The following is a 121,896-nucleotide window of genomic DNA, read 5'->3' as shown; positions in this document are numbered from 1 at the left end:
CAGGCCCCTCCCCCACAGGCCTTGGGCCAGGGGGTCCGGTGTGAAGGGCTCTCGGCCCCAAGTGGGCCCTGGCTCTTTCTCAAGGAACCCACCTTGATCTCGGGCCTCAGAAAATGCCTGCTAAGTCTCACAGCCGATGAGCGGTTCAGAGCAGAACGTCCCCAAACACACAAGGGAACAAGGCACCGTGTGGGAAAGCCACGGGACAGGCAATAGGGAGGGGATCAGAGCAGCAAGACGTTCGGATACTGGAACGATCAGAACCAGAACATAAAATACAGTCTGTGCTATAGGGAAACAAAATACAAAAAAAACAAACAAACCCCAAGAGGGACTTGAGTATATTAATCAAGAACAAACATACTTCTAGACATAAAAAACAAACCAACCCATGATACTTAAAATTAAAAACCAAGGAATAGTGTAACAACAGCTTACACACAACTAAAGAGGGAATTATGCTGACCAGGCGGTGGCGCAGTGTATAGAGTGTCGGAGTGGGACACTGAGGACCCGGGTTCGAAACCCCGAGGTCGCCAGCTTGAGCGCGGGCTCGCCAGCTTGAGTGTTGGACCACAGATATGACCCCAAGGTCGCTGGCTTGAGCAAGGGGTCACTTGCTCTGCTGTAGCCCCCGGTCAAGGCACATATGAGAAAGCAATCAATGAACAACTAAGGAGCCACAACAAAGAATTGATGCTTCTCATCTCCCTTCCTGTCTGTCTGTCCCTATCTCTCTGTCTCTAAAAGAAAAAAAAATGGAATTAGTAAACTGAAGGATAAGGCGAAAGAAATAAGGAAGCTTGCACTAGTGAGAGGTAAAGATGTGTGAAGTATAAAAAAATGCAGAACAGCCCTGACCAGATAGCTTGGTGGGTTAGAGCTCCACCCCAAGCGCAGAGGTTGCCGGTTCAATTCCCGGGTCAGGGCACATACAGGAATGGACTGATGTTTCTGCCTCTCCCTCTCCCTCTCCCTTCCCCCCCTCTGCTTCCTCTTCCTCTTTTGCTGAAATCAATCAATAAAAACACTTTTAAAAAAATGCAGAATGGAGTAAGAAGGTGAACATTGCTGATTGGGGTTCCAGAAAGTGAAGAGAGATAGAGTAGGCAGGGTCAGGGGCAGTATTGGGAGAGAATTCAGGCTGAAACGTTTCCAGAGCTAACGAAAGAAAGCCACCCATCAATAGAAGACGCCTCATGAATCTCAAGCAAGATAAAAATAAATAAATAAAAAAGGAATCCACACCTCGTTCCTACAGAGTGAAAATGCCGAACACCAAAGACGGGAAGAAGACTAGAAGAAGAGCCGGGGGGGACATCTCCCTTACCCTCCAAAGATGGCCACGCCGAGAGCCTACTTCTCAGTAGCAACGGTGGGAACTCAGGCATCTAGAAGTGATGTCGTCAAAACGCTGGTTCAGAACAGGCCCTGGCCGGTTAGCTCAGTTGGTTAGAGCGTCATCCCGAAACACCAAGGTTACAGGTTCGATTCCCGGTCAGGGCAGACACGGGAAGCGACCAGTGAACGCACAATTGAGAGGGACGTTGAGTGAGTGCTTCTCTCTCTGACTTTCTAACATTAATCAATAAAAAGTAAAAGTAAAAGAAAAATGCTAGAAAAGGGCAAGATAAAGACAGGCAAATAAAAATGGAGGCACTGCCTTGCAAACAATTCACGCCTGAGGAAATTTGAAAGGACGTATTTGACACACAAGGAAAGTCACCTCAGAGGGGATGTTGGGAGCCCAAGAAGGGATGACAGTCAAAGAGGCTGTCACACTGGTGGGCCATCTGACACCCAGACGGGTGATGAAGATGTCACGTGAGCGCTCGGTGCGGAGAGAGCAAACACGCCGGGTGATAATGGCCTTCACGGTAGGAGGGGAGCAGTTGGAATTACGTGGTTCTAAAGTCTTTGTGATGGTCAAGCGGAAGGTGTAAGTATTAGTGGAGGATAGACCCAGATGAGCAGCCGTTAAAAGAGTAAGAATAGAGAGGAAAGTGGAATCTGAAAAAACTTAATAATCCCGAAGAAGGCAGGAAAGGAGAGAAAAGACGGAATAAGACGGAAGAAAGGAATCCAAGTATATTGTCAGTGACGGTAGAGAGAAACGAACACAATGTTACAGTTAAAAGACAAGGATTTCAGGCCAGACAAACAGGGTTAAATCCAGCCCTGGCCGGTGGCTCAGTTGGTAAGTGTCATCCCAGTGCACCAAGGTCGCAGGTTTGACCCCCTTTAGGGCACAGACGGGAATTAAACAATGAATGCAGAAACAAGTGGAACAAAATGATGTCTCTCTCGCTCTTTCTCCCTTCCCCTTTCTCTCTAAAATTAATTTAAAAAAAATTTAAAATAAAAAAGGACAAAATCCAGCTACAAGATCTTTTTAAGAAACATAGCTGAAACATAAAGCTACAAAAATAAAAGCTTATGCAAATATTAAGCTAGAGAAAGTTCAAAAAACTATTCACATCAGAAGAATGTACTGAAGTAAAAAAAAAATAGAATACTGAAAGTTCCAGTTCATTGCTTAAAGACCAAAATGTGCCCTGGCTGGGTGGCTCAGTGGTAGAGCGTCGGCCCAGCATGTGGAAGTCCCGGGTTCGATTCCCAGTCAGGGCACACAGGAGAAGCACCTGTCTGCTTCTCCACCCTCCCCTTCTCCTCTCTCTCCATCTTCCTCTCCTGCAGCCATGACTCAAATGGTTCGAGCAAGTTGGCCCCAGGCGCTGAGGATGGCTCCATGGCCTCACTTCAGGTGCTAAAATGGCTGTGTTGCCAAGCAACGGAGCAAGGGTCCCAGATGGGCAGAGCATTGCCCTATAGGGGACTTGCTAGGTGGATCCTGGTCAGGGCATATGTGGGGAGCCTGTCTCTCTGCCTCCCTGACTCTCAATAATAAAAGAAAAAAGACCAAAACGTTTGATTTATTGGAAAACTACATCTTACCTTGAATGTACTTAATAACAAAAAATTAAGTTCTTAGAAGTCAAAATCTGGCAGAATTATGCGGAGAAATAGCAACTCCACCATTTGAGTAGAGACTTTAAAAGATGTTTATAGACATGTAATTTGCATACCATCAATTCAGCCGGATGAAGTTCAGTGAGTTTTTGTGAGGGTATGTGACCCTCACTCCACTCCAGGTGTGGCCCTAGGCAGCCACCAACCTGCCTCTGTCTCCTTAAGTGTGACCTCTTCCAGAAATTGGATAATTCTATTTACATGAAACTTGATTCCAGCCATCCTAGTGGGTGGGAAGTGCTACCTCACTGTGGTCAGATTTGCAGGTCCCCGATGGCTGATGACGTAGGGCCTCTTGTCCTGTGCTTGTCGACCACTCATAAATTGTCGGCAAAGTGTTGAAATCTTTTGTCCACATTTTTTCTTTCTTTCTTTTTTTCCTTGCGTAGTTTTCTCTTCTTATCATTGAGTTTTGAAAGTTTATTTATAGGTTCCGGATACAAGTCCTTTATCGTGTGTGTGTGTGTGTGTGTGTGTTTTGCAAGTTATTTCCTCCCTGTCCGTTTCTTGTCTTTTTTGCATTTTCTTTCTCTTTTTTTTTTTTTTTTTTTACAGAGGCAGAGATAGACAGGGACAGACAGACAGGAACGAAGAGAGATGAGAAGCATCAATCATCAGTTTCTCGTTGCGACTTCTTAGTTGTTCATTGATTGCTTTCTCACATGTGCCTTGACCGCGGGCCTTCAGCAGACCGAGTAACCCCCTGCTGGAGCCAGCGACCTTGGGTCTAAGCTGGTGAGCTCTTTACTCAAGCCAGATGAGCCCGCGCTCAAGCTGGCGACCTCGGGGTCTCGAACCTGGGTCCTTCTGCATCCCAGTCCGATGCTCTATCCACTGTGCCACCACCTGGTCAGGCATTTTTTGCATTTTCTTGATGTCTCTTGAAGGGTAAAATTTTCTCTATTTTGACGGTCTAGTTTATCACTTATTTTTCTTTGATGGATGACACTTTTGGTATCATAGCTAAGAAAGCTTTGCCGAATCCGAAGTCACGAAGATGTTCTCTTGTGTTCCGCGTTCTGGTTTCGTGAGTTAACTTGAGGGGTCGGTGTGAGCTTTGAGAGGCTGCTCTTCCCCAAGTGGGAGATGTCATGACCTCCATCTCCCGGTAACTGACAGCAATTCCTGAGGCTATAGAAGCTTTAAGCAACACGGCCAATGAGCTCCGTTTGCTGGACCCGTGCCACGCAGCGCGTGAAGAGCGAAGGCGCTGGGCAGACGCCCACAGGGCAGTTACGGAAACTGCCCCCGTGCTGGGGGCAGAAAGCGAACCCCAGATGACTTGGAAACAGTGCGGTCGCATAGACTGACCCCAGGAGCAGTTAGAAATCGGTAACGGTAATGGCTTGGAAAAGCACCCTTGTCTGCAATTGAGAAAGAGGACATCATTATTGAGATCAAAATGAGGAGAGGCCAGGGCCCGTCCCAGAGGGTGATGACAGGCCCGAGAGTCAGTGCACACAGATTGGTGCGTGGAAGTGTCCGGAAGGCACGGAGAGAGTTTTATCCCCTCTGCCTTCTGGCCTTCGTGCTCCGCATCTGACGCACGCTCTGCTTTAACTTGCCGGTGCGCCTGCTAGGTCAGCACACGCAGTGGGGGGCTCACTGCCGCACAGTGGGAGCCCCAGACCCCGCGGCTGACAGTAGGTGCCGCACCAGGGGCTTGGGAGGCCCACTGAGAAGTTCTCCATGTGCCATCAGACAGCCGGATGTGAAGGGGCCGTGAGGGGCGGTGGACGGCACACAGGACCAGGAAGCCCCAACCGAACGGGGTCAAGTCTCAGCTCCCTCCTCATGGAAGGAGAGCTCAGGGTCACCGACACGTCACTGAGCCTCAGTTTTCCAACCTGTGCAATGGGGGCAGCCAGGACGGCCCCAAGGACTTGGGGTGAGGAAATGGTTACCGGTGTGAGAGCCCCTTCCAGGCTGTGCAGTCCGTTATGGGGATGACCACGATGATGGGTCAGACATGGGCATCGTGGTGCCCGGCATAGAAGAGCAGGCATTTGCAGGAGGGATGAACCAGCCCCGAGCCGGCCTCCCTCTGCGGCTGCCTTTTGTCCTGGCAACTTGGGTTCTGCCATTATGGGGTTTCTGGAACTGGCTAGAGGCCTCTGCCCTCCTCTCTCACTCCTGGCAGCCAGGGCTGTTGGTCTGAGGTCGGCAGCTTCCTGGGTCTGAGGTCGGCAGCTTCCCGAGCCCCAGCCGGCAGCAAGAGCTTATCAGCTGCTGCTCTGAGGCTGCGGGTGTGTGTGTGTGTGTGTGTGTGTGTGTGTGTGTGTGTCGGGGGTGGGGAGGGTGGCGGACAGCTGCCAAACATCTTCCAGATGTGGCCACAGCTGCCCCTACCCTGGCTCTGCCTGGGGCCCTGAGCCAGCAGCCTCCTGTTAGCCAAGCCGTTAGGAAAACAAAACCCAACGAAGGCACCGCGGGCCCAAGTTCTCGGAAGGGAGCAAGGGAGCCACAGGGCTGGGCGCGCAGTTCTAGGCTCTGCTCACCTCTTCCTTCTCCGTGGCCTTCGAGCTGGAGAGCCAGGAATGCCCAGCCTGGCCCTGAACTTGGGGTGGTCACAGCCGTCTGCCAGCTGCCTCCTGGGTGGGGGCCTCAGCCTCCCCGGCGAAAGGGGTCCCCCCGAGGGCTGGATGGAGCTGGCATCAGTGCCCGTGGGTGGGTGATGCTTGACTCATGCTGCTGCTCCCCCCGGATGAGACGGTGGCTTCACAATACGGCACCCATTTGCTTGTGGACAGAGGGTCCCGGGCACCTCTGCTGGCCTTCCTGGGCCGGGACAGGTTCTCTGCACCCGGGGACTGTCGGTGAGGTGCTGTCACCTCCATTGTCTCATTAGGCGGCCCCAGCAGAGGTAGCAAGGGTCTTTACTACCAGGGGCGTTAGGAGCTGAAGGTCATCCAAGGTCACACAGCCCTGGGGAATGGGCACTCCAGAGCCAGCTCCTCCGGCCTGCTCCTGGTGGACAGGTCAGCAAGAGGTCAGAGCTAAGGCTTCTGAGGTCAGCAACTAGCCAGTGGGCTCTTCAAGGAGCCACGAGCCTGCCCTCAGCAAGACACCCGTTCGTTCGTTGATGTTTGTTCTGTGAGCTTGGGAGTGTGGGGCTGAGTGTGGGGTGAGTGTGGGGCTGAGTGTGTGGCTGAGTGTGGGGATGAGTGTGGGGGTGAGTGTGGGGTGAGTGTGGGGATGAGTGTGGGGCTGAGTGTGGGAGTGAGTGTGGGGCTGAGTGTGGGGATGAGTGTGGGGCTGAGTGTGGGGATGAGTGTGGGAGTGAGTGTGGGGATGAGTGTGGGGCTGAGTGTGGGGCTGAGTGTGGGGATGAGTGTGGGGCTGAGTGTGGGGATGAGTGTGGGGATGAGTGTGGGGCTGAGTGTGGGAGTGAGTGTGGGAGTGAGTGTGGGGCTGAGTGTGGGGCTGAGTGTGGGGATGAGTGTGGGGCTGAGTGTGGGGATGAGTGTGGGGATGAGTGTGGGGCTGAGTGTGGGGCTGAGTGTGGGAGTGAGTGTGGGGGTGAGTGTGGGGATGAGTGTGGGGGTGAGTGTGGAGCTGAGTGTGGGGATGAGTGTGGAGCTGAGTGTGGAGCTGAGTGTGGGGGTGAGTGTGGGGGGTGAGTGTGGGGCTGAGTGTGGGAGTGAGTGTGGGGATGAGTGTGGGGCTGAGTGTGGGAGTGAGTGTGGGGATGAGTGTGGGGATGAGTGTGGGGCTGAGTGTGGGGATGAGTGTGGGGCTGAGTGTGGGGATGAGTGTGGGGATGAGTGTGGGGCTGAGTGTGGGGATGAGTGTGGGGATGAGTGTGGGGCTGAGTGTGGGAGTGAGTGTGGGAGTGAGTGTGGGGCTGAGTGTGGGGCTGAGTGTGGGGATGAGTGTGGGGCTGAGTGTGGGGATGAGTGTGGGGATGAGTGTGGGGCTGAGTGTGGGGCTGAGTGTGGGAGTGAGTGTGGGGGTGAGTGTGGGGATGAGTGTGGGGGTGAGTGTGGAGCTGAGTGTGGGGATGAGTGTGGGGATGAGTGTGGGGCTGAGTGTGGGTGTGAGTGTGGGGATGAGTGTGGGGCTGAGTGTGGGAGTGAGTGTGGGGATGAGTGTGGGGCTGAGTGTGGGAGTGAGTGTGGGGATGAGTGTGGGGCTGAGTGTGGGAGTGAGTGTGGGGATGAGTGTGGGGCTGAGTGTGGGAGTGAGTGTGGGGATAAGTGTGGGGCTGAGTGTGGGGCTGAGTGTGGGAGTGAGTGTGGGGATGAGTGTGGGGCTGAGTGTGGGGGTGAGTGTGGGGATGAGTGTGGGGATGAGTGTGGGGATGAGTGTGGGGCTGAGTGTGGGAGTGAGTGTGGGGCTGAGTGTGGGGCTGAGTGTGGGGCTGAGTGTGGGAGTGAGTGTGGGGAGTGAGTGTGGGGCTGAGTGTGGGAGTGAGTGTGGGGATGAGTGTGGGGCTGAGTGTGGGAGTGAGTGTGGGGATGAGTGTGGGGCTGAGTGTGGGAGTGAGTGTGGGGATGAGTGTGGGGCTGAGTGTGGGAGTGAGTGTGGGGATGAGTGTGGGGCTGAGTGTGGGAGTGAGTGTGGGGATGAGTGTGGGGCTGAGTGTGGGAGTGAGTGTGGGGATAAGTGTGGGGCTGAGTGTGGGGCTGAGTGTGGGAGTGAGTGTGGGGATGAGTGTGGGGCTGAGTGTGGGAGTGAGTGTGGGGATAAGTGTGGGGCTGAGTGTGGGGCTGAGTGTGGGAGTGAGTGTGGGGATGAGTGTGGGGCTGAGTGTGGGGGTGAGTGTGGGGATGAGTGTGGGGATGAGTGTGGGGATGAGTGTGGGGCTGAGTGTGGGAGTGAGTGTGGGGCTGAGTGTGGGGCTGAGTGTGGGGCTGAGTGTGGGAGTGAGTGTGGGGAGTGAGTGTGGGGCTGAGTGTGGGAGTGAGTGTGGGGATGAGTGTGGGGCTGAGTGTGGGAGTGAGTGTGGGGATGAGTGTGGGGCTGAGTGTGGGAGTAAGTGTGGGGATGAGTGTGGGGCTGAGTGTGGGAGTGAGTGTGGGGATGAGTGTGGGGCTGAGTGTGGGAGTGAGTGTGGGGATGAGTGTGGGGCTGAGTGTGGGAGTGAGTGTGGGGATAAGTGTGGGGCTGAGTGTGGGGCTGAGTGTGGGAGTGAGTGTGGGGATGAGTGTGGGGCTGAGTGTGGGGGTGAGTGTGGGGATGAGTGTGGGGATGAGTGTGGGGATGAGTGTGGGGCTGAGTGTGGGAGTGAGTGTGGGGCTGAGTGTGGGGCTGAGTGTGGGGCTGAGTGTGGGAGTGAGTGTGGGGAGTGAGTGTGGGGCTGAGTGTGGGGATGAGTGTGGAGCTGAGTGTGGAGCTGAGTGTTGGGCTGAGTGTGAGCCTGGGGAGTGTGGGGCTGAGTGTGGGGCTGAGTGTGGAGCTGAGTGTGGGGGTGAGTGTGGGGATGAGTGTGGGGCTGAGTGTGGGGCTGAGTGTGGGAGTGAGTGTGGGGATGAGTGTGGGGATGAGTGTGGAGCTGAGTGTGGGGCTGAGTGTGGAGCTGAGTGTGGAGCTGAGTGTGGGGGTGAGTGTGGGGGGTGAGTGTGGGGCTGAGTGTGGGAGTGAGTGTGGGGATGAGTGTGGGGATGAGTGTGGGGCTGAGTGTGGGAGTGAGTGTGGGGGTGAGTGTGGGGATGAGTGTGGAGCTGAGTGTGGGGCTGAGTGTGGGGCTGTGTGGAGCTGAGTGTGGGGGTGAGTGTAGGGCTGAGTGTGGGGCTGAGTGTGGGAGTGAGTGTGGGGCTGAGTGTGGGGCTGAGTGTGGGGCTGAGTGTGGAGCTGAGTGTGGGGCTGAGTGTGGGGCTGAGTGTGGAGCTGAGTGTGGGGATGAGTGTGGGGCTGAGTGTGGAGGTGAGTGTGGGGCTGAGTGTGGGGCTGAGTGTGGGGCTGAGTGTGGAGCTGAGTGTGGGGCTGAGTGTGGAGCTGAGTGTGGGGATGAGTGTGGAGCTGAGTGTGGGGATGAGTGTGGGGATGAGTGTGGGGCTGAGTGTGGGGCTTAGTGTGGAGCTGAGTGTGGGGCTGAGTGTGGGGCTGAGTGTGGAGGTGAGTGTGGGGGTGAGTGTGGGGATGAGTGTGGAGCTGAGTGTGGGGTTGAGTGTGGGACTGAGTGTGGAGCTGAGTGTGGGGCTGAGTGTGGAGCTGACTGGGGACTCCGGCCAGCGCTGAGCTCTCCGACTGCAGAGGCGCCTGGTGTCTCCCGGCCCCGCTGGGCACGAAGTTGGCATGTACGGTGCTCACTACTCTGGGCCACCCTGTCCCTGTTTCTCCCACTCTGCAAAGGGTGCAGGGGTGCACGGGACCAAGGAACCTGGGGGACCTTGACTCTGTGCTATTTCACAAAACCATCAGCTACTCCAAAGCTTAGGTCTGTGACCACTGGTGACAACTTAGCCTCAACACCCCTCCCCGGCAGGCTGGGGACCAGGTTGCGATCTGCCAGGCGGGCTCGGCTCTGGGCGCCGCCACGCGGGAGCCCGAGGGCAGCCTGGGGAGCTGGCGAGGGTCTGTGCCGCCGCTCACTCTGTCCCTTCCTGGCTCACTGTCCCCTCTGGTCTCTTTCCTGAATTTTGCCCACCCCATTGTCATGGGGTCTGAGCTTGAGGCTGCCCTGCTTAACCTCCTCCCACAACAGTGACAGCTGCTAGCCCCTGGGGATCCCCGCTCATCCACTTTCCATGTTGGCCCCCTGCAGTTCCCCCTTCCCCGGACCACTGCCCCCTCTTCTTCAGGTCAGCAAATGGCATGCCCACACCCCTCATTTGTCTCTGCTGCCCCACTGTGTGGGGTTGGAAGCCCCACTGTGTGTGGTTGGCAGGTCTGCCTGGCTCTCCATCAATCCACAGGGTTCAGAAAGATGCTTGGCACCCGTGGATCACTCAAGAGGATGGCCATGTGTACACTGGGCCCCGAAGGAGCTGGGTGGGGTTCCTTGCTTCCTGCCGGGCCAGCTCAGGCACCGGGGACGGATGGAAACCCCAGCGCAGAGACGGTAACAGGACAGGAAGGCGAGCTCGCAAGAACCTGTGGATGGGAAGGACTGCCCATCAGTCCCTCACTGTGTAAGGTCACCTCAGGGAAGCCAGTTCATGTCTGTCCCCAAAGTCCCGGTCATGCGCTCGCTCTGCTGACCCTGTGGAAGGGCAGGAGAGAAGCCCAGAGCTGCCAGCATCTTCTTCCGCCTCTGGATCTGAAACCCGCCTGCCCAACCCTGTCTGTGTCTTGTCCTAGAACACAGGCCAGAGACGGAGGCAAGGACAGTCCAGCTGTTGGCCCCCTTCTCTCCAGGGGCCGCTCTAGCAGGAAGGCTGCAGGAGGGGGCAGGGTGTGTGTGTGTGTGGGGGGGGTCGGTCAAGGCACTGGACATGGTCAGACCCAGTCAGTTCAGTCCACTTTGCTTTTCTAATTTCAGTCTCAAACCTGCCTCTTACAGGCAGCCTTCTTTGCTTAATTCCTTAGTACATAACAAATGCTTGGTGTGAGCATTTTGTTTCCCTGGCAAAAGCGTTTTGTATTTGGTGCCCTTCCCGATGGTACGGCCCCCTCCCTCTGTGACATTCCAGAGACTTGCTTGCTTTCCTGTGACCACTGACAATGAAAGTCATCATGATACATATATATTTTAAATGTCATTTATAAGACACGGCGCTAAGCGCTTTGGATCCAGTTATCCCATTCAACCTTGGCCATGTGCCTGTGAGGCGGGCACTGTTACAAACGGGGAAACCGAGGCTGAGAGAACTGGGAGAGCTCAGGGAGCTCGCCTGTATCCGTAAAGGAAGAGCTGACCCCCACGCCTGCCTGGCTTCCAGGCCCGTTCCTGCACCGGGACACCTGACCCTCCACCCCCACTCCTTGGCCTCCCTTTTTCTGCCTTTCTTTTTTTTTTTACTTTCCCAAGAACTTTCCAGTCTAGCTGGCCTCTGATTTAGTTCACGCCAGCAGGCCCGAATGGGCAGCGGGGCGGGACCGCTGTTCCTAAAGGTGAGAATGCTGAGGTGGTGGTGGCAGGGGGGACAAAGCTGCAGCCCCCTGGGGGCACCGAGCAGTGAGAGGGGGTGGCAGTGACGGCAGCCAGGTCCCCACGTGGCAGCTGACCCGAGGCTGCCAGCCGTGTGGCTCAGCGAGCTTTGTTAGCCAGCTAATCAGCTCATCGGCAGGCCAGATTTACACCGCGGGGCTTCCTGCCCACGCTGCAGACCCGCCGTGCCCACATACCTGGCCCTGCTTTCCCGGGAGCGGCTCCCGCCAAGGCCTGTGGCTGCGGGCAGCGCCCAGCGCGCTTCCCCTAAGTACAATAGCAGCCCCAGCGCAGGCCCGGTATGAGGTGGACGGGGAGCTGTAAAGCCTCTTTAAAAGGGGCAATAAAAGTTTTGGGTTTCAGATGGTCTTACTGGAGAAGAGAATAACAGACAGGAAATTTCAGTAGCAGACAGACAAAGGCCGCAGCACGCAGACTGCCCTCAGACGAAAACACCTCCGCTGTGCAAACAGAGGACGTCCTGGCGGGGGCCCAGGGCGCCCCGTGCCATGCCAACCTCACCCCGGCTGCGGCGGGGAGGCGGAGGGGGCCGCTACAATAGACTGTTTTGTCTAGTTGTTGTAAATGTTTATAATACTTCTCCGTTTGGGCTGCCGGAGGTGTGCAGTGCCCTCCCCCACGCCCCCACCCCTGGGCTCGGAGGCTGTGTGCAGGGAGGGGCGTGCACTGGGCATGGCACATGTGTGGCCAGGCCAGGGCATCGGCGGCTTCTGCTCCTTGCTCTGCTGGGTCGGGAAGCCAGGCCCCGGCCCAGGGGCACTACTGCCGGGCCTGTGCCCCAATCTGTCCCCTGGGTCAGACAACATCCATGGTGGGGGGCAGAGTGGCCCTTCACACCCTTCCCTGTGTCCTGGCGGTGAGAACACAAGCAGAGCGCCTCTGCCTGGGCCACGTGGTTTACCCCAGGGTCCGCAACCCTCCTCTAGAGGGGGCAGCATGTCTGTTTCATCCTGACAGCGGTATGTGTGTGTGAAAACCCCCTACCGTGGTGGCTGCTGGCCGCTGGGGTAGGTTTGCCTGGGTAAAATATAGGAATGTCCCCTCATTCCAAATCAGGTGCGCAGGGAATTGCCCTGTGGTGTGGCTTCGTGCGAGGGTGTCCTACTCCGGCGAAATCATTCCCTGTTGATACTTTGACATTCAAACGCCACCCGGCGTCCTATAGTTGATCCGCAACCCTACTACGCAGGTGGGCTGTTGAAATCTGAATTAAAATCAGCGCAGGTGCGGTCTCCCAGAGCACTGGCCACGCCTCAGGATCACGCGCAGGTGCGTGGGTGCGGCCATCACGTGGACCGCCGAGTGGCTCCGCGCCTCTGCGCCTCCCGCCTCTGCGCCACCCCGCCTCTGTACCTCCCACCTCTGCGCCTCCCGCGCCTCCCCGCCTCCCGCGCCTCCCCGCCTCCCGCGCCTCCCCGGCCTCCCGCGCCACCCCGGCCTCCCGCGCCTCCCCGCCTCCCGCGCCTCCCCGCCTCCCGCGCCACCCCGCCTCCCGCGCCTCCGCGCCACCCCGCCTCCGGCGCCTCCCCGCCTCCCGCGCCACCCTGCCTCCCGCGCCTCCCGCCTCCCGCGCCTCCCCGCCTCCCGCGCCTCCCCGCCTCTGCGCCTCCGGCCTCTGCGCCACCCCGCCTCTGCGCTTCTGCGCCTCCCGCCTTTACGCCTCTCCGCCTCCCCGCCTCTGCACCTTTCTCACTGTAGCCAGCCTGGCATTCAGCGCAGTGCTGCCCTGGTGATGCCTTGGACTGTGTGTCAGGTGCTCACACGTGGGAACCTCGGGCCCCATGGGTCTGCAGGTCCCCGTCAAGGCTGGGTTGGGGGAGGGCCCTGTCTGGAGCCTCAGGTGTGTTGAGATGACCTCAGAGGCCCTTCCTGGCACCAGGCGCCATGCATCTCAGATTCCAGGGACACGAAGACCCGCCCCCCAGGCTGGATGACACTGGGACGCCGAGGAGTGACACTTCTTTGTTATTAGTCTTGAGGTATCGAGGTGGCCATTCTGGGTGGCCTCCTCCTTTTCTGGCCCCCCTCCCAGGCACTCTCCTCCTGGCCCCGGGGGTAGAGCCCCCCCACGACGTCAGAGTGGTGCTTTCAGCCAGAGGAACATGCCTCTGGGATGACTGGCAAGACCCTGGGCACGGCCACCAACTCAGTGGCCGGCGTCCAAAGGACGAGGGCCAGCTGCTGACATCCTGGCCCTCAGTGCCCTCATCTGCAAAGTGGGCTCGGGACCCCCACCCTGGGGCTCTCGGAGGGGTCTCCACGGGGACCAGGCCTGCCTGGGAGGGGCGCGGCGGGCCGTGCCAAGGGGCGGCCGGGCTGAGGGCTGGAGCGCGCCTCCTAATTGTCCATGACTTACAGACTTGGCCAGGCTCCCAGACAGCCTCATAAATCAGCGCGGCCACAGTGAGTAGCCTGTTAGTGCGGGCCGTACGCGCTTGGCAGGCCCCGCGGCTCCTCCCTGCTTGGGAGCATCCCGCTGCTTCCAATTTTCCATGCGCTGCCAGAGGTGGGAGCTGGGTGGGCATGCTCACCGGGGTGGGGGCGGCACAAGGTGGAGGAGGGGAGGGGAGGGGAGAGGAGGGGAGGGAGGAGGGAGGGGATGGAGGGAGAGGTGATGGGCAGGGGCCAGCCGCTTGCCGATGTCTGTTGCTGGAGCAACATCCCCTGGTTCCCCAAAGGTGACCCCAGAGTCTCCCCTTTCCCTGTAGTCTGGTGCTGAATGGTGAGTGTGCCCTGGCCAGAGAGGAAGAGTCTTCATGGTGTGCTGTCTCTTCCTGGTGTGCGCATGAGTGTGTACGTGTGTGCGCACCCCCACCCCCAGCATCGACCTGCGGCTGGTGTGGGCAGCACCTGGCCCCGCCCTGCTCCGCAGGGCCCCGGCTGCATCCTGTGCCCTCGCACTGTGGCGGGGACAGGCCTGGGGGGCGGTCCTGACGCTGTGGAGACTCAGCCTCCTGGTCTAGAAAACGAGCTTGGTGAGGCCCCTGGGCGCCGTGTGGGGAGCTGAGTGGGCCGCTGTCGTGACCGGCGGCAGAGACAGAAAGGTGATGGTCCAGGGCCAGGCTGTGGGGGTACAGGGCCTGAGATGTGGGACTTCTGAGTGGGCAGGGAGGCCAACAGATTGGGGAGACCTGGTCAGGGGGTCCCCCTTGTCCCAGCCCCAGGCGCTGAAGCCAGCTCTCTCCTGGCCCCCTCAGGCATGCAGGAGGTGACTTGTGGACACATCACAGGCCGTCTGTCCCCCATGGTGGGATGGCTGTGGGTGACGGTACGGTCTGGAAAGACAAATAGGCCCCAGACAGGTATAGGTAACTTCCTGCCCGACAGATGTGCTCGCATCATTCAGGAAGTCGGGCCGGGCCGGGCCGCGGGGAGCCTCAGGTTTGTGAGGTGATGTCTGGGAGGCCGGCTCCCGCCACCCCCCCGGGGCCCGGTGCAGACAGGCCCTGGACGGGAGCAGGCTGACCTCCCCACGAGCCCAGCCTGTGGGCCTGCCACCAGCCTCGGCTCGAGGTCCCCACACCCAGGCCCACTGTCCCACACCGAGCAGCCACACTCAGGGCACAGAAAGGGGCACTCGCTTGGGCTCCCAGGAAGGTCAATAAATCAAGGTGCTTCTTACTGGCTATTGTCATCAAAACAACGTGATTTAGGGTCCCAGCTGGAGGGATGACCATAGGGCGGGCAGGCTTGGGCTGGGGACAGAACTGGCCCTGGCTTTTTAAATGGGCATGTTTAGAGCCTGGGGACATAGGACAGGAGTGTTGGTACCAGTTTCCAAGAGCAGACCTATGGCATGGGAGGACACGAGACCTGAGACCCTCTATGGCCGGGCCTGGGCTGGGACTGTTGGGTGAAGAGGGAAGGGGAGGTCGAGGGGGACAGGTCTGCCCCAGGGTCCTGCAGACACGGCGAGCAGTCCCAGCCGAGGCCCAGGAGGAGGGAGAAACTTCTTCTCCCACGTGGTGCTTAGCACCGGTGGAAACTTAGTAAGCGGGTCCCCTGGAAGCTCTCGGCACAGAGGTGCTTCCCAAACCCCGGGGAGGGACCTCTCAGAATAGGAAGACAGAGGTTCTCCTGGACACTCTGGGCTTGGGGAAGGACAGGAGGACGCTCCGGGCACCAGACGGGGCGGGCGGGGGCTCGGAAGCCGGGGTGCGGGGTGCAGAGTCAGACACAGGCACAGCACAGGGTGGAGCAGTCCAGCTTGGCCGGGGGGCCTGCGCTCCCAGCCTTCTTGTTGACCTTGGGCAGCAGCAGGATGAAGGACATGGCCAGGGCACAGTGGTAGAAGCTGTGGACATAGGTGTAATCCCAATCCTGCGGGAGGCAGGGGCCAGGGTGTCAGTCTGCGGCCGCGGCCCTGTCCCCAGAGCTCCCCTCCGCCCCAGGCCCCTGCCCCGAACACTCGGTGCCTCTGTGGTGTGCCTGGCCCCGGCCATTGGCACAGGCTCCTCCCTGCCCCCTCTCGTTTGTGCTCCGGAGTCTGGCTGAGCACCCACCTGTCCTTCCCGCCCCTGTTCAGCCCACAGCGGGCTTTCCCGTCCGCCAACCCCTAGAGCCCCGAAGGTCCATGCCCTCTGCCGGGCCTTTGACAACGAGGATGAGGCTCCCCTCTCTCCCCCCACGCCCCCCCTTTCTCCATCTTCCTCCTCCCACCCCTTCACTCCCTCCTCCAGGTGTAGGCTTCAGCCCCAGGCCCCTCCCGAGCTGGGAGCCTCCGCTCAGAGGCGAGCTCTCTGTCTGACGCCTGCGGTGCCTGCGGTGCCAGCGGTGGAGACAGGCACCAGACCCCTGCCTGGGAGGGCATAACCCCCGTGAAGCGGGCTCTGTGGACCAGCCACTCCCTCCCCACGCTACCACCCAGGTACCTCGAAGAAGAAGCGCAGCATCAGGGCCAGGGCCCCAAAGCAGAGGCCGGGGCCGATCTGCTGGGTGTAGACACTCTTGTCGGGGTACAGACCTTTCTTCTCCTTCATCTGCCGCAGCTGCGGGGACAGTGGCAGTGGGAACACGCTTAGGTCACAGTTGTCCATCCAGGAATGGCCGCCCTGAGCCCGGGGGAGAGCTGGCCCCGGACACCCGCACCCTGTCATCCTCGGGCGGGAGATGGGGCTCAGGGAGACCCCGTGACGTGCATCCCGTTCTGTGGCTGCAGGAGCCACGGGAGCCCACAGCCTGGGTGACAGGGCTGGGAACCCCTTGGGTCGCTTGGCTCCACAAGGACCCCTGGCCCTTCCCCCCTGCCTGCCTGGTTGGGGTGTGACAAGGCCCCCTGCCCGGTTCTCCGTCCCAGCTAGAGGGAAGCCGCGAGGGGACCAGACTTGGTGGCCGTTCACAGCTGAAGGTGTTGGAGCGCGGGGCTGGGCCGCCAGCCAGCATGGCCACGGGGTGCCCGTGATGGTCCGTGACAGCCCTGGGTGCTTCTGTGGTCAGTGGGCACACGGTTCTATTTATCAGACAGACTTGACCGTGGGCATGTTAAACCTTCTCCTTATCGGAGACTGACGCTTAGAAGGCTCCAGTGGGCGTTCACGTTGAAAAGGAGAGGTTCCCGTTCAGCAGAGGATGAAATAATCCACCTCCCGAAAACTCACTGTCCGAGGCTGAAGTGCTTCGGAGCACAGATGTTTTTGGTGGAATAGAGGCACCGCTGCACCCACCACGGGCTCCCCGGAGGCCGGGGCAGCATCCCCAAAGCACAGATCCTCACGCAGCGTTCCGCGCAAAGCCCACGAGGAACCTCCACAGGGTCTGGGCGGTTTCGCCACCAAACGAATTATGAAAACAAAGCCCCATTTTCAGTTTTCTGGAATTTGCCGTCGCCCTCTGAGAGACGGGGGCCTACAATCACGTAGGTAGCTCATGGCTGCGGCTACCAGGACCCTAGGTGTGGCGCCCGCGGCTCAGGGAGCCCTCACCCCCCCAATGCTGCACCACCTGCGCCCAAGGTCGCGCCCTAGCCTGGCCCTGCCACAGCCCCCCCCCCCATCACACACCTCCCTCCACTTCCTCTCCCTGGGAGCTGCTATCTGTTTCCAAACCCGGCTCAAGAAGGGCTGAGCCTCCAGGAGAAAAATCCACCCTCCTTCCTGGAAACAAGGGCCCTTGAAAATCCAAAATAAACTCCCCATGCAATGGTCTAGAAAACACAAGCTGAGCCCCAGATGCGGGGAGCCCGGCAGCCCTCTGGGTTCCCGCAGCCGGATCCACAGCCCCCCGGGGGGGGAGCGTGGAAGTCCCCCGTGGCGCTGTGTGGGGACCCTCGGGAGTGAGCGGCTGCTCGTCCGGCTGATCACAATGCCGCCCAGATGCAGGCCGGGCCAGGATCCGTGGGAGAGCAGCCCTTCAGGCCAGAACAGGGAGTCTTTATCCCGCTCCCTGCCGGCGCTGAGCGCGTGGTCAGAGCCCGCGGCTCCCTCTGTGTTTATGCATTCCGGCATGTTCCTTAATGTGGTCCCTCCTCGGGTCCAGACAAGTCGGACCCAACACGCTTCCTCTCCACTCACGGGCAGATCCGAGGGGCCTCCTGGGTCAGCCCAGGGCCAGCGTGGCTTCCCCGAGTGCGAGTCGGGAGGACTCTCCTCCTCTTCTCCCGCTGGGGACGTCGGGGCCTGGCCTTGGGTCGTCCTACCGTGACGCCCTGGTCACTTGCGGTCTCTCTCTCTCTCTCTCTGAGCCTTATTTCTTCATTAACAGTAGAATAAACCCTCGACTCCTGGGTGTCGAGAGGAGCGGGCGTGTTCTGAAAGCTCACCACCAGGGCTTTATTTACCCTCCTGCGTCTGTAAAATGGGTCTGGGCACCTTCTGCCTCCCTTGCCAGCCCAAGCCCTCTTTCCTGAGCGTTGCCCTCCTGCCTTCTGGGCCCGGGTTCTGCTCGCTGCCGGGCTCGGCTCCTCCTGGCGCCCCTCTGTAGCACCCCTCTGTAGCTTCCTGGAGGGCCTGGGAATGACGGAGGGTACAAAGAAGTCTGGCGACCATGTGTAAAGGGCTTTGGGGGTAGGAGGCCCCTAGGTGTCCAGCGAAAGGCCATCGGTGTTGGAAATACCTGCTCAGGCTGCCTCAACACTCACGAGAACTCCCATCTTCCTGCCAACCTCATACCACGTCCTCTTTTCTCATGGGAACCAACTTGAAGGCCCCACCTCCTCCAGGAAGTCTTCCTGGATTAACCCAGGTCATCTTCAATTGATAGTGCATCTCCAAGGCAGCCATTCTCTTCAGTAATAATAATAATAAGCAGCCCCTATTTGTTGAGCACATTAGAAGCCAGTTCTGTGCCAGTACTTTAAGATGCATCATCTCTGAGCCAACCCTATGAGGTGGGTATGGGACTGTTACTATACTCTTTACAACTATGGACACTGAGACAGAGAGGTTCAGTAGCTTGGCTTAGGTCCAGAGCTAGTGAGTTCCAGACACAACACAAACCGGATCTGGGTGGCTGGGGTGCCTGAGGGTCACGTTCTATGTGTTTTAGCCGAAGCTGTGTCCAGCCTGCCCGCCCAGGAGGTGGGAGGGAAGTGGAGACCCAGTCAGGGAGAGGGCCCCGTCTGCGGAGGCCCACATCGTACGCACCCACTTAGCCGCGATGATGAGGACGGCCGTGCCGATGGGGCCCGAGTATACCCCATAGCCCCAGCGGTCCTGGTAGATCCGGACGGCAATGGTCAGGACGCCAAACATCACAAAAGTTGACCTCTTGGGTTCGTCAAAGTCGGCCAGTGCTGCAGGGGCCAGGGAGAGAGACCGGGAGAGGTGAGGGGTCCTGTGGCCTCCCCTACCCCGGCCACTGCTCTTCCGAGGCCTCCCTTAGGGGCCCAAGTGTGGCTGTAGTCCTCTCGGGCAGGGAGACCCAAGGCTCAGCCTGGTCACCTGGGGGTCTGAATCCCTCTAGAGAGGGATGTCCGGGTCCTGCTTCCAAAGGACAGAGCGGCTGGGGCTATGCTAGTGGGAAACTGCTTTAATAGACAGCGATCAGCGCCCGAGGGACCGCGGACGAAGCCGTGCCAGGAGACGCCAGGAGGAAGACACAAAGGCACGAGACACACGAGAAAGACCGGGTCCTCTGCGGGGCCTGAGCCATAGCAGCAAGCCCCATGGACCGGGGACCGTGTCCTGACATTGTCGTGAGATAACAGTCACAGAACAACACGCTTTTGAACGAGCCCATCACCACACAAATCAGAGCGGAAAACTGTGTGTGTGCGAAGAAAGAGGTCTCGGGGGTGGACCCGGACAGCGAACAGGTGTCCCTGGGGACAAGGACGGGGAGGCGGAGCCCTGTGACTCCTTCCTCTGCTACGTGTGAAGTTGTAACATGCCTTGGTCAGATGTGTCATGTTATTTTGTTTTATTTTATTTTATTTGTGACAGAGACCGAGAAAGACAGACAGAGAGAAAGACATATAGGGACAGACAGACAGGAAGAGAGAGGTGAGAAGCATCAATTCTTCATTGAGGCTCCTGAGTTGTTCATTGATTGCTTTCTCACATGTGCCTTGACCGTGGGCCTACAGCAGACCAAGTGACCCCTTGCTCAAGCCAGCGACCTTGGGCTCAAACCAGATGAGCCCGCGCTCAAGCTGGTGACCTTGGGGTCTCGAACCTGGGTCTTCCACATCCCAGTCCGATGCTCAATCCACTGTGCCACCACCCGGTCAGGGTGGATACATCATTTTAAACGGCTGTGAAAAACGGGAATCGGGGCACTTGAGAACAGCGTAGTCTTTGTCACAGGTTGAGTGTGGTTCTGAGCCCCAGGAGAGGGAGGGGCTCTCAGAGCGAGGGTGGGGGAGCAGAGTCCGTGGGCGGGGCCTTTTCCGGGGCAGGCGGGCATGCGGATGGGGCGGGGCGGGGTACTGGGCTCCGTCTGCCAGGCCGGGCGTCGGGGGGCGGCCACTCACCCATCAGCGAGACCCACATGCTGAGCGCCGTCCCGTAGACGCTGAAGTACTCCAGGAGGTCGTGGCGCATGAAGCAGAGGACCGTCAGGCCGGGCCCGTCGCAGGCGTGGTAGAGCTGCGGGGAGGGGGGGGGCCCGCAGGTGGTCAGCGGCAGGAGGACAGCGCCGGAGCCCAGGCGGGGCCCACGCCTGGTCCCCGAGCCACGCCCGAGGGGAGCCGGGCCGCTCACTGTCTGGGCCAAGTCTCTTCACGGCTCCATCTGAGATATGCTGACCGCTGCCCTCCGAGGGTCTCAGGGACCAGGGCTGAGCGTCACTCGGACGGAGCCCATAGGGCGTCACCCTGCACACCAGGTTTCCCGAGAGCAGGCCCCGTGTGCCCTTTCACCCCTAACCTTTGCGCACGAGGCCAATGCCTTTCTATGGAGGGTGCCGCCCCGCAGCTCACCCCGCTGATGACTGGGCTACCCCACGGTGGAATTTCTCAGACCTGAGTGGACATCAGGATCCCCGGGGAGGGGAAACGTGTGGAGACCCAGGTTGCTAAGCGTCCCCAAGAGTCTCTGCGTCAGCAAGGCCGGGTTGGGGTTAGAGAGCTGTGTGGGGGTTTTTTTTTTGCAGGGTGCTACTAGTGCCGAACCCGTTTCAAGAACCACCGTTCTGCGGCTCCCCGCTTCTGTGTCCGAAACACGCGAGGAAGGCTGGGAGGACCCCGGGCACGCCCCGAACATGGCATCCTGGGGGGCCCCTCTGTGCCCGGCACTCTCGTAGCCGCTCCCCCGATATCTAACTTAACAGCAGTTCTTAAAGCGAGAGGCTCGTATTGGAGTATTTTCAAAAGCCCTCAACTGGTGTCTAACAGAAAACGACTCCCTGCCCTGCCCACATTTCATCATTTTAGGTAATATTTAATTACATGACATCATTATTTTGACAAGTTCCACGGGCGTAAACAAGCCGGGGAACCAGCACAATCGACTCTTGATGAGCCCAGCTCGGCAGGAGGGAGGAGGTGGGCAGGACAGCGGCCAGTCTGGAGGCGCGGGGATGGGACAGGATGGCTCGGGCTGGGGTGGGGGGGAGCGGGGGGCGGGCAAACAGGCCCGGGGTCACCTGGTTAGTCGAGCAAGCCAGGGCCGATCGAGAGCTCTTACTGGTTGCAACTTGTAGGTGACCTGAACTGCAGGTGCACCTGGAAGGCATTATTAGAGGGGCTATAATTATTTTTATTATTATTATTATTATTAGTGGTACAGTGTCCCGAGCAAGGGAGAGAGAGGTGTCCTGCTTCTCTCTGTGCTGGTCAGACCCAGCTAGCATTGAGTCTTGGCGGCTGTGCCGTTTGAAGTGATGGTGGCCAAGAAGAAGCCAGAAGGGAGCCGGCAGGAGCGGACACGACCGTGTTGCTGGGGAAACGGGAGCTTCAGGTGGGGTTTGATCAAGCTGCTCAAACCCCTGTGGAATAGAGGAGCGGGCAGGACACGGCTCCCTGTGGCTGCAGGCAGAGCCGGGCCCTGTGAGTGACGGGGGTGAACCCCTGCTCCCCCCCTGCTCCTTCTGGAAGGAACTACATCTCCCGCCCCCCACCCCAGCCTCGCTGGCTGCCTGCTGTCTCTGTACCCCACGCCTCTCCTTTGTAGCAGATCACCGTGGATGGTTACAGACGTAATCACTGTGATATTCCAGGCGGTGTCTGTGCCCTGCCCCCGTCGAGAGCAGGAGGAACCTCCGTCTCACGCTGGCCGTGACCCCAGCTTCCAGCACAGAGCTGGCTCATTGCGTGCGTGTCTGTCATGTGGAGGCCGGGTCAGGGAGGCAGGGTTTTTGGAGCGGTTTGTGGAGAGCTGATCCAGGAGGGGTCACCCCACCAGGCCCTTGCTTGGTTCGTCTCTGTGGCACAGGTGGGCAGGGCAGGCCTCCCTCCCTCCATCTGTGGGTGCAGGGGACAGACCTGGCCCAGGGAGGGTGCTGGCAGGGGTGGGCTGTGGCTGGGGGCCTGGTGGGAGAGAGTGCGGCCTCTGGAAGCCAACCTCGCAGCTCCTTGCCGTGTGAGCCCAGGCAAGTGGCCGGCCACTCGGGGCCCCTTCTGTCCCATGAGGACAAGAATACCCGCTCCACGGGGTGGACCAGGGGACTCCATGTGACAGAGCACAGAGCACGGTGTCTGGGATGGAGATGGCAGTTGTCATGGGGTGTGGGGTGTGGGTGGGGTTCCTGGTCGGAACGCAGAAGCATGTGGGAGGCAGACCTTGTGGTGATGCTGTGAGAGGCTCCCAGAGAAAGGGGCAGAGTGTGGCTTGGAGGCCTGAGGACACTTGTCACAGGAGGCAGCTGCCTCTGCCACTCTGGGCGTGGCCGGGTGGGGCAGGGTGGGCCTCTGAGGTCGGTGGGAATGCAGCTGTGGGGCCAGCCCAGCTCGGGCAGGGCGGTTTCCTGGGCTGGGTCCACCACGGGCCTGGGAACAAGACCCCTGGCTCCTCTCACTGGCCCCGAGACCCTTGTGGCCACAGAGGAGTCCCATGCCATCCACTCTGTGCCTCTGTGTCTCATCTGTCAAACTGACTTCCTGGTCCTCCCCCCAGCCGGGGTCCGGAGAGGAGTAATGGGAATGGCCTTCGGCAGAATGCCTGACTAAGCTGGGAGCTCAGGACTGCATCTGGTGCTTGCCGGGCCGGTGACTCAGCCTTGCTTCGACTCCGTTCCTCTCTCTGCCTCATGAGCCCGTCGTGGTGCAGGCTCAGAGGGTGCGGGAAGACTGCATAGGACAGGACGCGTACAGCCCCCAGCGAGTCCCCACCCCGGACACTGGCTCGTGGTCGGCACCGCTCTGGCTAAGCTCTCTCCCACCCAGAGGCGGAGCCCCGAGCCCCAGGGACCCCGGTTCATCGCAGGAGCCGGTCTGCCCCGTCACTGCTGCCTGTGGGAACACCAACCCCGCAGGACCTCACAGCCTCTCCCCGCCCCCACGGCAGGCCAGCCGGGATGCAGGCACGGCAGGCACACAGACATGAGTCTGCAAACGCACGTGTGAGCGTGTGCTCCCAGACCTCGCTGCCCTGGGCTGCCCTGTGCACCCCAGCACTGGTCCACAGAGGGCCCCGCTGCTGGGGTGCCCAGGCCAGCCTGGGGCGGGGGGCTGGCCGTGTCCCCCTGTCCGGCAGCCCCGTGTGAGGGAGTCGGGGATGCTCGCCTTTTCAGTGCGTGCTCCTCACGGGGAGCTGGGCTTACACGGAGGGTGGGTCTGAGGGAAAGGGGTCAGGGGAAAGAGAGCGAGACCACCTTGGGGGCCCAGCAGTGCAGGTGAGGGAATGGGGTGACCCAGAGGGGACCACAGACGGGGGCGACAGGAAGGCCCAACACACACGTCGATGACAGATTAGCAGGTGGGTGATTGATTAGTTCGGTGGCTGCCCAGACAGACGATTGATTAGATAGATAGATACTTGCTAGACAGACGGACAGACAGACAGACAGAAGGTACAAGGATGGATGGAGTCAGAGGGGCACACAGAGGGCCAGAGGGACAAAGCTCGAGAGGGAGACACCCCGAGATTCAGAAAGAGCGAATTCTTTGGGGATGTACTTCCAGAAACCAGGAAACGGCGAAGACACAGGCGAAGAAAAAGAAAGAGAGACGTGGAGAGAAAACGAGACACAGAGAAAAGCAGTAAGAGGAGCGCAGAGGGGACGAGACCCACGGGGGATGGGATGGGGGGGGGAGAGAGAGAGAGAGAGAGAGAGAGAGGAGAGTCAGGCATCCAGACACGTAAGCAGAAAGAGAAAGGACCCAAAGAGAGCGACGCCTAAGCCCCTGAGACGCGGAGTTGGACGACCGTGAGCGAGGCCCTCCCGAGCGGAGGTCCCGCTCTCCAGTTCTGGGCTCAGACGCCCTGGGCCCTGCACGCTCCTCGAAGCCCGCTGACCCTCCTGGGCCTGGCTCGGCCGCCCTGTTCTTACAGCTGGGACAGTGGTGGTGGTGGTGGTGGTGGGGGAGCCCGAGCCACGGCGGCCTTGGCTAATTGGCCAGTGGCAAGCAAAGGGGTCCCTTAAAGGGCTTGTCCTCCACAGACTGAATCCGGCCCACTGTGAGCTCGGTCTCAGTCACACCCAGGGAATCTCGGAGTGATTTCCTGGCACCAGTGGGGAAACTGAGGCCCAGAGGTCCAGAGGGAAGGAATGACCCCTTCAGCCCTTTCTCCTCGTCTCTGGGCTTTTTCTTTTGCCTCCAAATCGCTTTTCTTCACCACAAAATCCAGACAAGGGGTGGGAAACCAGCCAGCCCCTCTCCTCCACCTGTGGGATGGCACCCGGTGTGGGTCCCACCCCCACCCCACCGCCACCCCACCCCACCCCGGCCCACACTCACCGCCACGAAGAACATGGTGAAGAGATAGACCATGGCCTCCATGTGGAACCGCCTCTTGGCCGCGATGCTGATGGTGGGGAGGAAGGCCAGGCTGCTGAGGGTGGGCAGGAGCAGTTTGGCCACCAGCGTCCCCATGGGCCGGGCGGAGGGCACCAGGCTGGGGCGGAGGGGTGGGTGCTGGTCTCCCAAGTCCCCGGGGGCAGGGAGAACCAAGGGAGAAGGACTCGGAGGGCAGCCGAGGTCTGAATGCCCCGAAGGCGGGCAGGGATCTGGGTCGCATCTGTTGGGCAGCACAGTGAGAGGGCCCAACAGCTGAGGCACCACGTGGTCAGCATTTGTCCCCGAGGTTTTTTTTAAATTTGTTTTTTTGAGAGGCCGGGGTTATTGTTGATACAAGGAGACCACGCGGCTTTTTCGGAGGCAACGAGCTCGGAGGAGAAAGTCCCCGTGGGAACAATCTCCAGCTTCCTGCCACTGTCCACTCTGGCCCTCCCCCCAGGGCACTCGGGATGCCGGAAGGAGCGGGTTGGTGGACTCCGGTGCCCGTGACCTGCACCTGTCACCTGTCCACAGCAGCGAGAGGATAAAGAACCCAAGGGCTAGCCCGTGGCACACCCCGAAAGGACCTTGTAGGTAAGTGTCAGGTGTTACCCAGCCCACACGCACTTCTTGCTGTCTGCCCTTTTCCCCCTTGGGTTTCCACGGCGACTCCAGCTAGCGCCTCGGACCTCCTGTCCTGCCCGTTCTGTTGTTTCACGCCTGAAGTCAACAAACAGGCCGGGATGTCTCTGGGCCTCCTCAGCATTCCTGGCTAGCCTTCCAGAAATTACCCTGTCTTTGTCGCAAGAGGTCTTGGGGGCGGGGGACCTAGCAGGCAGGGTGCCCCTGTGTCCTTTGGCCTGGGCCTGATGGGGGTGTGGGAGCCACCCCCGCGGGCTCTCTCCCTGGACTGACTGCTTGATGAATGAGTGGGTTGCCTGGGGCCTTTATTTATTTCTCGTCTGCAAAAGAACCGCTTCGCCTCCCGTTTTGTTTTCTTCTTGTCACGCTGTGATGATGTAGCGCGATGTCACGTGGGACAACAGGCGCAGGTTCTAAGCATGGAGCTTGATGACTGTGGAAGAGTGCCTACACGTGTGTGACCAGCACGGACAGCATCCTCACCACCCCAGGACGCTCCTCGCGGCCTTGGCAGTGACCCCCCGCCCGCACCCCCCTCCCCAGCAGAGGCCACCTCTGCTCTGGTGGCTGACTCTGCCGGTTCTCGCACTTCCTGCAGGTGGAAACCCGTGCGGGGCGCGTCCCCCACAGGCCGGTTTCTTTGATGCTTTCCCCGGAAAACCCCCGAGAGCCCACACTGTGTCAAGTGGCTCCTTCTGGGCGGGCGGCTGTCTCCTGTGTGGAGAGGCCACCAGTCTGCTCCTCTGGGAACGGGAGTCTGGAGTGTGGGGACAGCAGGAGCGAGGTTGGGTGGTGCTAGCACCTCTCAGCAGCTCACAGACAGACAGACAGGCAGACAGATAGGCCGCGGCATTTTCCCGGACTCCTGGGGCCCGGCTGCACCCCCTGCCCCTTCCCTCCACCTTCGGCGAGCTCTTCACACCTTTCCAGAAGTCTTCTTTGTGTCTCTGGTTGGTTGGAGCCCATTTCTGCTGTTTGCCGCGGAAGATGCTGCCTGGGACGTCTGCTCACGTCATCCCCCGGTCTAAGTACCTGCCAAGGCGCCCGTGGCCCTTGGGCGGGCAGAGGGCCGAGCTTTCACAGAGACCGCGGGGCCATCTGCTCCCTGCGCTGCTCCCCCCAGCACTGCGCACCTGCCTCGACCGTCCTCCCTCCGGCCTCTCCACCTCCCTCCCTACACGCCCCGCAAGATCACACTTTTGTGGGAAGGCCCCCCTCCCCGGGGCCCCACTCTCCCCCACACGGCACCCACCCCTCAGGGGAGCTGTGGCTGTGGGGTTGCTTGGGGTGTGACCCCACGGGGCTCGCCGGCCAGCTCCCTGCCCTCGCCCCGGGCAGCTGAGCCTGGCACGTGGTCGGAGTTCGACAGACACTGCTGAATGAATGACTTTGTTGAAAGAATGAATGGAAGTCTGGCACGGGGTGGGGGGGTGAGGGGGGTGGAGGCGGGCTGCACATCTCCGTCTGGCGCTGAGGAGCTCAGTTGCCCTTCCAAATGGGGAAACCAGATCTCGCTGTGTGTGCGGCGCTGGGTAAGAGGCGGGAGACCCCCTTCATCCCGCCACGGACACCCTGATCGTTCCTGCCCTGCCTGCCTCTTTGCCCCTCAGCTCCTGTGCGGCCCCCAGCCCTGGCCCCGGCCCCCCCCGGCCCCCAGCCCCCAGCGCCGGCTTCCAGTAGGAGGAGAAACCGTTTGGGGAGGAAATGCGATTAGATGTCAGGTGCTAGCAGAGAACTCTCTGGAGCCATAAACCCCGCTCAGAAGCAGGAAAACATTCCACAGTTGGTTTTGTGCGTCAGTGTGAGTGTGTGTGTGTGTGTGTGTGAGTGTGAGTGTGAGTGTGTGTGAGTGTGAGTGTGTGTTGCAGCTGTGAACTCCGGGGCCAGGGCTGTAAGCTCGGGGCAGAGAAAAGCGGGGGGGGGGCGGTGGGGGAAGGCTGGAGTGGTTGCACATGTGTTTGGGTGATTAAGGAGGAAGGGGCCGAGGAGGGACGGCTCCGGAGCAGGGAGACAGGTGGCTGGGTCCGGGGTGGCCCCGGGAGCCCTCGGCAGAAAGGCTGGTCTGTGAGCTGCCGTCGAGCTGGGGAGCCCCCACACAGAGTGGAGGTGTGTGTGTGTGTGTGTGTGTAGGGGGGGTGGCCTGTGTGTGGCTCCCGTCCGAGACCTGGCCGCCTGGAGACAGACCAGCTGGCCGTGGGGGGAAGGCGTCCAGCTCTGACCAGGACTGAAACGACCCTCGGCTCTCCCGGGAGCGGGGGAAGCGGCTGGCCAGGGGGGCTGGGAGAGAGGGGGAGACAGGCCGGCTGCTTCGGGGTGTTGCTGCCTGTGGAGACACAGGGTGGGGGGCCGGGGCCAGGCTGGGCTGCACGCCGACTCAACCTGGGCAGGCCCTGAGCCAGCGCACGTCTGCGCTGGCATCCCCGGCCCTTCCCACCCTTCTGTGGCCTCCGCCTCCCCGCTGCCTTCCGTGGTCTGCACCCCCCCCCCCCACCTCACCTGCTCCTGCTGTGGCCAAGCCGGACCCCCCAGGCCGTACATCCTTCTTTGGCCAGGACTCCCTCGCCAAGCGAGCTTGCGTCCCTGGCTCAGACTGTGGCCCTCAGCCTTCCCTGACCCCCCCCAGTGGGTGTGTCCCTCCCTTCTCTAACCCCACGGCACTGTGTGTGTGTCTTGAAAACCACTTACACACAGACTCTTATTCAGCACCGGGCTCCGTGCCAAACCCTCTTCCTACTCTGTCCCGTTGGGCCCTGTCCGCAGCCAGGGCGGGGCAGGAGCTTCTGGTCCCCTCATGTCACTGAGGAGGAGACGGAGACCCAGCAAGGCGTGAAGATGGGCTGGGGGCACATGCTCCCCGCACACAGCGCCCGTGTGACCAGCCTCTCAGGCGCAAGGGCGTGGCCTCCAGATCCTGCGGCATCCCTGCTCTGCCCAGCAGGTGGCATCAGTCCCGTGGGGACCCAGCAGGGGCTGGTCCTGGGTGGGCTGGGATGGCCCGAGGTGGCAGGGCAGCCACAGCGTGGGGAGTGAGCAGTGGAGACCCACCCACCCGCGCCCCCTTCTCTCACCCTCTCCGGCCAGGCCAGCCGGGAGCAGGCCGCTTTATAGAGGTGCTGAAATGCCTGGAATGCCACCCGGCCTCCGCCTCCCGGACAGCTGTCTGTCTGCTCCGCCCGGCCCAGGATGGCTGGGCCGGCTGCTGCATCTGCGTCCTGCAAGTGTGAGCACCTGAAGCACAGCTCTGACCACCCCAGAGCACAGTGGCCCTCGTGGCTTCCTGTGTAGGGGTCCACGGAGGCCCCCTGCACCTGGTGGGAGGGCGGCCTGGGCTTTGATGCTCCCAACTCCTTCCCGGGTTCCCTGCCTGAACAGCACGCGTGTGTCTGCAATTGGCCTTATGACAGCCGCCATGTGTCACTTTCAACCACTGGCTGAAAGTTAGCGGCTCAGGCCACCCTCAGCTCCTGAACACCTGCCAGGTGAGCCAGGCGGAGGACCCCGCCCCTTGCCAGCTCTGGGGCCGGGCGTCCCCTTTGCCCCCGTGCGCCTCGGTGTCCTCTGCAGACTGGAGCTCGCACCATCCCTGCCTCCCGGGGGGCACTGCGGACACGGATGTGTGTGCGCGGAGCTCTGGGTGGGGCGCGCCTCCAGGGAGCCCTCCCTCAGTGTCTGCTGGGAAAACCACGCAGAGCAAGCTCTCAGTGTGATGGGGAGTTCTCGTCCTCTGCTCCCCCATCTCGGCTGCTGGCCCGGCCATTCACTGAATGCGCCTCCTTACTGTGTAGGGTGGTGACGCAGAGAGGGGGCAGAGCTCCCCTTGGTGACAGGCCCGGTGGCATACCTACAGGTGGGGCGCCCTGGCGAGCGGAAGCCCGTCCTCGCTGGCTCTGCTGTCCCGGCTGGAGCCGTGCCCGGCGCAGCCCGAGCCCCTGAGCAGGCTCTGAAGCCAGGACGCGGCACAGGCCTGGCTCCAGCTGGCCCCGCTGTCCCCTCTCCCGGTGCTGGTCTGTCCCTGCAGCTCCGTCAGCGAGCTCGCTTCCCAGCCACACACTAGGCTCCTCAGGGTCCCCGCCTTGCTCTAGATCTGGGGACAGAGGAGCCTCTTTCTTGTGGCTGCGGAGAGCCAGCCTGTCCTGACTTCTGCTGAGTTCCCGCACGACACTCGAACTTCACGATTAGGCCTCACGGAAGCCCCGGCGCTCCTGGCCGAGGCCTCAGGAGAGGAGGAGCCTGGGCTGACCCCGGAGGTCGGCCGGGGGGTGCTTCCCGAGTGTCCAGCGCCTGGGCCTGGGCCGGGCAAGGAGCCCATGGGGAGGGGTTGGCTGCTGGGGCTGCCTGCTGTGCCCGGCTCTCTTGAGGCCTGTCCACGTGGCGTTCCTTGGTGGCCCTGTCCCTGCGGGGTGCACAGGCTCTTCCGTGCCAGGGCCTGGGCTGGAGCAGAGAGCACATGGCGGTGATGGTGGAGGTGAGCTGCCCTCTGGATTCGACTGGCCACGTACTGGGGCGGGGGTGTGTGGGGGAGGTCCTTCTCACACTGGCTCTGGCCCCTGAGTGGGGTCCTTCCCTTCTCCTCTGAGCCTGCTTTTGTCCCCCACCCCTGGTTTTCCCACGTCCCTCCTCCACTTCCCGCGGACATGTGCCCGCTTTCCTGTTTCCCGTCTCCTCCTCAGACATCCGGAAAGCTCTGGTGGGGACAATCTCCTTCTAAAAAAAAACAGGTGCCCACAGCGCCCCTTCCCCACCCAGGGTCCAACGGTGACTGTGCGTTGGGATGCTACCCCATGGACAGCAGTGAGCTATGCCTGGGCAGAGAGGAGGACACGCCCCGCCCTTACCCCCAAAGGACACGGAGGCCTGGTACAGGAGCTCCCCGCCATAGTCACCCCTTTTTTATTGAGCACTTACTACATGACCCCCTCCCGCCCGGACGCTGAGGATGTGGCGTGAATCAGGAGCAGAGCTTGTTCTGGGGTGGGGGGCACCCAGCCACTGCTCAGGGAAGATGATCCTGGCCCCACATGAGAAGCCAAAACCATGCTGGGTCACCTGGGGGGGCTTCCTGGAAGAGGTGACCTTGGGAGACCATGTGGGAGCACTGAGCATGTGCAGATGGGGATGCAGAAGAAGGGCTCTGGAGAGGGTGAACAGGAGCTAAGACGGGGGACTTGAAATAATCTATTTCAGTGACTCTCCAGGGACCCTGGGCACCATTTGAATCGCAGGAGGGATGGAGCCAGGAGGCAGCGCCTTGGAGGCCCGCAGCTGACTTGTGGGGCGCAGTGCAAAATGCAGGGTTTCTTGTTCGCAAAGTAGGACAGAACTTGCTCTTTCCTCCGCATCCTCTCCCAAACAACCAGGGTGTGTGTTTTTAAAATCTTTTATTTATTTTAGAGAGAAAGGAAGGGAAAGAGAGAGAGAGAGAGAGAGAAATACCGATGGGTTGTTCCCCGTATGTACGCACTCATTGGCTGATTGTTGTCTGTGCCCTGACCGGGAGTCAAACCTGCAACCTTGGTGTAGCAGGACGACGCTCTAACCAACTGAGACACTCAGCCAAGACATCAAGATGCTTTTTATTTGCTGTCAATGTAGTCTCCTTTGGGCACAAGGATACACCCTGGGTGACTGGGCTGGGACTGCGCCCCGAGACTCAGTCAGTCCTGGACCTCTGGGGGGCAGAGCACCTGAGGACCTGTCCTGGGAGGTGGAGGCAGGTGGGCCATGACCCAGATGAGGCTCCTGGTCCTGTGGCATGCTCCATTACTGCACGGCCCAATCAGACGTCTCTTCCAGAGCTGATAACGGAATCCCAGGATAACGTTATTAATACTTTTAATACGGTGGCTACAGAGCATGGGCCCCAAGTGCTGTCTGGTCACTTGTGGGGCAGCTGGCCAGGAGCCAGCCTGGCCGGGCCCCCGTGAGCGGGGTCCCCAGGGCGCCTGAGGCCTGTGTGGCCAGGAGGGCTGCCCTGACCGTCTCTCTGCAGGGCTGACGGCAGCTCTGCACGCGGCACGGAGGCCCCGAGAGCTTCTTCCTGTCTGTGCTTTCCTCCTCCTCCCAGATTCCTAGGGTTTCGGGGCTCCTTAGAAGCCTTCTGTAACTCCTGGTGTCCCCCCTGGTCACCAGGATACTAACTAAGCAGCAGTCCAAGCTCCCTATAGGTCTGGAGTTGGGGGGCTCCCTCCTAGCACTGGTGGGGGGGCAGCCCAGCGGGCTCCCGGAGGGAGAAAGGGGGACGGGGTGGAAGTGTGGCCTGCAGGAGGTCACAACGCAAGGGGGGACTTCCAGACGCTGTCTGGTCGGCGGTCGGCTGTGGGGTCCTTCTCCAGGGAAGCTGTTAGTCACCCTGGTGTTGGCTGGATGGAGGGTCAACGGTGCTGGGGTGCAGGGTCCCGGGCAGAGGCTTCCAGAGTGACCTCTGCTGTGTCTGCGAGGAGATGGAGATTGTGTGTGTGTGCATGTGTGCGTGTGCGTGTGCTTGTGCATGTGTGTGTGCGTGTGCGTGTGCATGTGTGCGTGTGCGTGTGCTTGTGCATGTGTGCGTGTGCGTGTGCTTGTGCATGTGTGCGCGCGTGTGCTTGTGCATGTGTGTGCGCGCGTGTGCTTGTGCATGTGTGCGTGCGTGTGTGCTTGTGCATGTGTGCGTGCGTGTGTGCGTGCATGTGTGCGTGTGTGTGTGCTTGTGCATGTGTGCGTGCGTGTGTGCTTGTGCATGTGTGTGTGCGCGTGTGCTTGTGCATGTGTGCGTGCGCGTGTGCGTGCATGTGTGCGTGCGTGTGTGCTTGTGCATGTGTGCGTGCGTGTGTGCTTGTGCATGTGTGCGTGCGTGTGTGCGTGCATGTGTGCGTGTGTGTGTGCTTGTGCATGTGTGCGTGCGTGTGTGCTTGTGCATGTGTGTGTGTGCGTGTGCTTGTGCATGTGTGTGTGTGCGTGTGCTTGTGCATGTGTGCGTGTGTGTGTGCGTGCATGTGTTCCATTGTGTCTGCGCTGCAGCACGCTGACCCCAGGGGGCAGTGTGGACCTGAGTTCAAGTCTTAGTTCCAACTGCACATCTCAGGGGCCCTGGGGGAAACAAGATAAGACCTGCCTCCCGGAGGGAGGATTCGAGGGGTGGGGACATGAAGGGAGACGGCAGAGGGGAGGAGAGGAGGCGACCAATGGGAGCCCCGGGTCCCTGCTGTGCCAGAGGCGTGACCTTGGCATCATTCTGTCTCAGGGGCTCTCAGTTCCTCTATTCTGTAAAATGGGGGAACAAGGATGCCGTCCTCTTAGCTGTCCTGCGGGCAGAAGTCAGCACCGGTTAGCAAGGAGAGGGAGAGGGAGAGGGAGAGGGAAGAGGGAGAGGGAGAGGGAGAGGGAGAGGGAGAGGGAGAGGGAGAGGAGGAAGCATCGACTCCCACATGTGCTCCGACTGAGCAAGCCCAGGGTTTCGAACCAGCGACCTCAGGGTTGCAGGTCACGCTCTACCCACTGCACCGCCCGCCACGGCTCAGGCTGGTTTCCACTCTTATTCCTGATCAGTCCCGCTGGTAGCCAGACACAGGGTAGACCTTTCCCAGGAGGCCACTGACCAGGAGGACAGAGGCAAGGTGGGAGGTTTTCCAGGCCCCACCGTGGGCCCAGGATGTCTGCGGAGCAGAGGCAGGGAGATGGGTGGATGGGACGGCTCAGATGACCTGGCAAGTGTTGTCCTTCTTCCACCCTGCCCCCGCCCCCTGCCACCATGTCCAGGTGCCCGTGTGTGTTCCAGGAGAGTGGGCTTTGGGGAGCCTGGCACGCAAGGAGGTGGTCCTGGCCTTGCTCCAGGGACAGGCTCGCAAAGTCTGGGGGGTCTGCCTGGGTTCCCGGGAGACGGGAGAGTGCGGATGGCTGTCTGGGCTCTGCACTCTGACTCAAGAACACAGGCCCGGAGACCCGCACTTGGCCCGCCAGGGGCTGCCCAGCGGGTGTGGGCCCGGCCAGGCCACTGTGCCCCGCCAAGCTGGTGTCGAACATCTGCACAGACTTCCCCAGGTCTCCCCCTGCTGGCCCTGGTCATTCTGGCCACCTGATCAGCCGGCCCGGCCATTTCTGTTTCTTCCCTGGGGCCCTCGATGAGCCTCCCGGGTCTCCCTCCGCCCAGCCATCGGCTTCTTGGGAGAACCTTCCGGAGCCTGCCTGGGTGACCTTGGAGCGCGGTCTCCCTGTTGGACCCCCGTCTCCCCCTCTGGGAAACGAAGCTACCAGCCTGGTTGCCTCGTCTGTCCGTATCTCAGACTCCATTCTCAGGAGTGCCAGGGACCAGGCCCCCTCCGAGACAGAAGCGGCCGGGCCTCCGCCGGGCCTGCCTGCACTGTGACCCCAGGCTAGCGGCCGCCCCGTCTGCACACACGGACACGCCACCCATCCCCAGCCCTGGACCCGGGAAGGCGGCCTCCCCGCTCGCGCTCCTGGGCCGAGCCAGCGCCGTCAGCAGGCAGCTGGGCCGGCCTGGCGGGGCTCCAGAGGCGCGGAGCGGGTTAAAGTGTGCGCCAGGCCAGCCGGCGGCGGGCGGGGGAGCAGGCTGGTGGGAAGTGTGAGTTCCTCCCTGTCTGCCTGACAGCTATAAAGGCGGCCGGCCCCGCCGCCGAGCGCCACTGGGCTGCGCGCCTCCCTGGGAACCCCCTCTCGTGGGTATTCTTTGAAGTGGAGGAGGGCGGGAGGAGGAGGAAGGGAGAGGCCCAGCCCGCGGCTCCCTGCACGCCCCGCCGCCCCCTACGCGGCGCACCTGGCTCCGCCCGCCCGCCTGCGGCTGTCTCAGCCCCTCTCTCCAGGAGGATAACCTGCTGACCTGACCCGGGACAGGTAGGTCACCTCCGCCCGGTCCTGCTTCGAGGGGCAGCCCCCCCTGGGGGGGGTGGGGGCGAGGGGCGGCCAGGAGTCCCTGAGCATCCCCCGCCCCCTGCCCCGGCCCCCTCGGAGCGTTATGTAACAGGAGGAGGCCCGTGGGGAGGGGTCCCGACCCTTGCCGTGCAGGGCGGGTGGCCCCTCAGCTCCCAGCCTCGGGCACCCCCGACGCTGTCCTTTGCACCGGGAACCTCTCGGGCTGGCGGGGGGCTGTGTCTGGACCCCAGGGAAGGCTGGATCCCGCGTGAGCCGGGCCTGGCCGCGCGCCAGCGGTGTCTGGAGCTGTAATGAAAACCAAGTGTGAGGCCCGCGCGGCACCTGTCTCTGGCCCGCAGGCAGGAGCTGGAGCATCCACTAGCCAATGGGACCTCCAAGGGGGCTCTGCTTTCCCGAGGCGGCTGGTGGTGGGGGTGGGGTGGGGGTGGGGGGTGCGGCGGAGGCCTGTGGGGGAGGGGCGCCGGCGGGCAGGCAGCTGGTGAGGTGAAGGTCTCCAGGACCCCAGCTCCAGTCTCCAGGGGGTGTTGGCGTCTCGTCCAGGGCAAGGACCGTCTTGGGGTGCAAGGGTGTTGTTGGCATGGTGCCTGAAAACGTGCAGGTGCTTGAGCTGTAGGAATTGAGGGGCTGGTAGAGGAGATACGGGTGGGTTTGGAGGAGCTGGCTGCAGGACTGGCCAGGGGTAGGATGGCGGGGACTGTCCCACCTCCTTCCCCTGGGATTAACCTGGTGCAGGGGATGAGTCCCAGAGTTTGTTCTGGGGTCTGGGGGCTAGCCTGCCACTTTGCTGCGTGGCTTTGGGCACGGTGGCTCTCCTCTCTGGGTTCCAGGCTACAGGGGGATAGCTCAGTGGTTTCTGAACCCCCTTCTCTAACTTGCTGGCAAGTGACACTCAGGACCTGGGACGAACCCTCGACAGAGGCCACCAGAGCCCCCACCCCCTGTCCCTCCCTTTGGGGGGGTGCAGAGGTCCACACCAAGGAAGGAGATGGGAAGGCTGAGGGCTCGAGAGGCTGGAGGCTCCCCTCATCGGGAGGTCAAGTAGCATTTTGGGGCTGGGGTACTGACTTCTTGAGAAGGAGACAGTCCTGTGGTTGTGGGCTGTTCACACTCCACACCCCAGGGCATGGACACCGGGCTCTGCCCAGCCTAAGTTCCCTGAGGGCCCTTGGCCCAGCCCCTTAGGGGCCGGGAGAGCCTGCGGCTAGGGAGGGGGCGGGCTGGTGGAGAGGGGCGTCCGGGGACCCGCCCCTCCGAAGGTCATTCTCCCACCTGGCCAGCCAGCACCAAGCGGGTCAACATCCCGAGGTGCTCTTGCGAGGCCAGGGTGACGGACCGAGCCCAGGGCCACAGCTCGTCCACCAGAGGACACGGCCGGCCGGCCCACAGCTCCCCGCTGTCCCTGGTTTTCTCTCCAGGTGTTCCTAGGAGGCTCAGGGGTTGAGAGGCAGAGCACATGGCGCGTGACCCCACGCGCCCTCAGATCGGGGCGGTCAGGCTCAGCATGCCCACCACCACTGTGTCTGAGGCCCTCGCTGCGCCCTCCCAACAGGGCCACTGGGTGGCCACTGCCGACCGACCCTAGATAACCCCATGGCCCCGGCTCTGGGTGGGCCCTGAGGGCTCTTCCCTAGAGTGGACCCCGGTCAGCGGGCAGAGGAGCTGGGCCTGGCCGGGCGGTGACAGTGGCCTTGCTTCCCAGGATGGACGGCAGATGGCGGCCTTCACGCTGGGCCTGGCCCCTGCTGGCTATGGTGGCTCTTGTGGCCAAAGGTGTGGCGTCCAGCGGGGCCACGGTGAGTGGGGCGTCTGGTCCCGCACCGGGTGGGGCTGTGCGGCAGGGGTCCAGGCTGTGGGGCTTATGTCCAGGGGTCCCAGAGTGCCTTCCCAGGGTCCCCTCAGCAGCCAGGAGCACGCGCTCCATGGAGTCAGACCGGCCCCTGAGCGGGGGCCTCTAGCCAGGCCGGGGGCGGAGGGGCTGACTGTCTCCCTTCAGAGTGAAGTCCCAGAAGGAGGCATGCAGACGGGGTGGGGGGACCCTGTGCTGGAGAACCCGGGCAGGCCCTGGGCTGCTCAGGAGAAAAGTCAGGGTGGCTGGGTGTCCTCGGGACTCCGCTGAGCGCCCAGGATGTTCCAGATCTCAAGCTGGGAAGGACCCGCGGCCCACACCTCCCCGGGAATCCCCCTGAGACCGTGCCAGAAATCAGTGCAGGCTGCCAAGTGACTGTCCCGCCGGGGCCCGGGGATGGCGCGCCCGCCCCGCCTGGCGCTCTAGCCTTCTCACCACCTGTGGGACCTCTCACCCAGGACAACAACAGCCTGGAGGGGGGCGCCGACGCCACCGCCTACTGGTGGGGGGAGTGGACCAAGTGGACGGCGTGTTCCCGCAGCTGCGGGGCCGGGGTGACGTCTCAGGAGCGGCACTGCCTGCAGCAGAGGTGCGGGGCTGGGCGTGGGGCCCCGGGGGCTGGTCTGAGGGTGGAGCAGCCTGCCCAGGAAAGGGGGACCCGGCAGGTGGGAAGCCTGGGCTTCAGCCGGGGGTTGGGTGGGGGGCTCAGGGTGGGAGGGGGCGTCTTCAGGGTGGGACAGCACGGGCCAGGGAGCCCGCTGCTCTCCTCACTGACCTCCATCAAGAATAAGGCCCCCGATGGGTCCCGGTCAGTGGTGTCCTGGGGTCCGCTCTGCTCCAGGGCACTGGGGAACAGGCCTTTCGTGAGAAAGCAGGGTCCGTTTCTAAAGTTCTGTCAGCGAGGGGTGAAGGGTGAGGCCCTCCCTGGCCCTCTCTTCTGAAGACTCAAGTTGAATAAACACGGGAAAAGGATATGGTGTAGTAGCTACTGTTGAACAGGCCTGGGTTCAGATCTTGCCTCTGCCACTGCCTAGCTGTGTGACCTCAGGCAAGTCACTTAACGTCTCTGAGCATTAACTTCCTCACCTGTGGGGAGGATAGCATGCTCGAGCCCACCGGACATCTCTGAGAACACATGTGTGTACACATGTCAGCCCAGGGCCGGGACATGGCAAAGGTTATTTTTACGTAGAAGTGAATTGGATATCACCCCTTCATATGGAAGGGGCTGGGAAACACCCCCAAGTTGCTTGAACCCCTGTGCAACAAGAAGGTCTCTGGTGGAGCGGCAGGGCTGAGTGGGGAGGAAGGACCCCTTGGCCAGAGGGACTGGGGGAAGCCAGGGGGGCCAGCCCAGATGTCACCCGGGAGCGGGAGCAGGAGCAGGGCCTGCAGCAGGCTGCTCCCAGCAATTCTGAGTCTGTGTCTTCCCGCCAGGCGGACATCTGTCACAGGCGCTGGGAACAGGACCTGCACCGGCACATCCAAGCGGTACCAGCTGTGCAGAGTGCAGGTGAGGCTCCGCCCGGCTGGGGCCACGACCCTGCCCTTCCTGTCCCCCCTCCCGCCCCCCAGGCGGGTCTCAGGTGTCTCCTGGGACACTGTCTCGGGCCTGCCCCCTACATCCTGTTGAAGAGAAGCATGGTAAGGGGCCCTGGGCTCAGAGCACCCTCCCTGGATCAGATCAGATCTGGGGTGCCCACTGTGTGATCCTGGCACATGCAAAGACAGGACTCACTTCTGCTGGTGGAGCTGGAAGCTCGAGGGGTGGGGGGGTCTCTGGTTGCAGCACCCCTTTGCTCATAAGTCCTGTGCCGGGAGCTCCCTGGGAGGCTGGCAGTCACCAGGTGTCTTGTCCCTATCTGCGACATACCACAACACAGCTCCGGCCCTCCCGCCCCCCCATGCAGATGCCTCTGTGCTCAGGAGCACCCCCCACCCCTGGCTTCTCAACCACGTGCTGGCACTGAGGTCCCGGGTCTGACCAGGGGGTGCCGACGCTGGCTTGGGCTCCGGGCAGCTCTCGGGGGGACTAGAGCCAGGGGGAACCTGAGCTCTGGGGCACGAGGTGGAGAGACGGAGCTGTTGGGGTCTCTGTGTGTGTCCCTGCGTCCCGGTGTCTGTGTCTGCATGTGTCCACGCGTGCACACATGTAGGGAGTTCGGGGCTGAAGGGAGCCCCGTGGCCCCAGGCCCTGTGTTGGCCTCGCGGGTCAGCTGTCCCCCTGGACCCTCGTGACTCGCTGCCCCTCCCGGGTCTCCTGGGCCTCCTCTGCCGTGGGCTCCTTCCCACGAAGTCGTGCCCAGCTGCGGTTAATGCTCCGCACGCTGCGGCTGCCGGTGCTGCGGCTACAGCCGGGGACACGCAGGAGGGTGCACACGGGATGGGTGGGGAGCCGGCGTGGGTGCAGCTGAGGCCAGGACAAAGCCCAGGAGGCAGGATGACAGGACCCCGCCCAGGGGCCAGGGCGGGCCAGCACCCAACGTGGGTGTTTGGGGTACGGTCGCTGCCCTTCCGCTTGTCCTCGCTCTGTCCCAAGAGGAGCCGGCGAGGTTGAGAGAGAGAGAGAGAGAGAGAGAGGCCGGCCACCCCTGGGCTGCAGCCACTTCCTGCTCAGCGGGACAGAAATGCCTTTGTTGGCCTGAGTTCCTGCTGCAGCCTCCCTCCCGTGTCCTCCGCTCCCCAGGAGTGTCCGCCGGACGGGAGGAGCTTCCGCGAGGAGCAGTGTATCTCCTTCAACTCCCATGTGTACAACGGGCGGACGCACCAGTGGAAGCCCCTGTACCCCGGTACCACGGCCCTGGGCTACCTGGCAGGGAACGGGGCGGGGGCGGCCCTCCCACAGCCAGGGAGGACCCACACCTGATGGGTCAGCTCCCGGGGACAGTGGGAGGGGACACCCTCATCCAGGCGGGTGGGCGGACTGGCCCAGAGGGAGGGAGGGGTCTTGTCGAAGGTCACCGGTCGTTTGGGCAGCGATGTAAACGAGCTGTCCTCTCCTGCTCCTGGGGTTACTCACGGTGTCCAGGGACTCACGGCCCAGGGCCGTCCGATGGCTCAGACTTCCTGCAGAGGGGGAACTGTCCCCCACCCACACGGAGGCAGGGGCTGGGCTAGACCACCTGCATCTTGGATCGTTTCTGCCACTGAGACCTTGGCCACGTCCTTTCTGCTCTCTGGGCCGCGGTTTCCTCGTCTGTGCCACGGGGCAGTGTGCTGACTCAGCGGGAGGGAGAGGGGAGAGTCCCTGAACCTGCGCCCCCCCCCCCAGTCCTGAGGCCCTCTCTGTCTCCCCCCCCCCCAGACGACTACGTCCACATCTCCAGCAAGCCGTGTGACCTGCACTGCACCACCGTGGACGGCCAGCGGCAGCTCATGGTCCCCGCCCGCGACGGCACCTCCTGCAAGCTCGCCGACCTGCGCGGGGTTTGCGTGTCTGGAAAATGTGAGGTTGTTAAACATTGTAGCACAAGTCTCACCACGGGTCTCGTTGCGCCGACCGCCCTGCCCGCCCGCCCGTGGCGGTGGCGGCCCCGGGGGCCCGGGGGGCCCTCCCAGCAGCCCTCTCCGCCTTCCCTCCCTGCAGCCCATCGGCTGTGACGGGGTGCTCTTCTCCACCCACACGCTGGACAAGTGTGGTGTCTGCCAGGGGGACGGCAGCAGCTGTACCCACGTGACGGGCAACTATCGCAAGGGGAACGCCCACCTTGGTAAGAGCGGGGCGCCTCCCGCACCCCCGGCCCTGCCCACCGTGGGGGGGCTCCGTCCCCTGCCGCCCTGTGCTGAGCCTCCCTGTGTAAGCTCTGGTCCCTCGCGCCAGGCAGGCTGGCCAGGTGCTCTGCCTGGCCGCCCTGAGCTAGGAAGAGCGAGCGGCTCTCTGTGGAGGGGCCGGCCACCCCGGGGGGCTGCATACGCACTGGGCCCGGGGGCCATGTCTGACTTCTGCAGCAACACAGGGAGCTGTGAAGGACACCCTTCACGGGGGCCACCAAGGCCCGGGGCACATCCTCCCTGTTGACAGACCTGAGTCTGGGCACGCAGATTATGGGGCACCCTGTTCTGTGGAGTCTGTGTTTCTGAGCGTGTAGGGGGACCTTTAGGTGTGTATTGTGAGTGCAGTGGGCAGAGGCCGCTCTCTCTGGAGGCCTCCCTCTGGGAGGGGCATGAGGGCAGGCTCCTTGGGTTCCTCCCTTCCCTTCCACACCTGCTTGCAGGACCTTGTGCCTGATGCCCGGGCGCGGAGATGGCAGTGCCTTGCTTTGTGAGCGCCCCCTGGGTGCCAGGCACCGAGGCTGCAGGGAGGCCCTGGGTAGACAAGCTTCATGCCCGCATGGAACTCAGCATGCGGGGTGGAGCTGTCACTTGGATAATCCCAACTAACTCTCCCAGGTACACGATTACCGTGCACCGAGCCGAGTCTGGCTCGACTTAAAACTCATTCACACCTTATCACGTCTTCTGCAAGGCAGGTGCGACCATTGTGGCCATTTGCAAATGTGCAAACAGAGAGGTTAAGAAACTAGTCTGAGGTCACACAGCCAGAGGTGGCAGAGCCGGGTCTGAAGCCAGGGGCCCCGGGCTCCCGGGTCTCCCAAACTCTTTCCTGGAAGATATAAGTGAGCTAACCGTGGGGAGGGCCCCTGCCGTGCGAGGGCCGGTTGTGCTCAGGAGTCCTGTGAGCTGGTTGCTCATTTAGAAATGAACGTTATATGAATCTACGTTTAAGTAAGTGACCCCTGAAGTCCTCATCTCCTAAACATTTACCTATGTAACTATTTTATCTGTACAGTGGAAATACCATAGCAACCAGATGGGCTACTGGGCACCTCTTCCCAACTCTGTACCCAGTGGCATCGTGCTGGGAGCTACAGTCGGCCACATGGGTGTGTTTACACCACGGAAATTGGCCAACACTACAGATCAGAGCTCCTCCAGCCCCCCCCCTCCCAAAAGCCAGTTTTAACCATTTAGCAGCACCCTGCTGGCCAGGAAGGACCAGCTCAGGGTCTCCAGGGGCCCGTGAAGGTGGCAGGGTGAGGAGAGAGAGGGCTTGCCTGGGCGGGGAGAGAGAGGGCTGGTGGGGCTGGCCTGCAGGAGCAGCTCCCCTGGGCGGGGAGAGAGGGGGCTCCCGGGGCTGGCCTGCAGGAGCAGCTCCCCTGGGCGGGGAGAGAGGGGGCTCCCGGGGCTGGCCTGCAGGAGCAGCTCCCCTGGGCGGGGAGAGAGGGGGCTCCCGGGGCTGGCCTGCAGGAGCAGCTCCCCTGGGCGGGGAGAGAGGGGGCTCCCGGGGCTGGCCTGCAGGAGCAGCTCCCCTGGGCGGGGAGAGAGGGGGCTGGTGGGGCTGGCCTGCAGGAGCAGCTCCCCTGGGTGGGGAGAGAGGGGGCTGGTGGGGCCGGCCTGCAGGAGCAGCTCCCCTGGGCGGGGAGAGAGGGGGCTCCCGGGGCTGGCCTGCAGGAGCAGCTCCCCTGGGCAGGGAGAGAGAGGGTTCCCCTGGGCGGGGGGAAAGAGGGCTGGTGGGGCCAGCCTGCAGGAGCAGCTCCCCTGGGCAGGCAGGTGCACACAAACTCCACTTCTTGTGTGGGAACCTGTGAGGTGAGCATCAGCCCCAGGAAACCTGATTTCTGAGACTTCTCCCCACCATCTTCTGGAAGGCTTTTCTGTCTTAGGGCTTAAAAAAAAAAAAAAAATCTCTCCTCCTTCCCAGACCACACCCTCCACCACCGCTGACGGCCCTTCCTCCATCCTCAGACCCTTAGCTCTCACGGCCCCGCACCCCTTTCTTGGGGGGAGTGTTCTCTGCCTCCCCACCTGACTGAGGGCTTTGATGGCCGGCCCTGAGCTGACCTCAGCCAGGCGCCTGGTCCTCTCCCACCCACACCTTGTTCTGACGAGGAAGCTGGGACCCACGGGCTCCAGCAACTCGTTCAGCAGCTGGCAATGCGTGGGAGAGCAGGGCCCAACTCTTTGACCGCCGCTGATTTCCGTCCCGCGTGGAGGGGCCGGGGCGGGTTCTGAGGGGCGTCACTTGGCCTCAGTAGCCAAGGGTCAGGGGTCATGGGGTCAACCTGGGTCTGCGCCTGGGCAGCGGCCAGACCTTCGATGGCACAAGCCGTCTCAGCAGGACCTTGGACTTGCCTCTGGGGCCTGGGTGCAGCTGGACAGTGCCTCCCACCCACCAGGAGCACAGGAGCATGGTGACCGCTGTCTGGCTGCCTTCCCTACTCAGAGGTGGTGGCCACGGCCAGACCTGCTGCTCGCCGTTGTCTAACCACCCCCCTCCCCCGCCCCCATCCCCAGGTTACTCTCTGGTGACCCACATCCCGGCTGGCGCCCGAGACATCCAGATTGTGGAGCGGAAGAAGTCCGCTGACGTCCTGGGTACGTCTGTGGGGGCTGGAGGCAGTGTCACGTGGGTTGTGGTCTAGCATGGGGCAAAATGTGTGGGCAGAGGGCAGGCGGTGACTCTGGACCCTTCCCCGCCGGGGAGGCACGGGCCGCAGAAGCCAGAACTCGACCTGGTGTGTGTGCATGCGTGTGCGTGAAGTGTGCGTGAAGTGTGCGTGAAGTGTGTGTGTGGGGGTCATAGGGAAGCTGACACCCTCAGGTAGGGAAGGACCTTGTGCTCTGAGCTGCCTGACCGTGGAGGGAGGCGTGATGTCAGCTAGTGAGCCTCCCGTCCCTGGAGAGCCTGACGGAGCTGGAGGAGGAGCTGGAGGCGGGGCCCCTGCCTCCGGGGGTGGAGGAGTGAGAAGGCTGAGGCAGGGCCAGTGGCAGCAGCAGGTGGCGTGCCTGAGGCCAGGGGCAGCCAGCAGCACAGGTCGGCTTCAGTTCCTGCCCCTGGGTGGTCCCTGGGGGGCACAGCCGGACCTCGGTAGGGGCTCCTCTAGCACGAGCGTTCTGGAGTTGTCTGCACAGTGCCCGAGGCTGCGAGGCCCTGTGTTGGTAACAATTCTGGAACGGTGCTAGAGTGTGGGCGCTTGGCTGTGTCCCTTGGTTGTCCCCTCAGGAGGGCTGCCCGGCCCCCTTCTGGCAGAGGCCGACACCGGTGCGCTTGGCCCTGCCCTGTGAGGGGCAGGCTGGGGACCCCCGTAGGAAGCTGTTCCCAGCGCCTGGCTCACCTTCCTGCCTCTCCGGGTGGCCCTGGGCAAGCTGGAGCCGGCAGGGTGAAATCCACCCTTCTCGGGGAACGTGGTGGCAGCAGGCTGTGCTGAAGGTCGTCCCGGGAGAGCCCTGTGCTCTCGCCCCCCACGCCGGCAGGCCTGCGCGCTCCAGGCCCCTGCCAAGCCCCTGCCAGGCCGGTCGCCCAGCGGCCCCGCAGCCAGGCCAGGAAACGCTGTGTTCCCCGCGCCGGCTGCCAGGAGGTCGTTCTTGAAACGGACGCATGGAAATACCACGGGTGGCCTCAGATGGAGCCCCGGGAAAGCCGCAGGAAGGAAGGTCTTACTGGCAGGAAACAGGTTTTGGATGCGGGCCGGGGATTTAACCCTGAGCGCCTAACCGGGAAGCTGGGCCCAGACCGCCGGCCCCGCTGGGCACGGCGTGGGCTCAGTCACATTATCTGCTGTTGCAACACGGAGGGGTATTTTCCCAGCAGACACGTCCGTCCTGCTTGTGTGTCTGTCTGATCATCAGCTGCTCGGCTGTGGCATCAGGAGCTTAGGAAGCTGAACTCTCCCCTCCCTCGAGCCAGTTCCTGAAAGACACACTGTCCCCGAGGGCAGAGCCCACCTCCTCCCTCCCGTCTGTCCCCCAGCCGGCGCCTGCGGTCACGCTCCACGGCCCCAGACCGTCACCCCAGACCTGGGCCGCTGCGGCGGCCCCCAGCCCGGCAGGACACACTGCTGCACGCACCTTCCTGCCGTCCAGGCATCTTTAGACTCGAGTCAGGCCCTGGAGTGGCCGTCCTCCCGAGGTCCCCCCTTCCAAACGGCCACCCGTGCCGCGTATCACGAGAGGGTGACTGAGACTATGCCTGGTCTGCCCTCAGCGTGTCTGGGAGAGTAGGCAGCACAGTGTCACGGCCCCCAGTGAGAGCAGAGTAGGCCAGCCAGGCCAGGCCTGCAGCGTCACTCAGCGTGGGCCGTAGGAGACATTGAGGTCCCCTCCCCTTGTCCGGTGGGATGCTGGGGGCAGTGACTGGCCCAAGGTCACACTGTGAGTTTGAGGCAGAGCCCGGCTGGGTGGCCCTGCCCGGCCCGACCTGGCTGAGAGGTGTTGTCCAGCGCGTGCCTCCCTGGGCACTGACCCCCTACTGCAGGCGTGGTCCTGGCCTGACCCCCTCACCACCGCACACCAAACGGGCCCCTGCCAGCTGTCTGCAGTCGTCTAGGCAAGCCCTTGTTTCGTTGAGGCTGATAGGACAGTGTCCTTGGTCTTCGCCAGCCAGGGCCACAGGCCAGCTGCAGACGGAGGGTCCCGCTGCCTGTGGCGTGGGGTTTCCCGTCTTCGGGGTGTTTGGGGAGGGTCATGGGGTGGGTGGCCACAGGTCCCTGCCCCTCGTCCTCCCTGTAGCCGATCAGCCCATGTGACCAGTGGCCTTTACCTGCCAGCCCTTGCGGATGAAGCCGGCTCCTACTTCTTCAACGGGAACTTCAAGGTGGACAGCCCTAAGAACTTCAACATCGCCGGCACCGTGGTCAAGTACCGGCGGCCCATGGACGTCTACGAGACCGGCATCGAGTACATTGTGGCCCAGGGGCCCACCAACCAGGGCCTGAACGTCATGGTGCGTGTGCCGCTGGCGCGGGCGGCAGGCAGGGGCCTCCGGGCCAGCACACCACACTGCGGCCCACGGTGTGCCGCGTGGGCCCGGGGCAGCGTCCCCGTCTGCTCGGGGTGGCCTCACTCGCTCACTCGTCTGTCCACTGGGTCACGCCTGGATGCATGCACTCAGATTTTAATGCCTGCACTCTGCCATTTGCTTATCTATCCATGTTTTCATTTACCCGCTCACTCGCTGAGCCACCACCTACTCTCTCATCTCCTCGCTTGTGTTTCCCTCCTTCCTTCCTTCCTTCTTCCCTCCCTCCCCTCCCTCCCCTTCCCTCCCCTCCCTCCCCTCCTTCCTTCCCTTCCTTCCTCCCTCCCTCCCTTCCTTCCTTTCCTTCTTCCTTCCTTCCTTCCCTCCCTCCCTCCCTCCTTCCTTTTTCCCTCCCTCCCTCCCTTCTTTCCTTCCTTTTTCCCTCCCTCCCTCCCTCCCTCCCTCTCTTCTTCCCTCCCTCCCTCCCCTCCCCCCCTCCCCTCTCCTCCCCTCCCTCCTTCCCTTCCTTCCTTCCTCCCTCCCTCCCTTCCTTTTTCCCTCCCTCCCTCCCTTCTTTCCTTCCTTTTTCCCTCCCTCCCTCCCTCCCTCCCTCCCTCTCTTCTTCCCTCCCTCCCTCCCTCTCTTCTTCCCTCCCTCCTCTCCCTCCCTTCCCCCCTCCCCTCCCCTCCCCTCCCTCCTTCCCTTCCTTCCTTCCTCCCTCCCTCCCTTCCTTTTTCCCTCCCTCCCTCCCTCTCTTCTTCCCTCCCTCCCTCCTTCCCTCCCTCTCTTCTTCCCTCCCTCCCTCCCTCCTTCCCTCCCTCTCTTCTTCCCTCCCTCCCTCCTTCCCTTCCTTCTTTCTTCCCTCCCTCCCTTCCTCCCTCCCTCCTTCCTTCCTTCTTCCCTCCCTCCCTCCCTCTCTTCTTCCCTCCCTCCCTCTCTTCTTCCCTCCCTCCCTCCCTTCCTCTCTCCCTCCCTCCCTCCCTGCCTGCCTGCCTGTGGTTAGCCCCATAGCAGATGAGCATAGCAGGAGGCTCTGTGCAGGTCACTGGGCACTACGTGGGGACATGAGGACAGAAGGTCGGATAGGGTTGCAGGGATGCAGGACCCAGGCACACTTGGGAGGTGTACGCCCTCCATGTGCTTTCTCATTCTGTGGACACTGGTGTTTCTGCCAGGACTGTAATGCTGAGGGACCGTGCAGGCTGGTGGCCCCTGTCCCTTCCCCTGACACTGTCCCCCGCCCAGGATGCTCGTGGCTTCTGGGGTCAGGATGTGCGTGGGGCATGAGAGAGCGTGGGAGACAGTCTGGGCCTGTGACGCCCAGCCGGCTGGAGCTTTCCCGCAGCTGGGGACTCGCGCCCTGCACCTTGGGCCCCAGCTCTGTGGAAAGGTAGACTTGTCACTGCAACCGGGTGACGTCAAGGCGGCCAGTTCTGATGCCCTTCGAGGCCTGCTGGCTTCATGAAGTCTGTGTGACATGGGGGGGGCAGAACAGAGCCACCCCCACCCCCAAGCTGTTTAGAATGCCAGATCCCACCATGGTGGGTATTTGTAGCCTCACGCTATAGACACAGAAATCTGGCCACATAGAGATGAGTGGCTTGCCCAGTCAGAATTGATTGTAGGGGACACAGCTGGCCTTTGGGTCCAGGTGGGCATGGTGCCAGAGACAGCTGTTTGTTTAAGGGCTGTGCTGGAGGGGCCTCCAGTCAGGTGCCACCTCCCCCTGACCATTGGCTAAAGAGCTTCCCCGGGTGGCCCCAGGCTCTAGTGGGGGCCACGTCCGTCTGTCTTTCCTCGGAGCTGCAGACGCAGACCACCCCCTGCTTCGCCCCTGGGCTGGAGGAGCTGGGCTGCAGGTCAGGGTTCCCGGGCATGGGGGCAGGACCGGGCAGAGGACCACGTTGAGCTGTGCGGCAGAGTGACAGGAGCCTCAGCCTGTCCCGCCGGGAGCTCTGGGGTGGCGTCCGAGTTGAGGCAGGGGGTCATGGCTTGGTCACTGGGAAGCCGTAGAGGAGGGTCACGACCGGGGGAGCAGCAGGGGCCTTTGGCTGAGGGGGACTCCTGGGGAGGGACTCGGCTGTCCCTGTGGGCGGCACCGCCCCAGGTGGCTGACCAGAGGTAGAGCCGGGGCTGGGGGCACTCTGACGCCACCCCGCCCGCTCCGTGGACCGCTCGAGCTGTTGACTGTGTCCGGTCCGGCAGGAAGGGCTCACCGCCCCAGGTGGCTGACCAGAGGTAGAGCCGGGGCTGGGGGCACTCTGATGCCACCCTGCCCGCTCCGTGGACCGCTCGAGCCGTTGACTGTGTCCGGTCCGGCAGGAAGGGCTCCCCTAGGGCTCGGCCTGGCTTCTTTCCTGGGGAGCCTTGCAGGGGAGGCTGGGGGGCGGAGGAGCAGCCGGTCGGGGGGTGGCCACTGAGTCGCCTCACTTCCCTCCTCTGCCCCCCATTCCGGGTTCCCCATTCCCTCGGCCGGCCCCTCTGCTAGTGTAGGTGGCTCACCTGGCCAGGTGTCCCAGTCCCTCTTACCTGAGGGGTTCGGGCTCCCGCGGTCCAGGCCCCCTTCAAATCCAAGGCTGCGACATGTGTCCAGTTACCGTCAAAGTACATGCTGTGTCCCCAGGGTCAAAAGCATGCCGTCCTGCCTTGGTGATCAGGGTTGGTTACCTGCTGAGACGGCTGCTCCTTTCCTGCTGGGCTCTCGTGGTGCCGGGCACCCACACAGTGCAGGGGGCAGTCTTGGCACCCCGATGAACGACCCTCCTGCGCTGTCTCCGGGTGGAAGCGTTCCCCTCAGGGAACTGGGACTTCTGGACCCACAGACCCTAGAGCTGCAGGGACGGGGGTCCCCAAGTGGGCCAAGGGGAATGACGGCCACACCACGTCCCTGCTTTGGGTCCCAGATTCACGCGGTCTACTCTGTGGAGGCGTGGCCCCATGTCATGGTGATCGACTCAGAGTGTGCACTGCGTCCCAGGGGGTGCCCGAGGCCGCCCCCTCATGAGTACTGCTGCCTCTAAGCTGCACCTTGGTCCTAACTTTTCTCACTCTAACAAGCTGGTGGTTTCTGTCTATACCGCCTGTGATAGGACAGCAGACCCCACAGTCATGCGCCCACCCACGGGGTCCCTATGTCCAATGCAGTGTCACGGGATGTCCTGTCTGCATGGGTCAAGTGCTCTGTGAGCCCTTCGGTGTTGGGGCTGGCTGCGGCCCCGTGGGCAGGAAGGACAGCCTCATTCAGAATTAGAGGCACCGTGTCCCCTTCCAGGAGAGGAGGGCTCTGATGTCATCAGCTCGCCTTCGATGGCCACTGGTCTCCTTGGGGGATGGCACTGGGTCTCAGGCTCAGTGCCAGTGCCAGAAGGCTGGGCTCTCGGTCGTGGAAGTGGCCAGGGCGGCCCTGGTGAGCGAGAACCCGCACTCGTGTGCCCGGGCCTCGTCCCTATCCCCGCCACCATGCTGTCCTACTCAGTGTGCCATTGGTGGGGCGACCAGCGGCAGAGGCTGGCCCGAGTCGACTGGCCAAGCTGCTTGTACCTGTGGCCTGGTGGTTCATGCCCCTCCCACGGTGGGTGCTCCCTCCTGTGCACGGCCCGCGATGCCAAGACCTTCGGGTTCTGTGCCTGCTCCGTCGACCCGCCCACAGGCCTCCCGGCCTCCTCACCCCTGGTCTTCAAGCCTGTCCAGGCCACCAGCCGAGCCATCTGTGCTGCCCTGTCAGTCTGTCCTCTTGCCTTGGGCCACTTCCATCCAGGGGGGGTGACCTCACACCTGCATGGCCTGAAGCCATCAGCAGAATTCTCCTCCGAAGCCATTTTTCGGGGCCAGCCCTGACGGGGGGCTTGGCTTGCACGTCCCCTACCAAGCTGACCGATCTCTGAATGGGCTTGGGTTGTCTGCCTTCTCTCTGACTCTGTCATGAGGGCACCCCACACAGCCACAGCCAGGAGAGCGGGGCTGGCGCAGGAGTCTCGGATGAGGGCGGTTCGGGTCACCTGCTGATGCAGCTTTCTGTGCCCTCTGGCCCTGATTGTAACTAATCCCGGTGTGACACTCCCCCCCCCCCCCCCGCTGTTGGTCCCTGCTGGGCCACCCTCTCTCTTTAGTGGAGCTGACGGGCCCCTTGTTGTCACGGCCACTTCCAGCGGCATGGATCCCCGGGTGTCCTGTGGTCAGGGTTCCATCCATGGGAGAACCTCACGGCCATTCCAGAGGCTCTTTTGCAAGTGATGTATGTATTTGTTTGTGGCCGGGGGCACAGCCTTGCTCTAGAACACTAGGGGTCTGAGGTACCATTTCCTGCTGGAGCTGCCAGAAACCCCACATCACATCTCGCCCCACCGCAGAGATCTCTGTTGCCGTGGGGTCAGCCAGTGACCACGGCCCAGGTGGCAGGCTGCCTGTCCCTCGGCCTGGACCTCCCACAGAGCCCTTGCTCCTCAGACCCTCCACTCAAAGCTCCCAAAGCCGGCGTGAGTTTGGATTGGACCACTTGTGTCCACTTGACACCTTCCCGGAGCACTTCCTGCTGGTCGGGTCTGTTACACACGATGTCATCGCCACAGAGGAACAAAGTCATCTTCTGTAGAACTCCAGACCCCTTTGTCCACGATACAATGGGGACAGGAGGGTCCCCTAGCCCTGGGTCACACTGTGCACGTAACCCAGTGCCCATCTGTGGAAGAAGATGGCGCCTGCCCCTTTCTGATGCGGGTGGACAAGAGCGTCCTTGCCGAGGCAGTGGCCACGCAGGACTGGCATCGAGGCCGTGTCACTCCGCTCCGGAGAAGCCGCCGCCGGGACTAATGCGCGGTGCAGTTTGTCGGCGGCACTGTCTTCCTCCAGGATCGGTGGTGTTGAATTAAGTGAGGGGTAGGGTGGGACCCCTGCCCTTGCATCCTTTTTCAGGTCTTTAAGAGCGGCCCCCATCTCTGTGCTCTGGGATGGGGGTGGGGTTAGGGGTCAGGGTCAGGCCCACGGGCTTCTGTGGGGCTTTCCCCAGTGTGGTAGCACTTATGCCCGAGGTCAAGGAGCCAGCCCGAGGGTTCTGCCAGCTTCCAGTCATGCACTCGGGTGAGCCCTGGGCCCAAGGGACGTGCTGTGAGATGGACCCGGGCCACTACGTGTCACCCACATGCTCTCGTAGCAATTGGGGGGACACTGGCAATGCTTTGGGTCCCCAGTTAACGATGGCCGCTGGGACCCTGGTTCCAGATTGTCTATCCATTCACCCTCTGAATGTTTAACCGAGTAAATGGCAGTCGGCTCTTCGGGGAAGAGCTGGGGGAATCGTCACTGTATAAAGTGGCTGTGAGGCCTTGTTTCTGGGGACGTGGCTGTCCCCTCTGTTGGTGGTTTCTGGGTCTAAACACTGGCCCAGAAAATGGGGCAGAGGTCGTGAGTACCACAGGGCAGCTGCCATCTGCTTCCTGATCAGCTACCCTTGACATCGTTTGATCATCTGGATTGAGAAGCAGACCCATCAATTTGTCCCCTTGGGGTCCTTTGTTCCATCAGTCGGGACCCCAGGTCTCTGTGGGCCAGGCCTCCCGGCTCCCGTGTCATCCCTGCTGGTTATGACAATACTCGAATTTGGTTCAGGGTGGGCGTCTCCCACCCTCCGCCCTGGCTTATGAGGACATCCGAGCCCTGTCTGTCCCTCTGCGTCCCTCGAAGTGATGTGGGTGCCTCCTCACTGTCACATGTCCTTTCACTCTGGTGACAGAATGCCCTCCAGTGTGCCGGTGGACCCTCCAGGCTTCTCTGCACCTCCCGGCACCGGGCACGGCAGGGCCAGCAGCCTGTCTGCTGCCCAGGGTGGGCCTCGCTCTCTCCGAGTTTCCGAGAGCCGTCCGGGCCGCGTGCTGGCACCTCTCCCGGAGCTCTCCCCGCTGTGCCGCGTCCCTTGTCACAAGAGAGAGCTCCGCACCAAGGCATTCACCTTGTCACCGTCTTTGACCCAGGCCACGGGCCCTCTGTCCCAGCCTCACAGCGCGCCCTCCTGGGCCCCGCCAGCCCTGTTCGCTGGCCTTGCGGCTCCACTGTGATCTGTCCCTTTCCCCCTGGTGTGGCCCCGGTGCTCCCCTGGCTGGTAGGGATGGGACTTCACCCGAGTCATCGGCCCGGTGGCCCAGGTCCTGAGGGAGGCCCGCGGGGTCTTGAAGGCAGAGAGGTGTTTGCACCGCCTTCCAGCAAGGGGCCGACACTCTTTACCAGGGAAGGTGGGCCACTCTTCCGGCCCACAGGTTCCGAGAAATCTGAGATTTCATGGTTTAAGCCTTTTGACTCCGGCCGCCCACACCCCGGTCTCGGTCCCCACCCCGCCAGGTCAGGCTCCGCAGGATGGAGAAACCAAGTCCTCTGGTTCTGTGGGGCTCTGCTCCCTCCTCTGCCTCTGGCTGGAGGACACGAGAAGGTCTTCGGTCTTCGTGCAATACCAGGAGGCCCCCTCCTTGACCTTCCGCTGACCTTCAGGATTACAGGGGACATCACCCTCAACTGTCTTTCTCCACACCCCCTTATTGCTTAACAGCACCCGTCCCCAGCCAGCCCCCCATCACCGGAGACGTGGCACCCACCAGCTCACCGCTGGGGGTGGGGTGGGTCCCCAGTGCTCCCTGCACCAGTGGGTGGGCTCTCGTCGCCCCTCCTGGCAGCTGATCCTGCTCCAAACTCCTGTTTGGGAGCCTGCCTCGTGGGACTTCTCCTGACCTGCTGACCTCGGTTGGCACCCCTGGCAGTGAGGCTGAGGATGCCCGAGGGAGGGGAGACAGGACTGGCAGGGAGGGGGGCTAGGCTGCAGCATCTCAGCAGGGCCTCGCCCCCCACCCCCATAGCAGCTCTGCAGCTGGACGGCCCTCTGGGGCCTGGGATGTAGCCCCCCCCCACTGGCCGGCAGTGGGCCCCCCGTGGGGGGGAGGCTGATAGGCAGGGTACCCTGTTATTTCTTAGGTTGTCTGGCACGTGGGGGTAACACAGGGCAGGCCTGGCATTAGTAGCTTTATTGTTTTTAGAATATTCTGTACACACCTCGCACCTGCTTATGGCTTGACCCCGGGCCGGGCGGCTCCCTCGGCCTCTCCCCGGGGTGCCTCTCTTCTCTGTGTTTCTGTGCCAAAGGGGCTCTGGGTGGTGGGCCGGCGGCCCCTTGGGCTTGGGGGAAGGGCAGGGGTGAGGAAGGGCGGGCCTCCCATCTCTGCCCCCCCCGACCCCCCCAGGTGTGGAACCAGAACGGCAAAAGCCCGTCCATCACCTTCGAGTACACGCTGCTGCAGCCGCCGCACGCCCACCGCCTCCCGCCTGTCTACTACAGCTTCTCCGAGCCCGCCTCCGAGAGCGCCGAGAGCCAGGAGCTGGACGGCCCCGAGCTGCTGGGTTTCCTGCCGCACAACGGCTCGCTCTACAGCCAGGCCTCCTCCGAGCGGCTGGGCCTGGACAACCGGCTGTTTGGCCCCCCGGGCCCGGGGATTGAGCTGGGTCTGACCCGAGGCCAGGAGACCAACGAGGTGCGCGAGCAGGCCAGTGGCGGGGCCTGCGAGGGACCCCCCAGGGGCAAGGGCTTCCGAGGTAACCAGGACGAGGGCCGGGCGGGACGGGGGCTCCCCGGGGAGATGGGGCCTTGAGGAGGGGCCCCCGGTCCCCGCGGACTGTGGACGAGCCCGCCCTGGGGGCCGGCTCCCTGCAGGTGTACCGGGCAGGCGCAGCGCTAGGCCGATGCGTACCTACCCTCTGACACGCCTTCTTTGAGGTGGATGTGGTGGTCCCCACTTGACAGATGGGAAGACTGAGGCTTAGAGAGGGAGGACTGGCCCATGTCACACAGTGCACCGTGGAGGAGCTGGGACTCGAACCCGGGAAGGTCTGACCCCAAAGCCCCCACCCTTGCTCATTGGATAAGAGACAGGCAGACAGACAGCCAGACAGCCAGACAGCATACAAGGTGTGGCAAGAGCTCTGGAAGGGGACACCAGGCAGCTGGGGCATACTGTGTGTTGACCCCTGATCTGAGGGCCTGGGAACAGGTAAGGGTTAGCCGGCTGAGGGCGTGGGAGAGGGCGGGAGTGGGCGAGGGCGGGCTGGTGCATCCTGGCGGGGCAGGACCCCGAGGACCAGGCAGGAAGTGTGCTGGAGGCGTCGTAGTGAATCCAGAGTCGGGGTCCCCGAGACCCAGGCCAGCAGTCCGGCCGCTGTCCCGACTGCCGCAGCTCCTCAGGGCTGTTCTGAGGGCCAGGGGTGGGCCAGACTCAGGAGGGATGCCCTCACTACTTTGGGGAGCAGGGCTTCAAGTAGAAGACATTTTAGAGGTTGTATTAGTGTCCTGGGCTACCGCACTAAATGGTCAAACACTGGTGGCCTAGAACCGCAGCAGTGAAGTCTCTCCCAGTTCTAGCGGTCAGTTGTTAGCCAGCCACTGTCCCTCCGGAGGCTCTAGGGGAGGGTCTTGCTGCCTCTCCCAGCATCTAGGGGCGCCGGGCCTCACTGGCTTTTGGCCACATCACTCCAGTCTCTGCCTCCGTCATCCCTGTCCTGCTCCTCTGTGACTGACTGTCTGTGTCCCCTCCTCTTTCTATAAGGACAGCAGTCATTGGATGGAGGTCCCGCCCTAAATCCGGGATGATCTAGATCAGGGGTCCCCAAACTACGACCCGCGGGCTGCATGCGGCCCCCTGAGGCCATTTATCCGGCCCCTGCTGCACTTCCGGAAGGGGCACCTTTTTTTTTTCCTTTTCTGCATTTTTCTGAAGCTGGAAACAGGGAGGCAGTCAGACAGACTCCCACATGCGCCTGACCCGGATTCACCCGGCATGCCCACTAGGGGACGATGCTCTGCCCATCTGGGGCATCGCTCTGTCGCGACCAGAGCCATTCTAGCACCTGAGGCGGAGGCCACGGAGCCATCCTCAGCACCCGGGCCATCTTTTGCTCCAATGGAGCCTTGGCTGCAGGAGGGGAAGAGAGAGACAGAGAGGAAGGAGAGGGGGAGGGTTGGAGAAGCAGATGGGCACTTATCCTGTGTGCCCTGGCTGGGAATTGAACCGGGGACTTCCACAAACCAGGCCGATGCTCTACCACTGAGCCAACCAGCCAGGGCCAAGGGGCACCTCTTTCATTGGTGGTCAGTGAGAGGAGCATAGTTCCCATTGAAATACTGGTCAGTTTGTTGATTTAAATTTACTTGTTCTTTATTTTAAATATTGTATTTGTTCCTGTTTTGTTTTTTACTTTAAAATAAGATATGTACAGTGTGCATAGGGATTTGTTCATAGTTTTTTTTTATAGTCCAGCCCTCCAACGGTCTGAGGGACAGTGAACTGGCCCCCTGTGTAAAAAGTCTGGGGACTCCTGATCTAGATCCTTAGCTCTGTTAACAAAGATTCTATTCCCAAATAAACTCCCATTCTGGGGTTCTGAGTGGACTCCTTCCCCACAGGAAGTGGTCCGGGCCAGCCTGCAGCCCTCCACTTGGTGATCTGTGTCCCCCTCCTAGGTCAGAGACCTGCCTCTGGGGGCTTCCAGGTCCAGTTCTCTGTCTCCATCCCCCGTGGCCCCCCACTCCCACCCCCACCCCCAGGGCAGCCCTTGCCCCCGCCCCCCACGTGAGGGACGGCTTGAAGTTGAGCCACCTGTCTCCCTTGTAGATGGCAACGCCACAGGGATGGCCCTCTCAGGGGACAAGGATGACCAAGAGGCCGATGCCCACCTCACCTCCCAGGAGCCCCTCTCGGCCAACCTCATCTCCGGCCGGCTCCTGGGTCCGGGCTCTGACTCCAAGGAGCTCGCCCTCAACGAGACGAGCCACAACATCTTTGTGCAGGGCGCCCCGCGGAGCCCCCCGGCCGACAGCCTCTATGTGGACTATGAGGAGAGCGAGGGAGCCGGCACCAACCTGCTCAACGGGTCCTTCCTGGAGCTGAGCAGCGACAGAGTGGCCAACGCGTCCTCGGAGGCCCCGTTCCCCAATGCAAGTGCCAGCCTTCCGACCTCGGCCGGGAACAGGACGCACAAAGCCAGGTAGGGGACGCGTCCCCTGCTTCGTCCAGGGGCCTCCGGGGGCCGGGGGCCATGTAAGGGAGGCCTCACTGACCTCCCTACGGGGTGGGGGTGGGGGTGGGGCGGGGGTCTGGCCTCTCCTGCCCGTACCCCTTCCCGCCTCATGGATCTGAGCAGGAGGTCAGAGGCCTGGGATTTAGTGAGTCCTCCTGCAAGTTAGCCCTCCACCACCCCTGGGGGAAAGCCCAGAGCTGAGCACCCCGTGGGGACTGATGCCAGCTGGAAGGAGGGCTGGGTGCTGGGGGAAGAAGGCTGACCATTCTAGGGCTCCTCGTGGGCCACGCCGAAGCTGAGCCGTGCTCCATGTGTGTGCACACAGCCTTTCCTCCCACAGCCTCCTGCCGCGTTAGCGCTGGGTAGCGGGACGCAGGGTTAGAGCACCAGATGGGGGTTACAGCACCAGACGGGGGGTTACAGCACCAGACACAGGGTTACAGCACCAGACTCACTCAGGGGTATAGTACCAGATGGGGGGTTACAGCACCAGACACAGGGTTACAGCACCAGACTCACTCAGGGGTATAGTACCAGATGGGGGGTTACAGCACCAGACTCAGGGTTAGAGCACCAGACTCACTCAGGGGTATAGTACCAGACGGGGGGTTACAGCACCAGACGGGGGGTTACAGCACTTAGACGGGGGGTTAGAGCACCAGACTCACTCAGGGGTATAGTACCAGATGGGGGGTTACAGCACCAGACGGGGGGTTACAGCACTCAGACGGGGGTTAGAGCACCAGACTCACTCAGGGGTATAGTACCAGGCGGGGGGTTACAGCACCAGACGGGGGGTTACAGCACTCAGACGGGGGGTTAGAGCACCAGACTCACTCAGGGGTATAGTACCAGGCCGGGGGGGGGGGGTTACAGCACCAGACTCAGGGTTAGAGCACCAGACTCACTCAGGGGTATAGTACTAGACGGGGGGTTACAGCACTTAGACGGGGGGTTAGAGTACCAGACTCACTCAGGGGTATAGTACCAGACGGGGGGGGGGTTAGAGCACCAGACGGGGGGTTAGAGCACCAGACTCACTCAGGGGTATAGTACCAGACAGGGGGTTACAGCACCAGATGGGGGGGTTAGAGCACCAGACTCACTCAGGGGTATAGTACCAGACGGGGGGTTAGAGCACCAGACTCACTCAGGGGTATAGTACCAGACGGGGGGTTACAGCACCAGACAGGGGGTTACAGCACTCAGACGAGGGGTTAGAGCACCAGACTCACTCAGGGGTATAGTACCTAACGGGGGGGGGTTAGAGCACCAGACTCACTCACGGGTATAGTACCAGACGGGGGGTTACAGCACCAGACGGGGGGTTACAGCACCAGACGGGGGGTTACAGCACTCAGACGAGGGGTTAGAACACCAGACTCACTCAGGGGTATAGTACCAGATGGGGGGTTACAGCACCAGACTCAGGGTTACAGCACCAGACATGGGGTTACAGCACCACACTCAGGGTTACAGCACCAGATGTGGGGTTACAGCACCAGACGCGGGGTTACGGCACCAGACTCACTCAGGGGTACAGCACCAGACATGGGGTTACAGCACCAGACTTGGGGTTACAGCACCAGACGCAGGGTTACAGCACCAGATGCAGGGTTAGAGCACCAGACGGGGGTTACAGCACCAGGCACAAGGGGGGTTACAGCACCAGATGCGGGCTTATGGCACCAGACTCAGGGTTAGAGCACCAGACTCACTCAGAGTTACAGCGCCAGACACGGGGTTACAGCACCAGACACGGGGTTACAGCACCAGACTCGGGGTTACAGCACCAGACTCATGGTTACAGCACCAGACTCACTCAGGGTTATAGCACCAGACTCGGGGGTTAGAGCACCAGACTCAGGGTTAGAGCACCAGACTCAGGGTTAGAGCACCAGACGCAGGGTTACAGCACCAGACGCAGGGTTACAGCACCAGACTCAGAATTAGAGCACCAGACGTGGAGTTACAGCACCAGACTCACTCAGGGTTACAGCACCAGACACAGGGTTACAGCACCAGACACAGGGTTACAGCGCCAGACACAGGGTTACAGCGCCAGACACAGGGTTACAGCGCCAGACGCAGGGTTAGAGCGCCAGACGCAGAGTTACAGCACCAGACGCAGGGTTACAGCACCAGACACAGGGTTACAGCACCAGACACAGGGTTACAGCACCAGACGCAGGGTTAGAGCGCCAGACGCAGAGTTACAGCACCAGACGCAGGGTTACAGCACCAGACGCAGGGTTACAGGGTTACAGCACCAGACTCGGGGTTAGAGCACCAGACGCAGGGTTAGAGCACCAGACATGGGGTTACAGCACCAGACTCGGGGTTAGAGCACCAGACGCAGGGTTAGAGCACCAGACATGGGGTTACAGCACCAGACGCAGGGTTAGAGCACCAGACACAGGGTGGGGGGGAGTTACAGCACCAGATGTGGGATTACGGCACCAGGCACGGGGTTACAGCACCAGATGCGGGATTACAGTACCAGACTCAGGGTTAGAGCACCAGACTCACTCAGGGGTATAGTACCACACGTGGGGTTACAGCACCAGATGCGGGATTACAGCACCAGACTCAGAGTTAAAGCACCAGACTCAGGGTTATAGCACCAGACTCATTCAGGGGTACAGCACCAGACATGGGGTTAGAGCACCTGAGGGTTTAGGGTCCCTGGGTTCTCTATCTGGGCAATCGCTCAACTTGGGCTGCTGGGCATGAAGTAGATGATCTGGGCTGCTCCCCGGATGCGGGGGACTCAGCACCATCACTGCAGGTCAGAGAGGAGAGAGGGGGAGGGTCCAGTGGGTTCCTCAGCCAGGGGCCAGACCCCAGAATCAGGCACTAGGAACAAAGCCTGCTGCTGGGGGGGAGGTGTGAGGGAAGGTTGGAGCAGCCTCTGGGGGGGCCATGAGAGTGTACTGGGTGAGGACCCCACAGCCAAGGACACAGCTGGAGACGTCTGGACAGTCACACTTAGGGACACAGAGGTAGTCACAGCTGTTTACAATTGGACTGTCCCGCTGGGGGACACTGACACCTGGGTAGTTACACCTGGGGACACCTTGGCCGTCACAGGTGGGGACACATGGACAGTCACACTTGGAGACACCTGAGCTGTCATAGCTGGGGATGCCCAGGCAGTCACACCTAGGGACACCTTGTCAGTGATGACCGGCAATGCCCACATGGTCACAGCTGACCTTGGAGGGATGGGAGGCCGGGAGCCTCCCTGGGTGGCAAGGCAGATGGGGGCAGGTTGCCCTGAGTTCTGCCACCACCCCTCCCAGAGGACAGTCCCTGGTGACAAGCCCCCGAGGCTGAAGGCCACCCTGAAGGGTCCCCAGAAGCTCAGGGGACAGTGAGGGTGATGGGGATGACTGAGCAGGCTGGCAGCCGCCTGTGGTGGGTGGAGGGCGGAGGCAGGAACAGCCCTGGTTTTGTTTTGTCTTGTTGTCTGAGGACCCACCCAGATCCCTTGACTTTAAAACAACAACAAGCACGACCTGAACCCTAGCCAGGACTGAGGATGCAGAGGTGGGTGTCCTTAGCTCAGGGGACTGGGTTGGAAGGAAGATTTGGGGTTCGCTACCCGCCCTGAGCCCACAGGAGGGCGCCTGGCCCTCCCCCCCCCCGAGCTGTTTTCTGAGGCCCCCAGCCTGCATGACAGAGCCCAGGCCACAGGACTTGTGGGCTCACCCGGGACACTCCTGACAGGCTCTGGGTGGAGTTTCTCTTTGCAAACGCAGACAGAGAGAGGCTCTGGAGCCCTCTGGGGCTGCCCGGCCTGCGGGAAGTGGGGCCTTGGAGGAGGGTGGGGCCCAGCGGCTGGAGGAAGGTGACAGGTTTGGCTTTGCCCATCGAGTCTGAGTCTGAGAAGCAGGCACATGGACGAAGGGGCTGGGGTTCAGAGCCAGCCAGCACTTGGCTGTGACCGGGCCAGGCGCTTAGGGCTTGGAGCCTGGTTTCCGAATCTTCACAGCGGGCTGGCTCTTCCTACCCCATCCCATCCGTCCGTCTGTGAGGCCCCTGGAAGTATCTACTGAGGGCTGGGCAAACAGCACGAGTGGGGCAGGGACCCTGCCAGGACTCACATCAGGAGATCTGAGTCACCCTCTCAGCTGCACACACCGTGTGACTCAGACATGGCTCAGGCCTTCTCTGGGCCTCAGTTTCCCTGTCCCTAAGCGAGGAGCTTGTCAGAAGATGCCTCAGGGTCCCAGCAGCTCAAGTGTCGGAGGACTTGCAGGCCAGGTTAGGCCCCCAGGTTAGGCCCCCAGGTTAGGCCCCCAGGTTAGGCACCCGCCCCGGGTCCTTCAGCCACGCTGTTGGGTCTCTCCTGCCCCACCCCAGTGGAATCTTACCCCACCCCACCCACCCTCATTGCGTTTCCAGTGCTTGTGGGGTCCCCGGAATCAATACAATTGATTGTCAACCTTCAGAAAGGCCCAGATGTGGAGAGGTGGCCCCCCCTCCCCGCCACCGACTGCCATCAAAGGAGGCTGCAGGCAGAGACCCAAGATGGTCTTTTAAGATAAAGGGCTGTGGTGGGAGGGGCGGGGGACACCACCGGGCTAAAATAGCCCGTCTGGGCGAGTTGTCCAAACACAGGAAGTCGCGTCTGCTCCGGAGAGAGGGCGAAATCAAAGGGGCAGCCCAGAAAGGAAAGGTTATTTTCATCTGCTCAGAAACAGCCTCGAGCCATCAAGGGAGGCCCCGTCACCAGACCTAGACGCGGGCCACAAGCCTCGGAGGAGACGGAGGGAGGCGCAGTCTGGAGGGGAGAGAGAGCGAAGCCTGGGCGCTTTCTGATTCATTTATAAACAAGCCCCAGTCGCTGCTGCAGAGGCTAACCTGCTGGGGCTGGGGGAGCCAAAGGCGCTCCGCTCTGGGGCCGCCGGGCAAAGTGTCCCAGCTCTGGGCGGCAGCACCAGCCAGAGCCCAGCCGCCCTGACTCTCGGGGCTGAGGGGGCGCACCACCTCCCTTGGGGGTGGAGGCGGGAGATTGAGGACCCCCCCTACCCACTTTGGAAGAAGTGAACCTGCTTTGTTATACGAAGTCATGCCGAGTTTTTCAAGAGCTGCACACACACACACACATTCGTGTGTGACGCACCGTGTGGGACACGTGCTGAGAGCTATGCGTAGGCAGCCCCTCCAGAAATACCTTTTGTGCTTAAAACTCGAAGGGTTATTTTGAATCAGGCCACCCTCCCTGGGCTGAGGCATGAGTCACCCAGCCGGCTGGCTCTGGGCAGCGTGTAATTAGATAAAGATGGCCGGCTTCTCCCCGGGTGGGGTGGAGGGGCTCGGGCCGGATCTTTTCATCTCTTGTTCTCGGGGAGGATTTAAAGCCCTCGGAAGGAGGGTCAGGGGCCCCAGCGGCACCGTTCATCTGTCCAGTGTTAGGAAGCAACCTTCCGGATCCTTCCAGCCACCCCCAGAGGCCTTGCTCACGGGAGGTGGATGGTCACCCAGGTTTCCGCGTGTCCTTTGTTCTCAGGTGTGGCCGGGTCTGGTGTGTGTGTGTGTGTGTGCGCGCGTGCATTTTCAAGTTTTCTCTCGTTATTTTTCCTTTTATTTTTCAGTTGCAGTTCACATTCAGTATTGTTTATATTTGTTTCAGGCATTCAGCCTGGTGGTCAGATGATCATAGACTTTACCAAGTGTCCCCCTCCCCCCACTCCCATTACCTGCCGGCACCACACGCAGTCATGACAGTATTACTGATACTTCTGGCTCCGGCTGTGAACCGGGCCCAGCGGGCTTTGAGTCGCCGTGAAGACGCCACCGCCCGCCCACCTCGCCGCCTGGCCTGCCGGCCCCCCTGCGGTAGTCTCCTGGCTCCCCTCCGCTCTGCCCCCTCCCTGGGTTTGTGTGCCCACTTGAGCACACCCATTGCTTCAGGTCCCGGGTGGGTTCTCCCCTGGTCCCCAGGGTGTGCTGTGCCTTCGAGGGACGTGCAGGTGGAAGCGAAGTGTGGCTCTCGTCCACCTGGGAAATGACAGAATTGGACTCCAAACTGAGGTCTTGGTCACAGAATGGACTCTGAGGGCCTTTCAGACCACATGTCCTGCCCCCGCCCCCGGCCCCGTCCTCTGAGTCCGAGGGCAAGTCCCAAAGAAAGGACCTGTGGGCGTGCCCGAATGAATGCCCCGTGACATTGAGCTCCTGTGCCCTCCAGCCAGCCTCTGGACCCCAGGGGATGTGGAGCTGGCGATGGGGCCTGCTGCAGTGTCCCCAGAGGGAGGTTGAGGCCTGGACGCGGTACTCAGCTGGGCCATGGCACCCTGTCCCCTTCTCTGGCTCCAAGGGCCTCGGGCCTCAGACTCCGTGGGCCCGTTGAAGCCGGCCGCCCAGGGCACTGCGTGCAGGCCCCGTGTTCTGAAGCCACTGCCCAGGCCGGCCAGCCAGCCACAGCCAGGGCCACTCTTCTCCTCCCCTGCCGAGTCCCTAAGGGGCCTGCACATCGGATATGGAGGTTGGGCCCAGCACACCCACTGGTTCAAAGAAGCAAACAGTCCTAACAATAGTTGGCTCCGGCCGCCTGAGTCCTGGCCAGGAATCCCGGCTGGTTGCTGGCGGGGAGGCCGCGCCTTTCTCCTCGCCAGCCGGCCGGGCAGACCTGGGCAGAGGCGTCTGGGGGGGCCGCGGCCACGCCCCCGTCTGCCTGCCCTGAGTGTTTCTGTTTTGATCACTGGAGGCGAATGGCGAGTGTCCTCATTCAGTCAGAGTCCTGGCTGAGGGAGGCTTGCAGGCGAGAGTTCTGGCTCATTCTTGGCACATGAAGTGTCTTCTGACATTCCTTCCCCGGGGAAGGGGCAGGGGCGGGAGGAATCCACTCCCGAGGCGAGCTAGAGGTAACAGGGAGAAGCCGGCCTATGTGTGGGCAGGGGGTCAGGTAGGATGCTGGTGAGCCCCAAATCCCCCACTCCAACCCCCAGAAGAAGCTGTGACAAGCTACAGTGCCTGACACCTGGGTTTAAGTCACAGAGGTGGGCAAAGGTCCCTTCCACCCCGATCCATGCCACCTGGTGGGGTCCTCCCTCCCGTCTCTCTGTCCTCGACAGTGGGCACTCTTACCCTAACAGGTGGGGCGCTGCCTGGGGCTCAGGACAGGTGTGCCGTCACACGAAAGCGCAGCTGTCCCCCCGTGGATGAGGACACACCCGCCGGTGAAAACTCCAGCCCGGCAGTGGGGGCCGACCGCGGCTTCTCACCCTCTTCTCTGCTTGGCCCCGTTTTCAGGACCAGGCCCAAGGCACGCAAGCAAGGCGTGAGTCCTGCGGACATGTACCGGTGGAAGCTCTCGTCGCAGGAGCCCTGCAGCTCCACCTGCACCACAGGTGCGTCCTGGCGGCGGCTGCAGGCGCACTACCTCCCTCAGCACCCCAGGCGGCCCGCAGGGAACCTGCCTGCCGATGGCGGGTCTGGGACGGGGTCTGGGACGTGGCAGGGTCAGGTGTCCTGCTTACAATGGGCCATGGGAAGATCAGCGTCCTGAGCACTAGGCAGACCCCCCCAATGCTCTTCATCCATTGTTATTCGTATTATGTCTTTTTTTTTAAAGTTATTTTTAGATTTTATTTATTTGTTTTTATAGAGAGAGGAGAGAGAGAGAGAGAGAGAAAGAGAGAGAAGGGGGGACAGGCCAGCCCTGGGCTTCGAACTAGCAACCCTCAGTGTGCCAGGTCAATGCTTAAGCCACTGCGCCACCCCAGTCAGGCTGGTACTATGTCTTGTTAGAGCAAACGTCTTTCTGGTGAAAAGTAAGAAATCTCAGGCGGTGAGGAGTTGACTTTTGTTTATAGAAAGCATAGGAAAGGGGAACTCCCCCCGCTCCAGGACCAAGGCAGGGGTGGAGCTCTACGACCTCATCAGGGGAGGAGTTGGCAGGGGGGCTGAGACCCCCTCGGGGCACCTGACAAGCAGACACATGTGGTTAGGAAGTGTCAAGCTGGGACTGGAACCCGTGTCTCTCTGCTCACATGGCTGCCTCCTACCGCACGGAGACCCTGGCCACAGCCGCCAGGGACTGGGCTCCGTATGCTGCCAGCTCTGTTCCCTCCCTCCCGGGGGCTGCTGCCAGGTCAGAGCCAGCAGCAGGACCCCAGACAGAGTAGCTGTACCTTGTGGTTGGGTTTGGACAGCACCCAGGGTTGCTGTGAAGATGTAGGAAGCTTCAGAGGCTGCCCTGGCACCTCTGCCTGTTGATGCCCCTGTAGTCGCTGGCCAGGGAGGAGGAGGGGGGGAGGAGGAGGGGAGGAGGAGGAGGGGGAGGAGTGGGAGGAGGAGGAGAAGGGGGAGGAGGAGGAGGAAGAGGAGGAGGAGGAAGAGGAGGAGGAGGAAGGGAGTAGGAGGAAGAGCGGGAGGAAGGGGGAAGGAGGAGGAGAGGAGGAGGAGGAGGAAGGGAGTAGGAGGAAGAGCAGGAGGAGGAGAAGAAAGGGGAGGAGGAGGAGGAAGAGGAGGAGGAGGAGGAAGGGAGTAGGAGGAAGAGCGGGAGGAAGGGGGGAGGAGGAGGAGAGGAGGAGGAGGAAGGGAGTAGGAGGAAGAACAGGAGGAGGAGAAGAAAGGGGAGGAGGAGGAGGAAGAGGAGGAGGAAGAGGAGGAGGAGGAAGGGAGGAGGAGGAAGAGCAGGAGGAGGAGGAGAAAGGGGAGGAGGAGGAGGGGGGAGGGGGAGGAGGAGGAGAAGGGGAGGGGGAGGAGGAGGGGGAGGGGGAAGGAGGAGGAGGAAGAGGAGGAGGAGGGGGGAGGAGGAAGAAGAGGAGGAGGGGGGAGGAGGAGGAGGAAGAGAAAGGGGAGGAGGAGGAGAAGGGGAGGGGGAGGGGGAGGGGGGAAGGAGGAGGAGGAAGAGGAGGAGGAGGGGGGAGGGGGAGGAGAAGGGGAGGGGGAGGAGGAGGAGGAAGAGGAGAAGGGGGAGGAGGAGGAGGAAGAAGAGGAGGAGGAAGAGGAGGAGGGGGAAGAGGAGGAGGGGGGAGGAGGAGGAAAAGGAGGAGGGGGAGGAGGAAGAGGAGGAGGAAGGGGGAGGGGGAGGAGAAGGGGAGGGGGAGGAGGAGGAGGAAGAGGAGAAGGGGGAGGAGGAGGAGGAAGAAGAGGAGGAGGAAGAGGAGGAGGGGGAGGAGGAGGAGAAGGGGAGGGGGAGGAGGAAGAAGAGGAGGAGGAAGAGGAGGAGGGGGAGGAGGAGGAGAAGGGGAGGGGGAGGGGGGAAGGAGGAGGAGGAAGAGGAGGAGGAAGGGGGAGGGGGAGGAGAAGGGGAGGGGGAGGAGGAGGAGGAAGAGGAGAAGGGGGAGGAGGAGGAGGAAGAAGAGGAGGAGGAAGAGGAGGAGGAGGAGGAAGAGGAGAAGGGGGAGGAGGAGGAGGAAGAAGAGGAGGAGGAAGAGGAGGAGGGGGAGGAGGAGGAGAAGGGGAGGGGGAGGGGGGAAAGAGGAGGAGGAAGAGGAGGAGGAAGGGGGAGGGGGAGGAGAAGGGGAGGGGGAGGAGGAGGAGGAGGAAGAGGAGGAGGAGGGGGGAGGAGGAAGAAGAGGAGGAGGGGGGAGGAGGAGGAGGAAGAGAAAGGGGAGGAGGAGGAGAAGGGGAGGGGGAGGGGGAGGGGGGAAGGAGGAGGAGGAAGAGGAGGAGGAGGGGGGAGGAGGAGGAAGAAGAGGAGGAGGAAGAGGAGGAGGGGGAGGAGGAGGAGGGGGGAGGAGGAGGAAAAGGAGGAGGGGGGAGGAGGAAGAGGAGAAGGGGGAGGAGGAAGAGGAGGAGAGGGGAGGGGGAAGAGAAAGAGGGGGGAGGGGGGAAGGAGGAGAGGGAGGGGGAGGAAGAGGAGGAGGCAAGCCGCTAACCAGACCCGGGCAGCCAGTGGTCTGGACTTGGTCACACCCCCGCAGCCCTGGTCGGCATCACAGGATATGGGCCCAAGGGAAAAGCTGGCAAAGTGGCCTGCAGGGCTTGGGCCTCAGGTCCTTATGCTCTGCTCACATCCCCCCCACTTCTTGGGCTAGAATCTGGGGCCACACCTCCCCGAGCAGGTCGTGGGACATGCTTTCAGCACAAGGCAAGCTTTGTCGGGTGTCAGGGAGCACTTGACATGTGCCCTCTGGTTGGTCACCCCATGTACCATTGGCGGATGGCTTAATCCCTACAAGCCTCAACTTTCTACCTCTAAGACGGACCGTGTGCACTGAGGAGGCTGGTCCCCGCCACCACCTCCCACAAGCTCTGCACTTTGCCTCTGGTGCTCGCCACCGCAGCCAGCTCCTCTAGTGGCCCGATCTTAGGAGGCCGTGAGGCCAGGCCAGGTGGTGGGGATTACAGACTGTCGGAGGCAGGTGGTGTCTGTGACGGTCTAGCCATGTTATCGACACACGCAGGAGCCCCTCGCTGTCCTGGTGCCTTGCTGAGGGTTCCCTCGAAGGACTCTTCAGTCCACGAGGCGCGTCTCCTGTCTCCGAGCTCGGCTCTAGCAGGCTGTCTTCCTTATTTTCCTTAAAGACACTCGGGGGGGGGGGGGGAGGATGGCCCTGGCCAGTTGGCTCAGTGGTAGAGCATCGACCTGGTGTGCGGGAGTCCCGGGTTCCATTCCCAGCCAGGGCACACAGGAGAAGCGCCCATCTGCTTCTCCACCCCTCCCCCTCTCCTTCCTCTCTGTCTCTCTCTTCCCCTCCCGCAGCTGAGGCTCCATTGGAGCAAAGTTTGCCCAGGTGCTGAGGATGGCTCTGTGGCCTCTGCCTCAGGCGCTAGAATGGCTCTGATTGCGGCAGAGAGACGCCCCAGATGGGCAGAGCATTGCCCCCTGCTGGGCATGCCGGGTGGATCCCGGTCAGGCGCATGCGGGACTCTGTCTGACTGCCTCCCCGTTTTCAACTTCAGAAAAATACAAAACAAAAACAAAAACAAAAAAACTCTCGGGGTGGGGGAGGGGTAGATGTGCAGGGGAACTGGTTGGTTCTCTTGCTCTGAGTCTCAACACTGGTTTCAGATGGCTCCGTGGCTGGCTTAGCACACGAGGCTGAGGGGGTTGGGGCAGGGGGACCCCGGGTTTCATCCCCTCCCTTTCACAGTCACTGCTTTGAAGGAAGGGCTTCCTGCCTCAGGTGTTCAAGACAGAAGCGAGGAGGAGGGTGTCCAGAAAGCGGGTGCTCTGAGTCTCCAGCGTCCCTAGGGGTTTCACATTTGGGGGCTGAATAAGCTGAGGCCTGGGAAGTCTGACCAGACTCACCACACTCCACCAGGAGAGGCTGAACTGGGACCCCAGTTCCAGGCTCTCCTGACAGGGACCTGCCGGGTCCCCACTCAGGGAGGAGCGAGTGAATAGTTGTGCGCTTGGCGGGGGTCGGCGGGTCCCCAGCCCCTGACCTCCCTGGGCCCCAGAGCTGGTGCCTGGGTTCTGGAACATTCCCAGCAGACCCGGCTGGGGAGCCAGCCTCCCCCGCAGAGAGGGCTGCAGACTGCACAGCCCAGCCCTGCCCCAGAGAGACCGGTGACGCCCCCAGGCACGCCCTTCACGGAAAAAAGAAAGGATCCCCGTGTGGGCTGCATCCCAGGCTGTTGCGTTCTGTCCAGGGCCGGGGCTTGGAGAGGCAGGAGCGCTGGCTTTGAGACACGCACCGCAGGGGAGGGAGAGAGCGGGGGCTGGGGCTCTCCAGTGTGGGGAAGTTGATTTCCTCCTGGGGGACAGGCCACCCGGCAGGCACTTGTTCCATTTCTCCATCATTCAGGAAGGTGGGTGTCTCTCTCCCGCTCTGTCTCATACGCACACACAGACACACAGAGTAACAATGACAACAATCACGAACCCTGCCCCCACCCAGGCCTTCACCGGTGCTGACAGCTACCCTGAGTCACCCCGGCTCCTTGGCAGGACCCACCACTGCTTAGTGAGTGGCCTGGGCTTCAGCTGGGTGCCAGGCACGGGGTGTTGAGGGAGGAGGACAGGGACGTAGAGGGTGGAGGCGGGTCAAGGAATTAACAATATGAGGCAAGATCTGGCCCTTGACACGCTGTCCCCTGGTGGGATTTACAGAGTCCCGGGGAGCCCAGAAAGGGAAGCACACACAGCGTTGGATAGAGAAGGTTCAAGAAGGGTTTGCTGAGGACAGGAGCATGCCACAGGCGTGCAGGGAGGGTCTGGAGATCTAATATAATATCTGGAGAGGATGGAAACGGCTGAAATGGTTAGATTTCATATCCATATCCACCCATCTGTCCATCCACCCAAAAACCTATTCATGCATGCATCAATCCATCCAACACCCATCCATCCATCCAACACCCATCCATCCAACGCCTATCCATCCAACACCCATCCATCCAACACCTATCCATCATCCATCCATCCAAGCATCAATCCATCCATCATCCATCATCCATCCATCCATCCATCCATCCAACATCTATCCATCCATCCATCCATCCAACATCCATCTTTCCATCCAATAACCTATCCATCTACCCACCAACCAATTCATCTATCATCCATTATCCATCCATCCATCCATCCATTCATCCATCCATCCATTCATCCATCCATCCATCCATCAAATAACCTATCCATCTACCCATCCACCCACCCAACAACCTATTCATCCATCATCCATCCATCCATTCATTCACCCACCTACCCACCTAAAAACCTACTCACCCCCTCACCCACCCTCTCACCCCTAGTTGGGTGGTGGTTGAATGAATGAACATTAGTGACACCTGGCTGCATATGCCTCCATAAAGGCCATTTGAGTTTATTCAAAGCCCAGGTTGTGTGACATATGAACTGGGTGCCCAGCTTGGGCTGGATGGGGCAGGGGTGAGGGAGTACAAAGAGTCAAGGTCAGAGACTGGGACACAGGCAGAGAGAGTTTAGAGCCACAAAGCTGTCCTCACTAAGCTTTCCTGCCACAGTTCTGTAAGCCGGTTACTATTATCCCCAATTTAAACCAGAACGCTGGGCTCTGAGCAGTCAGGTGAGTTACCCATGGTCACATGCCCTGTCTGCTGGTCTCTAAGTGGCTCGTGTTTGGCTCACAGGCCTTTCCCTTGTCCTGAACCCAGGGGTCATGTCGACCTATGCCATGTGCGTCCGCTATGATGGCATTGAGGTGGATGACAACTACTGCGACGCCCTGACCCGGCCTGAGCCAGTCCAGGAGTTCTGTGCTGGGAGGGAGTGCCAGCCCAGGTAGCTGTCCCCGTGCCCCTGGCAGGGTGGGGGTGGGGGCGGCGGGAGGGAGCCGAGCTCTGCTTTGCCTCTGCCCAGAGGGACAGGGGAGTCTGCACCCACTCCTTCCAGGGGCTCTGTGGGCGGGGCCGTGGGAGAGGGCCGCACTGACCTGCTGGCCGAGTCCTTCTGCGTCTTCCCGCACTTCGCAGTGTCACTGTGCCCTGCACACAGCTGGCACTCAACCAGTGCCTTCCAGAGTGAGAAACCATTCTGACCATCATACTATGGGTGCCCTTTGCTGCCAGGCTTACTTGGTGCAGCTAGGATTCTTAGGAGCCCTAGGGCAGCGGTTCTCAACCTGTGGGTCATGACCCCGGCGGGGGTCGGACCACCAAAACACAGGGATTGCCTTCCCATGGCTTTAGGCGACCCCTGTGTTTTGGTCATTCGACCCCCGCCGGGGTCGCGACCCACAGGTTGAGAACCGCTGCCCTAGGGGATTATACCTAAAATTCCGAGCAAACTGTCTGTCCCTGTGAGGTGGGGTGAGGCCCTGTCTTTCTGGCCCCCACACCTCCTGTCCTGCCTCCCAGTCAGAGATGGAGCCCTACCTGTTTCCTCTTCCCAGTGACAATCCTGGTGGGAGGTGGTGCAGGGTGCCAGATGAGCCCAAGGGTACCAGCCGCTGTCACCTGTCACATCCGGAGGAGACGCCAGTTCGTCTCTGTCTTTGACTCTGCTACGCGACCCTTTCCCTCTGGCCTGCGCCCGCCCCTGCCCCGCCCTGCCCAGGGTCTCTGCGACCCGCCCATTGCTCCTTTCTTAGAGGCTGGGCGTGTGACCCTGGGTCCGGCAGTTCCCCTCAGAGGCCCCAAAGCGGGCAATGGGGCTCTGGAATTCTGGGGGCAGGGTCCCAGCGTGAGCACAGGAACAGGGTCAGGACCTGGTTCCCGGAAGTGTCCGGAAGGCCAGGTGGGTGGGTGAGAGCAGGTGGAGGGCCAGCAGGTCAAGCACGTGCTCCAGGTGCCCACCAACACCTCCCTCCCTTCGGAGCTTCCTAGAGAGCCCGGGGTCCACATGGCAGCGGGCCTTGCCGGGGTCCTATCTGGCTTGGCCCTTGTTTGTGATTTTGGACCACAGGGGGCAGGAGGAGGGGGCGCATTTTCTCGGGTACGGGGTTGCACGGGGAAGGCGAGGGGGGCGGGTCACTGAAGGCCGCCCCTCCCGAGGCAGGTGGGAGACCAGCAGCTGGAGCGAGTGCTCGCGCACCTGTGGCGAGGGCTACCAGTTCCGCATCGTGCGCTGCTGGAAGATGCTGTCTCCCGGCTTCGACAGCTCGGTGTACAGCGACCTGTGCGAGGCCGCCGAGGCCGTGCGGCCCGAGGAGCGCAAGACGTGCCGGAACCCGGCCTGCGGGCCGCAGTGGGAGATGTCCGAGTGGTCCGAGGCGAGCGCGGGCAGGGCGCGCGGGGGCGGGGCCGGGGGCCGTGGGCACAGGACGGGCCTGACCCCGCCTCCGCCCACTCCGCACAGTGCACGGCCAAGTGCGGGGAGCGCAGCGTGGTCACCAGGGACATCCGCTGCTCCGAGGACGAGAAGCTGTGTGACCCCAGCACCAGGCCCGTGGGGGAGAAGGACTGCACAGGGCCCCCTTGTGACCGCCAGTGGACGGTCTCCGACTGGGGACCAGTGAGTGCCAGGCCCCCGGGGAGGGGACACCCCGAGGGGTGGCCAGGGCACAAACCCAGTGAGGGGGGTCCCGGCGCTTTGCCCAGCTGTGCCTCAGTCTCCCCATTTTCCTGGAGTGAGGATGTTAGGGGAAGAACTGGCCTTTCCTCTCTTTAATGTGGAGAAAAGCAAGGCCTTTATCCAAACACAGGTGGCCCTCGTGGGGGTCCCCTTTTGTCACCCACCGTCTGTCTCCCTGGGGTCTGTCTGTCTCTCTTCTCGGGAAGAAAGATGCTCAGAGGCTCCCTGGGGTGCCCTCTGGGTGCCGGGTGCACCGACGACCTCTTCAGGGTTTCAAATGTGCTTTCCTCGTGGTGCGGTTTTTTATTTCCGTACTCAGAACAGATAATGTCATGTAAAGCGTGGTTACCATGGTAACGGCTCCCCTGTGTGGCCCAGGGGGCTGTTCCTCCCTGTTGGGAAGGACTCGGGGGTGGGTGGGGGGCCGGGGAGCAGGCTGGGCTCTCAGCCCGGGTGTCCCCCTGCAGTGCAGCGGAAGCTGCGGGCAGGGCCGCATGATCAGGCACGTGTACTGCAAGACCAGCGAGGGCCGGGTGGTGCCCGACTCCCAGTGCCAGACGGAGACCAAGCCCCTGGCCATCCACCCCTGCGGGGACAAGAACTGCCCGGCCCACTGGCTAGCCCAGGACTGGGAACGGGTGAGTGCCCTGAGCCCGGGGGGAGGGGCCCCTCTGCTTGGGACAGCACTGGGCTCCGGGCCCACTGATCAAAGCCAGGACTTCATTGTCTGTTATGATGGCAACGTTTCGCCAAGAAATTAATTTATCATAGAAAAAGCCAAGAAGGTAGGGGAACACCTGAACCTTGTCCATCTTTCCTGCTCACAAGAATTAGGGGATATTTCAAAATGAATATCAAGTAATAAAAAAAAAAGAAGCATTTGATTTTTTTTTTTTTTTTTGTATTTTTCTGAAGCTAGAAATGGGGAGAGACAGTCAGACAGACTCCCGCATGCGCCAGACCGGGATCCACCCGGCACGCCTACTAGGGGGCGATGCTCTGCCCCTCCGGGGCGATGCTCTGCCGAGACCAGAGCCACTTTAGCGCCTGGGGCAGAGGCCAAGGAGCCATCCCCAGCGCCTGGGCCATCTTTGCTCCAATGGAGCCTTGGCTGCGGGAGGGGAAGAGAGAGACAGAGAGGAAGGAGAGGGGGAGGGGTGGAGAAGCAGATGGGTGCTTCTCCTGTGTGCCCTGGCCGGGAATCAAACCCGGGACTTCTGCACGCCAGGCCGACGCTCTACCACTGAGCCAACCGGACAGGGTGCATTTGATTTTTTTTTTTAATTAAACAAGAACATCAGAAAAGCAAACGACAAGTCAAAGAGAGTTGGTTATGCAAATGAGATGCAAAACCAACATTTATTTTGGTGAAAATGCGCTAGACAGGAGGCTGGGAGTCCTGGAGTGTCTGCACGGTCCCTGGCCCCCTGATTTCTGTGAGCCATGTAAGTTGGCACGTGCTCAGGGATGCATGCAGACGCGGTGTTCCCCCCACCCCCACCCTGCCCCGCTGCCCTCAAACGCCCATGCACGCAGGGAAAAGCGGGAGGGTCAGTCAGGCTGCGCTTGCTGCTTCTGGCCCCTGGGTCTCGTGACCCACTTCACGGCCACGACCTGCGGTTTCGGACGCCTTGTTCTCAACCCCACTGCTCTCCACCAGCTGTTCAGGTGACCGCTCGTCCCCCACATCATCGTGGGCCAAGTGATCAAGAACCGTTTTGTTCCTCCCCAAAACCCGATGGTTGTCTGCTTAAATTGCTTTTGATCAAATTGTTTTGGGCCAAATGGTGATTGAAGAGCTCTCAGCCAATATCGCCATCCATCTCAGCATTTCACCCACTTGCTAGTGACCGAGCCGTTACCGCTGGAGTCGCCGTGGGCCCTGTGTCCTGGTCCTCCTGGCCTCTGACCCCCGTCTGTCCCCTGGCCTCAGTGTAACACCACCTGTGGCCGAGGCGTGAAGAAGAGGTTGGTCCTGTGCATGGAGCTGGCCAACGGGAAGCCGCAGACACGCAGCGGCCCCGAGTGTGGGCTGGCCAAGAAGCCCCCCGAGGAGAGCACGTGCTTCGAGAGGCCCTGCTTCAAGTGGTACACCAGCCCCTGGTCTGAGGTGAGTGCCCGCTGTCCCTCTGAGGCTGCCTAGGGGCCAGGTCTGAGGTCAGGTCCTGTCCTGATACCTCCTCTCCTACCCCAAATGTCCCTTATGGCCCCCTCATCAGCCTCCATCACGGCTTTCTGTCCCCGGAAAGCTGCTCAATTCTACCAAGTCAGCTGGTGCAAGAGCCACCTCCTCCAGGAAGCCTTCTTCGATCTCACCTCTCAGATCCTTGCGATACTTACGGGTCCTGGGCTTTTCTTAGCCTGGGTCACTACTGGCCACCTTGCATTGTAGACTTTTAGTCATGCATTTGACAACACGTGTGCCTGACGCCTGTCATGGTGCAGATGGAGCCCAGGTGGGCGCTCTGTGAGCTGTGTCAGACAGCGACCTGACTCCGGGAGTCAGAGTCAAGGCAGGACGCAGGGTTAGGAAGGCAGAGGCCTGGCGGGACGCGTGCCCTGGGGGCAGAGGGAGGCGGGGGGGGGGCGGCAGCGGCTCTCCTGCCCAGCCTGGCCTCTCCACAGCACTGAGGGCTCCCCAGCCTCAGACCGTCAGACCGGACAGAGCCGAGCCGTCTCCTCTGTCTATAGCTGGGAGCAGAGACCTCACCTCCTGGGCGAGAGGGGTCACCTTTCCTTCTCCCAACAACCCCGTGAGGGGCAGGGTCCCCTTCCCACTTCACGAGGAAGAAACCGAGGTTCAGAGAGCTGTCCTACCCACGTGGGTCCTGCAGCTCCTGGGGGGTGGGGTGGACAGTGGAGCCCAGGTCTGTCCCCTGTCCTGAGCGGGTGAGGAATCTGCAGAGGGGAGGCCCAGGCCAGTGCCGCCTCGCCCGCTGTGCCCAGGGCAGAGGCCCCGAGGCAGGTGGGGCTGCCTGCAGAGAGGAGCAGAGAGGGGCCGACAGACACCGCCCCCCCTGTCTCTGGCTGAGCCAAAGGGTTGCTTTTACTTCTGCTGCCCTTTTCTGTCCCTTCCCTGTCCCCTTTCTGTGGTGGCCTCTTGGTGTGATTCCCCCAGGGGCTTTTGGGGCCCTGGGCCTTTCTTAGAGTCCTGTCTAGACAGCACTTCCAAGGGACTCACACGGTCTTCTCCGTGTGGCCTTAGCCCCGCCCCGCCCCACCCCCAGGCCACACGCTTTCTTTTTTTTCTTTTCTTTTTTTTTTTTTTTGTATTTTTCTGAAGCTGGAAACGGAGAGAGACAGTCAGACAGACTCCCGCATGCGCCCAACCGGGATCCACCTGGCACGCCCACCAGGGGGCGACGCTCTGCCCATCAGGGGGCGATGCTCTGCCCCTCCGGGGCGCCGCTCTGCTGCGACCAGAGCCACTCCAGCACCTGGGGCAGAGGCCAAGGAGCCATCCTCAGCGCCTGGGCCATCTTTGCTCCAATGGAGCCTTGGCTGCAGGAGGGGAAGAGAGAGACAGAGAGGAAGGAGGGGGGAGGGGTGGAGAAGCAGATGGGCGCTTCTCCTGTGTGCCCTGGCCGGGAATCGAACCCAGGACTTCCACACGCCAGGCCGACGCTCTACCACTGAACCAACCGGCCAGGGCCACCATACGCTTTCAAGAAGAGCAAGTGGGGTGCCTCGTCCGAGTGGTCTCTGAGCATCCCTGGGGGCGGGTTGAGTACAGGGAACACAGCCCGGTGTCCCGTGCCTCTGGCCCCAGGGTTCCTCACTGGCCAACTCTGGATACTAAAGAATGACACTCTGTCACGTGGGACTGGAAGGCCGGGACAGTCATGGTGACATTTCACAGTGTGTCTCAGATACCCCCAGCTGAGGCTTCCATGGTCTTGGTCCCCTGACGGGTAGATGCCATATCCCTAAACTTAAGCGTTCAAGGTGAAGCTTCTTAGTGTGAGATGGGGGATGAGTCTGAGGTCCTGTGAGGGCTGCCCCCCTTCAGAGTGGGAGGGGCCGGGGCCTCCACCCCTTCCCCACCCTGCTCAGGCCCAGGGTTCTCAGTGGAGAGACTTTGGGTGGCGTCTGGGCTCACACCCAGCCCTAGACGGGACCTCGGCTGGCCCTACAGCACATAGGCCTGCTTGCTCAAGACCCAGATATTTACGTGTGTCCTTCTCCCCAGGGAGAAGGAGAAGGATTGGAGGGGAGGAGAGGGACTTTCCTCAGAGGCATCGGCCAGGGGACCAGGGAGGTCTAGTGGCTACGGAGACAGGGACACATGGGGGGGGGTTGAGGGTCCCCTCCAGGAATGGCTGAGCTCGGCTGGGAGGCGAGGGTGGGAAGGCTGGACCAGGGCTCGGGGTCCCAGGAGCCATGCAGAACCTGCACCTTGGCAAGAACATCCAGAGATGGGCGGGGCCAGGACCTCCCAGGTGCAGGAGGGAGGCGGGCTGTGAGGGAGGGGACAGAGACAGCGTGGGCACCCTGGAGGGGTGTGCCAGTATCCCCCTGCTGAGGGTGAAGGGGTGAGCACATGGACGGACGGTGGGTGTGGGAGGCTCAGTGAGTTTGTTCCTCTAGCTGCTTCATCAGCTCCCCAGGGACAGAGGAGTCGGGGCCAGGGCACGCCCAGAGACTCCTGGGGGCATCCACCCAAGGCTGACTGTCCTCTGTGCTCGGTGCCGGGCCAGGCTCTCCCCGCTCCCAGACTGGACCAGCCCCCAAGCTGGGAGCTGGCATGGCAGGTGGGGGGACCACCCTCCCTGCTAAGCCTCATTCTCCTCTGCAAACGAGGCTGGAGGGTGCACCACAGGAACTGAGGGCCCAGGTCCCAGACGGGCCGGGTGACAGGGGGTCAGTTACACGGGGAGAGGGAGAGGAGGAGGGAGTCACCGTCTGTAGGCTGTTGGCAGGGGGATGGTGGGGTAACTGGGGTCAGCAGCTGTCCCTGGTGTTCTGGGTCGCTCAGCGGGGTTTTCCGAGGGCAACATCTGGATAGTGAGCCGCGGTGGTGGAGGGGTGTGGGGGTGGCTTTGCAAGGCCCATTTAATTAGCCCACAGCAAGCACAGTGTTTCCCTGGAGTGGGAAGCCAGCTCTCCCTCGGCCCTCGTGCCCCCCCCCCCGTGTCCAGGACATCAGAAGGCCCAGGAAGGCCAGGAGGGATAGTTGAGAGAGGAAGGACTCAGCCCCCGCCTGTGCAGACAGGGAAACCGAGGAAGCAGTGGGTGGGGCTGAGCGTCCGTCTCCCGACGGCCTGCCAGACAGACAGACAGACAGCGCTCTTTCCTGCCCTTGTCACCTCGAGCCCTCCTGTGCCCGTGTCAGCGGAGACGCCGCTGCCTGGCGAGGTGGCCGGGGTTCCCCATGCCCGCTCTCCCCCCACCAGTGCACCAAGACCTGCGGGGTGGGCGTGCGGATGCGGGACGTGAAGTGCTACCAGGGAACTGACATCGTCCGCGGCTGCGACCCACTGGTGAAGCCCGTCGGCAGACAGGCCTGTGACCTGCAGCCCTGCCCCACGGAACCCCCAGGTGAGCAGGGGGAGGCTGGGGGGGGGCGGGGGCTTCCCGAGGAGCTGTGGGCAGAGCAGGGGCTGAGGATGTGCAGGAATCAGCCGGGGAACCAGGCGGGTGAGCAGCTTAGAGACAGGGCACGTTGGGGGAGCGAGGTTTCCCTCTGGAACGGCTGAGCCAGGCTGGAGTGGAGGGGCGGGGCGTGAGGCGGGGCGGGGCGTGAGGAGGGGAGGGGCGGGGCGTGAGGAGGGGCGGGGCGTGAGGAGGGGCAGGGAGGGGCGTGAGGAGGGGAGGGGCGGGGCGTGAGGAGGGGCTGGGAGGGCAGGAAGGGCAGCAGGCGAGGCTGAGCTGGTGCTCAGGGTCGCCAGGAACCATGTGGGGATGGGAACCTGCGCCTTGGAAAGAGCATCAGCCTCAGAAGAGGGGCGGGCACCAGTGGAGCAGGGAGGGGGGCCCAGGAGAGCCTGGGCAGCCCAGTGCTGGGCACACGGGTGGCAAGTGACCGAGCCACATCTCTGGCTCGAGCATCTGGAAGACAGATGAGTGCTGGGCTTCAGGTGGGGGGCACTGGGCAAGTGAGGAGCTCTGCTTTGAAGCTATTGAGGGGAGGTGTCACACGTGGGCTTCCTAGGACACTTTGGGGGGGTGAGATCAGTGGCTCCCCTGAATCCTAGCCCCTTCCCTGTGCACAGGTCACACCACTTGTGGGGATCCGTGACATCCCTGGGGAGGGGAGGGGGTGGCAGCGGGGTGGCAGAGAAGCACAGCCCGAGGGACTGACTGCCCCTAAATTGGAGCAGGCACGCGTGAGCCACCTGACCCCCGGGTGCTCCGCCACCCCGGGCCACCCCTGTGCAGATCTCACTCCTTCAGCTGAGGGAGAGATTGGTGGGGAGGGCTGGGGTTGGGAGAGGTGGAGCGGAGGGCCTGTCCTGATGCCCTGTGCCCCACCATGTCCCTCCCCCAGATGACAGCTGCCAGGACCAGCCGGGCACCAACTGTGCCCTGGCCATCAAGGTGAACCTGTGCGGCCACTGGTACTACAGTAAGGCATGCTGCCGGTCCTGCAGGCCCCCCCACTCCTAGGCCTGGCCACTGGTACTACAGTAAGGCATGCTGCCGGTCCTGCAGGCCCCCCCACTCCGAGGCCTGGCCGCCGCCGCCCTGAGAGACTGAGCACCCCGCCTCTGGGGCTGCCGCCGCTTCTGGGGTCCCCCACGCACGGACACCCTTCCTGCAGGGCACCCGGGCTGTGCAGGTGTGACGCTGAGCCTCTGCTCTCCCGCCGGGAGGAGAGCCCGGAGCGCCTGTTGGCCTCCCCAGACAGAGCCGCTGCCCCTGCCGCGGACGGTTGTTCTTCAGAGTCTGAGGATGGTGTGTCTGCGGTTCCGACACCCCAGCACCCAGCCCAGCACCCGGCTGCCCACGGGGGGCCCGGGGCCCAGAGCCCAGAGGAGGAGGTGACCAGCCCTCCTGCTCCCTGAGCCCCCTCCTTGCTCTGGGCGGATGGACTGTCTGCTCAGCCCGGGCAGGTCCGCTCTGCCTTCAGGGCCGGGGGTAGAGAGGGGGGCAGGGCCGGCAGGAAGCCGCAGGTGCCTGAGGGATCCTGGTCCTGTGGAGCTGTACCCTTCCTGGGGGGGAAGGGACGTTCTCTCCTCGCCCAGCGCCCCTACACGAAGCTCGCGCACCGAGGGACCCACCGCACTTTACGGCCGGGGAGAGGCACTCTTTCTCACGGTTTCCCTGTCATGTTGTCCCGGTCAGTACTCCTCTGTATGTTAATAAAGTGGTCGTATTTATGGTGGCAGCATGGGCTCTCAGGGCCTCTGGCTGGCGGTGGGGGTGGGGGTGGGGGGCTTTGAGAGCCAGAGTGGCTGGCCGGGCTGCGGTGGCTCTCTGAGGAAGGACAGAAGGTGACAGAGTGGGGACCCGGCCAGCAGGGGTGTTCAGCATCAGGACTCAGATGCTGGAGTCAGAATGGAGCCGTATTCTTGGGCCTGGTGATGGTGGACACCTGGGGGTGGGAGACCGGGGGTGCAAGGAGGGTCCTAATAAAACACGGGGGCCTGGGAGAGCCAGGAGACCCAGCCCAGGGGATAACCGCTCTCGAGGAGCTGAGTTTAGGCCAGGGCCCCCCCGTCTTTGAAGACGGACAAAGTCACCCGGAGAAACTCGAAAGTGAATGTGGCTTGTTGTGCCCACCCGTCTGGGGGGCAGAGCCCCGACTCCACGGGCTGGAACAGGAGAAGGCCGGCTTCACCTGGCCACTGGGCTGTGTGCAGCCCTTCCAGAAAGTTCCACGGAGGGGTTGGAGCTGCCTGGAACCCCGGGCCAACTGCGGACAGTGGACAGCGGCGTGGTGTGCTGAAGACGCATTTATTGGCTTTCCGCTTTTCCCAGGGAGCACGCAGCTCCCCGCCACACAGCTGCGCGAGCACTCGTGGATGGTGCGTGTTTTCACTCTAAGAATCTACACAGAGGGCAGAGACCAGCAAAGGAAATAGGAGAACGGAACAGAACAGCCCCAGGAAGTGCCCCCCCCCGCCCTCGCCCCCCCACCCCCCAAGCTAATGCATCAGAAACAAATTTGTGGGGTTCCACAAAGAAAGGGGGGGGTGTGAGTAGGGGCTCTGGGAAGCTCTGGGATGGACTCCGATAGCATGACCGAACTGAGGCAGGGTGAGGAAGGAAGAGAAGGCAAAAAAATAAGGGATGCTAAAAAGAGTGAAGTCCTTGCTAAGTCCGCACACGTCCAGTCCAGCCGTCTCAACGGATCGGCCCCTTCCAATACGAGCAGCTTGGACTGCCCGTGGCTCAGGGACGGTCACTGCCCTCATGGGTTTGTCTCGTAGTCAGGTGGGTGGCTGGGGTGGGGGGGCAGTGGTTGTCCATCTTCCTGGGAAGATGGGGGCTACCCTACCCTGGGGTTTCAGAGACAGAGCCCCTGGAGAAGACGGGGTGGGCAGCCATGCTTTGAAAGAGGAAGCTCCGCCTCTGTGGGTGGAGCTGTGTTCCCCACTGGCCGGTGCCCCTGGGTCTGGGGCATTTCTACAGGGTGGCCATTGGGTATGGTTCCCCCAGCTGGAGAGAGGGAGCCCGGGGAGCCCCCCCCCCCGCTGGAGCTTGGTGGAGAGTAGTGGGCTCAGTTGAGGTCTTCGCACAGAGCAGGGCAGGGGGGGGGGCGGGGCCTTCCTGGATCCCAGAGCCCCCTGAGAAACAGGTGCCCAGGAGAGACGGGTCTGTCCGCCCCCCTCCCCCCGGACCAGAGCTTTGAAGAAGGGCTCCCTGAGGCTGACGCCCAGGGATGGGACGGCCTGTCTCAGGTCTACGGGGGAGTTAGTGGGTCTTTTATGGCTCTGTCCACTCTACCACGCCAGGTCTGAGCAACGGGCTGTATGTTTCCACGGGGACACTCCCAAAGCAGGCGGCTGGGACACGGCCTCTTCTCCCTCTTTCACCAGACAGCCAGCGAGGACTGTGCGTCCCCCAGGCCCGGCGCCCCTGAAACTCCCCCTTCTAGGGGTGTGGTACTACACAGAGGCTCCCTCAGCCTGGGTCTCAGCCACCTGAAGCCAGGGGTGTGGGGGCAGGGGGTGGGGGCAGGAGAGACAAAGCCCCCCCCCCATTCTGGTTGGAGGGATAAGAAGAGTGTGTCTGAAATCGCCAGGGAAACCGGCTGCTGAGCCCCACGCATCAGCGTGCCGACCCCTTCCTTGACTAGGTGGGTAGACTGAGGCCGAGGGAAGGGACTGACAGGGCCGGCCAGGCGGTCGGAGGTGGCCACGCTAGCCAGGCTGAGCTGGAGGCCGCTGCCCGCCACACCTGTGCTGACCGGCAGGCAGCGTGGGCGTCCGGAGCCCCGCCCCCCTCCACGCGCCTCACCTGGGCCGCATCTCGCCTGCCTCCCTTCCCGCCCCTAACCCTGGCCCTGCCTGCCTTCACCGGCCTTATCCCCGCAGTGCGCCCCGGAGCTCCCCGAGGGCGGGGCCCCATGGTGACAGGGACGCCAGGGGGGCCGGCAGACCGAGCCCAGGTGTGGGTCTGGGGCCGGGCGGGCAGGCTGTGGGGACGCCCCCATGGTCTCGGGACCTGCAGGGCGGGCCGGGGGGCGGGGGAGGCAGGGGGCGGGCCGCTCAGACGTCAGTGCTGACGCTCCGGCTCCGGGAGAAGGCCTCCCGCATGGCCGAGAGGCGGCTGGGGTTGAGGGCCTGCAGGCCCCCGAAGGGCTCGGCCGGCAGCTGCAGGTCCTCCTGGCTGACGGCCCGGTAGGCCACACGCTCCCCGCCGTTGCGCACGCCCTCGTCCTCGGGCTCCTGCAGGAAGAAGGTGGGCGGCTCGTAGTGGGAGCAGCTGCGGCAGAGGGCGCGGGCCTGCGGAGACCGCTGGCCGAAGGAGGTGGAGGCGGCCGGGTAGAGCGCCGGCCCGTTGGTCAGCAGCAGGTTGCGGTTGGAGTGCAGCGGGGGCAGGCCGGAGTGCACGGCGAAGTCAGGCTCCTCCTCGTCCTCCTCGGACTCCTCCTTCTTGCAGCAGTAGTACTGTGGGCAGAGGGCGGGTGACCCTGGCTCCCCACACACAGGAGGCGCGGGGCCAGGGTGGGCTGGGCGCTGACCCCGCTCCCTACCACCCACACTTACGGGCAGCTCGCTCAGGCCGGGCACCCTGCTAAGCGCCCTACAGGGAGGGCTGGCCCATTTCATTTCATCAGCACTGGCTGACGGAGGCAGGTGCCATCCCCAGCAGCACTGTGCCAGTGGGGAAACCGAGGCACGAGGGGTCAGGCGGCTCGGCCTCAGCCTAGTCCATGGGCACGGGGTCACGTGGCTTCCCCTCCTCCTTCAGAAACATGTCTCCCGCCCCCCGCCCCAGACTGCCCTGGACTATGAGTGGGGAAGGGAGAGCAGGCCCAGGTTCTCACCGCTGCCCTCCCCTTGACGGCTCTGTGTCATTGGCTAGGTCCCTTACCCTCTCTGAGCCTCAGTGTCCGGGAAGCCCTGGGCCAGGACCGTCTGATTTGCACTTTGTTGAAGACCTGACTATCCCCCCCACTTCCTGGGCCCCAGCCTTGCGGGGCCCCCCCGCCGCCCCTCCCCCGGCCCCTGGTACCTGCAGCCGGCAGTAGCACAGAACCGCGATTATACACAGCAGAATCACAGTCGCCAAAATGCCCCCAGTGATGACCACTGTCCCGGCTGTCATCCGCCCCCTTCTCCATCAACAGCCTGCAACACACACACATGCCCACGTCACTTCCTCATTGCAAAAGTCACCTGTTTAAGATGACAAGGTTCGGGACACACGCAGAAAGGGCCGGGGGGGGGGGGAGGGAACATTGCCTGACCAGGCGGTGGTGCAGTGGATAGAGCGTCGGACTGGGACGCAGAGAACCCGGGTTTGAATCCCCGAGGTCGCCGACGTGAGCGCGGGCTCATCCGGCGCGAGCGTGGGATCATAGACATGACCCCACGGTCGCTGGCTTGAGTCCAAGGCCACTGGCTTGAGCAAGGGGTCACTCGCTCTGCTGTAGCCCCCTAGTCAAGGCACATATGAGAAAGCAATCAATGAACAGCTAAGGAGCCACAACAAAGAATTGATGCTTCTCATCTCTCTCCCTTCCTGTCTGTCCCTCTCTCTCTCTCTCTCTCTGTCACGCACACACAAAAAGAAAGGGGGACATCAAATACCACAGCCCAGGGCATGCACACGGGAGGCCGGAGGCGGTTGGCCCTCTGCCTCCCTCTCCCAGCCCAGGTCCCACCTCTGTGAGGGATGATCTGAAGCACACACCACCCTGGCTCTTGGGGTTTGGGATGATTCGTGGACATGTGTTTCAGAGCTCGGTGTGGCGCCCTCTCAGGGGATGGCACCCTTCCAGCCTGGCTCTACCAGCTCATGCATTTTAAAATTTACCCCAAACGCAGCCCGGACGATCAGAGGGTTTTGTAACCTGCTTTTTTTTTTTTTTTTTTTTACCCAGACAAGATCATCCTTATTTTTTTCATATCATTAAATCAAATTTCCTCCTGTGACGTAACCTCCAACCTATTCCACTGTGTAACATATCTGATCCCTCTTCTTTACAATTCTTCATTGCGATGAAATGCACATACCACCCGACTTGCCAGCCTAGCCAGTTTTAGGTGTATTCAGCTCAGGTGCAGACCGTCTCCAGAACCTCCTCCTCTTTCCAAACCAAATCAATTCCTCTTTGATGTCGAGGCGGGTTGCATTAAAAAAAAATTAGCTTAAGCCTATTTTTTAAAAATGGATGTTAGTGAGAGAGAGAGACGGGAACATTACTCTCTCTCTACACATGCCCTGATTGGGGATCGAACTGGTGACCTCTGTGCTGTAGGACACGGCTCTAACCAGCTGAGCTATCCAGCCGGGGCTAAGCCTAAGTTTTAAAAAAACGTTCTTTTGTAGCTAAGTAATTGGAGTCACCTGACTTACAGAACCGACTTCGAATACTTTTCCAGGGGAAATCCGCAGAAGTGGGTGGGCTTTCTAGGCCTAGAGACACGCCCTTCGTCAACTCGTCGTCCTGGCAGGCATCACCCAAACATTTTCTAGCCGGGAGACCATAAGCCCGCTCTCAGAATACAAGTCTCCTCACTTTGGAAACACTTGCTGAGGTTGGAGGCGTAAATGAAGAAGTTACCAATGTTAACAGCTGTTTGAAGTTACCAATGTTAACGACCCGCTTCTAAAACTCCGGGAATGATTAGCAACTGCCTCCCACAACCCAGCAGGAGCTGGCTTCCACGCACCCTGACTCAGTTTCCCTTCCTTTGATTTTCATTGCGGGTGGGGGGGAGGAGGCCCAGAGCATATCTGTTAACTCATAAAGACTTCAGGTGCTAAATCTGACAGATGGGGACTTCAAAACCAAACCACACCCAGTCTGTGGGTAGCTTTCCGCCTGTGGGTCATCTCCACAATGACTTTTCACGGCCGGATCGTTCAAACCGGGATCAGTTTTGCGGTCGGCTCTCTGGACTGGAGGGAAGTCCAGTTCCCTTCGCCCTCCGCCCCCTCCCCGGCCGACCACGTTGCTTAGAGAAGAAACTGGGTCCTTGCTCTCACAGAATTTCCCACGTACTGGAGAGCAAGGCTGGGTTTCCTCGCCAGCCGTGCAGCCTGTTCCTCCTTTGCTGTTTTGTCTCGGAGTGGGCTTCCTACTGAATCACTTTCAGGACCCCAGGGGGACCGCTGTCCCTCTTGTCGCGGTGCTGAGACGAAGGAGTGGGTCCCGCCCCTGTCCCCCGAATCCTTCCGTTATCAAGTTCCCCGGCAGCCTCCCCGTAACACTTTTGGGGTCATGACCCAGATCCATGATTTTCACGAGGGGCCGTGAATAGGCTTTTCACATTTCTTCTGCATTTATTAGCTCGGTCTTCTCTTGAGAACGTTCCCTATCACCTAAGCTAAGATTGGTTACCCTAAAATACAGTCCGCGGCGGAGAGAACTGGGCGCTCCGTTCTTCTTAACTTACCCATGTTCAGAGTAAGTGGACGCCCCATGGGCTGTCCCCATGGGTTTGGTCGCATCGCTGTGATCTCCTGCTTTTCAGACACAGGCCGTGTTCCAATTCACCGCCCTCCTCATCCTTTCCGAGGCTCAAAGAATCCCACCAGGACCCTGGGTTGGAGGCCCTTCCAAGTCGGCTGCTATGTCGTTCTGATGTGACCCTCATGAATCCCGGAGGGCGTTTTGCTTTGGGGCCCAGGATGTCCTAGCTTGTTTTGCCCCAGACCTGGGGACCTGTGGCTATTCTGTGGTCACCCTAGGCCTGTCAGGGGGAAGGGGTTTGTAGAGCACATGGTCTGGCCACCAGGGGTGCTCACTGCTCCTGGCTTTCCCCCGGTTCTAGGCTTTTTCAGAGACCAGAGCTGATGGATTTTTTTTTTTATTTTTGGAAGAGAAAAATAACACACGAGTTATACTGCTATTTCCACTTCAAATGAGAGGTGACAGGGTGTTCACTTATTAAAGTGTGATGTCTCCATGACTTTCACAGTAACAACCTCCTTTCTGGATAACATACACTTTATCACGTATTTGTGTTTTCCCATTACATGTAATAATTAAAAATAACATGACTAGTGTTTTTCAGTAACACGTCTGCTGAATGGACTTTGCTATTTATTGGCTTTTTTTTTTTTTTTTTGAGGTTCTTATCCATATCCCCTTAGGGATGGATAGTAACAATTTCAAAATCACTGGCAACAATTCTTAGGATGGTGTTCCCACCAACTTAATACCTACTCCTGTTCTTTTTGTTCCAGTTGGTGTTATCTTTTTAAAACCTGGCGTGGCCCTGGCCGGTTGGCTCAGTGGTAGAGCGTCGGCCTGGCATGCGGGGGACCCGGGTTTGATTCCCGGCCAGGGCACATAGGAGAAGCGCCCATTTGCTTCTCCACCCCCCCCCTCCTTCCTCTCTGTCTCTCTCTTCCCCTCCCGCAGCCAAGGCTCCATTGGAGCAAAGATGGCCCGGGCGCTGGGGATGGCTCCTTGGCCTCTGCCCCAGGCGCTAGAGTGGCTCTGGTCGTAACAGAGCGACGCCCCGGAGGGGCAGAGCATCGCCCTCTGGTGGGCAGAGCGTCGCCCCTGGTGGGCATGCCGGGTGGATCCCGGTCGGGCGCATGCGGGAGTCTGTCTGACTGTCTCTCCCTGTTTCCAGCTTCAGAAAAATACAAAAAAAAAAAAAAAAAAACATATATATATATATATATAAAACCTGGTGTGATGGTGATTGCCAGCCGTAGAGAACACACGTGTTCGATTCCAAGGTCCAGAGCCTTGACCAGGTGCATTCAGAGCGAGGTGTGGCTGCTGCCCCGGCCCCTCCCCCGCTCAGCCCCACGCATCATTTCCTTGATTCTGAGTTGGTCCTTCCACTGTTCCTTTCTAAAAATATAGGAAAATGCATATTTCCTGCCCCCTTTTAAGCAGAAGTGACATTCCATAGAAACTCTTTTCTGCATGTCCCTTGCTTCACCTGGGGGGGGGGTCTGTCCCCAGCGCGACATTTCCCCGGATGCTCGGATCTCCCGGGACCCTGCAGAACCGCGACAGAACCCACCTGCCCCTTTCCCAGCTGCGTTGTGTGGAGGCTCCGCCCCCCGCGCCCCCGCGGCCCCCCCAGCGCCGGGCTAGGCCCCGCGGGAGGGCAGCCACGTGACTTCCCACTTTTTTGCAATCACAGGAATGTGCAGTGAAGAGCGTTGTGGTGTGCGCACGTTTCTACAGTTTTTGATAAACCCTGCCAAAGACTTGCTGGAATTTGGGCCGACTCTTTCCTCTTCCAGGAATGCATGAGAAGCACTGACAGACGGGGGGGTTTTCCTTCGGACACTCGAGGTCTGGGCGGTCGGTGGGTGGTGGGTCGGGAGGGAGGAAGCTGGGTGTGGGGGGCCGCTGGGAAGGTGTGTGGGAGGCCGGGGGTGGGGTGGGTGCTGGCTGCTGCAGACCCAGCTGCCAGGGTCAGGTGTCCAGGTGGAGGGGGACCCAGGCGTGTGTTGATGTGGAGGGTGTTGCCCGGGCAATGAACGCTGTGTATCCCAGGCAAAGCTGGGTCAGGAACCCAGACCGACAGACAGACAGAAAGACAGATCCAGACAGGACCCAGAGCGATTAGAGAAGGAGACACAGACTCACAGACAGCTCCAAATCCAGACAGAGGTGCAGACAGGCAGATCCAGACAGCCCGAGCGACAGGGCCCGCATCAGAGAGACACTGTGCAGGCCACACAGACAGAGCCTGGGAGCCGGGGACCCCGCATTCCTGGGCGCCCTGCCGGCCCCGCTGACCTGCCTGGGCCCCCGGGGCGGCTGAAGCCAGCTGGCCCGCCAGCCCCGCCGAGGGTGCAGGCCACCCCGGGGCCCAATCCAGGGAGCTGGGGGTGCAGAAGGGGCGGCCGGCGGGGGGACACGGGGAGGGCGCCAGGCCTGCTGTCAGAGGCCTGTCGCGCTCATCACGGAGGCGAGGCCCAGCAGAGGAGGCGGCCGGCGGCGGAGTGCAGGCCCAGTCCCTGCCCCTCCCTCCGCGTGGGGCTCACCTCGGCCTTACCCTGCTGGGGGCCAGAGAGCAGGCCGCAGAATGACCCCCAGGGACCCCTCCCTAGTCTTCACGGCAGCCTCTGGGGGCAGAATAGGCACACGGACCCCGACTTTGTAGGTGAGAGGATGAGGCTCGGAGAACGACAGGGCCTCTCCCAGTGGTCCCGTTAAACCTGGTCCCCCGCCAGGGCGGGCTGGTCACTGTGCCTCATTCTGCACACGCCCCACCTCCGCCACAGGGAACCCAGGGCCCCCAGGCTCAGATGGCATCAGCGTCCCAGCCCCCCATTGCAAACGTACCAGGCAGGTCCCCCTCTCCGAGACCCCCCACACCAACGTCGCACGGTGTGGGTCCCACTTTTTAAGATGAGCTAACTGAGACACAAGAGGGGACATACCCTGATCCCAGCCTCAGTGTTGCACGGTTGGGGTCAAGGCCACACATGCTGTTAGCATCATGTCTCAGAGCAGGGATGTGTCCTCCCATCCCCAACTGCTGTGTGTCCCATGCCCTGTAGCCCATGTAGGGGCACACCACTGCAGCTGATGGGTTTCGGGGTGCCAGCCCAGCACCCCCCCATGTGTCCTGTCCCTGAGACACGTGCCTGGCAGTCACCTCTGTACCCCCTGCTGCTGCCTGCCTGGCCACGGCTTCCTGAGGGTGGGGTGGACATGTAGCCCATGCTGGGAAGTGGCATTGGGTCCATCCCTGCTGGTCACTTGACCTCAGGTGGAGACATGAGTGCTCAGGCTCCAGCCGGCCAGCGCCACACTTTCAGCCACAGGTGTGGAGGGCCAGTGGATCTAGGGCCAGCAGAGCCTCGAGTCCCCTCTAGGAAGGACACAGGTGCCCTGAGAAAGCCAGGCTGTCTGCGGCCCTGACTCACGCGATTCCAATTCCCTCCCCAAATCGGCAGAGTGACTCTGAATATGTCACCTTGAGTGCGTTTCTGCTATTTACACCCAAAAAGATAATTATGGCTCCCCCTTTGTCGATGAGGGCCCTCCGCTGAGCTGGGCAGATAGCAGAGGGCACACAGGGACCCGAGCCTGAGCTGGGAGGTACAGCGCCTCCCCCAGCACCTCAGCTGGACCCCAGGAGCCAGTGGCTCTGCCTCCGGGCAGCTGTAAGAACAGGGCTCCTCTGAGCCACAGCCCCCTTCGCTTTAGGAAAACAGAGAAAGCATCAAGGATTTCACCAGAGCCGGGGCTGCGGTGCTCCAACTGCTTCTGTGAACATTGTGACCCTGTGTCAAGGTCCCCGAGGGCTCCGGGGAGTGGCCAGGCTGGCCACAGAGCCTTCTTCCTGGGTCTGAGATATGGCCGGCCCCTCGCCCCTGGCTCTGGGGCAGGGGGTTTCCAGCAGCAGGCGGCTTGGCGATGGGACAGGGAGGGTGCCGTCAGCAGCCACGGCCGGCTCTGACACCCGGGCCCCATCCAGCGGGAGCCACTGTCTCAGCCTCACACTGCCCCTCCGTGCAAGTCAAGGGGCAGCAATGTCCGCTATCGGCGCCAGTCCCGGCCCAGGGCCCGGCCAGCAGACGCTCGTACCCCAGCCTGACATCAGCCCACGGTTAACTCCACACAGCCCCTGACGGCAACATGGCTCTCTGGGCCCCACTTTCCTGCCACCCCACCTCCAGGATGCCCTTCCCTCTGCCTTGCCCTCAGGGCCCAGAACATGCCCTTTCCTTCAGGAAGGCTTCCTGGATTTACTTAACACATCACAGAATCTCAAAGTGCCAGTGCTGGAGGAACCGTGTCTCACAGCTCTGCTGCAGGGCCAGGTGGCAGGCCGAGGCCAGTGCAGGGGGCGGGGGTGCTGGGTCATTTGTGACTTCAAATAGACAGCGGGTGGACAAACAGTGGCCAGAGGTCCCTCTCCCCAAGTCCCACACCTTGCTGCCCTCGGGGGACCTTTCAGATCCTCTGTGCCCAGGGACTCCGCCCAGTTAGACACCGAGGCGCCAGTTCTAAAGGGCTGCTGTCTTGCCTAAGAGGACAGACAGGTGGGGGAACATCCTACCACACACTCTCTGGTCACCCTGGGGCGGAGGCCCCTCTCTGAGCCTCAGTTTCCTTATCCGTCACATGGGTCTGGCAGGGTTTAGACAGCCGATTCCCGCCAGCTCGGGACTTGAAGGATCTCGGTTTGCGTCTTGAACCAGCCCCTCCTGCGAAGGCTCCGGATGACGGAGATGCGTGTTGAAGTGTGAGGATCACGGGTGTCAAAAGCTGCTGATCCACGGACCAGGCGGTGGTGCAGTGGATAGAGCGTTGGACTGGGATGCGGAGGACCCAGGTTCAAGACCCCGAGGTCGCCAGCTTGAGCGCGGGCTCATCTGGTTTGAGCAAAGCTCACCAGCTTGGACCCAAGGTCGCTGGCTCGAGCAAGGGGTCACTCGGTCTGCTGAAGGTCCGCAATCAAGGCACATATGAGAAAGCAATCAGTGAACAACTAAGGTGTTTGCAACAAAAGCTGCTGATACAAAGCCATCAGCAGAGATGGTGGCCCCAGCAGGGGCAGGGCAGGGCCACACAGACGGGATGCACGCTTGCCCGGGGAGCTCCGAGGGAGGCAGGGCTGACCCAGTGAGTGACAGGGGGTCCCAAGGACCAATGGAACAAAAAGGGCTTTGAGACTCAGAGCTGGGGAGGGCAATTCGGCATTGGGAGGGGGGCTTCCTGGAGCTTCGGTGGGGGGGGGGGAGGACTACCTGACGAGGCAGCTTCTGAGCCATCCAGAAAGGACGGCTGTGGGACTAGCCGGGCCGGGAGGGGGCAGGGAGGGCTGTGGGAAGAGGGACAGCACAGGCAAAGGCTGGGAGGCAGAAAATCGCAGGCAGGCAGGCCCCAGTGACAGCCCGGTGGAGGTGCCTGCCACACTGCCCAGCCAAGACAATTTGGCAGGTGTCTCGCTGAATTGCTAATGTGCCCCCCGGGACCATAAACAGTTTTAAAGCTTTATAAATGGCTTTGCCTCCCTGTCCTCATAAGGACCTGGGGCGTGAGACAGGGCCCCTCTGTCTGTGAAGACCCCACCCCGACCCCTGGAGTCTGTGAAGGGGCCGGGTAGGCAACTGTCCCCTTGTGATGGAGCGCTGCGTCTCCTGGGCGGGGCAGCCAGCCCCTTTCCCAGCTCCGGCTGTCTGCTGAGCCAGGAGGACCCAATGGGGTGGTGCTGGGGGCGGGGAGCAGGAAGCACCTGGCAGCAGAGCCAGACGCCAGCCCGTCCAACCTCCACCTGCCTCCCCCGCGGATCCCCCTCCCCTGGCGGAAGACCCGGCATGGCTGCCATCTGGACCATGGGTCCTTCCTGCACGTCCTGTCAGACTCCATGTTTTCCTGGTCCTCTGGCTCTGTCCACCCCTCCCTACCTTGACGACCTCAAGGAGGGAGTGTCTCCACAGCTCACTGTCCCCCCCTCCCCCCCTCCACAGTGCCTGGCTCCGTGCAGGGGGCCCAGCAATGCTTGACTGCGGCTCTGTCTGCCACGTGCACTGGAGATGCCCAGGGGGAAGCCAAGCCCTGCACCCCACCCTCCTGTGCGCTGGCTGGGCCTCCAGCTCACCTCACCCTGCGGCTTCCGAACCCGCCGGCCCCAGCACGCGGGGCTCCTGGTAACACGCAGCCGCTCGGGCCTCCGTGGGTCTGAGTGGGGCCCCGAAATCCGCTTGCTTAACGAGCAGCCCTGCCAACTAAGTGGCGACGGCACTGCTCATTGCCAGGTGGGGAAACTGAGGCTGGGGGCAGAGGGCTGGCCCTCGCTGATCTCTGTCAGCCAGGCTGGCCACCTCCCTCCCTGCCAGGCCTCCCCCATCCTGCGTCTCATCGAGAGCTTACGGACAGACGGCCAGACGGCCGGCACGCCTCTTCCTCCACCACAAACACATCCGTCTGGTTCTGAGCGCTCCCGCTACCTGGAAGCCCGAGGCCCCGCTGTCCGCGGGAGCGAGGGCCGCGGAGTTCCTGTCTAGACCTGCTTCCACATTTGTTCCTCATTTCACGCTCCGCGGGGCTCCCAGACTCCGGCGCTCAGTAATAAATACAGGGGAGGTGCTCGGCCGCAGCGCAGCTGGTCCCGATGCTACCCAGAGCCGGGCCGGGGGGCAGGGTAGCAGGAGTGGGCCCCGGGGACCGGGTGTCCGCCTCCAGGTTCATCCTCAGCCCGGCTTGACTCGGCCCTGGGAGCCCAGTGCCCCTCAGAACTGCCGGCTGACCAGGTGCCCAGGAGTCGGGGACGGTGAGCCAGTCCTGTGCCCTCCTCCTTTCTGTTCTGAGGCCAGAGAATGCGCTCTGAGCAGGGGGATCAGTGCCGCTGGGCAGAGCAGCGGGGCTGGGGAGCTGGTGATTAGAAAATGCCCGGGACGCCCTGGGCTGGCCCGCATCGTGGCGTGGACGCCTTGAGGACCTGTTTCACATTTCCGGGGCCATGCCATTCTGCTGTTGGACTCCCGGGTGTCCAGAAGCTCCCCCCAGGCCCCCGGGGTCCGCGCCATGAGAGCAGGGCCTCTTCGCCTGTCTGCCGCTCACTCTCGGTTCCGGTGTGCACCCCAGAGCAGGGCACGCAGTGGGTGCCTGGCACGCACTGGGAATGGACGAACCACGGGGTCCTTCGAGCTCTTGGGGAAGGGATATCATTTCAAGCTGGACTCAGGCCATGCCGCGGAGCAGGGTGGGTGGGAGGCTGAGGCGTGATCGGGAGCGGCAGGCCCCTCCTCTCTGGTTCAACATCCAGGTTAACGAGCCCAGCGGCAGCTACTGTCCGGTGCCGGGTACGTCTGCTGCATCTGTCTCGTTTTACCCAACTTCCCCAGGGTGGTATGACATGACTTTCCCCTGGAGAGACAGGCAGCTACCTGCTGGGCCACACCCACACTCCCCGGCCACGTGGGAGGCAGGGCGCGCATGCGCGCACACACACACACACACACAGACACACACAAGAACACGTGCACACACACAGACACACAGACACACACACATGAGTGCGTGCGCGCACACACACAGACACACACACGAGCACGAGTGCGCGCGCACACACACACAGACACACACGCACACACACACAGACACACACGAGCGCGCACACACACAGACACACACACGAGTGCGCGCGCACACACACAGACACACACGAGCGCGTACACACACACAGACACACACACGAGCACGAGTGCGCGCGCACACACACACAGACACACACACGAGCGTGCGCACACAGACACACACACGAGCGCGCGCACACACAGACACACACACGAGCGCACGCGTGCGCACACACACAGACACACACGAGCGCGCGCACACACAGACACACACACGAGCGCGTACACACACACAGACACACACGAGCGCGCGCACACACAGACACACACACACGAGCGCGCGCGCACACACACAGACACACGAGCGCGTACGCACACACACAGACACACACACGAGCGCGTACACACACAGACACACACGAGCGCGCACACACAGACACACACACGAGCGCGTACACACACACAGACACACACACGAGCGCGTACACACACACAGACACACACGAGCGTGCGCGCACACACACAGACACACACGAGCGCGCGCACACACACACAGACACACACACGAGCGCGTACACACACAGACACACACGAGCGCGCGCACACACACAGACACACACACGAGCGCGTACACACACAGACACACACGAGCGCACGCACACACAGACACACACACGAGCGCGTACACACACACAGACACACACATGAGCGCGTACACACACACACAGACACACACGAGCGCGTACACACACAGACACACACGAGCGCGCGCACACAGACACACACACGAGCGCGTACACACACACAGACACACACGAGCGCGTACACACACACAGACACACACACGAGCGCGTACACACACACAGACACACACGAGCGCGCGCGCACACACACAGACACACACGAGCGCGCGCACACACACATACACACGAGTGCGCGCACACACACACAGACACACACACGAGCGCACGCGCGCACACACACAGACACACACGAGCGCACACACACACAGACACACACAGATACACACGAGCGTGCGCACACACACACAGACACACACACGAGCGCGTACACACACACACAGACACACACACGAGCGCGTACACACACAGACACACACGAGCGCGCGCACACACAGACACACACACGAGCGCGTACACACACACAGACACACACACGAGCGCGTACACACACACACAGACACACACACGAGCGCGTACACACACAGACACACACGAGCGCGCGCACACACAGACACACACACGAGCGCGCGCACACACACACAGACACACACACGAGCGCGTACACACACAGACACACACGAGCGCGCGCACACACAGACACACACACGAGCGCGTACACACACACAGACACACACGAGCGCGTACACACACACACAGACACACACACGAGCGCGTACACACACACAGACACACACGAGCGCGCGCGCACACACACAGACACACACGAGCGCACACACACACAGACACACACAGATACACACGAGCGTGCGCACACACACACACAGACACACACACGAGCGTGCGCACACACGTCTCTGCACAATGGCCCACCCCCATACTCTAGGGGTAAACTGAAACTGATAGAGTGAGACAACCCGCCCAGCACCGAGACTCGCCTGGATGGCAGCTCGGCCTCTGTGTCCCCGCCAGTCCGTCGTGGTTGGGCTGGGGCCGAGGGCCACGGCACGGTGGGCTGGGAGGAGAGGGGTCAGGGCGGACGCCAGGGCCTGGGTGGCCGGAAGGCCCTATCTAGACCACGGCCAGGAAACAGGAAGGGGCAGGGGTTGGACCCCGGCTGGGCTGGCCCGAAGGCTCAGCTCTCCTACTGGCCAGGGGAGGAAGGCACCCCTAGCTGAGTGGCCTTCCTGCACCTTCTGGCATGGTCCCCAGACGGTCACTGTCCTCGACCGCAGGAACCTTCGGGAAGGCGGAGAGTGGCCGGAGGAAACCCCTCCCAGCTTCTGTCAAGAAGCTGTTGCAAAGCCACCTGGCGTCGTACTGGTCCCCTGGGGCAGCAGCAGCAGCGGGGAGGGCCCTAGGCAGGCCAGTGGGGGCCTGGCCCACGGGGCCCCTTTGGGAGGCAGGCTGCCAGGCTGTTCACAGCCTTTGGAACCTGCTTCAACAGTACAGCCTGAGCCTGACCAGGCGGTGACGCAGTGGATGGAGCGTTGGACTGGGATGCGAAGGACCCAGGTTCGAGACCCCGAAGTCGCCGGCTTGAGCGCAGGCTCATCTGGTTTGAGCAAGGCTCACCAGCTTGAGGCCAAGGTCACTGGCTTGAGCAAGGGGTCACTCAGTCTGCTGGAGTCCCTCCACCCCGGTCAAGGCACATATGAGAAAGCAATCAATGAAAAACTAAGGTGCTGAAACAAAGAATTGATGTTTCTCATCTCTCTCCCTTCCTGTCTGTCTATCCCTATCTGTCCCTCTCTCTGTCACAAAAAAACAAACAAAATAACAACAATACATTGCAGCCTGAGTTGTCACTGCCACTGTGAGGCCTACATCCCCCAGCTCCGCTCACTGGCCCGTCCACCCAGAGCAGCGGCTACGTGGGGTGCAGTGAGGCTCGTGATCAAACCAGCTGGATTCCCGGGGAGCTGGAGGCGGGCTTGGTGTAGGGGGAAGGCTGGGAGCACGCTGCTGCCCCCTCACTGTGCACATGGGTCGCTGTGCCCCCCGGGAGAAGAGGCTCACCCAGGGTGACCCCAGATCTCTGCCCCAAAGTAAGGCCTGGGCATGAACCAGCAACCCTGCACTCCTCCATGGGCCCCAAGGTGGTGGAGGTTGGAGGTGGGGGTGGAAAGAGGGGGAGACAGGAGGAGAACAAGGAACCCAGTTTCTGGATGCTGAGTTCCCAGGGTCTGGCCCGGGGGGGCCCCCAGTAGCCGTCAGCCCTCTCCCGTCTGACCTCCTCGTGGTCTGCAAGAAGTGTGCACATCTGTGCAGAAGCTCACGGTTCACGCCCGTCTTTCTGGTCATCTCTCTTTTTTTTTTTTTTTTCTTTTCTGAAGCTGGAAACGGGGAGAGACAGTCAGACAGACTCCCGCATGTGCCCGACCGGGATCCACCTGGCACGCCCACCAGGGGGCATCGCTCTGCTGCGACCAGAGCCACTCTAGCGCCTGGGGCAGAGGCCAAGGAGCCATCCCCAGCGCCCGGGCCATCTTTGCTCCAATGGAGCCTTGGCTGCGGGAGGGGAAGAGAGAGACAGAGAGGAAGGAGGGGGGTGTGTGGAGAAGCAGATGGGCACTTCTCCTATGTGCCCTGGCCGGGAATCGAACCCGGGTCCCCCGCACGCCAGGCCGACGCTCTACTGCTGAGCCAACCGGCCAGGGCCTCTGGTCATCTCTTTACTGACGCTGGTGACTCCAATGTAGCCGAGAAGCTCGCTCTATACACGGAGGCTGCCTGGCCAACTCCAGGACCTGGGTAGGCTTCCTGCCCCGCCTTCCTGCCCTCTTGCCCCACGGGGACCCCCGAACCAAGCTCTGGACAGGCCACTGCCTCCCTGAGACACCCTGAGTGGCTCCCGAGTGCCTCACTCTAGTAATAACCACATCGTCCTGTCCTGAGCCCCACGTCTGTGCTGGGTGGGGTGCAACACCCCTCACTGACATCTTCAGTCCCTAGGAGAGCCTGCTGTACCCGGGATGCGAGGACAGCACCCCAAAGCCGACGTGTTTTCCCGCCCCCAGCTTGCCTGTCGGCGGGAGGGGCAGGCTGCACTGGCCTCCCTGGCCCCAGCAGACCGTGAGCCCCGTGAAGCCCAGTACCCGGCTTGCCTTTGTGTAGTCCTCCCGCCACCAGAGGACAGTCCAGTGAAGGACACAGACGGGGTTCCACACGGGGGGGGGGGCCGGTTAAATGGAGTTGGGATTAATTTGAAAAGCCTGCACTCCACAGGTCCTGAGCGTGGAAAAGGAAGAGAGAGAGAGGTCTTTTCTCCCTGGTCCCCACCTCCTACCCCTGTCTGCCCCTCAGTGTTTCCTGGATAGCTTGGGGGGGGGGCGGGGTAGGCACAGTGCTGCCGGCTAGGCCAGTGTGAGGACCCTGCAGCCGGGACGCACCCTTCAGGAACTTTCCAGGGCCATGGTCCACAAGCAACATGGAGGGTGGGGCGTGAGACCCCCGGGTGAGCCCTAGCTCAGCTGCGCAGAGAGCTGGCTTTTTCTCTCCCTTAAAAAGAACAATGTGCAGAAGCTGGGTTTTCAAAGACCTTTCTGCTGCTGGACTTAAACTTTTTCTTTTCGACGCCCTCTCCCGAGAACCGCGTGCGGCTCCCGGTCCGGGTTCAGGGCTTGGAAGGTGCAGGGGAGGGTGCGGTGGGCCAGGATCCGCGGGGGCCACGAAGCTCCGTTTCTTAAACCCACACGGCGTCCCAGCGCGGAGCTAAGGGTACTGCGGTCAGGAGTCGCCTGACCTCACTGGCCACTCCGTGCAGGCGCCGGGAGGGTCCTCACCCAAAGACAAAGAAACTGGGGCCCTGAGAGGGAGGTGCATCTAGGTCTGGCCTCGAGGGGGGGAGCACAGCTGGGATCCGACCCCAGGCCTTCGCCCATCACCGTGGTTCACACCCCCAAGGTCACGGCCACCCTCACGACATTCAGCAAAAACCCTCGTGGCCTCTGAGCCCGGCAGAGAGAAGCACACAGAGGATCGGGGGACCGAGGAGGACGCCCGTCCCAGGTGATGCAAGGCCCAGTGGCCAGCGCAGGGCTGGACTCCTGACCCCTTGGGGGCTCGGCTGCCCAGGGTGGGAGAGAGAGGGCTTTCGGGACAAGGCCATCCCCACACCGCAGCCCCTGGGCACCCAGCTCGGGGCGCTCAGTGAGAGCCTCTAAGGAGATGAACGGTGGACTGCACAAGGTGGGGTGGGGTGGGGTCTGGAGGGTTGGGGAGGGGGCATTTCTATGTGCATACTAACAGGTCTGATTTTAATTATTTTTAACAGAACAAGGGCACTTCATGGAGACAGTGCCGCGGTGTATTTGCAGTTTCATGCAGAGCCATGGTTCTACCCAGCACCCCCTACCCCCACAGCCCATCCACTGTCCCTCCAGATGGTGGCAGACACTGAGCACGGTCGAGGCCACAAACACCTGGTGTTCAGGGCCCTCCGCGCTTGTCCATGACTCACTGTTCCAGTCTTGCATTTACTATCTCTGCAATGATCGTTAAACAGGTCTGGCCAAGAGGTTTATTCCTGGCCCTTCCAACCAAACTTGGCCTTGATTTTTGCCTCTGAGCCTTGGCTGGTGACATTTCACGAACCTTGAGCTCTCTTCTAGCCCTGCGTATTGAAATCCCTGGCTATCACCTGGCATGCTCCTTGAGCAAGCCTTTCCTGACCCCCGGGCCCTGGACACAGCTCTTTCCTCTGGGGTCTAGTAGCGTTCACTGTCTGTACTATGTACTTGGCACTTACAGTTTATCAACAGTTCAACAGCAAATATTCGCTGAGCTTCCACAACGTCCCAGTTTCTGCTCTGGACCCCTGCCTTGGCAGTTTTCAGTCCTGGGGGTGAACACCGATGGGGCGTAAGGGAGGAGCTTACAGGGTGCTCACGGGGGGGGGGTGTGGCAGCCAGGGAGGCAGTCCTGAGAGAATGACCTGGACGTTGAGACCTGAGAGACGAGTAGGGAACAATGGGAAAGAACAGCATTGTGCAAAGAGACATCATGTGCAAAGGCCCCGAGGCAGGCAGAGCACAGTGGGCTCCAGGAGCTGCAGCATAAGAGCAGGAGAAAGAAAGGGCACAGGGGGAGGTTGGTGAGACTTGGCTGCACAGCAGGGTCAGGCTGCACCTGAACAGTCTTCACGGAGCCCTGGTCCTCGTCTGCCTACCTTTTACGGCATGCTGCCCCTTCCTCCCCGGAATGCTTCCCAGATCAGTCGCCCTCACGTGTCCATGTGCAGCGGGTCTACCTGAGGTCAGAGAACGAGCCCCTGGAGAAGACTCTAGGGAGCAACGCTCAGAGCTCACACCAGTCCAGGACAGTCCGTGCTCCCACCTGTTGGGAAGCAGAGCGCTGTGACCCCCGGAGCCCCAGGAGGAGGACTCTGCAGATGGCCCTCGTGTTCCGAACAAAGCACAACAGCTGGAGCTGAAAGAATGAAACTGTTTCCCATGATAACCGTGTCCCAGAACAAAGACCACAGATATGTATGAGGGTCTAGCCAGCACCCAGCAGGTGAAAGTCACCATGTCTGGCACCCAGACTAAGTTACCTGGCATGCCAAGGAGCTGAAACATACAATCCTGAACGAAGAGAAAAGTTAAGCAACTGAAACTAACCTGGAAATGGCACAAAGGGCACAGTTAGGAGACAAGGACATCAATGTAGTGGTAACTGTTGCCTACATGTTTTTTCCTCAAGACACTAGAGGAAAAAAATTGGACACATTAAGGAGAAACATCGAAGATGTGAAAAAGAACCAAACTAAATTTCTAGAGACAAAAATAAGCTACTGGCCCTGGCCAGTTGGCTCAGCAGTAGAGCTGGCATGTGGAAGTCCTAGGTTCGATTCCCGGTCAGGGCACAAAGGAGAAGCCACCATCTGCTTCTCCACCCCTTCTCCTTTCCATTCTCTCTCTCTCTTTCTTCTCCTCCCACAGCCATAGCTTGACTGATTTGAGCATGTCGGTCCCAGGTACTGAAGATGGTTCCAACAAGCCTCTGCCTCAGGCACTAAAAATAGCTCAGTTGTGAGCATCAGGCCCAGACAGGGGTTGCTTGGTGGATCCCAGCAGGGGACACATGTGGGAGTCTGTCTCTGTATCTCCCCTCCTCTCACTTAAGAAAAAAAAAGTAAGCAACAATGTCTAAGATGAAATACACTGGATAGAATTAATATCAGATCAGCTATCGTAGAGGAAAGGATAAATGAATTTAAAGACAGCAATAGAAACAACTTAAAAGGAAACAGAGCAAAAAGACACAACATAAGTAAACAGAACTTCAATGACATGAAGGAAACTTCAAGTGGGACCTAATATACATGTGACTGGGACCCCCAAAGGGAGGCAGGGAATGCAGAAAAATGCTAAGAAGAAATACTGGCTGAAAATTCTCCAGATTGGATGAAAACTACAGACCCACAGATCCAAAAATCATGAACACACACACACACACACAAAATGAAGGAAATGCCACCAAGAAACATTCTAATAAATTTGTTTAAAACCAGTAATAAGAGAAAATCTTCAAAACAGGACAAAGGGTCTCACAACATGCAGAGGAACCAAGACGAGAATTACTGCAGACTTAGCACTGGAAACAATGAAAGCCAGGAGGCAGTGGGCAGTGTCCTCAAAGTACTGGGAGGAGGGGGGAGCATCAACCTAGAATTTTCTATCCAGCAAAAAAACCGTCTTTGCAAACTTTAGATAAGATAAAGAGTAGCATTAGTGCTCTCTCCCTTCTGGGCTGTGAAGTCTGGGAGGGCAGGGCCCACAGCTCAGCGCCTCGACCGGTATACTGTCTGGGCCCATTGTTGCGGCACATTCCTCTTTTCTCATTGGGTTTGGGTCCGACCCGAGAAGTGGGTTGGGGAGCCGTGTGGTAACTGCTCTGCTCATGGAAGACAGAGGGGAGGCCCAAGTTGAGGAGACAGTGGCCATTTAGGGGGATCTCCCCGCTGGGCACCCCGGCCCTGAAGAGTGGACACAGGGCACCTGACGGCTTTGCACCTGTCTTTCTCCTCCCCTACCTCCACAGGAGTGTGAGAGCCAAAGAGAAATCTATGCAAGGCTTTAAAAAAACAACACACCCGAAAAAATACATAGACTCTAGCTAGTCACAAGGTAACAGGCAGTTTCCATGGCTACAGCTGGAAGCTGCGTGTGCTGAGGTGAAGAGATGGGCTCTACTTAACTCAACAGATGAGGGCACTTGAACAATTTATGCCCAGGAACCAGGGGCCTGGCTGCTGGACTGGACGGAGGGAGGAAGGGAAGGAGGAAGGGAGGGAAAGAGGAAGGGAGAGAGAGAGGGTAGGAGGGAGGGAAGGAGGAAGGGAGGGAGGAAAGAGGGAAGGGGGAAGAGGGGAGGGAGGAAAGGAAGGAGGGAGAGAGGGAGGGAGGGAGGGAGGGAAGGAGGGAGGGAGGAAGGGAGAGAGGGAAGGAGGGAGGGAAAGAGGAAGGGAGGGAGGGAGAGATGGAGGGAAGGAGGGAGGGAGGGAAGGAGTAAGGGAGGGAGGGAGAGAAGGAGGGAGGGAGGGAAGGAGGAAGGGAGGGAGGGAAGGAGGAAGGGAGGGAGAAAGGGAGGTAAGGAGGGAGGGAGGTAAGGAGGAAGGGAGGGAGGGAAGGAAGGAGGGAGGGAAGGAAGGAGGGAGGGAAGGAGGAAGGGAGGGAGAGAGGGAGGGAAGGAGGGAGGGAGGGAAGGAGGGAGGGAGGGAGGGAAGGAAGGAGGGAGGGAAGGAGGAAGGGAGGGAGAGAGGGAGGGAAGGAGGGAGGGAGGGAAGGAGGAAGGGAGAGAGGGAGGGAGAGAAGGAGGGAGGAAGGGAGAGAGGGAAGGAAGGAGGAAAGGAGGGAGGGAGGGAGGGAAGAGGGAAGGAGGGAAGAGGGGAGGGAGGAAGGGAAGGAGGGAGAGAGGGAGGGAAGGAGGGAGGGAGGGAGGAAGAGAGGGAGGGAGAGAGGGAGGGAAGGAGGGAGGGAGGGAGGGACAGCCCTCAGCTGCCTCTCCCCATTGTCCCCTGGGGCTGATTTCAGCGGCTGTTTAGAATGGCCCCCCATGTCTTCACAGCTCTCTAGTTTATGCCGAGTTGGCAGGTACAGCATCTCCCCAGAGTGAGCAGCCCTGTGAGGGGGAGAAGACAAGAATCTTTACCCTTCTTCACAGCTGGGCACTGAGGACCAGGGTCTGGGGTCACCCAGGAAACAGCAGGTCGGTGCAATGAAAGCTTGGGCTGCTGGTCACCCTGTCCGATTCCCTGGACTCCTTTCTGGCCCACACTGGGATGCCCTGAACTCCCATCCCACCCGTAGATGGCCCAGGGCGGATAAAGGGGCCAGGCCAGCCCTGCGCTGTGGAATTCAGGCTAGACCACCCCTCGCCCCACCCCAGAGCTGTGAGTGTGTGTGTGTGCGCGCGTGCATTTGTGTGCATGTGTGCATGTGTCTGTGTGTGAGCATGAACATGTGTGTGTGTGTGTGCATTTGTGTGCATGTGTGCATGTGTCTGTGTGTGAGCATGAACATGTGTGTGTGTGTGTGGATGTGTGAGTCTCATCCCCTGCTCGATAAACAGTAACGGAGCTTTTTTTCTTCTTGAAATTATAATTCATCCAGACGAAGAACCCAAGTGGTTGGACCCCCCGACTGTCTCCTGGGAAAGGAGGAAGGCCAGCCACACCACATCTGGCTCCTGGACAGATTCCAGGCTTCCTGCTCCTCCTGGGGGGTCACCCCAAAGTAGAAGCCATAAGGACCCCAAGGAGGGCCCCCTCCTGCCTGTGCATACCTCCATCTCGGGACAGAGGCCTCGAAGGGCAGCTGTCCACCCTTGGTCCAGCCCTTACCCCTCGCTCACCCCCTCCACTTACATAGTGTCTGGAGTCCTGCTGCCCGCTGGGCCCCCTGGGCACGGGGGCTGCCATTGCCCCGGCCTTCTCCCCACGCCTCCCCTTTCTGCCTGGCTCTCCCCTGCGGCCAATCCGGCGTCGACACTATGAACTTCCAGGGACACCCTAGCCACCCTGAGCTGTCATCGGTGGCCCAGCCTTCACCAAAGACGCCGCCTCCGGCCATTTGTTTTACATCAATTTTCCTCTTTCCAAAAAAAGAAAACAACAACAACAAAAACTGGGCTCAGCCGTTCCTGAGGGAGTGGAGGCAAGCTGTTGAGAGGGCCCGTCCTGCCGACGAAACGGTCGTTTCAAGACCAGTAGCCCTGTTGATGAAGAATGGCAGGATGGCCCCTGAGGCCTGGCCACGAGCCGTGTGCCGCCCGGCCCAGGGAGCCCGCCAGCCCTGGAAGCACCCTGATGATGAAATTCCTGCAGCTGGAAATGCCGGGGCCACATGGACAGACGGACGGACGGAGCGGCCCCACCGGCCCTGCTGGCTGGCTGCCCATTTCTGGGACACTCCGAGCCCCTTCCTCCCCCAGGAGGCTTTGAACGTTTGGAGGGGAGACTCTGACTGCAAAATAGACACCCTTTGTGGCTCTAACGGTGGGCTGCCCCAGTCCAGGGAGAGGCCGGCGGAGGCCAGGGCACCACCTGACAGAAGAGGCTGGCCCCAGGATGGCACAAAGGCTTCCGACAAATGCCTACCAAGTGCCCCTACCTGTGTGCCGGGCACGGTGCCAGGGGCGGGGCCCAGCACGGAACAGAATCGACCGGTGGCCTCCATGAGGGACCGTAGCTGGGCTGCGGACGGAGACCAGTGGAGATGCGTCCAGAGCCAGGTGTTAACCCCCAAGAGCGTGTCACAGGGCTGACCTCCCTGGGAGGTGACGTGGGGTCAGGGGCCCTTCCCTCAAGGGCGCCAGCCAGGGGAGATCTTTCAGGGAGAGAGTGGAGTAGGGAGATCCCGCAGGGAGGGAGGGTCGGAGTGTTCTAGAAAGCCTCCATACAGGGGCACCGCAGGGAAGAGAGGCGAGGGATGAGGGTGGCGTGGGGGTTAACAGGGTCTGTTCCACGCAGAGCCCTGAGGGGGGGGGCACTGGGGAATCCGGTCCAGCCTCAGCGGGGATGGGTTTTTTTAAGCAGACCGACGTCCCACTCGCTGCACAGGATGGAGGGCCCCATGTCCACCTCCGGTGGCATCGCACGGGCCAGGTTCCCTGCGTCTCGCCAGTACCAGGCGGTCCACCCTGTGGGAGGGGACAGCTGTGCTGTGGTGTAGGCCAGGGCACCAGGGCACAGAGAGGTTTAACCACACGCCTCAGCTCACCAACTTGGGAGGAGTTCCCATGGCGGGGGTGGGGTGGGGGGTAGCTGTGCTCCTTCGCTGACTCTGCAGCCCACGTCCGTCCCCTCCCTCCCCCCCCCCCCGCCCCCCACCTCGTCTCATGTTCACCGACAGGGACGCTCCCAGAAGGAAGAGGACACACAGCGAAAAACAAGAAGCAGCCCAGCGGCAATAAAATGCACCACAAAAGTGATTATTCAGGACACTGCGTCGCAAAACCAAAAAAAAAAAAAAAGTTATTTTTGAAATAGAAATCTGTTTAGTAATTAGAGGGAGCGCTCCTGTGGGAACTTGTTCCGTGAAGGTAAAATGAAAGCGGACCATATTTTCGGTTTTGGGTTCGCACGGAGCCCGGGGTCTCTGCCTACCAGGGTTTTAACCAAACTCTACCCAGGCGCGTGTCAGAAGTGTGCGGTTGGCCCGGCAACAGGAAGCTGCCGTTCTTCTGCCGTGCAGTATTAGACTATTTTTCCCTCAAACCAGAACCAGCTCATCTTTATTCCAGAATCGGGACTCTGGGCGCCAGTCTGCGGTGTCGAGAGGAGAGCCTGGCGGGAAAGGGTGGGTGTGGGTTCTGGCTCGGGGTGTGGGTTCTGGCTCGGGGTGTGGGTTCTGGCTCCGGGTGTGGATTCTGGCTCCGGGTGTGGGTCCCTCTCTCGGCCCGCGGGTCTGCTGGGCTGCGTGAGCCGCGGTGGGAGGGCGGGGGCGGAGCTCCCCCGCGCTCCCCACGGAGCACAAGCGTCTGCATACGACGCTTACCTTTGAACTGGGAAAATGAGACCTTTATCTCATCGTAGGGGACGTTCCGGAATGTTTCAGGTGCAAGTGCCTTTGCCAACAGCACGTGGGAGAATTTGGAAGACGGTGCGAACACGACGTTCCCAACACTGCCGGGCGAGGCCCTGAACAGGTGTCCCGAACGCGCGAATGAGATGCTCCCGGCCGCCATAGGGTCCCCCATGTCCCCGTGCCCCCGCGTCCCCCGCCCCCGCGTCCTCACGGCTGCCCCAGCCTAGCTCCCTGTCTGGTGCCCTCGCTCCCGGCAGAATAATCAGAGCTAACGCTAGGGGGACGCGGGAACTGCAGCCCCGTCTGGCGCGGGTGAGTCAGGCAGGGCCAGCAGGTGGGGGCCGGGCTCTGCAGGGGGTCCCTCGCACTCTTGTCTGCAGCACGGGGGGGGGGAGGGAGAGCCTCTATAAGTCTGGCAGAGGGACCCCAGGATGACAACGGGGGGGGGTGACGCACAGGGAAACCAGCCTCCATCACAACACCTACTGAGCCTCAAAAGCCAATGAGACCCCAGGAAGGCCCTGCCGGGTCTCTAACCACTCTCGCAGGGAGCAGAGGTGGCAACACTTGGGGCACCCTCCAGGGGCCACTTTGTCAGCCAGAGTCAACTGAGACCGCTGCTCAGCACCCCAGGGATGGCAGGAGCACCCCACCTCTCTGCCACACCTTCTCCTCCTCCGCACTCGACACTCAGGCCTTGGCTCAAATTCCACCTCCAGGGGCACCGTCCTCCCAACCAAGACGCCTGCCGCCTCCCGGCAGCCGCGGAGCGATCCGCTGCGAGCTGCTTGCGCCCTGCCAACTCTCCTGTGCTGTTCACAGTGCGTGTCCCCTGTTCACGGTGCGTGTCCCCTGTTCACAGTGTGTGTCCCCCGTTCACAGTGCGTGTCCCCCGTTCACAGTGCGTGTCCCCTCGCCACCACCCCCACCCATCTCCAGCCTTCCCCGTGGGGGATCACGTCACTGAACAAATCTACAAAAGCTACACGGTACAAGTGACAATCCAGGGATGACCTACATGCCTGCTTACTAACACGGGTCCCAGTAAATAACTGAGAGAAGGAGGCCGGCGTGGGTGCGGGGACAGCCGAGCTCTGTCATAAAAGGACAAGGTGGGAGTGGGGGCGGGGGGGGGATGGCATGCCGTGGGACTGCGTGAGGCTGTGCTGAGCACTGGATGGGGGCGGACACGGCGGGAAATGGGGCCTCTGCTTTGTGAAAAACAAACAGGCTGATTGGCTGGCTGTTTCTTTTACAGCAAGCGTGCGGTTATTTTATTTAAAAAACAAACAAACAGACAAACAAACCCTGTAAAGTATGTTTAAATTCTATAGATGTGAATTTAAAATAGAAGCAGCACACAGAGCCCCCACACACACACACACCTGCTCGGTGCAGGTAGAGCCATTTCTGTGTTCTGATGTTGTGTCTGTTTTCTGGACGAGGGTGTCCTCAAACCTCACGGAGCACAAGAAGGAGCCAGGGGCTTGCTACTAAACCCGAAGGTGGAGGGGGGCGGTGGGATGGGGGCAAAGCCAGCATCTCCAGCACGCCCGCAGGACTGCCGACACTGCTGGTCTGCAGACCACACCTGGAGCGGCCCTGTCCCCGATCTGCACTTACACTGTATGTGCAACTCCATAATCATAATAAAGTCATACAAAGAGGAGACTCCTCTCAGGGACCCAGAGCCTGACCCCAGGCCAGCCGCCAGCCAGGGCCAGCCCCGGAGTGTCACCTGCAGGGGCCCCCTTGGCTGCTGCTGTGGCAGACAGATGCCGAGGACCTGGCTGGGAAGCACCCAGATGCCGGTGGCAGGCAGGGACCCAGGGTGGCACGCGGCGCGGGGTGGACCTCCCTGTCGGGGGCAGCCGCCAGGTCACTCTGCGGCGAAGTCGAGAAGTGAGCAGCAGCCCCGGCCGGCCGGTGGGCCTGGCTTGGAAGAGAGGTGTTTCCCACGACTCCACAGGGCTTGGACTCCCTTTCTCCGTCAGCCTGCTGAGAAGTAAGCTGGCACATCCCACAGGGGAATGTTATCATCGTCATTTTATGAATGAGGAACCCGAGGCCCAGAGAGGTTGAGTCGCTTCACTGGGAACACACAGCTTGGACAGCAGTACGTCTCTGGACAGCCCCAAAGGCTGGGCTGCTATCTTCTCGGCTGCACTGCTGGCCTGTGGGTCAGCAGCCAGGGGAAATGGCAGCCGAGGCCGCAGCCCCGGGAGCCTGGCTGGTTCTGGGTCCATGTCCCAGGCCTTTCCCTGCCTCTGCCTGAGCCTCCTAGCTGGCTCAGACTCCTCCCACCCTGCCACCCGGGAGAGCCAAGCACAGGGATGCAGGGGACTGGCCCAGCCCGGCCAGGGCTCCCTCATAGGAAACCCGAAGGTGGGCAGGGAGCATGTCCAGGGGGTAGGCAGGCACGTGAGCCGGGCACGATCAGACTTCTGACACTTGGGTGCTGCTGCCACAGAAAGTGCCCCTCGAGGCCACCTCCTCCTGGCCTGGACCGCCCTGCGCCCCCGGCCGTGCCCCAGTCTCCGCCCGGGGCAGGCGTCTGTCTGGGCTCCCTGTCGAGGAGTGTTAGGAAGCAACATTCGCTCAGTCACACCCCAACACCCCTGCCTCAGGGGGTCAGATGTTCAGACCACTTCTCACTCTCCCAGTCCATCCGGGCCTCCAGGGTGTCCCCTCCCCTCTGAACGCACAGCAGCGGGGCCCTCCCCGACTTCCCTGCCCCCGGTCACCCTCTCCAGGGTATTCTCCAGGTCGCAGCCTGAACCGTTCTCACCAGCATTGTTGGTTCATCTCCCCAAGAGCCCCCAGGGAAGCAGGAGCCACAGTCCCCATTCCACAGCCCAGGGTCCCGCAGCCGGAATGCCGCCAGGCCAGGCTTGGAACCCAAGCTCAGCCTGAGTTTGGGGGGCTCTTGAGCAGCTCACCCTCCCCTGGGAAAAGCAGGCCAGTCCCCGGGGTGCGCCCTGCAGCGCCTCCACCCTCAGGCAGCCCCCCTCTGAAGCCTGCTTAGAGAAAGGACCTAATCTCACCCCGAAGGGAACAAAGGACTTTGAACAGAGAGACCAGTGCACCCTGTACCCAGGAGGCTCTGTGCTCAGCGGCGGGGGAGGCGCTGGGGCTTGTCAAACCCCCTGTGGAGCAGACCCACAGGGCCAGCACTGCAAGGGAGACCAGTGCGGGGGCAGCACAGCCAGGCTGGAGAAGCCCCCAGCCGGGTGCCTCACAGGAGCCGACCCCCGGAACAGACAAGACACTGGGCGCCCCACGCGGTTTCTCCATCGCCCGCCCTATGCTGGGAGGGAGGCAGAAACCCCCCCACCCCCCATTTTTGCCCAAGTGGAGGCTGAGCAGTTACCCCAAGGGAGCCCGGCATCACCCCCCCACACACACACACAAACTGCCTTTTTATTGACGCACTGATGTAGACTGGCTATGCTGTAGGCGGCAGCAGGGCCCAGGGCTGCGTGGGGAACGGGACAAGGGCCGGCGGCCACTCGGCCTTGCCTCTTGCCCGGAGAGCCTCAAGTCAGCTGTAATTTCCTGAGAGGTAATAAATCCGCCCGCCGCAGCCCACTCCCTGCCCGTCCTGTGCACGGTAATCACTCCTGGCTGGATCTCGCTGCATCGCTCTGTGAAGCAGGCCCCTGTGGCAGGAGCCCAGAGGCCTCTCTCTCCATGGGAGTGTGCCCCCCCATGCCATGAAATCTCCAGGTTGGCCAGGCCGTGTGGCTCAACCGGAACCGGCACCAGGAGTCAGCGGTTTGGAGAGGTCCCCAAAAGTACAAGACTGGGGGGGGTGATCACTTGAGTGGGGAGTGGAAGGAGAGAGACAGGGGAACTTGGACTCACTCAGGGCAGCCCTGAGATGTCACAGCCCCTCTGCACGCCCCCAGGGCGGCAGTTCCTCCCATCCACACAGGGCTGGGGTGCGTGGAGCTGCCACGGCCCATCAGGGACACAGCATGACCATCCCGTCACCGGGCGAGTGACTCGTCCAAGGTCTCCCAGAAAGGTGGAGAGAACGGGGGAAAGTCTCGGCTCCTCCAGCTGTGCCAGCTTTCCTCCGAGTGCCCTCGTTCTCCTTCCACGCTCTGCTGGCATAAACTGTGTGTGCGCCTGGGGACGTGAAGCCGTCCCACTCCTGCTGGAGAAGCTACAGCGCTTCCATGTGGTAGTGCTCTGAGCAGTGTCTGCAAGCCCCGGGGAGGCCAGCTGCTGCCCCCAGAGCTCCCCGTCCCACCCCCTCGTGCACCCAGAGGCCCCGAGGCTGGGAGACCCTGTGGGTCCTTCCCAGAACCCGCTCCAGACCCCTGAGGAAGCCATTTCCAAGCTTTCCAAGTGAATCTAGACCACTCAGCCCCATTGGGAACTCAGCTGACGGGGAGGTGGGAACTCAGCATCACCCTGTCTTTTCCATCCCCGTCACGCAGGTGCTCAACAAACCACGGCCTCATGCAGAATGAGTAAAGCCCCACGTCCCCCGAGCCCAGCCTCAGGAGGGAGATGGATTGTTCATGAGTTCCAGCACCCCAGCTCTTTAGAAAGCTTGCAGCCGGTGCCCAGAGGAGTAAAGACCACCCCTCCTCCAGCTAGAAGGTGCTCGCACCCAGCTGCTTAGGTGAGAAGAGCCCTGGTCACCTGGACTCCACCTTCAATGCCACTGGAAGAGGGGTGACGCGGGAAGAAAGGCATGTGGGCTTTCCCAGTGAGTCTGAGATTTCTGGGAGTTGGGAGTTCTCATGCTGCCTGGAACCCCCCCTCCCACCCGCCCACCAGAGCCTGGCCCTGGGAGAGCGGAGTGCTGTGGGGAGGCGGCAGGATGACCCTCTGGCTTTTCTGAGTGCCGGCTTCCTGGGGAATGCTGAAGGGTTAAGTACTGGGGCTGAGGCCTCAGGGACACCACCTTATCCTCCAGAAAGGTCTGTGAACCTGCCCCTTGAGATTCTTGTCTTGCAGCCACGGGAGCAGCCAGGAGGCACACACGGGCAGGACCAGGCAGAGCCCACGTGGGCCCCGGCCTTGAGACCACAGGACCCTGAGGGAGGCGAGATGGCAGACCCGGAAGTGTGGATGGGACAGGTGTCCTGAATTTTTGGTGTTTGGAGAACCTTTCATTCCTGGCGGGAAGAACCGAGTGACAGTGTGGTGCCCTCCCTCCCTCAGTTAAGCTGGGACTCAAACAGACACACGTGAGTGGGAGGTGACGCAGAGGCCAGCGCCACCACTTGCAGGCAGTGTGACCTTGGCCAAGCGACCAAACTTCCCTGAATCTCAGTTTCCTCATCGGATCTGTGAAGCAGGGACAGTGCCTCCTGCCCCACGGGCGCTGGGTGGACTGAATGGGTGGCCACACAGGTCCAGCGCCCAGCACTGCCTCTGCAGAGGGCACGTCTCAGTGAATGAAAGGTCTCAGCTCCTGGCGGCAGAGAGAAGGGGGCCAAGCTCTTCTGGGAAACTTTCCCTCCCCAAATTCCCTCATGCCCAGCCTACAAGAAAGATGAGGAGTCCTTTGGCACAGTGGGTGCCCCAGCCTCTACCTCAGGCCCTCACTGCCACAGTATCAGTCCCTGTCCACAGTATCCTTCACAGGGGCGCGCTTGGAGGGGACCCAAGGTGGGACATGTGACGCCAGCTCAGGCGGCTCCTGGGGCAAGGTGGCTGGGCCAGGCTACCGTGGATTCTCCAGACAAGATGGGCACCCATTCGGGGTTTCCCCCGCCTGCAACTTCTGCCCCCATGACCCATGATTTGCGTGCCCGCTGGGCCCTTACCTTGAACCATGGGAACAGCGCTGCCCCGGCTGGCCGAGGACTTGGATGCACGTGACGGGGCGTCCGGCGTCCGTCCCGGGCAGCGCGCAGCTACTAACGGCCGCTCATGCCCAGGCCACTGCTATGGCACCTGCTGGGGACCAGGCAGGCGAAGCGGGCGCTGAAGAGGCCCCCCAGGCCCGCGGGTGACCACTACGTGCCCAGCCGGAAGACCCTGCCAGTTCCAGCTGCGGCCGCGGCTCCGGACACCCAGGATGGCTCCCTCCCGAGCGGCACGCGCGCGCGCGCGACTCCAGCCTAGTCCCGGGCGCAGGGGCGCGCGCTGGCGGGGAGGCGCGCGTCCGAGCCGGTCGGGGAGCGTGCGCCGCCAGTCCCGCGCGCGCGCCGCGCCGCCGGGTCTTCGGGGGCTGCGGGAAGCGGCCCGGGAGCTATCCCTGGTGCTGACGACTTGTCCGCCCGGGGCCGAGGCTGCACGACCTCCCGGGAGCCCGCGGGTGCCTCACTCTGCCCGCGTCCTGCGTCCTGTGTCCTGCGGGGCTGGGTTGCTCCGTGCCCGCCCACGTTCCTGCGCTCCCCCGCTCCACAGCGTTGGGATTTGGAGTCAGGCTGAAGCTGCAGCTGCTCATTCACAGTGCGACCTTGGGACCAGTCCCTAACTCCGCGCGTTGCTGGTCTCGTCTTCCAAATGGGCCGCAGCCAGAACCTGTAAAGGTCTGAGAATCAAAGTCAGAGACTTCCAGGGCCCCTGGCACCCAAGGAGGGCTTACTGAGCGCCCGCTTCTGTCACGGTGTGTTCCCACCCGTTGGTTAGCAACCACCCAACCAAGCACGTAGAGAAAGGGGCAGTGCGTGTTCCCCTCTGGGCTGGTGGGCACTGGGGCTTGGTGGCTGCCGTGGGGTCACGCAGGACACTCACAGGGAAGGCGGCAGACCTCTTCCTCGAGATTGCAAAGCCCAGCGTTGGGACCCCTGCCTGGAAGATAAAGAGGAGCGGGGTTAGGCTGGGTACCAGGGAGAGGTTTTCGAGGTAAGATCTTTTCATCTGGAAGGAGTGAGCCAGGACACAGTGAGTGGCCTCTGTCCTGCAGACACCAAGGAGGAGGAGGAGGAGGAGGAGGAGGAGGAGGAGGAGGAGGCTGCAGCCACAGGGACCCTAGGCTGAGAAAGACCTCGAATTTAAAGAGGCTTTCAGTTGAAATATGTCAAGTGCTAAGAACTGTGCCTGGCACATTGAAGGTGCTCTTGCATGGTCGCTTTATTGCCCCGTGAGAACCTCAGTCCTCCCCTAGCTGGAGGAACCTGTCCTGTTGCCTCCACTCTAACGCTGAGAATACCGAGGACAGAAGGGCTAAAATGACCTGCTTAGTGTCCATTCCCTCCTTACGGCTGGGCTGAGGACAGAAGGAAGGGTAAACAACTTGCTGAGAGCCACACACAGATACCCAGTGTCCAGCCTGTTGCCTCGGCCTGCCGGGTCCCCTAGCAAGGCTCACTGCCTAACTTCCTCAAGTTATTCAAGTCATTGTGACCTGGGAGAGTTTCCTGTGAACAAACCAGGCAGTCCCTCATTCCTCTTCACTAGTGGGCAGAGCAGGTGCCTGCCCCCGTCAGCCTCTCCTGACCCTTCCGTGCAGGAAAATTAAACGTCCCCTGTCTCATTTTCCTAAGGGACCGGTGACTCTGCCTGACTCATTAATTAAGTGTGTGCTATACCTGCTTCCACCGGGCACTTACCTCGTGATAAACAACCTTAATATGTTCCAGACACAGGGCTGAGCACTTCGCCTCCGTGGTCTCACATCGCCCTCTCAATGCGCCGGTGAGACGGATACTGTTGTCCCCGAGTCTGCGGGGCAACACCTTATCGGCTTAGGAGTGACAGACCAGACGCAGCTGGCCTGACTCCCCAATGCGGGCTCCTCACACCCTCCTTCCAGACTTTCCATGTTCTACCCCAACCTAGGAAAAAAGATGGAAACACTAATAGAAATTACATACAAGGAGAGAGAGAGAGAGAGGGAGGGAGGGAGGAAGAGAAAGAGAGAGAGAGAGAGAAAGAGAGAGAGAGAGAGAGGGAGGGAGGGAGGGATAGAGAGAGAGGGAGGGAGGGAGGGATAGAGAGAGAGAGAGAGGGAGGGAGGGAGGAAGAGAAAGAGAGAGAGAGAAAGAGAGAGAGGGAGGGAGGGAGGGAGAGAGAGAGAGAGAGAGAGAGAGAGAGAGAACACAAAGCCAGGAGAGATTCGAGCCAGCGAATCACTACCCTGGGAGCCGGCACAGCTACCCTTTCAGTCAACACTTTCTGTCCAGATCCCCACTGTGACAACTGAGCAACATTGTGTGTTTTTTTTAATTTCAGGATTGCTTATATCCTAGCACCTGTTTTGCAAGAGTTTTCAAAGGAGCCATAGTGCCAAAGCCTCTTTATCAAGCGGCCCCGAGCCTCTTCGGTTCTCGCCAGGCCTGCTCTCACTCATGTCCTGCGGAGCTTTGTGGCCGTGGGTCCGGGCGGCCGTGGGTCTGAGCAGCTGCGGGACTGCTCAGGGTCCGGAGCCCCTGACCCCAGGAGGCACTGGCTTCTTTCCTGTGCTGAGCAGAGAGGTGGGCTCCTGGCCTTGGTGATGATGCAATGTGAGCCCATTTCTTTGACACCAGGACTGAATATCCCCCCCAGCACATAGGGTAGACACCTTTCCTATCCTCCCTGGATAGGTTCAGATGGTCACAGAGGGGTGACCTTGGCCACACAGCCAACAAGGCGGTGGCTATACTGGACAGATTTAAGATAACGATGCCCAGTGGTCACCTCCAAACTCCTTCTCTGTGTGACCAAAGCATGGCCTGAGTTTAAGCAAAAAATCCTATTTCTATAAATAAAAATAAAGAAGGGATCACTGGTCTGACTTTATAGAAACCTATCACCCTTAGCCTTCCTTAAATAGCAAGTTCTCCTGGGCAGGCCAAGTTCATTTGGCACTGCGAGCTCGTGAGACATCGTACGATCAGGCCAGCGCGTAAAGACAGGACGCTCGTGTCTGTATGTTTCTTGGGGGCAAGCAAGGGTAGCCTGTAAGGAGAGACCACGTGTCTCTCTAGACCTCTGCACGTGCTCAGAACACAATCGCAGACTTGAAAATAATCCTTGTGACTGTGGGGATCACATCCTTCTCCTCAGAGCCACACGCCACCTATAGTCACAGATACCCCCCCAGGTAGAGTGACGGGGTTCTTGGGTGCGAAGGGTTTGTACCCAGCTGCTGTTTCTGACAGCTGTCCCATCCTGGGGGGGGGGGCGAGGCCCCTTAGGGAAAAATATGAATAACCTTGGCAAGATCCTTTCCAGCTCTTTTCCCGGGAGCTCCCAGGAGGGGGTGAGCTCACCATCTCCAGACACGTCCAAGCAACCCTGGCCACTCACTTACAGCACAGAGAGCTGGCCCCAGGGGGCCCCTCCAGTCCAGCAGGTTCCAGATGGAGTGGGGGGCCCCCTCACCCCCCGTCTTTTTCAGCTGCCCGCTCGCCCGCTGGGTCTCAGGGCAGGGCACCCACAGACCTGCACCTTCTGTTTCTCTTTCTCCAAACAGCACTGGGCCAAAGGACCAAAGTGATTTCCACCAGCACCTGCTTCTGGAAATGGCCCAGGCCTTGGGGCCATTCATAAACTAACCTTTGTTATTTGAATTGTTGCTTTTCCCCCGAGGGGTTCTCTGTGGCAGGTTGGGTGGGCCCTGTGGTGGTGACTCTGCCCAACCCCAGATGATCCATCCAGATCAAGCCCATTTAAAGAACAGATGAGGCCCTGGCTGGTTGGCTCAGTGGTAGAGCATCGGCCTGGCATGCGGAAGTCCTGGGTTCGATTCCAGGCCAGGGCACACAGGAGAAGTGCCCATTTGCTTCTCCACCCCTCCCCCTCTCCTTCATCTCTGTCTCTCTCTTCCCCTCCCGCAGCCGAGGCTCCATTGGAGCAAAGATGGCCCGGGCGCTGGGGATGGCTCATTGGCCTCTGCCCCAGGCGCTAGAGTGGCTCTGGTCGCGGCAGAGCGACACCCCGGAGGGGCAGAGCATCCCCCCTGGTGGGCGTGCCAGGTGGATCCCAGTCGGGTGCATGCAGGAGTCTGACTGTCTCTCCCGGTTTCTAGCTTCAGAAAAATACAAAAAAAAAAAAAAAAAAAAAAAAAAAGAACAGATGAAGTGAAAAGATATAGATATATCGTGAGGTGAGCAACAGCGTGACACTGTGATTATTTTGTGACGTCAGCTTGGCAGCGCGTACTCACATCCTAGACCCAGGGCTTTTTGATTGGGTGTCTTTTGGATGTGACCGGGAGAATAACAAGGCATCAAATTGTGCAAGAGAGAGAGAGAGAAAGAGAGAGAGAGGGGATTAGACAACCAAGCGTGCAAAGGGACAGGAGTAGGCGGCGTGTGGCGTGTGCATGTGAGTGTTCGGGTGCACACGTGGTGTGTGGGGTGTTTCTGTTGCCCTGGTTTGAAAAGACAGCCTCGTCGGTTTGAATAGAAATTACCGCTGGTTTTTAATCACTGCAACATTTTAAAAGGTTGTGACAGCAAGCGTGATCCGCTCATTCTTTCAGGCTCTTTGCCGATGACGGGTGAGGAGGAGACGGTGCTGTGAGGTGCTCTCCAGATCAGTTCAGGGGGCCTGGGCCCCCCCCGCTGTGCTTCATGGGGGGTTCCCCCCCTGCTGAGTCCTGCCAGGGTTGGGGAGAGGGAGGCGGGGGCCACAGCGGGTTCGTCATGACAAATCCCTCGGGGTCCGTGTCTCCGGAGAAGCTCACGATCTGATTGATCTTCATTCTCCCAGCTGAACCGCATCTCACAGCTGGAGCAAATCCAAGCGGGGCGTTCATCCGTTCATTCATCCCTTCGTTCCTGTGCCGCGCACAGTGGGTGCAGAGACAAAGGCAAAAACAACCACAGTCCCTTGTGACGCAGGAGCTCAGAGGCGGGGGAGGTTTCCCCCACGTGGCTGGAGCTGGTGGTCCCCGGGACCCGCTCTCAGGGGCTGGCATCCCTGATCCTGTGCTTTGTTCGGGTCATTACGCATTCCTGACAGCCAGGGACCATTCTCCTGTTGTGTCCACTTTCCCGCACAGAAGCTGAGACTTGGAGAAGGTACATGGCTTGCCCGAGGCCACGCCGTGGCCAGGACACGTCTGACTCCAGAGTCCGCTCTGAGCTTGTCCTATGCTGCCATGGGGCCCTCCGTCTGTCCTGCTTAAAAAGAAAAACAACAACAACAACAACTAGAGGACAAAAATAAGAGAGTGCTTATTTGGAGGACGGGAGCCTGGAATGAAAGCCATCTCCGCCGTCCGCTGAGATGAAATGAAAGCCAGTCTGCGTCCGTTAGCACAGGCTCTGGTTTCGAGGGGGCTGACTGCTCCGTTCGTTTCCATAGAAGGAGGAAGCTGGAGAGCCCTCGGTGACGGTCACCTGCCGACGTCAGGACATGGCAGCAGATGCCAGTGATGCTGGCCCCTCTCACTATCTTAGGACAGACAGCCTGCGAGGTGCCACGTGCAGCTCTGTCACCCTCCCGCAGGCGACCCTCTCTGGAGGCACAAAGACGGAGAATGTGGACGTGGCCCTTGGTCTCTGTTCCTTCTGCGCCTGACCCCACACTCTGCGGCCACTGGCCTTCAGGACTCTTCCTGTTGGACTGATGGGGAGACCGAGGCAGGGAGGGGGCACGTGACTGGCTGCGATGCAGAGTTAATGAGCTGCTCAGGAGTGACTCCTGGCCCACAGCCCCCACCACCACCTCGGGCTCCCCGGAAAGAGAGGGAAGAATCTGGTTGAGCCCATCTTCCAGACTGAGGGGCACTAGGACCCTGGCAAGACCCCTAAGCAGAGCCTCCTCCTTACTCCACCCCACAGGTGTCCACAGCTCTCACCGGCTGGAGATGCCAGGGTGCCCCCCCCCCGCCGCGGGAACCCCTGGCTGTTCGCTTCACCACCAGGATGGAGTCCCTGCTCAACCATCAGTGCCGGCCGGCCCCTTCCTCCTTCCCCAGGCCTCAGGCCAGCCGCATCCCGGGACCGGCCGTTCCCAAGCTCACTGGTTCCTTTCACACCTCACCACCTTTGCATGTGCTGGCCCAAGATTCCCGTCCTAACTGTCACCACCCAACGAACTCCTATGCACCCTACAAGGCCCAGCTCGAATGCTGCAGCCTCCGGGAGGCCCGGAGGACATTTAACTCTATTTGAACATGAGCACCTAACATCCAGGTGCCACGTCAGATGGACTCATTTATTGAGCGCCTACTGTGCACAGGTGCAGTGATGGGTGCTGGCTGGGGGGCACAGGTCGGGCCCAGCCCTGCCCTCTCAGAGCTGATGGCCTGCTGGATCTGCTGCCCCCTCCCCGGGCCTACCCCAGGCCCACAGTCTGGGCTGGTCCACAACAAAGCCCCACACGGCCCTGGGGCCGCAAGGCAGGAGTCCAGGGACTTGGAAGCAGACAGAATGGTAAACACGGGCCCTTCACTCGGCCTCTCTGAGCCTCAGTTTCCCTTTGTGTGGTTCCGACCTGTGCAGATCTGCTTAGCTCCCAGGGTGAGGGTGAGGTGACCCCTGTGAGCTGGACCGGGAGGAGCAGGTTGTGGCCGTCCTGGCAGCCACGACTGGGCTGGGCACCTGGCCCCTCTCTTCCTCCCAGAGTTGTGGCCTGCGGCCTGGGTGCTGGGCTCTGGAGTCCAGTCCTACCATCTTCAGCCATCCCGAAGGAGGGGGCAGGTGCAGGCCTTGGTTAGACCACCTCCCCACCTCTGAGAGAGCCTGCGGGGGGCTGGCATTCCCCCCTCGGTCCCCTGCCCCTGGCACGAGCCCACTGACCACCTGTGGACTTGCGGTGTGCCCCTCTCGGGCCCCGCCTACAGGCCTGCCCCCCTGGCCTGAGCCGTGGAAAGACCTTTCATCCTCAGCCTCGCCCTTGGCAATGTTCTGGCCCCAGGAGCATGGGGGCAGGAGCAGCTGGCGCCGGAGGCTTTGGGGACAACATCTGGAGGTGCGTTATTAGCGTGTGGCAGTGGAGAAATAGGGCAGGGCTGCCTCTGTGCTGTGGGTCTGCGGGAAACGTGGCAGGGAGGGGACGGGCCAGCCAGGAAGCCTGCCCCCTGCGTGCCCTCCACGGCCGTCCTTGGCCTCGTCACTGACCCATGGTCACCCCCGATGGGTCAGCACATTTCAGAGGGGAGATAGCCTGTCAGGGCTCTGAGTTCTCTCCGCGGGAGGTTCCTGCCCCCACTGTATTCCCCACTGTATTCTCTAAACCCCCCTCTCAAAGCCTGGGGTGCAGTGTGGGGGAAGGGACCCCCAGACCACTGTCCTTGTTATGAAACTACGATCACACAAGGACACTGCTGCCCTCCCTGCCCCTTGCCTGGCCTCTCCCCTGCCCCGTTTCCATCGGTGACGAGAAGTCTGGGCAGCCACACCGGCGCAAGACAAACGGAACAGTGGCTTGTGTCTCGCACAAGTGGCTTCGCCGCTCTAAGACCCTATCACGTGTGCCCCTCGGAGGGCCGGGGAACCACATTCTGCTGCCACCAAACCTCTCCCTCCATGGGGGGGCCCTTTGGGGAGGGGGCTCCCACTCTGTGAGCCAGGACCAGGGGATCAGACCAGAGTGGGGTCTTGCTTGGGTTGAATGTCAGTTCTCCTCCCCTGAAACCTGAGCGCTGAGGACCTCACCCCTGCAGCGCCCTTTACACGTGGCGGCTTGAAGCTCAGGAGGGTGGGCGAGAGAGCCGCGTGTTAGACAGGAAGGGTGGCGGCGTCCTCAGGGACTGTCCAGTCTCCCCCGGGTGTGGCCACGGGGGCCCCACGGAGGTGAGTGCAGGCTGAAGGGGCGAGGTGTGGGCAGCCACCCCACGGGCCCCGCTCCGGAGGGCTGGCAGGCAGGGCTGTGCCTCTCTTTCCACGCCATGTCCCAGCTCCTCTGAGCCAGCTCCCTCCCCTCAGCCCTCCAGGAGGGTGGGCAGAACCGGCACCTGCTCACCGCCCGTCACCTTGCGGCTTTCCTTGCCTTGCCTTCTTCTTCGTTAGACCGTCCCTGAGCATCCTCGCCTGAGTGACCCTCTGGGGCCCTGCCTGATCTGCCCTGCCCCCAGCCACGGTGCACAGGGGTCCTCTCCCTGCATCCTCACCCTTCCTGGATGTCGTCCATCCGCACGATTTCTCCGATGTGTCGGTGGGAAACTGTGTCTCCTGCTCGACTCCCCGCCTTTGTCTGTGAGGCTCAGAATCCTTTCCTACATCTACTGCTGTCCCTCATTCCATTCCTGAGTTTCGTGTCTTCACATTGATCCATGGACGCTCTTTACATATTCAGGATAGGAACCCTTTGTCTGTTTTGTGGGTTGCAAGTCCTTCCTCCCAGGTGAGTATTCATCTCTTCCTTGTTCGGGGGGTTGATCACGCAGAGGCTGACAGCTTTTGGGTGACAGATCTGTCTGTTGTACCTTCCCTTCGGGGCTTCGGATAAAAGTAGACAATATTTTTCTTACAATTTGTGCCATTTTGATTTTTTTTTTTTTTTCTGAAGCTGGAAACGGGGAGAGACAGCCAGACAGACTCCCGCATGTGCCCGACCGGGATCCGCCTGGCACGCCCACCAGGGGTGACGCCCTGCCCACCAGGGGGCGACGCTCTGCCCCTCCGGGGCGTCGCTCTGCCGCGACCAGAGCCACTCTAGCACCTGGGGCAGAGGCCAAGAAGCCATCCCCAGCGCCCGGGCCATCCTTGCTGACCCGCACGCCAAGCCGATGCTCTACCGCTGAGCCAACCGGCCAGGGCCCCATTTTGATTTTTGATGTTTTGTTTTTAACCCGTCTAGGGTATCCGTGAGACGTGTACCTACTTTTGATGACCTATTCTGTTTTGATACATGAACAGTCGGTCGTCCCCTGCTGGTTCCGTAGGGAAATCACGTTCAGTCAGGAATGACATTCCACACACGCCAGGCTGTTTCTGGTCCCCTCAAGCCCCGGGGATCTATTCGCCTGTCCCCTCCCCAGCAGGCAGCAGATAAAGCTTTTATAGCTCTCTGCAACTGTTGTTATTTCGAAGGACAGGATGCCTGTTCACATTCCTTTATCTCACTGTCAACATCTTCTTGAGTTGTTGTCCCCCCCCCCCCCCCCCGCTTCCGAATGAGCTGTATCACTAATGTGTGAGGTGGCCAATCCTTGGGGGAGGGGCTTTGATTCAGTTTGGATTGAATAATAAAGTCATCTGAGGAAACTTGACAGGCCAGAGAAGAGTTTCTAGGGCCAGACCGCCCGGGTGCAGGCTCCTAGCTCTGCCACTCCCTCGCTGTGTGCCCTTGGGCGAGTTCCTTACCTTCTCTGTACCTCTGGCTCCTCCATTGGTAAAACGGGGCAATAAGACACCAACCCTGCTCGTCAGGTTGGTGCAAGACATAAGCGAGGTAAGATACGTAGAGCACCTGTGAAGCCAGACATCGGCTCTTGAAGGTGAATCATGATGGCATGCCCTGCCGCGAAGGGAAAGCCTGCGGCCGCCCGGGGCTATGACATGACCTTCATCACAAAATATCTCTGTTTCAGGGGTGGGCTAATTCGCTGGTTAGACTCCAGGGAGCAGAGTATTGTTACAATGTCACAACAGCTTCCGGTCAGGGAGCAGTGGTTCTATATCCTTACTTATTTCATTTTCTTTTTTTTATATCCTTCAGTAAAACGGAAGCTTCTTAGGGTCTTCTATCATTTTTTTTTGTGGGGGAGGGGGACAGAAGGATCCTGAAGCCAAAACGTTTGGGAGAACGCACAGCTCTGCATTTTCAGACTGGCAGGGAGACCTTTGGATCGTCTAAATAGTTGCTGAGGAGGCATCTAACCAAAGTCAGGACCTACGGCAGGTTGGGGGGGGGGCAGAAAACGAAGAGAGATTTGCTGTCCTGTGAGAGCGTCTTCAGTGGTAATCAATAGCGGGCATCCTGTCCTGCACGCAGGGAACACAGGAAGCGCTCGCGGTGGAGGGGGCGGGTAATGCTGAGCTCCGCACCCCCGCGCGACCCGCGGCCCCCCGTGGCCAGGGAGGCCTGGCGAAACCGCAGGGCAGAGCGGAATCAGAAGACACAGACACCCAACCAGACGGGGCAGAGCTGCGATGACTCACTGACACTTGGAAAATTCCACTCAGTAAATCCAGGCCAACCCAGCGAAGATGGAGTGGGGTCATCACAAGTCGGACAGGTGGGCCAGCGACAATCCAAATACTGGGGGGAAAAATCAACGTTCGGGTCCCCGTTACCACAACCCAATGACAGACGTATGTGCAGAAAAGTCCAAGCAGTTTGAGGGGCGGGACTCAGGGAGTGTAACTGAACCTCTGATATTTGTTCATTTGGTTAAAAAATGAAGCAGAGAGGCCACAGCAAACATACAGACAATCTGGGGGGTGAGCACATGGCTATTTGCAATACCGTTCTCTGTATTTTTGTTCCGTTTGGAATAACGCATCATACAAAGACATTCGATCCCATTTCTGATAACAACCACAGGACCTGGATTTCACTCTGTTCTGCTGGGTTTTCCCTCCCTATTTCTTGGGTCCTCTGCCCTCCTCCTTCTTGGGGTAAGGTTTTCGTTTTGGTTGGAATACATCCTTGGGTAATTCTTTCAGAAAGTGGGGCGGCGGTAACATTTCTGAGTCCTTACCGGTTAGCATGTCGCTATGTTGCTCTCAAACCAGAGTGCCCGGGTCTGGCATGGTGGGTTCAGACATTTTCTCCCAGAACCTGGAAGGAGAGGGTCCGTGTCACCTGCTGTTTTGGGGTCACTACGAGGACACCTGCCACTGAGCTGGTTCCTAGTCAGTCCTCCCTGGAGAACCTGTCTCCCTCTCTCTCTCTCTTTCTCTCCCTCTCTCTCTCTCTCTCATCCTTCACTTGCTCTCACTCCTCTCGAGGTATGAGAATCTTCACTCTTTCTGGTGACCTGGGGACATGCTACCAGCTGTCTGGAGTGGGCCATGGCCGCTGGCTCTGCTCGGCACCTGGCGAGGGAGTCCTTTGAGGTTGAAGATGGGGGGGGGTCTTTCCATGGCTGTGGGACATCTGGCCATTTCCTGCCCTCCCTCCTGGCTCCTCCGGGTCGGGAACACCCACCAGATGGCTGTGACATCTAGAGCGATCCCCCCACCCACCACCTCCGACCAGGTCCTTCCCGTCACGCTGCCCTTTCAGACGGCTTCCCTGAGGGGCGCCCGGACTCGTCACTCAGCTCACGGCTTTGCTCCTTGGATGTCTCCTTCCTGTGTTTCAGCTCATCTATTTTAAACCTCCGAGCCTTCTAATCAGCTCTTTTATAGAAAACCCCATTCTCGGCTCACGAACGTAGCCCCTCTTATTTCTCTAAAGGTAGTAATTATCCGTCTTTCAGAGTCTCTTTCTGTTGACTCAGTCAGGCCCCGGGTGCCAGGGTTTCTGGGTGTCCGAGGTGCCGGCTCTCCGCTCTGGGGCTGCGGTCCCTCCACACGTGGTCCTCTGGGCAGGGCGCTGGTCTTTGGGTCAGCGTCCCTGATCCTCCGTCCGCCGCCCTGCATCTGTCTCTGAGCCTCTGCAGAGGATGGGAAGGCCCACCCAGCCGGGCGAGGAGGGCAGGGAAATGCTCCCCTCGGCTTGGGGAGTCGCTACCTTCCCTGGAGGTCGGCAGTTCCTCGGTCAGTGCCCTGTGTGGTGAGCAGTTTCTGCTTTGTCCTGGGGACTCAGGGGCTCTCCGCGGCCCAACACAGCATGGGTGCGGGTACAGTGGGAGGAAGTGAACGGTCAAGTTGTCGGTTCTGATGGAACAGCCCCAGGAAGCACCCTACTCTCTGCCGCCCACCCCATCTCGTCTCCATGGCTCTGGACACGGAGGCCTCGAGCTGCTTCTGCACAGTCTTCTCTGAGAACCTTCTGGAATGTGGTTTCCTCTCGTTTACTTTCTTGGCCTCTTTTTTGTGATTCCTACTGAATTCTGAGCCCCTGAAAGAACTCTTTCATTTTTTTCAACCAATTCTGTTATGAATTTTTTTTCCTGAAAAGATTGTTTTCCTGCCTTGGCCGGTGGAAGTCCTGGGTTCGATTCCCGGCCAGGGCACTCAGGAGAAGCGTCCATGTGCTTCTCCACCCCTCCCCCTCTCCTTCCTCTCTGTCTCTCTCTTCCCCTCCCATAGCCAAGGCTCCACTGGAGCAAAGTTGGCCCAGGCGCTGAGGATGGCTCCATGGCCTCTGCCCCAGGCGCTAGAATGGCTCCAGCCACAATGGAGCAACACCCCAGATGGGCAGAGCATCACCCCTGGTGGGCATGCCGGGTGGATCCCAGTTGGGCACATGTGGGAGTCTGTCTGACTGCCTCCCCGCTTCTCACTTTGGAAAAATACAAAGAAAGAAAAAGAAATTTAAAAAATAGTTTTTTTTCCCCTGACACTTGTTAGAATTTTTTGGGGGGAAGCACCCCCCTTTGACGGAAGCCTCAGAATATCCTTCAACACACCGCCGAGAGTGCCTTGGCCCCTCTCCAGTGCGGGCAGGGAGCCTTCCCAGGGCCGGGGCACCGAGCACCAGCTACCAAGCGCAGCGGTGACCCCGCAGCGAGGAGGACGCTTTGGGCTGAGACCGACTGGAACCTGCCTGATGTGCCGAGGCCGCACGACAGAAGGTCACCAAGGTGCCGGAACCACGAAAGCAATGGCTGACGGTCAGGGCCTGTCTCTGAGCTAGGGGTGGTGACCCCGCCTCCCCTCGGGGTGCTGTCCTGAGGTTTCTGTTTGTCCACGCACGGGGAAGGTGGTAGGCTTGAGGTTACAAAGACCCCCCCGTTGTGCTGTGACAGAGGACCTCACCTGGGAGGGGGCAGAGAGATGCAGCAACACCGGCTAGACCGGACAAGGAGATGGACACCAGGGACGCCACGGGACGTGTTCCTCCACGGGCCCCGAGGACGGGCCGGAACCCTTAGCCGCGACCCCCAGGTGACTCCGCGGTCCCGCATCCTGAGCGACTTCAGAGCAGCCCTGTTTGTCCAGGCAAGGAACAGGTCTTTGGCAGTGACGCTCTGCACACAGCCAGCCCGGCCAGGACATCCTGTCTAGATATTGACGAAGTGCCGCTCAGAAAGGAGCCCCCGGCCGGCCGCGCCCGCCCCGGCTCACGCCGCCCCGGCCCGCCTACGCCTACGCCTACGCCTACGTGCCTGCAGCAGCTGGTCCCTGTCCCCGTCGGTCGGGCTAATTCGCTTTCTCCCCAGCCTGTTATCGGGCAGGTCTCTCTGTAACCTGATCAGCGGGGCGTGAGGGGGGACAATTGGATCAGGGCGTACAGATCGCTGCTGCGCCCCCCCCCCCCCCCCCCCCCCCCCCGTGCGTGAAGGTCGGAGGCACCCCCCGGGGGCCTGGAGACCAGCTCGCTTCCCGAGTCTCATCTTGGCCGAGCAGATGGCGAGTTCCAGTCTTGATTGGATTTGTGCGCACGGAGGTGACGCGCCTGCTTGTGGCCGGAGGGTGGGCTGTCCGATCCAATCACCAGCCCCGCCCATCAGAGAGGCTGCAGCCCTCCTCGCCACCCGTCGCGGAGAATGGATTTGCCCCCGGGAGTCGGAGCTCTCTTCCGTGGGTGGCGCGCTGCCAGCTGCCGGCGGGGGGCCGAATCCTCTCCTTGATGGAGGCCATTTGAAAGCTTGAGCGTGACTCCCATTGGGCCACCCGGCCTCCTGGGCTCCACAGTGCAGCGTCGTGGGGGTCTTTAGCTCAAAGAATTGTGGGTACAGCCGCACAAGGGCAGGCATCGCGCCACTGCCACCGCAAGCTAGAGTTGAAAAGCAAACAGCTCAGGGGTTCCCCAGCCGGGAGTCAGTGAATCAATGAGCGTGGTGCACAGCAGAGCGTGGGTAGTTCTCCAAGGAGCGAGGTGGTGCTGGCTGTCCCAGCGGTCAATCATCTATGTCCCATGTGGCGTGGAGACGGGGACGCGGGTGGCAGCGGGCGCCGGTGAGACAGGGCACGGCGGCACGAGGAATGAGACTCAGAAGGACCGTAGGGGCCCAGAAGTTCCGGTCCTGGGCACCAGCCCCAGAGAACTGGAAACAGGGATCCGAGCAGTTACTGGCACATCAGGCTCATAGCCGCGCACTCACAGTCAGCACGTGTCCATCGACGGGTGGGTGGGTGGAGAAACCAGCGGTGGTCCGTCCACGCCGTGGGGTACCGGTCAGCCCTGGAAAGGAAGGGGATCCTGACACCGGCTCCTTGAGGACGTGATGCTGAGTGGGTGCCAGCGTCACACCCTCCAGGG

The 121,896-nt window shown here is 61.1% G+C and overlaps 4 protein-coding genes across 4 annotated transcripts; 2 read left to right on the top strand and 2 right to left on the bottom strand.

Annotated features, from left to right (window-relative positions):
- The first annotated feature begins 8,341 nt into the window (after positions 1–8,341).
- On the top strand, positions 8,342–8,731 carry LOC136322134 (uncharacterized). Its single transcript, XM_066254291.1, has one exon. The coding sequence runs from the start codon at positions 8,342–8,344 to the stop codon at positions 8,729–8,731; it is 390 nt and encodes a 129-aa protein (XP_066110388.1).
- Positions 8,732–14,944: 6,213 nt separating this feature from the next.
- Positions 14,945–24,491, bottom strand: MYMK (myomaker, myoblast fusion factor). The gene is made up of 5 exons (XM_066255851.1): positions 24,357–24,491; positions 19,992–20,106; positions 18,664–18,812; positions 15,955–16,071; positions 14,945–15,403 (listed from the first exon to the last, which is right to left on the bottom strand). Exons 1-5 carry the CDS (start codon positions 24,489–24,491, stop codon positions 15,254–15,256), a joined length of 666 nt encoding a protein of 221 aa, XP_066111948.1. The 3' UTR covers positions 14,945–15,253.
- Positions 24,492–33,713: 9,222 nt separating this feature from the next.
- On the top strand, positions 33,714–77,464 carry ADAMTSL2 (ADAMTS like 2). Its single transcript, XM_066255810.1, has 19 exons — positions 33,714–33,863; positions 35,602–35,695; positions 36,207–36,337; positions 37,186–37,261; positions 38,435–38,537; positions 39,053–39,198; positions 39,335–39,458; positions 42,043–42,123; positions 44,295–44,470; positions 51,706–52,054; positions 54,127–54,499; positions 61,793–61,890; positions 67,574–67,700; positions 68,916–69,129; positions 69,216–69,371; positions 69,899–70,069; positions 71,365–71,541; positions 74,825–74,969; positions 75,919–77,464. The coding sequence occupies exons 2-19, from the start codon at positions 35,603–35,605 to the stop codon at positions 76,035–76,037; spliced, it is 2,859 nt and encodes a 952-aa protein (XP_066111907.1). The 5' UTR covers positions 33,714–33,863; position 35,602; the 3' UTR covers positions 76,038–77,464.
- Positions 77,465–77,712: 248 nt separating this feature from the next.
- Positions 77,713–108,248, bottom strand: FAM163B (family with sequence similarity 163 member B). Its single transcript, XM_066255798.1, has 3 exons — positions 107,577–108,248; positions 80,055–80,170; positions 77,713–79,486 (listed from the first exon to the last, which is right to left on the bottom strand). The coding sequence occupies exons 2-3, from the start codon at positions 80,145–80,147 to the stop codon at positions 79,085–79,087; spliced, it is 495 nt and encodes a 164-aa protein (XP_066111895.1). The 5' UTR covers positions 80,148–80,170; positions 107,577–108,248; the 3' UTR covers positions 77,713–79,084.
- Positions 108,249–121,896: the final 13,648 nt, after the last annotated feature.

The sequence above is a fragment of the Saccopteryx bilineata genome, chromosome 2 (assembly GCF_036850765.1).
Source record: "Saccopteryx bilineata isolate mSacBil1 chromosome 2, mSacBil1_pri_phased_curated, whole genome shotgun sequence".
In the NCBI taxonomy this organism is placed as follows: Eukaryota; Metazoa; Chordata; class Mammalia; order Chiroptera; family Emballonuridae; genus Saccopteryx; species Saccopteryx bilineata.
The sequence above is the reverse complement of the archived record's forward strand: the minus strand, read 5'-3'. Positions and strand labels throughout refer to the sequence as shown.

Bases quoted from the DNA above. Each gene is read 5' to 3' on its own strand.
- LOC136322134 (XM_066254291.1), top strand. From the start codon at position 8,342: ATGAGTGTGGAGCTGAGTGTGGAGCTGAGTGTTGGGCTGAGTGTGAGC.
- MYMK (XM_066255851.1), bottom strand. From the start codon at position 24,491: ATGGGGACGCTGGTGGCCAAACTGCTCCTGCCCACCCTCAGCAGCCTG. The intron at 20,107-24,356 runs GTGAGTGTGGGC...CCCTCCCCGCAG, and splicing joins TCACCATGTTCTTCGTGGCG to CTCTACCACGCCTGCGACGG. The intron at 15,404-15,954 runs GTACCTGGGTGG...TGCCTCCCGCAG, and splicing joins TGCTGCGCTTCTTCTTCGAG to GATTGGGATTACACCTATGT.
- ADAMTSL2 (XM_066255810.1), top strand. From the start codon at position 35,603: ATGGACGGCAGATGGCGGCCTTCACGCTGGGCCTGGCCCCTGCTGGCT. The intron at 39,459-42,042 runs GTAAGAGCGGGG...CCCCATCCCCAG, and splicing joins CAAGGGGAACGCCCACCTTG to GTTACTCTCTGGTGACCCAC. The intron at 42,124-44,294 runs GTACGTCTGTGG...TTTACCTGCCAG, and splicing joins GAAGTCCGCTGACGTCCTGG to CCCTTGCGGATGAAGCCGGC.
- FAM163B (XM_066255798.1), bottom strand. From the start codon at position 80,147: ATGACAGCCGGGACAGTGGTCATCACTGGGGGCATTTTGGCGACTGTG. The intron at 79,487-80,054 runs GTACCAGGGGCC...CTCTGCCCACAG, and splicing joins TGTGCTACTGCCGGCTGCAG to TACTACTGCTGCAAGAAGGA.